Genomic DNA, 144,179 nt, shown 5'->3' on the forward strand with positions numbered 1-144,179 from the left:
TGCCTTGAGTAGGAAATCAAGTCATGGTGTGAATGCGTTACTAGTTGCTAGCGAGCTGTGTAAGGACGTGCAGCGATTGAATCTAGAAATAGTGAGTGGAGAATGCCTTGAGGGTATGATGAGTGCCTTAACCATCCAGTCGTCGATATTTGAGGAAATCAGGGAGAATCAGGCTGGTGATGTTAAGTTAGAGCGGATCAAGGAAAAGATTTCGCAAGGAAAAGAGATTGATTTTAAGATCCATGAGGATGGAAGTTTGAGGTATAAAGGACGATGGTGCGTACCTCAAAAGTGTGGTGAACTAAAGGAGAAGTTGATGAGAGAAGGTCACAATACGCCATATTCTGTTCACCCGGGAGGTGACAAGCTGTATAAGGATCTGAAGAAGGTCTATTGGTGGCCAAGGATGAAAGTCGAAGTGGCTGAATTCGTGGCAAGGTTCTTGACTTGTCAGAAAGTTAAGATTGAGCATAGGAGACCTCAGGGAAAGGTCCAACCATTAGAGATTCCGAGTTGGAAGTGGGATTGTATCTCAATGGACTTTGTCACTTGTTTACCCAAGTCGAAAAGTGGAAATGACACCATTTGGGTAGTGGTGGATAGGTTGACTAAGTCGGCAGTGTTCATACCAATGAAAGAAACCTGGAAAATGGAACAACTTGCCAAAGCTTACATCAAACATGTAGTGAGATTACATGGAGTTCCTAAGGATATCGTATCAGATAGAGATTCTAGGTTCCTTTCGAATTTCTAGAAGAGTGTGCAGAAGAACTTTGGTACCACATTGAAAATGAGTAAAGCGTTTCACCCAGCCACAGATGGACAAACCGAAAGAACTATTCAAACCTTAGAGGATATGCTAAGAGCTTGTGTGATTGATTTTCAAGGTGGATGGGAAGATAGCCTAGATCTAATTGAATTCTCATACAACAATAGCTATCATGCCAGTATTGAAATGGCACCATTCGAAGCCTTGTATGGACGAAAATGCAGAAGTCCACTATGTTGGAGTGACATTAGTGAAACCGTTGTATTAGGTCCCCAATTGATAGAGGACACTATGAATCAGGTTAGGACTATTCAATCCAAAATCCAAGCCGCGCAAGATCGCCAAAAGAGCTACTCAGATTTAAAGCGTAGGGATGAAGAGTTCCAAATAGGTGACAAAGTGTTGCTTAAGGTTTCACCAATGAAAGGTGTGATGAGATTTGGGAAGAAAGGAAAACTTAGCCCAAAGTATATAGGCCCATATGAGATCCTAGAACGGATAGGGAAGGTAGCATATAGATTAGCCTTGCCCATGGACTTGCAAGAGTGCATAATGTGTTTCATGTATCTCAATTGAGAAAGTATGTCCCGGATAAGTCTCATGTACTTCAACCGGAGACCATAGAGTTAGACCAAAGTTTGACACTTGAGGAAAGACCTGTCAAAATCCTCGATAGCAAAGTGCGTAGTACACGAACTAAGGATGTTAAGATCGTTAAAGTGTTGTGGTCTAACCAAGAGTCTGGGGACGCTACCTGGGAAGCGGAGGAGGAAATGAGAAAGAAATATCCCGAGCTTTTTCCCGAGGTTAGTTGAGTTACGGGGCCGTAACTCGTTTTCTTTAAGGGGGGTAGAGTGCAGTAGAATTTCACGCTTTTTACCTTATTTACCCAATTTATCCTTTAAGATATGCTTGAATCGTTGTTTCCAGTGAAGTTTCACTATTTATTGTCATGTTGAATTACTTAAAGAGTACAGCAACTAAAACTTTTTGCAAAGAAAACACACTAAAGTCTCAAAATAGTCTCAAGTCTAGTTTTAAAGTTGTGATTTCTGTACCCAAGTTTCGGGATGAAACTTCTTTTAAGGATGGTAGACTGTAATACCTCGTATTTTTCTATAATTATAAATATATTTTATTATATTTATACAGCATTTAGTCGTATTTATAAAGTATTTTTATAAATTAATTTCATTCAATGAGAATTAAATGCTTTTTATTTTTAATTAATTTAAATATTAATTATTACGAAAACCGAATTTATTAAATAGATTCAACGAATTTATTTAATTGGAAATTGTTGGGTCGTATTTCAAAAACGAATTTAATTTAATTAAAGCCCAGTTGATTTTCCATGATCAAACGCAACAAAGCTTGCAAGGAGTTTAATGAATTGAGCCCGGAAATAAGCCCAACTCAAACTACCATAACCTAGCCAACATGGGAGAGAAAAACTATAAATAGACCCTCTCATTAAACCCTCACAAAATTTTCGGCACTCTCTCTCTCTCTTCTTTTTCTCTCTCGTTGCGGCACCCTCTCCTCTCCTCTCGTCCGACCCCTTTGCTTGCAGCCCAAGGCACTCGTGCCCAGCCCCATGCGCGCAAGCCTTGCTGCCTCTCTCTCCTTGCCTTGTCCCGCAGTGCAGCGCCCTCGCTGCTGTAGTGTGTCGCGTGTGCCTCGTCCCTCCTCCGCAGCCTCGCAGTGCAAAGCCTCGTGCTCGTTGCTGCTCGTGTGTCGAGTGCCCCGCGCCAGCGCCCTCTCCTCTCTCGCCCTTGTTGCGCGCTGCCGCATTGCTTGCGTGCTGCGGTGCGTGCTATTGTGTTGTTGCTCGACGCCCCTACACACACAACACGTCAATTGTTGTGTGTGTGTGTGTGTTGTTCATTGGTGATAATCAATTGTATACTTTTTAAACTTTAATTTCAGTTTTTAAATTGTTTTAATTATTATGATTAGTTTAAATATTTGGGTTGTTTAAATTAATTAAAACGGTTATGAACACCGTATTGGGTTAGTATTGTGTTTTAATTAAAGAGATTGGTTTTGATGATTGAATTTATAATTTTTAGATTTTAATAAGTTTATAAAGTGTTGATTTTTGAAGTCAAAACATGTTTTTGGAATAAAATATTGTTAGGGTTTTGGTTTTAAATTAATTAAGCAATTGATTCCCATAATTTAATGACAATTTTCAGATTTTCAGATTTAATCATCAATTTTTAGATTTAAATTATGGGAATCAACATAAATTTTCAGATTGTTCATAAGCTTTAAAAAGTTGTTTTTTAAGGGTTTTAAAGCTAAAAAGTCAATGTTTTTATGCTAGGACTTGAGTTGACTATTTGAGACTATTAAATTAACGATTAACAATTGATTTCTAATTAAACTAAGAGTTTTAGAATCTTAAATAGTTGCTGGAAATTTAGTAAACATGGATAATAATTTAGTTCTCTTATTTTGTTTATAGGAGTTGATTTCTAGTGAGTCGTGATTCGCACAGTGGCCTCCGTACTTAGGTATTCCAGGTACGTACAAGACTAGGGTGACCACCCATCCCTTGAGGACTTTGTGAAGTGTATTGAATGCGAATCTTGTGAACTTATATGTTATTATGAATTCATGTTTGATGATTGGGAATGAATATGTTATTATGAATTCATGTTTATTGTTGAGAACGAGCATGTTATTATTATTGAATCTATGTGAACGAGCATGTTATGAATTGAATTATGCTTTCTAGATTCTATTGAACTATCATGTTATGGAATTTTATAATCGTTGAATTATGTCAAGCATGTTGTTCAAGTTGGTTTGCATGTATGAATATTGCGCATGCAAGTTGTTATTATTATTATGCTATAGTACAGGATGTCTAGCATAATTATTGAGCCAGTGAGCAATATATATTCTACCAAAGGGGTAGATTATGTTAGAAAGTCTATGTGAATTGTATTAAGGACAATTCGTGCTAAGGGCACACCCCGCTTGTTAATAGGCAATGTCGGGTTATCTCAAACAGTGTTTTTGAGAAGGAACAATGGGAGTAATTTCACTTGAGTCTATGTTTGATCACAAGTCCTAAAGGATTAAAATGAAGTGTCATTGTTGAATTATGTGTTGGTGTAATTGTTGAATTATTTGTGAGTTATGTCTTTGGGTTGAGTCTTGAAAATAATGAAGAGTCATTGTTGAATTGTTTAATTGTTCAATTGTTTGTATGTTGTGTCTTGTTTAGAGTCTTGAGTCGCCTTGAACATAATATATTAATTAACGTAAAGTGTAACTCAAAGAGCTTCAAAACTCTTGGAACGTATATACCTTGAGTATGAACAATGGGGGGAGTCTTGCCGGAAAACTTGTACTCCTAGAATGATACAAGACGTTGTTTCATTCTTCTTTTATGCCGTTGTGCATTGGAATTCCTGTCGGTATGGCCCGACTGTCGGTAGTAGCCCGACTTATTTTGGTGTATGGTTGGCTCCCATCACCCTTTCTTTCCTTTTGAGAATACTTTACTTTACCCGTTCGAAGCTACTTTTTATTAAACTGTGAGTCAAGAGTCGTGTCAAGTGTCGAGTATTGTCTCCATGTTTATTTGTTTATTATATGGCTTTTGCATGTGGATTGTTTAATTTGTCGAATGAAGCATGTTAGGATAGGATGTTATTCTAGCTTGTTTGTACTCAGCTTTTGCTGACTTCGTGCTTCATGTCTTCTGGTCATGGCCTTTGCCTTAATGACCCTATGATGATCCATCAATTGCATTTGCGTTGTAGGGGAGTAGACTTTTAATAAAGCAGGTTTGTAGAGATAACTTGCGGGAGAAGTTATCATGGGATTCGAGTTGAGAGTTTTATTCTTCCGTAATTTTATAAACTCTATTTTATTTAAAGTCATGACTACTATTTTCAGTTAATGGATTTCAAATGGTTTAATACTTTGGATTTGGGCCTCGATGGTTCCAACTTGTTTCAATGACCATTAACTATTTATTTAATGTGTTTTGAAAGTTAGTTAATTTCGCTACGTAATTCTGGTAAATAGCCTTAGCCGTTATCACGGTGGCGGTAATATCTTGGTAATTCCTGTGTTTTAAGTTGGAAAATGTTTTATAAAAAGCAAGGAATTATTAGGGTGTTACATTATTAGTGTAAATTTACTTATTATTAGGATTCAGTAGTGATGAAAGATTTTATTAATACCAACAAAACAAAGTTTTATCGATTAGTGAGCACTTGTGTACTTCGTTATACCAATCCTAACATTTATAAAGGCACCAACTTCACTTACTATTCCTATAACAGTGAACTCTCAATTTTACCCCCATTTCCTTTATGTTCTTTTTTGTCTTTTCCTTATCTAAAGTGTAGTCTGTTTTTTACCCCTGATGTTTTTTTCTTCTCCTCACCCTTTGATTCAATCATTCAGTTTTCCTGATCATCAATCATCTCTTCGCTCTCCCCCTCACTCCTCCTTACCCCCTACATTCAACCCTGACTTTCTGTTTTAACGTAATTCGCCTCCTCTACTCCATCGTCGAATTAATGTCTTCGGCGACAGGTCTCTCTCTAACTCTTCTCTCTCTTACTCTGTTGAATTAGGGTTCCTCCAGATTGTATTAATTGTGGATGAATTGGTTAAAATATGCATAAAGTTTAAGCGGAAGAAAATGAGACTGATTTGGCATGCTTAGGATTTGTTTTTGAGTTGAATTGGATTTATTTCGTGTTTAATTTTGTTTTTTGTTTAGGATTTATTTTGCGTTTACTTTTCTTGTTTATATAGCGATTGTCTTCACCTCTCTTCCTCCATCTTTCATTTATGTTTTTCAAGACTATATCTCTGGATCAAAGCCATTATACAAGGTACTTTTCTTGCTCTTTAAGTTGTGAGATTAGAATTACAGTTTTGTTTTACGGGTTTCTTCGTTCTTGTGTTGTTTGTTTAATTTATTTGGGGGTGCAGGAGCCAAAAAAGGCTAAAGTTTTGGTGTCCAAAATTGGGAATGATGATGATGATTTTGCGCTGTTGAATGGTTGAGGATGAGGACTATTTGGTTATTGATAGCAAAAGTGGTCAGGTATATGAACTTTATGTTCTTTACCCTTTCTGTTGGTTGAATTTTTGTTTCCGTGTTAGATTATATAATTAGAGATAGTATTACGGGATAATTTGAGTACATTTTTATGATTATACAAAGACTAAGTAAAGATAAGTATGAGTAAGCTATAGAACCTACGAAGTAGGAAGTGCATGGACTAGGTTGTTACAACATCCTCATTATCATATACTTCGTACATATATTTTGTAGTTTGTATTTGAATTGAATCTCATGCGCAATGCTTGGTTGATGCTGTTGGTAATCGCATAGAATCAAGCCCTCTTTTTCTGCATCATATGCTTCATACATATATGATTACCAACATAATCAAGCTCCTTTTTTTCTTTCCCTTTTCCTATTTTTTGCCATATTTTTTCGTTGGTTTTGTGTTAGCTATGGAAGAGTGCTGGTTCTTGTTAAGTACATTTTCATTTTTCTTTTGGATTGTATGGGGCTTCTTGCAGTGGCGGAGCCACGGTGCCCTCAGTGGGGTCCTTGACCCCACTTGAATTTTTTTTTTTTATAGTTAAAATTTCAATTTTTTTTAAAAAAATAAATAATTTTAGTGAAAGTTTCATCAATTTTTAAATAGTGACCCCACTATCTCAAATTTCTGGATCCGCTACTGGCTTCTTGGTACTTGTGTGTCACTAATAAAGTGAGATATTGTTATATTATATTTCTGTTGATGATTCGTCTTGATGTGACAATATCTATTCTTGTTGAGTTCATTGTGAATTTATGGTATTAGTTAAAATTATTAGAAGCAATAGGTCTAGAGTTGGTCACTTATTGAGGGTTAACAATAGGTCTTTTGATTCTCCATGTGTGTGTAAGTGTAACGCGCTTCAATCGAAATAACTTGGGATGAAATTGTGCCAAACAGGTCAAGTTTGAGTTGGTTAATTAATCTAAATATCCGACCTGAAAATCGAGTCTGATAATTGCAGGGGATACTCTATAAGTGCAGTAGTGTGAGAGGTTGACCAGTAAGGAAACATGTATAGAGGTGCTTAGAGGAACCTTCAATGCTGATTGTCACATACGAGGGTGAGCATACTAGAAATGAGTGCCCTAACAAAGAGTGAGTTTTGTTTGGGAATGGAGGGAGTTTATAGCAGGGCAGTTTGTGGCTTCAAGTTAATCTCCATAAGTACCCATTTCACAACTGTCTATCATATATATATGATGTAGCTTCCCCAGTCGAAATAGGACATTATTTGATGTTGAATACAAAATCTCTCAAAGAATGTGATAGTTCACCTAAAAATAATTGCTATGTTTGACTTTTAGTTTTAGTATTTCTATAAGGTGGTCATTTGTGAAGGTACTTATTTTTGATCAGTTTAGAAAGGTTATTATCACATTATGATCTTCTTGCTCAGATCAATATTCGACAAATTTATGACAAATAAAGTGAGTTTGACCATATTCAACAAAGCCTTTCTGGTGTGATTGGTGACAATGACGATCTCCTACGACGATTCATGTTAGCCGACCCCAAAACATTTTGGGACTAAGGATTTGTTGTTCTTGTTGTAAAGTGAGTTTTACCATCAAAACTAAACGCGGTTTCTTATTTCAAGGCATAGGAAGCATTTGATCTTTTAAATTTGGAGTAATGGTATATCCTTAATCATAAGGAAACATACTAAAAAAAATAAGAAATTGGATTATGTTAGTAGGTTTTTAAGCTAACATGCACAATCTGTTTGTCGAGTTTCTTAAGAAAGTAAGAATATTACAGAATATTTCTACGTCAATTGTTATGCTTGCCTTGATCTGTAACAGTAACATCTGTTTTTATCTTCAGCTCCAGGCTCAGGAGTTATATTCTTGTTGACTAACAGGAATAGGAAATAATGTCTATAAGTATTCACAATTCCTTCTCTTATTTATGCCCTATTTTTCAATCGGTGTTGTTGATTAACCAGGTTACTTTCATGAATTTGAGAAGGCTCACAAGATGGACCCAACATCATGCGGGCAAGTGTTAGTTAGTTCAACACGTATCTATTGCATAGACTTGAATGAAGGAAATAGTGCCCTTGGTCCAAGTATGCATATAATATTAAGTCTAATAAATGCGGTTCAGTATTAATTAACAAGTTAATAATTCAGTGAGATCAAGTGAGCTGAATGCCTGACTAGAGGCCGCTTCAGTTCAAGTGGAATTAATTATATTAATCCACAGCTTACTCTTGACTGAACCCGTAGGGTCACACAAATAGTACGTAAACGGATCAAGTATTTAATGGCATTAAATACTCCATCTATGGATATTCGGAATCGACGGATCTTGGTTTCAGTGGGAGCTGAGATCGTCACAGGCAAGAAATGAATACTCCGGAAACGATGATATTGCCGGAAACGAAAATATGGATCGTATCGGAAATATAAATATTATCCAAGTCGTAGTACCGGAAAATATTATCGGAAATGGAAATATTGCCGGAATCGGAAATATTGCCGGAAACGGAAATATTGTCAGAATCGGAAATATTATCGGAATCGGAAAATAATTCCGGAAACGGAAATATTAAATATTTGTTCGAAACGGAAATTAATTCCGGAATCGGAAATATTAAATGTTGTTCGTATCGGAAATGAATTCCGGAATCGGGAATTTAATCGGAAGCGTATCGTACGAATTAGCATCGGACGAGGCCCGCTAGACGAAGGCCCAGCACGAAGCCAGGCCATCGCCCAGCGAGCCGCACGCAGCAACGCACGCCTCAACCAGGCCCAGCGCAAGGCCAGGCCCAGCCAAGGGCGCGCGCGCACGCAGCACCGCACATGGGCTGTGCGCTTGTCGTGGGCCGCAAGGCCTGCGCGGGTGCACGGCTTGTACGATGCGTGTGCGGGAAATCCTAATCCTATTAGGATTCGTGCGAAGATTAAAATCATAATCCTATTAGATTTGCTTTGTTATTTAGAGTCCTAATAAAGTTCTAATTAACAAATCCACATCCTAGTAGGATTACAATTCCTTTTCCATACCTCTATAAATAAGGGCCTAGGGTCATTATTTGTAAACACGATTCAAGTATTCAAAGTGATTTTTGAGAGCAAAAATTCAGTGATATATAATTGCCTACAATAGCCGAAAATTCTAAGTACCTTAAGGGCGATCCTAGTTGGTCAAGCTTAAGGCGGATCCAGACGTGCTATGGACTATCTACGGAGGGACGACATTTGGAGTCCTAAAGACTTGTTCTTGTTCGGTTCGGGCGCAGCTAGGGAAGACACGCAACAAAGTGTATGCATCTAAACTATGCTAAATGATTATGTGTAAATAATATGCTTTCCTGGCTTTATGGTTTTTCCGCATGATTTATGAATTGTCATATGTATCATAACCTAACAGTGGTATCACGAGCCTCTTATTATTTTCATAATCTAAATTGCATGAACATGGTTAAATATTACAAATTTGCAAGAATTAAAAGGGGTGATTAATTTTCGTAATTGTTAATTAATTGCAAATTGCGTTTATTTAATTATACGTACGCAGTTTTTCGGCAGTTTCTTCGTTACTCATCCAAATCGAGTGATTTTTGTGTCAATTCCGCATGTAAAAGGCATTCTAAAATTTTGACAAAAAATGTATTTTTCGGCCGAACCCAGAATTCTCAAATTCGAAGCCTAACTATGACTTTTCGGAGGTTTTAGTTTTTCGAATGCAAAATTTCGTAAATTTAAGATGTTAAATTAAATATTTGCGATTCTTGTTGATAAATCTTGAATTTTTGATTGACCTACTGTATATGTTTAACAAGTTTGAATGCCTAGCCTTGTTAATTATGCAATCTAATTTGTAATTATGATTAATTTGTTGAAAATTAGAATAATTTAGAATTAATTTGATTTTCATAATTAATTATAATTTAATTAGATACCTATGATTAAAAACCACCATAAAAATTGTAAATTTATGTTAAATTTTAAATTTTTATGACCTAGACTTGAATCCATGTTAATCGGAAATCAATTAAATAATAAATTTTCGATTTTTCGCCCTAAAATTATGAAATTAATATTATTTATTAATTTGTCATTAATTTTGAATATAAATTTTTAATTTTATGCGACTCGCTCATATAACTTGCACGCACAAAGCAATGGACGCTACGTGTTACCCTTAAGGGGTGTTGTATAGTGCGGGCATGCGACGACGAGCAAGGGAGCTCGTCGCCCATGCGGTACGAATGCAGCGAGCAAGGGCATGGTGCACGAGCACAAGGCAGCAGCCCTGTCTTGTGTCGTGGGCTGTGAGCCATGGGCGTGTGGGCAGGGGCGAGAGCAAGGCACGAGCAGTCGCGTGTGGGCAGCAAGCGTGCTGCGCCACAGCGCGCACTGCCTCGCGCAAGCATGCGGAGCCTCGCGCGCAGCGAGCGCAAGCTCGTGTGCCACGAGCGCTACGCACAGCGTCAATGGCTCGCTCGCAGCGAGCGCCAGCTCGCATACTGTTGCCTCGTGCGATGAGCGCAAGCTCGCGTGCGGGAAAGGCAGGCGCGCAGCGAGCGATGGCTCGCATGGATCGAGCGCTGGCGAGCGAGCGCAGCGAGCGATGGCTCGCGTGCATCGAGCGCTGGCGCGCGCAGCGAGCACCAGCTCGAGTGTTCGATTGATGCCTTGCGATGGTGAGCAGCAGCGATGCGACGCAGCGCATGGGCTGCGCGCACATGGCCAGCGATGGCTGTGTGCGTGTGGCCCTTGGGCGTGCGTTGCGTGGGATTGTTGCGTTGCGATTAGATCGTTTTGAAATTTTAATTTGAAATTTTCAGTTTACGTAATTTTAATTAATTTTAAAATTAATAATTTAAATTATTTTCTTGATTTTAATTTTGAATATTGTAATTATAATAAATTTTATTTATTCTAATTATTTTACTAAAATTAAAATCATGAATTAATTTAAATACGACTGAAATTAAATTAAACTTTTTGGATTCAATTATAAATTTATATGAGCTTTAAATTTTAATTAAATTTGTATGTTTCCGGTTAGACTAGAAATACATTTTTATGTTTAAAATTAGTAAAGCATATGAATTTATAGGTTTAAGTGGGAGCCCTTTTTAGTCATATACTCTTGATTAGGTCTACAAATCCTTAAGGTTAAAACAACTTGATTAGAATTAATAAGGACTGAATAATTGGTAGATTATTGGTGCCCTTGATTAATTGCTGCAAATGTTTATGTGATGCGTAATGTGTTTTACTAACCAGCTATGTGGGCCATTCATGATAATGAATGGGTGAATGGTATATATTGTATATGTACTGTTTTGCAGGTTATGAAGTGACTAGTATGGCCCAAATAGGATAGAAAATATGGTCTGCGTACCATTAATTTGAATGTAATTGGTCTAAAGTACCAAAGTTGTTTTTCAATTCAAATATGGTCTGCGTACCATCAAATAGTTGTAATTAGTTTTAATTATAGCTTATCCTATTTGAAGAAAAATGGTGCCTCCCACGGAGATTTTCAAGACGGACTTTGAAGTTAAAGCTTCAAGATGAAGTCGGGCCATACTAGATCACATTTATCTTATGCATGTTTTAAGTTATTTATTGCTTTTAAATATGTCTTAAAATGCATGAGATCAAAGCTTGATTATGTTGCATGATTAAGGATTTTAGTTCACTTAAAATCTAACCAACATAGTAAGAGCCTTAAGTTCCAAACTTAAAAATTGAGTTAAAAGGTGTCATGCCAAAATATACACTTGCTTGGATATCCTTTACATCAATCTAGTAATAGTTTTCGCTCAGCGAGGTGTTACTTATTGGTCCTAAAGGGGCAAGGTACATAAATAATTGTGAGTACATGTTAGTTTTGGTGAAACTCAACGATATAAGTAAGGAGTCCTTTTATGTCGTGGCAAAATCGATAGGTTTACCTAATAAGTTCTTAGACGTACCTATCAACCAAGAATAGTTTCTAGACTATTAGCAAAAGGCTTTTGCTTACCTAAGATGTTTTAGGACTAAGTCGACAAACTGTGCTTAGTTCTTCAATGATTTTAATTTAGGATCTTGGAATCATTTTATTCACACCTGCCGGAACACATAACTTGAATAAAATGCTTAATGAACATTGAATTATGCATGTATGCTAGAATTTAAGTTTATTAAGAGAAACTGTGAATGGTTATTTATTTGTTTATTCTTTTCAATTGTAGTTTTAAATATGGCAAACAACAATTCATTCAACATTCGATCAATTCTCGAAAAGGAGAAGTTGAGCGGGAAAAACTTCCTTGACTGGCAAAGGAACTTGCAAATAGTTCTTATGCAGGAAGAAAAGGAGTATGTCCTAGAAGAGGCGATGCCCGAAGCCGCAGGCGACGGGGTCACTCAGGCAGCCCTCAATCGTTGGATTGATGCCAACAAGGATGTGAAATGTCTAATGCTCGCCACCATGAGTGCAGATCTGCAGAAAACGTTCATCAACTCAGATGCTTTCACAATCATCAGTGAGTTGAAGAACATGTTCCAAGATCTGGCTCGAGTCGAAAGATTCGAGACTCATAGGCAAATTCTTGAGACCAAGCTTAAGAAAGGCGAGCCCGTAAGTCCACATGTTCTCAAAATGATTGGACTCATTGAGAATATGAGTCGGCTGGATCAGCAATTTTCTCAGGAAATGGCTATAGACACCATCCTCCATTCTCTTCATAGCAGGTATGATCAGTTCAAACTGAACTACAGTATGAATAGTCTGGAAAAAACGCTCACTGAGCTTCACGGTATGCTGAAGACCGCTGAAAAGACGCTCAAAAGTGATAAGCAGGATGTGCTTATGGTGCGTGGGGGCAAGTTCAAGAAATCTGGAAAGAAGAGGAATGCTAAGAAAGGTGGCAACAAGGCCAGCCCAACTAAGCAAACTGGCGCCAAATCTGTAAAGAGGAAGGTCAATCAACCCACTTCTGAATCCGAATGCTTCTACTGCAAAAAGAAGGGGCATTGGAAGAGAGATTGCTTGAAGCTAAAGGAAGATCAGAAGAACGGAACAGTCGTTCCATCTTCAGGTATTTTCGTTATAGACTGTATACTTGCTAATTCAACTTCTTGGGTATTAGATACAGGTTGTGGCTCACACTTATGTTCCAATCCACAAGGACTAAGAAGAAGTAGAAAGTTAAGCAAGGGTGAAGTCGACCTACGAGTGGGAAATGGAGCACGGATTGCTGCATTAGCTGTAGGAACTTATTATTTGTCGTTGCCCTCCGGGCTAGTTTTGGAACTGGAAGAGTGTTTCAATGTTCCAAGTCTTACTAAAAACATCATTTCAGTTTCTTGCTTAGATGCTAAGGGATTTTCCTTTTTAATAAAAGACAATAGTTGTTCGTTTTATTTTAAAGAGATGTTTTATGGATCTGCTAGATTAGTCAATGGACTTTATTTATTAGATCACGACAAACAAGTATATAACATAAATACCAAAAAGGCCAAAAAGGATGATTCAGATCTCACCTATCTATGGCATTGTCGATTAGGCCATATAAACTTGAAACGCTTAGAAAGACTTCAAAAGGAAGGAATTCTAGAACGATTTGACTTAGAGGATTATGGTAAATGCGAATCATGTTTACTTGGCAAAATGACAAAGCAACCTTTCTCTAAAGTTGGAGAAAGAGCAAATGAACTATTGGGTTTAATCCATACAGATGTATGTGGACCAATGAGTACAAATGCTAGAGGTGGTTTCAGCTACTTTATCACTTTCACTGATGACTTCAGTAGATATGGTTATGTCTACCTAATGAAGCATAAGTCTGAATCCTTTGACAAATTCAAGGAATTTCAGAGTGAAGTAGAGAATCAATTAGGCAAGAAGATTAAGGCACTGCGGTCTGACAGAGGCGGTGAATATCTGAGCTATGAATTTGATGACCATCTGAAAGAATGTGGAATTCTATCAGAATTGACTCCTCCTGGAACACCACAATGGAACGGTGTGTCGGAACGGAGGAACAGGACCTTGCTAGACATGGCCAGGTTAATGATGGGTCAGGCCAAACTTCCATTAGAATTTTGGGGACATGCACTAAATAATGATGCACTCACTATAAATAGAGCTCCGTCTAAAGCTGTCGAAAAGACTCCATATGAATTATGGTTCGGAAAGCCTCCAAATGTGTCTTTTTTTTAAGATTTGGGGATGTGAAGTATACGTCAAACGATTAATTTCAGACAAACTTCATCCAAAATCTGACAAATGTATCCTTGTGGGCTATCCAAAGGAAACAAAGGGGTATTACTTCTACAATACATCTGAGAACAAGGTGTTTGTTGCTCGAGATGGTGTCTTTTTGGAGAAAGATCACATTTCCAAAATGACAAGTGGGAGAAAAGTAGACCTCGAAGAAATTCGAGTCGAACAACAAACTCTAGAGAATGCTCAAGATGACATTCAGGATGAAACTCAGAGATCTTTAGAAGAATCTGGTGAGAATCATGGTCAATCTAGAAATGTTACCCCGCGTAGATCGCAAAGATATAGATCTCAACCGGAAAGGTACTTAGGTATTTTGACGAACGAGAGCTATGACGTTCTATTACTTGAAAGTGATGAACCTGTGACTTACAAACAAGCTATGACGAGCCCTAGCTCCAAGCAATGACAAGAAGCCATGCAATCTGAATTAGACTCCATGTCTGAAAACCAAGTATGGGATTTGGTCGATTTGCCAGATGGCTACCAAGCCATTGGAAGCAAATGGGTTTTCAAACTGCAAAAGGACAAGGATGGGAAACTTGAAGTTTTCAAAGCTAGATTGGTTGCAAAAGGTTACAGGCAAGTCCACGGTTTGGATTACGATGAAACCTTTTCACCAGTTGCAATGCTAAAGTCTATTCGGATAATGTTAGCAATCGCTGCATATTACGATTACGAAATATGGCAGATGGATGTCAAAACTGCTTTCTTAAACGGCGTTTTAACAGAAACTGTGTTTATGACACAGCCTGAAGGTTTTGAGGATCCAAAGAATGCTAAAAAGGTATGCAAGCTAAAGAAGTCAATCTACGGATTGAAGCAGGCATCCAGGAGCTGGAATATACGTTTTGATGAAGCAGTCAGTGACTTTGGTTTCATCAAGAACGCAGACGAATCTTGTGTATACAAGTAGGTCAGTGGGAGCAAAATTGCTTTCCTAGTATTATATGTCGACGACATATTACTTATCGGAAATGACATTCCTATGTTGAACTCTGTCAAGATTTGGCTTGGGAAATGTTTTTCGATGAAAGATCTAGGAGAAGCACAATACATATTGGGCATCAAGATTTACAGAGATAGATCTAAAAAGATGATTGGACTTAGTCAAAGCACTTATATCAATAAGGTGCTTGATAGGTTCAAGATGGAAGACTCCAAGCGAGGCTACCTACCTATGTCTCATGGAATAACTCTAAGCAAGACTCAGTGCCCAAAAACACTTGATGAGCGTAGACGAATGAATGGGATTCCATATGCATCATTGATTGGTTCAATAATGTATGCTATGATATGTACACGCCCGGATGTTGCGTACGCACTCAGTGCTACGAGCAGATACCAGTCAGACCCAGGAGAGGCGCATTGGACTGCTGCCAAGAATATTCTGAAGTACCTGAAAAGGCACAAAGATGACTTCCTGGTCTATGGTGGAGATGATGAATTAGTTGTTAAAGGCTATACGGACGCAAGTTTCCAAACCGACAAAGATGATTTCAGATCACAGTCTTGGTTTGTCTTCTGCCTCAACGGAGGTGCAGTAAGCTGGAAAAGTGCTAAGCAAAGCACCATTGCGGATTCTACAACTGAAGCGGAGTACATTGCTGCACATGAAGCAGCAAAGGAAGCTATATGGCTAAGGAAGTTCATAGGTGAACTTGGTGTAGTCCCCTCCATTAAAGGACCAATAGCCCTGTATTGTGATAATAACGGAGCTATTGCACAGGCAAAGGAGTCTAGACATCACCAGAGAGTCAAGCATGTACTTCGTAGATTTCACCTTCTACGAGAGTTCGTTGAAAGAAAAGAAGTCGAGGTAAACAAGATTGGAACTGATGACAACATATCAGATCCATTGACTAAACCTCTGCCGCAGGCGAAGCACAACTCGCACACTGCAGCTATGGGAATCAAGCATATTGGAGAATGGCTTTGATATCCCTGTTTAATATTTTAAAGTTTTAGAGTTTAAATCTTTGTAAAACATTATTGGTTAATCATTCACAATAAATGAAGAGAATTCATTTTTCCATTTAATTTGTGGTTTATTAAATGATGAGTCCCTTCAATTTGGCGATATATTCAAGATAGACTGTCAGGACCAGTCCTGTGACTAAGAAATGTCTATCAAGTGAACTTGAATGTCAAAGGTTGAAAATGGTCCCTAGTCGGAGTTTTCTATAAAATTGGACGCATAGAAAACATTAGACGATTAGAATGCAAGATGACTAGTAGTTCTGTTTCTTGAACTATGTGGACATGGCAATGTCATAATCATTTGCATAGATACTTACTTTGGGAAGACTAGTATCGGACAAGACCTATGAAACTTTACTGTAAGAGATGAAAATCTGTCATAAGTAAATTTCATTAAAATTATTAGACACTAAATCCTCAATACCTGAGTGATTTGAGATTACTTGTTTGAGAACTGGTTGCTTTGACGTTGACCAACCGTCGCACCGTAAAAGGAGGCTATAAAGGCAACGCTCAGGTAATCACCTATCAAACGAAGTCTAATCTCAAGATCGCAAGATTGGGATTGTCCTCCCATAAATCGGGATGAGATGCTTAAAAGTTGTACAAGGCCACTCGGAGAGCTAGAAACTGTGAAATGCATGGCCGTGCTCGGATGAATCATAGGCTATGATTATCTGTTTATTTGATCAGTTGAACTCTGAAACCGAGAAACACCTCTGGACATAATAAGGATGACAACTCTTACCTTATGTTTAAGAGCAAGCATCGAGCGACAAAGGAATTAGGAAATGCACACTTGTCCCTAAGGACAAGTGGGAGACTGAAGGAAATAGTGCCCTTGGTCCAAGTATGCATATAATATTAAGTCTAATAAATGCGGTTCAGTATTAATTAACAAGTTAATAATTCAGTGAGATCAAGTGAGCTGAATGCCTGACTAGAGGCCGCTTCAGTTCAAGTGGAATTAATTATATTAATCCACAACTTACTCTTGACTGAACCCGTAGGGTCACACAAATAGTACGTAAACGGATCAAGTATTTAATGGCATTAAATACTCCATCTATGGATATTCGGAATCGACGGATCTTGGTTTCAGTGGGAGCTGAGATCGTCACAGGCAAGAAATGAATACTCCGGAAACGATGATATTGCCGGAAACGGAAATATGGATCGTATCGGAAATATAAATATTATCCAAGTCGTAGATGTTGCCGGAAACGGAAACATGGTACGTATCGGAAAATATTATCGGAAATGGAAATATTGCCGGAATCGGAAATATTGCCGGAAACGGAAATATTGTCAGAATCGGAAATATTATCGGAATCGGAAAATAATTCCGGAAACGGAAATATTAAATATTTGTTCGAAACGGAAATTAATTTCGGAATCGGAAATATTAAATGTTGTTCGTATCGGAAATGAATTCCGGAATCGGGAATTTAATCGGAAGCGTATCGTACGAATTAGCATCGGACGAGGCCCGCTAGACGAAGGCCCAGCACGAAGCCAGGTCATCGCCTAGCGAGCCGCACGCAGCAACTCACGCCTCGACCAGGCCCAGCGCAAGGCCAGGCCCAGCCAAGGGCGCGCGCGCACGCAGCACCGCACATGGGCTGTGCGCTTGTCGTGGGCCGCAAGGCCTGCGCGGGTGCACGGCTTGTACGATGCGTGTGCGGGAAATCCTAATCCTATTAGGATTCGTGCGAAGATTAAAATCATAATCCTATTAGATTTGCTTTGTTATTTAGAGTCCTAATAAAGTTCTAATTAACAAATCCACATCCTAGTAGGATTACAATTCCTTTTCCATACCTCTATAAATAAGGGCCTAGGGTCATTATTTGTAAACACGATTCAAGTATTCAAAGTGATTTTTGAGAGCAAAAATTCAGTGATATATAATTGCCTACAATAGCCGAAAATTCTAAGTACCTTAAGGGCGATCCTAGTTGGTCAAGCTTAAGGCGGATCCGGACGTGCTATGGACTATATACGGAGGGACGACATTTGGAGTCCTAAAGACTTGTTCTTGTTTGGTTCGGGCGCAGCTAGGGAAGACACACAACAAAGTGTATGCATCTAAACTATGCTAAATGATTATGTGTAAATAATATGCTTTCCTGGCTTTATGGTTTTTCCGCATGATTTATGAATTGTCATATGTATCATAACCTAACATTGAAAAGGTGGGATCCTCCCCTTTCCTGTTCTCTGTCTGACCAATTATTTACTTTTTTTATACCATTATCCTGTGTTCATTATTTAATGCAAAGAATTGCCATAATATTTGGTTTGGTAGTTCATGTTACTTTCGTGTATTTTTAATGGGAATGAAGAAAGTTGAATCCATAGTATTCTCTCTTCTAGGTCTTGCCAGGTATCCCACACATGCGGTCTTTGTATTTTTTTCGACCCTATTTATGGTTGCATTTTGTTGATTGAAGAAAATGTCCTCTATCTTGGCCTAATTGTTAATTTTATTTTATCTGTACAGGTCATCTCATTCTTTGTCTCGTATACAATAGAATTTATGTAATCGTCTGTTGGGTTAAGGGAGGAGGTAAGGACTTAAATTGTTCCATTTTAAGAATCAATGGTCTTATGGTATGTTGCTTCATTCAGAAATTTGATGAAGTTTTATATTCCAAGTCTGGTGCATAGAGTTATGTATGTCAATTTTTCTCACTTAATGTGTGCAAACAATTGCATCTTGGATGTCAGGTCTGGTGCAGACAACTATTCATGTCAAATAAAGTTTTAAAAGGGTGAATCTCACGTCAGCAGACATGAGAGTATCAAATTCCGGTCAACTAAAACTGACGCAAACACCTGAAGGTTGCGATAGACCACCTATGATGTTGGGTTTGCTGATTCAAGATCACCCAGAGCTGACGACAGACTATGTCGAAGCCCACACATGCCCTCATGATCACAACAAAAAACCACCCGAAGTTGATGGCAGAGAACTCAAAATTGACGGCAAACTAGACGGAGCTAATTGGTAGACCACCTGAAATTGATGCCAGACCCAAAAGTTCATATTGAAAGGAAGGCCTAAAGAGCCCGATACATGATAAAGGTAATATATTGCATGTTTGAAACCATGATAAATCATTTTCGAAAATCATAAATGCAACAAACTCAGTGAATGCTTGGAACAAAATATGTCGTTTATGATTTTGAGTTGACAATTTAGAAAAAAGTAAATGCAGTATCAGTATCATAAATGCAGCAAACTCGGTGAATGTTAATGACATATAGAACAAAGTATTCTTTATTGTTGGTGTTGTTTGAATAATTTGTGTCAATAGAAATGCAGTATGTGGAGTAACGTGGATGTAACAATGTCTTGTGTTACTTCCTAAAGCCAAGTACGTAGGCTATAGAGTCCCAAATAGAAAAAGATAATCAAAAGATCTCCTTCGGCTCTAAACAACTACTTACCTAATTGGGAGCTTTTCGGTCTTCTTTATCGTCTATGACTCCCTCGATAGCTGTTGTACTAGGATTCGTTGAGCTGAAGACGTCCCTTGATTGATGGTTGCTTGTTTGTTGCAGGTAAAGTTTATAATTTGGTCAATCATCCATCTGAAGCGAAAGAAGTTACTGTCTTTCTATCTTCTCTCCATCTGGCCGAAAGTTGGCATGTCTGAAATCATAATTTTGAGACTCTCTTGTTGATGTTTTGGACAAAAGGGAACAAGAAACAACACCTCTAAAAGATCAGTTCGTTTATAATATAGAATTGCATAAAGAAAGGATCAGTTGCATATGAGCTAATTTCGTGTTTTGGATAGAAATTTTGTTGCAAATCATATTTAATACACTGATCATTGGAAAAAAATATATAGAAAATAATTTTAGCTTATCAACGATGTTATTCTTAAACACACGTCAGTCGGGAAAAAGGAGCCACACGAATACACGATATCTTTTTTCTGCCTAATTTGCATTTGTGTTCCTATCAGCTAGGAAGACTTCACGGCATGTTTTGCTGGTTCATTTTCCAAATCAAAAAGAACCAAGGCTTAGAAAAATATACATAGCAAGGGTCAATTTGTTCCATGGCTTCATTGACAAATACTTCAAGGAGTCAGAGAACTCCAAATTCACAAAGTGCGTAGGAGCTGGTCTATGCTGGTCTGTTGTTGTAACACCCTAATAATTCCTTGCTTTTATAAAACCATTTTCCAACATTAAAATAAAGGAATTACTAAAGTATTACCGCCACCGTGATAACGGTTAAGGCTATTACCAGAATTACGCATCGGAATTAATGTCAACTAACTTTTAAAAACGTAACTAATAAAATATCGAGGCCTCCTACAATTCGGAACCATGACGGCCCAAAAACCAAAGTATAAAAAGTTCAACAATTTCAAACATAATTAAAGTAAAATTAAATAGTTCAAAATACGAAAGCATGCAACTCTCTCGATCATCCCAAGCCACATGATTTCGATCTACCAACCTGCTATATTATTCTACTCTCCATCAATGCAAGTGCAATGATAGATCATCATAGGGTCAATAAAGCAAAGGCCATGACCAAAAACACAAAGCACGTAGTCAGCGAAAGCTGAGTACTTACAAGAATAGAGTGAAACAAAACTATAAACATGCATCACTCTCTAAGTACTAATCATCACGCAAAAGCCATTTAATAATTAACAAACAAATCATGAATACAAGACTCGACTCTTGACTCACAGTTTAATTAGAATAAGCTTCGAACGGGCCAAAAGAAATATTCCATAAAGGAAAGGTGATGGGAGCCAACCATACACCAAAAAATAATTAATAAAATTGGGCCATACAGAGTGTCGGGCCATACCGACGGAATTCCTGCGCAAAATATGAATGAAACAACGTCTTGTATCATTAGTAGGAGATCAAGCTTTCCGGCAAGTCTCCCCCCATTGTTCATACTCAAGGTATACGTTCCAAGAGTTTTGAAGCTTGTTCTGGTTGCACTTTACGTTTATTAATATTTTATTAAAGGCGAACTCAAGACTCAACAACATACACACATACAATTAATAAACAACAACCAAAACAATCTTATTTTAATGCTTTAGGACTTGTGATCAACAAAGCAAGACACTTGTGAAATTACTACCATGTTCCTCCTCACCAAAGTGAGATTCAACATCATGCCCATTAACATGAGGGTTGTGCCCTTGCACGACAATTCCTAATTCATTTCATATAATATTCCCAACTGAACCCTACATATGTGGTGGCTTACGTGAGCTAACCCTTCACATGTGGTAAAATAAATAGTACTACGAAGTACGAATAATTGGCTCAAAAGTATGCTAGACATCCCGTACAATAGCATAACAAATAAATAATCCATCCCTTGCATGTGAAACAAACCATACATGCATAAATATTGAACAACATGATTGACAATGAAATCCATACTCATAATAATCTCAACATGCTTGTTCAACAATTAACCCAATAAATCCAACATCATAAATCACATGATCGTTCACCAAAAATAAACATGCTTCCACATAATATAATTCACATCAACAACAGTCATGTAATTCTCTTGACAAATGGTGTGGTCGCCCTAGACTTGTACGTACCTTGAATACCTAAGCGTAGGAGCCACTTTGCAATAACGAGAACTCACTTAGAAATCACCTCCTATCACCAAAATAATGAAACTTAAATTATTTCCATGTTCATTAAATTTCCAGCAACTTTATAAAATCTAAAACCTCATTTAAACTTTAGAATTCAATCTTTTTTCAATAATATAATCGTCTCAATTTGCAAAACCAATCCCTAGTACGAAAACATACTTTTTCCGCCTTTAAAATCAATAAAAATCAACACTTTAAGCCTTTATTCAAATCTGAAAATATAATTGATTATCATAATTAAAATCATCACCTAATTATGCTAATCAATTGACTCATTAGGTCTAGGTTAAAACCCTAACGATAAAATCCCAATAAAACCAATTTATCATCATAAAAATCAATCCTTTATTAAATAAACGAATCTGAAAATTCATACTTTAATAATTAAAACAAGCCTAATGAATCACAACACGTAAATCCTCAAAGCACGGTGTTCACAACCGATTCCCAGTATTTTAATCATTCAAAACAATAATAATATTATAATTTAAAATGCGGAATTTAAATAGAATAGGTAAGGAAGAAGAGAATTAATGTGATTGGGCGAAAAGAGTGAACAAGAACGAACAAAACACGAACACACACACACAACGCACAACTCGTGTGCGTGTGTGCGCAGCGACGAAGGGGGACGCAGCAGCGGGGCAACGCGCCTGGGCTGGGCGCTGCGTGCGAGCGAGAGGCGAGAGGGGAAGACCAGAGGAAGGGGTGTGGGTGTGCGAGGGACAGCAGCACACCACACGGCACACAACACTCGACGCAGCAGGGGAAACAAGGGGGGGACGAGGGCTGTGCCGTGCGAGAGGCACGAGCAGCAGCGAGCAATAGGGGACGACGAGGACGAGGGGACAGCGAGCACGAGCACTCGTGCTGTGCGGGCCGGCCTAGAGGAAGAGGGGCAAGAGGAGTGAGGTGCAAGCAAGCAAAAAGAGGGTTTATGAAATTAAGGGATTCATTTAATGATGGGGAGTCCTATTTATAGGCTCCCTATTTTCAATGGGCTAGGCTTAGGAAATTATAATTGGGCTTAGGAAATTAAATGATTGGGCTAGCTTAGGACTTGAATTAAATTTTTTTGATTGGACTCGTTTAATAAAACGAATTGGACTTTTCATTTAAAACCCGAACCTTTTAAAATTACTTGCGACCCAATAAATTTTCCGACTCGAAAATTAAATTCGTTTTGTAATTAATTAAAATAATAAATATTCTAATTAATTAAAATACATTTAAATACTATTTAAATGCGAAATAAATTCCAAAAATCTAAAAATGCTTTATAAATATAATAAAATATATTTATAAATATTATAAAAATACGAGGTATTACAGTTGTTACTACCAGTAAAGAGAAGCTCTCGATCGGAGGGAACTGATGTATCAAAACAATCAAAATGAATCAATGGTGAGTCATATGAGTAATATGACCTACTCAATCAATCTGCTCAATACTCGGGGTGAGGTTGAAGTGATGTCATTCATATGACCTATTCTGGCTCGATTACCTTCGCGCCGAAAGAAATCAAAGAAGACAAATTGTCAAGATTGATATTGTTTGTAATTAGTTGAAGAATGTATGACCATGCATTTTGCATAACGAGATTTTAAGATTTTAATCGAAAATCTTTAATTGTGTTCCCACAAGGATGTGTTCATTATATATTTTAGAGAATACTTTTCAGAAATCGAGACAATATTTTGGCTTGTGATTAAGTTTGAACTTCATTTTGACATGATTTTAGCATTTTTTGCCGTTGCATTAACCACCTAATTTTGCATCCGCTTTTTACATAGCATTTTTACGGAATAGATTTTTATATCTTGGGATGGTCCAACAACTAGTAACATACAAATATATACTAAGAACCTAATAAATTGCAAACAGTAAGAGAGTAGTTTGTTAGCGTCCGAAATGAACCTACCCCGTTATGGTTTGATAGTTCCTCCACGAGCATGCTGCAGCCTGCATGCATGGTGAATTTGTGATGGAGCAGCACTAAAAATTAAAATGACATAACTAATTAATAACGGGTCAAATACTACTTAATTTTAGAAATTATTATTCTCCCTCATTCTCTCTTTCCTTTGATCATCCAACCAATACTTCCCTGAAACTGCTTTCTCTCTCCTCAATTCTAATCGACACCATTTTACCTGTTTTCTTGCCGGATTTGATCGGCATTCTGGTGCGAATTTGTAACCTTTTGTTGAATTTTTTTTTTAATTATGTGTACGAATTGACGATTTAATTTGATTATTTTTACCCTAACGTGATTTCTATTTAGTGAATCAATGATAATGTTTCTGATTGTCGTTGTTTTTCGCAGGAAGAATGGTGAAAATTAATTGTAATTAAGGTGTCATTGTGTGACTATCTACATACGAAATTGAGACGAAATGGGGACTACTCCAAAACAGGCAAGAATGAGATTTTTATGTGTTATATCCTGCATTTGAACATTTCGGTTTAGCTCATTTTGGACTGTTACTAATTTGTTTCATTGATTTGTTGACGAAATGGGGACACTCCAAAACAGGCAAGAATGGGATATTTATGAGTTATATCCTGCATTTGAACATTTAGGTTTAGCTCATTTTGGACTGTTATTGATTTGTTTGTGAATATAATATTTCGGTTATTTAATGGCTTATCGTCTTATTTTGGCCTGTGATTGAAAAAATAAGTGCACGCGAACTAGCTTAGTTGGTAACGATTGGGGGTGGTACACGATAGTTGTGTTCAAATCCTGGCTTTTTTTTATAGCAGGCTTTGTAAGATGTTGATAGTAGCTAGTGTGTTCAATTGGGGTGCTCATATTTGTCCAGCTCTGAAGTTTAATAATTTATTCAGAAATCAGACATTGCCTGATTTATGGAATGGTTAGGAATGAGAGACACATTCAATTAAATAGTGGGGACTAAGTTTTTTCTCACTAGTGAGAAACAAGTTTATTTTTCCCTTCAATCAGACTTCAAAGTATTTTTCATGTTTCAGTGGTGATTGTTGGCGGTTTAGGTACTAACCCAGACCAGAATGTGAGTGTGTGAAGAATAATTAGTATGTATTGTACTTTGTTTCATAAAAAAAAAGTTCTATAACAATCACCTGTTGGATAATCTTTTTTACTGTGCAGGCTGTAAGTATTCATTATGTGGTGGGATCTCTTGTTTGGGTGGAGGATCAAGAGGAAGCTTGGCTAGATGGAGAAGTAGTGGAAGTGAATGGAGAAGAACTAACTGTAAATTGTACAACGGGGAACATTGTGAGTTTCTTTATCTCTGATTGAATATTTGTATTACTTGTACCATGCTCTTTGTCATTTAGTAATGGACCAAGTTTTGAGAAACGACATGTTGAAAGGAATAAATGACATTATACAATATTATGTGAAGATTGTAAGATTTATTTACCATCTTGGGCAATGTAAGTGAGGACAACCGTACCGTGGTTCTAAAGCTCATTGGTGCAACGTTTGATCCGAAAAATTGCAAGAGCAAAACCTACAAGGGAATGAAGTGGTGATTACTTTTTCATTAGCTTGTCCTAATCTCCTAGTCGTGACCATCAAACTATCTGAATTCTTCTCTGGTCCTAGCATTGGTGCAGGCTCAAATTTGATGCTACTAATCTAAAATGCAATTGTGTTTGTCTACAAGTTAATTTATACTTTAAACTAGTCAGCTATAATTCTCAGGTGCAATAGTAGAAGACGGACTTAATCCAGCTGGTTACGAGTTATGGGTTTATTGTTTCTAAGTAAATTAAACAAGTTTTGGGAAGCATATTGATAGTAGATCTTCAGGTTACAGTGTCTCTTTGACGGTTTGACTTTCCAGCTTTTGGCATTCATGGTTGAAGTTGGGCATTGACAAACGTGAAACTCCAAATGTTGTAATAGATAAAGAATAAAGGAAGTTATATTCTAGATTTCTAGTTTCTCTTCTATATCTTAGTCATCAGATCTTAATCTTTTTAAGAACATGTTGGTCATTGTCTCCATTAAATAGGATGATTAACCGCAAATCAACTAAATGTTTAATGAAAAATACTTTTGGCTTCACATTATTTCGATCAGTAGTATTCTTCATAATCATTTGATATTTATGCTTGGAAAATTCTGTTGTACTTTGACCTCAATTTGGGTTATTTTGTACTTTTTTGTGCGAAGTTTTAACTTATAAGATTCAATTCTGCGAAAACATTCACCATTGCATTGGACCTTGCTAATTTGTTCATGGCCATTGCCAGGAGAAAAGGACTTAGTGTGGATTCCATAATGTACTCTTGCATTCTAATCATAATGGAAATTTTTCTAATAATCTTGAAAGTGCTTGTACATAATCAATAAATTTAGGCGATACCAAGTACATCTCTTGGTACCCTGTCATAAGATTTCTTGATATTGGTTAAATTATGTTCAAATTCTTTATCACTGAACGATATTTCGACATAAGTATTCCTGTAAGGTGAATGGCTTATAAATGCTTCTGTTGTCCTCAAACTATCACCCGATTTTGCTTAATTAACCAATTTGATGTGGGCCTAGCATATAGGGAAGGGGATTTATTCTTGAAAAAAGGCCTAAAACATACGGTTATATGGTATAAAGTCCCTAAAAAAAACTATTCAAAGGCTTTTGTACAGTAAAAGGCAGCCATTGTGCTGAGTCTTCTGTTACGAATAAAGACCCGTGCTCGATCACAGGACATTCCCCCGCATGGCATGTTGCCACTTATGTAACATGTAATTGATAATGTTTTCTGATTTCTTAACTTTGGTGGACCCTTTTATTCTCATATTTTCTAGCATTATGCCATTATTGATTTTTTTTCTTTTAAAAAACTATAGGTTGTTGCTAATGGATCCAGGGTTCATCCAAAGGATCCCGAAGCACCTCCTTCTGGCGTAGATGATATGACCAAGCTTGCCTATCTACACGAGCCAGGGGTTCTTGATAATCTGAAATGTCGTTATGATTTAAATGAAATTTATGTAAGTGATGAACAGCTTCCCTTCTCTCTGTTTGCGGCTTGCACATGTGCATGGTTGTGTTTTTAAAATTCGAATTTTGGACTCTTACACATGTGCAGTCATACTGATGCATTTATTATATCTTTGTATGCCTGTCATAATTGTGCATGTATTTACTAGTACTTTTCACTTAATTTTGTTATACTAGTTTTTGAATTTGTGCATTCAGCTATCAGGGATTAAGTATGTTCTCTGAATTACTCTGTGTATTTTGATCTTCATATCTGTTTTCAGAGTATTCGGAATTTTTTTGGAATTTTCTAGTGGTGCTGCATTCCCTATTTTTCTATGTGATTATATCTCATTATTTTATAATGAATCAAGGATATTAAAGTTTAGTATTCGACTTCCCTACAATAAATTTGATACTACTGAATTTCTTTCTAGACATACACAGGAAATATATTGATCGCTGTGAACCCTTTCCAAAGGTTACCTCACTTGTATGACAGTGGTATGAAGAAGAAGTACAGAGGGGCAGCTTTAGGCGAACTAAGCCCGCATCCATTTGCAATTGCAGATTCTGCATACAGGTAATATTGGCTTTCTGTGGTCATTTTTGAAGCTGCTATTCTCATGTGGACTTTGTTGTTGATTATAAATTTCATGACAGATTGATGTTACAGGAAGGAATAAGTCAGTCAATTTTGGTTAGTGGGGAGAGTGGAGCAGGAAAAACAGAAAGCACTAAAAGTCTTATGCAATTTCTAGCATTTATGGGAGGAAGAGCTAATGCTGAGGGACGTACTGTGGAGCAGCAAGTACTAGAGGTGTGAACAGTTTAATGAAGTCTTTTTTTTTTCCCCTACATATTATGTAATTTTTTTGTACAAGTACTTGGATAAATATTGTTTCCGTCTGGGAAGGTATTGAACCTAAAAATTGTCTTGGCAAAGTGCTTTCTTGACAATATATGTTGCATTTGGTTAGAAAGAAATTGGTGTCCTTGCTTTCAATTGAGGCAGCCTTTAAAATTTTGTATTTATCTAGGTCACCTGTGGTTGTTTTAGCTGTACTGGCCGGTCAAACAGTCACTAAGATTCAAAGAACTAGGCCACTAGGATGTTGTGGTTCAAGAACAGTGCAAGGATTATTAAGCCAAGTATGTAGATTAGCATTGATATGGGATAGCTAGTTTCTTATTGTTTCCTGAATGCTAAAGAGCGTTAGAGTCTTAAGTTGATAACTCCAAATAATCTTACTTAATACTGACCAGCATTATGTTTTGATTTTGTTCATCTGGGTAGGGAATTAGGTACAATTAGTCCTCCTATACCAAAATGTTAGATAATTTTCCAATAGCCCTTTTAATTTAATTTTAATAAAAAAAGAAAGTATTATTGGTGCTAGTGTATGTAATATGGTTTTTCTTATTATTGCTCATCACCGTCTTCTGAATTGTGCAGTCCAACCCAGTTCTGGAAGCGTTTGGTAATGCTAAGACTGTTAGAAATAACAACTCAAGGTAATAACTCTTACTTCATAAGAATAAGCGTTCATTTACTTTTGAAATTTGGTCTCCAATCATTCTCATCAGATTGAGTCTTTAAATTATGTATAACATGGCAGTCGATTTGGCAAATTTGTCGAGATACAATTTGATCAAAGAGGGAGGATTTCAGGAGCTGCTATCAGAACTTATCTACTAGAAAGATCTCGTGTTTGTCAGGTGTCTGATCCTGAAAGAAACTATCACTGCTTCTACATGCTGTGCGCTGCTCCGAAAGAGGTATTTAATTAGTGTGAACATACTTTTACCTAATGTGATGATGTTCATGTAGTATGTGGTTAGCTCTACTGAAGAATTCCATTATACTTGGTCACTTGAACCTCTTAAGAAGTAAATTATTGCTGGTTTAGATAAGAGAAATGGAATATAGTGCTGATGTGTGGTACAAGAGAGAAGGTAACTGCTAAAAGGCTTGTAGAATTGTAGACTTTACAGAAGAAGGATTGACCATTGAATTTAATCTTGTAAGTTCCACAAAGTATGCATCAATGCCTTTCTTTGCAACAGGTGACCCTCACAAAATCTGAAAAAAGCATATTGACTTAATTCACAGAACTGCCCCTAAACGTTTCTTATTCTCGAAGTAAAATCTTCCTCAGGTTGTGTTTGGGAATGTATGTTTGATTTCAATTCCTAGATTTCGAATGAGGATTTTTAAATACAGATATTGAATTCCAAATCATTTATTTGGAAAACATAAAATTCTAAATCCATAATTTCAAATCCACCACATTGTTTGGAAGGACATTGGAATTTCGATTCCACACTTTACCGTTTTCAACAATATATTTGTATTTCTCCAAGGCCAAATTAGCTACAATAATTAATTGGCTGCAAAATGAAGAAAAAAACCACCTTGATACCAAAATAACTGTACAAAATTGGAGTATTCAGATTTAGTATTAGATAAAAGTAGCTCATCTTTACTTTTTGAAAGAACTATAGCAGTAGAAGAATCTCAATCTAAAAATAGTTGTAACGGACGAAATTCCAAATCGGTGACGAAGAGTTGATGAATGACGGAATTCTTTATCATCATTTGGCTGCGAATCGGTTGCAGAAAACAAGCTCTGAGGCTACGACAAACAGGAAGCAAATTCCGATGATAAATCATCACTTTACCTAATTTGGCGACGCCAATTTACCTTATGTCGTCATCTTATGAGCTCCTCATAGCTAACATTACCATCAATATCAACAGACTTCGAGCAATCTTTAACAGAGCAGCGGTCAACGAGTCGACTCAGGACGAGGTCTAACTCATCGGCAAAATCAAGCCATTCTCGTCCTAGTCATACATCTAGAAAGCATCTTTAAGCTCTGTTGACCCTGACTCGTCACCTTCAACGAGGTTGATGAAGCCATCCCAAGGTTTCATTAATGGCATTTGGAGTGTTAGGGGAGCAGAGGAGAGAGAAAGGGGGGGGGGGGAGAGGAGAGAGATAATCAGTCTTCTTTGGATTTCAAATGACATCAATTAATAATTGATTTCAAATTCTAAATGTTAGACTCGTTTTTCATTGGGATGGATTTGGGCCAAATCCAAATCCTTTTAGTTCCCAAACAAGGTATTTGTGCCAATTCCATCATTTCAAATGAAATGACAATTCCCAAGCACACCATTAAGGATTTTATCCATATGTTGTTGAAGCAAATATATTAGTTAGATCCTTCCTTCTTCACTGTTTCCTATTTCATAAATTTAGGGAATATTTACTGTAATCTTATCCATGACAGTTTTAATTGCAAGAATACTTTTTGATGTTGGGACCTTTGAGCCTTGCGATCTATAGAAATGCAAATATCCTTTTTTTTTACCAACTTGGTTACCCAACCATAAAAGTCCTTTATCATCATTATCATTACCCCATTGCCTCAAAGAGGCTGCCGCAAGAAGCGGGTTTAGAGGGAGGTCCGGTGTACGCAACTTACCCCTGCAATTGCATAGAGGTTGTTTCCAATTGACCCAAAAGCGACAACGGGACGACAACGGGAAGACCATCTTGTACTTCATGGAAAGGAAACAAAGAGGTTTTAAGAGCCATTTTGATTTAGTCCATTACATCCCACATCCAAAAGAACAAATGAATCTTTGGCTCCATCGGAAATGGACATCATAAAAGTCCTTTATAGATCAGACTTTTTCCACGTCACTAGTTTCTTCCATATTAGTTGTCTTATAGATTGTTAATCAAGGTCTTTCTGGTCACAACGGTATAGTCTGTTTTGAAAACCCATAATCTCTCTGTTCTTGGGATGGATAGATTTGAATTTTATATCTAATTGTCGGCAATATGATTGAAAAAGTATATATTACCACCACTGTCTTTTATTTATGATTGGAAAAAGTCTTTCTAATACACGTTACATACTTGCATTCAGTATTGATTCTTTCTTTCAAACTCTGTTAATCCATAGAAAAAAATAATATCTGTTCATTCATGCTTACTTAGGATGTTGAGAGGTTCAAGTTGGACAGTCCAAGAAATTTCCATTATCTCAATCAATCAAACTGCTACAAGGTTGATGTAATAGACGATGCCGAAGAGTACTTAACCACTAGAAGAGCCATGGATGTTGTTGGCATTGGCTCTCACGAGCAGGTAGTATGAACATAGGAGTGGAACATTGTCTGAGATTCTTCGTCTTATCATTCTGTTTGTAATTGCTGGATAAGTTTACATGTTCATCTTTTTATCTAAATAGGATTTGTTAAACTTCATTTGGTTTTTTAGGATGCGATATTCAAAGTTGTGGCTGCAATTCTCCATCTAGGTAACGTTGAATTTGCAAAAGGGAGTGATTCAGATTCCTCTAAACCCAAAGATGAAAAATCTAGGTTTCATCTGAAAATAGCCGCTGAGCTTTTCATGTGAGCAGCATCATGCAGTTGTGGATATTTATTTTATATGTGCGTTTTAGATGTTGCTCACGTGCGTGTAATTTGTGTGTTTAGGTGCGATATGAAGGCCCTTGAGGATTCCCTTTGCAAACGAGTGATTGTCACTCGCGGTGAGTCGATTACTAAGAATTTGGATCCAGATGCTGCTACTGTTAGTAGAGATGCCTTGGCCAAAATTGTTTACTCTAGGTTATTTGATTGGTATGTTCCTGAATATTCCAACTTGAGGTAAAAAGATTTTACCGTTAAGCTAGTTGACAGGAACTAGTGTGACTAAGGTTTCTTCTCATTTCTTTAGGCTCGTGAACACGATAAATAGTTCGATCGGACAGGATCCTGATTCAAAAGTTCTGATTGGGGTTTTGGACATTTACGGTTTCGAGACATTCAAGACCAACAGGTGCTTAACCGGTACGCACTTTTGTTGTTGATGATTAAAACATTTTACCTTATACAACTGATAGATAGTGATTTGATGCATTAGAAACTATATGATTGACAAAGTTGTGCATGTCAACACATAGGTAGGAGGCATAGAAAATTGTTTATTTGTTGAATGGTTGGCCAATTGAATCTCTTGGTTTCCAGTAGCAGACTTTGGCAACTGATAATTGGTCTGGTCATGCCAAACATAGCGTCATAGCATATCATTACTTTTATTAAGCTAAGATGGTCTCATGGTTTTGCATTTATATTCTTATTTTGTTGTTTGTCTAAATTTAAAGAAAAATGTGATTTCTCTCCTTTTTCAAGATAGTACACTACTCATTTGCGAGGTTCAATTCATTCTTTGCAGCTTTGAGCAGTTCTGTATTAATTTAACAAATGAGAAGCTACAGCAACATTTTAATCAGGTTCATATGTTATGGACTTAAGAAGCTTAAACGATACCTCTGCTTTCTTATTTATATTATTTGTTTATACAATTTTTTTTTCTGGCAGCATGTTTTTAAGATGGAGCAAGAAGAATACACTAGAGAAGAAATTGATTGGAGCTACATTGAGTTTGTCGACAACCAGGATGTTCTAGATCTTATTGAGAAGGTTGGTATGCTATGTTGTTGTCCTGTTTTGACGACTTTCAAAAAGCTAATGTAATGATGTTTCATAGTGAGAACTGGGAAGCTTAGGGCTAATCTTATTTCGGTACAATCTACTTGTTTGGTCTAGTTTTGGTCTAAACTCAATTTTTTTTTTCCTGGTATAATCTACCTGTTTCTTTCACCATTTTCTCGTTTCTTCGATCTCTTGATGCCTAGGGACAGATGTTACAACCCCAGGAAATTTATCTGAGGTCTTGGATATTACTCATTGTACTTAACTGCAGGAGTATCTTATAAAGAGTTTGCGTTCGTGTAAGGAAAGTTTATGTATGTCTGTGTGTGTATGCGCAAGTGGTGTGTATGTGTGTGGCCTGTGTGCTTTTGTGTGTCTCTTTGACGTGTGTTTTCTGCTATTTAGCTAACTTAGAAGTGTATGTGTTCTGTATTCTTCTTTCCTTTTGTTTTGCTGGCTGCCGGTATTGAAAAGTATTTCCACAATTTGCTCAAACTTGAATTTGTTTCATAATAATTTATAAATGAAAATCATTTTAAATAACTTGACACTAGCCAAGCCTTCTTTTATACTTCATGTTCCAAACCTCCATGTCCAGAACTTCAGATGACGCGATACTCATGCCACTGGTTCCGTATCCATGCATCGGTTACATAAACACTCTTATTTTATATGATTTGGTGTTCCTAATTGTTGAAACAGAAGACAATATTCTACTTGAACTCATTTTATGAGTTGTGAATCAGATGTTTCCCATTTTTTTTGTGTAAGAGAAAAATTGGAAGGGAAATGATTATTTTGTTAAATAAATAAGAGTTTTCGTTATTTTTTAAAAACTAACGGTTTTCTTTAACATTTAAGAAAAATTAAGGTAACGAAAACCCTATTTCAATACTATAGGGCATAGGGTCATTTTGTAAAATTAGTTCTCTTTTTTTTGGCTCATTAAATAGGAACAGCCACAACATAGGCTTGGCATTTAAAATTTCTCCTAAAATTTCACCAGTGAATTTGTTTTTGACTTCCTGCATCTATCTTTTTTTCTTTTTCTGTGGCCATTATATTTCATTTCAATCCCATCCCCCTTCTTGCTGAGGAAACAGAAATGTTGTCTGTGCAGCTTTCCTGACTTTAAACACGTGTATTGTTTCAGAAACCTGGTGGCATCATTGCTCTTCTGGACGAAGCCTGGTAAGTATTGGAGTTATTAAGTTTCTGAATGACACTGTGTATCCCAGTTTCCAGATTTTTATTATTTCAACCCCCATCTCCTCTTCAAATAGCAAAAAAAGAAAAAAAGATACATATAGATCATAGCGTGACAATGTTTGTGAAATTTGTTTTTCTCTTAGTATGTTTCCTAGATCAACACATGAGACATTTGCTGAAAAGCTTTACCAGACATTCAACAATCATAAACGATTCAGCAAACCAAAGCTGTCACGAACTGATTTCATCATTTCTCATTATGCCGGTGAGGTAGGTCATTTTAAATGATGCTACAGTAAAAAAAAGATGGTAGGATTTCTTGTTGAAGAAAAAAAGTATAATAGAGATATTAATCTATAAACTTATGCTACAGGTGACATACCAAACCGAGTTTTTCTTGGATAAGAACAAAGATTATGTTGTTCCAGAGCATCAAGAACTTCTAAGTGCTTCAAAGTGTGCCTTTGTGGCAAGCTTGTTTCCACCTTTCCCTGAGGAGTCTACTAAATCATCAAAATTTTCTTCTATAGCTACGAGTTTTAAGGTCTGTCTAAACTTCTTCATCTCTCTCTCTCTTATCCTGTCCTGTGAGTGGGGGTGAGTTTCCCCCTTTTCTTATTTGTGCTTCCTTCTTCATGTTTGAGGCTCCATCTTGATTTTTCCTCCTTTTGTTTATCCAGCACCAGTTGCAATCATTGCTAGAGACACTAAGTGCAACAGAGCCACATTATATTCGTTGCGTAAAGCCTAATAATCTTCTTAAGCCAGCAATATTTGAAAACAGTAATGTTCTGCATCAGCTTCGTTGTGGGGTAAAATTTTCTGTTCATAGTTCTGTTTGGTGTTATGCTGAATGTCTGATGAACCTATGCATGTTGGATGGTCAACACTCTTTAATTCTGCTTATCTCCTTCAGGGAGTCATGGAGGCTATAAGGATTAGCTGCGCAGGATTCCCCACAAGAAAGCCATTTCATGAATTTATAAATCGTTGTCGTATCCTTGCTCCGGAGGTTTCAAATGGAAGGTAATACACTTAAGTTATAGAATTGTACAGCTCTTTGTTATATTCCTTTATCTTTTGTCTTTACATTAATTATTGCTTGCGTTGTTTTCTCATCCTTTACTCCTGTTTCACATGTTTTGACCTTTTCTCTTTATGATTTGCTTTACAGTTACGATGAAGTCACTGCATGCAGAAAGATTTTAGAGAAAGTGCAACTTCACGGTTATCAGGTCTTTCTGTTTTATGCTCATGAAGCAATTTTTTATCAACTTCTTATCATTGTTCTGTTGTACCCATTTGAATTTTGCAAATATAGCCTATTAATATGCTATTTTAATTATCTTGATGAATTATAAACATATTTGTTGAACATTCCAGTATATGTTGTCTTACATGCCTAATTTTGGTGTCTTTTGTAGCATATTGTGTATCATCCACTTATCTTATGAAATACCAAAACAACAACAATGTCAGAGCCTTTATCCTAAAAGGATGTGGTCAGCTACATGAACCAAGATGCCATTTCCATGAGTCATTCACTTGAATCTTTGTCCAATACCATATAGTCCTGTACACCTAATTTTTCATGTCTTTTTCATCCTTTACATCCTACTCATCTTTGGTTGACCACGACCTTTTTGGTAATAGTTCCATTCTTCGTGCTCTCTGGAAACACTGGAATTTGTTCTCCCTCTACTACTCAACCTTGCTGTGAATTCCTCATTGCAGATTTGTGTATGAGTCCAATATGGTAGTTAGTTGCAGAAGACTTAGTGAGTCTCAATCCAGGATATAGTGAGGCCAATCAAGTATGACGGAGATTTGTGGCTATGGGCTGGTGCGACACGTGATAGGCTTCTATTATGTCAATCTAAAAATGTAAACCGAAGTTGGAATGACAGCAAGAGGGCCACATTCGAGAACTCTTGTGGGATTTATGAGCATGTTGCAAGGCTTAAGAGTATTCCACAAGAAACCGGTTTCTTTGTTTGTTAGTTTCCTATAAACATTAGGATAATGAACTAGGCTTTATTATTTCCTTTGATATTAAGAAAATAATGTTAGGATATAGTTAGAAAACATTGTTTTATTAACAATTTTAGTTTCCTGGTCTATGTAATATTCATGATCTAGGTTGAGTCTGAAATGTTGTTTACTTGGAAAGGGATAGGATTACCACCTCTATATAAATAGGGCTTGTGGGTTGATCATTTACACACCAGTGAGAGAGTCTAAAATATTATGAACACAATCAGGAAACTATAAGTGGCCCAGGTCTTGTGAGCAGGGGTTGAAATGACGGTGGTGTGAATCTTTGCAACTTTGTAAGGATTCTATGGACTAAAGAAGTAGGAGAACGGATCTGAGACAAGGGAAATATAGGATACGAACTTAGGAAGAGCGCATGCGGTCCTAAGATAGATGTTTTTCGTGAGAGAATCTGATGTAATTCTAATGGTTGTAGATTGATTTAGAAATATTATGGACTTTGTGGTTTCCCCCTACTTTGTTAAGTGAGGTGTGTTCCATGTATATAATGTTATGATGTTGTTATTTCGTAATTCACACTATATGTTGTTGATTTCCAGATCCCGAATTCCTTTCTGCTTCTCCTAACATGTATTACAGCCCATCTATTAACATTGCATCTCCGTCACATTCATTTTACGAACATGATTTTTTTTGATGCCCACTATTCCTGCATTTATAGCAGGCCACTTGCTGAAAAGTTTCCCTATTACACTTTTCCTTCTCCTTTAGCTGCCTTCAGTAATGTCTTAGTCAATATCTCCATTCTTCTGGATGATAGACTCCAAACACTTAACACTCACTGATAGGTCATTCAGTCGCATAAAGTTAAACAATATTTGGATTGGGTTTCTCCTTGGTACCGAATTCGAGTCCACATTCTCTTTTACTTCAATATTGCATTAATCTTAAGGTTCCAACTCTTGTCTCAGTAGCTCCACATTATCTTCTATTTAAGCTACATTTTTATATGTCCATGGTGTATGCATGTAAATTTCAACAGCTTTCACTTACCTGAGGAAGTTCTACTTTATGGCAGATTGGTAAAAGTAAAGTGTTTCTCAGAGCAGGCCAGATGGCTGAAATAGATGCACGCAGGAATGAGGTTTTAGGGAAATCTGCTACTATAATTCAGAAGCAAATTCGGACCTACTTCTTCCGCAGATGGTTTAAACAGATGCGGCTGTCTGCTATACAGATTCAAACTCTGTGCAGAGGTACTGCTATATCTGCTTAGGACCTCTAACCAAGAAAATTTTCAACTTTCATCTCTGTAATATGTGAATAAAGAAGTACATTAGCCAATCTACATAAAAAGAGCAAGGCCACTTAGCTAGGCAGATGGATGAGAAGTAAAAGTTTTTTTTCCCTTCTAAATCTCATTATCTTGGTAGATAAGTAACATTGATTCTGTGATCTTCGTGAAGTAGCAGGTAATAATATGTTATTGTATTGTTCGGAGTAGTCTATAAAAATACTGACAAAAAGTAAGACGAACAAAAAACAATGGCATTTAAAAAAGTTCAAAAATAAGTAACACCCCACACTTGATATCTTTGACGGGGCTTGATACCTTAATGACACTTTGAAGCTAAGTTAGCTGTTAAATTTTAACACTTTTTGCTTTGTACTCCTTATTATAGCTTATTGATATATTTATTTTCGTGTAAAAATAAAATAAAATAATAAGAGATCCTTAATAACATAGATGCTATAGAGCTAAGGAGATTATACTTTATTTCACTTATATATGCAGGCTTTTAAAAGGATCATTGCCCATTCCTTGTAGCTAAGATTTTATTTAGTAGAATATAGACCATCCTATTTCTAACAAAAACACTTTGTTGTGGACAATATCTATGTATGAATGACTGTTGCTAGAAGAGCTGACTTACTCTTGTGAGGACCTGCTAACACATCTGTGTACTTTCTATTAACTCAATCTTTTCACTGCAGGACAAATTGCTCGGTCTGTCTTTGATCACAAGAAGAGAGAGGCAGCATGTCTGAAAATCCAAAAGGAGTTGCGCAGGCATCTTGCCAGGAATTCTTACTTAGAGTTATGCTTTTCTGCTATGACAATAGAGAGAGGTATGCGCGGCATGGCTGCTCGCAAAGAGCTTCGTTTCCGAAGGCAGACAAAGGCTGCGATTGTAATTCAGGTAATATTTCTTTGTTTTTATTTAGAAGGTATAAACAGTTGAAGTTCTCTATTGAGCAAGAGCGCATATTCCGAGAGCCATCCAGATACTTACTGGCCGGAAGAGCCTTGTATTTTTGTTATGTGTATACAGTAATAGGGTAGGATCTTTCTTTTTTCATAAGAAAAATTAAATTAGTGATAGAAGAAGAAATTACAACTGTGAATTTGAATGCAAGAACATCCCTTAAATCTCTATGTACAATTGTGCATCTGTAAATGAAAACACCATCAGCATGTGTCGAATCGAAGTTCAATACACATCTCTCTCATACATAGAGTAATTTGTGGACACCCATTTGCTGATGTCTCTTTTTCTTGCCACAAACTTTTGTCCCTTGTTTCTCGTAAAGGTTTTTTTTATGAAGTATTCACATACTCCTACTAGAATGAAGAATAGTCATTATGAAAGGAGAAAAGTTGTCGACATGGGTATTCAGAAATCGATCTTCTTCAAATAAAACAGCATGAGATGATGTGTATGAAGACTCTATACTCTCCCTAAACACCATACAATTTCCTAGGGAAGACAAGACATTTTCATGAATAAGAATTAGTTTGGATTTTATTTTCAGGAATGGATTAAATGTTGTATTATTTGGTTTTGAAAGTGGGCCATGTAATGGATCGTCCTTCTTTATTGTTACTGACATTCTTATCTTTTATTTAATTCTATTTAATTCCATTAAATTCCCATAATTACTGTTGTTGATATTTGCCTTTTTGTAATATGTTCCATGCATACTCCAGAGTCATTGTAGAAGGTATAAAGCTCAACACCGTCACAGAAGGATGAGGAAAGCAGCTATTATAACACAATGTGCATGGCGAGCTAAAATAGCAAGGCGAGAACTACGCAAGCTTAAAATGGTGTGTAGTGAAAACTTTTTATGCTATTTTATTGACCTCTGTGAACCTTACACTAGAATTTACTTGCATAAGTATATCTATATACCCCTTTTGAATTTATTAAATGCTTTTCTTCTGGTTTGGTAACTTATTGAATACCTTAGTACTTGAGATGTAGATGAGTAATCTGGAACATGACGGACTTATTAATATTATACTACTGTATTTCTATTTTTTTTGTTGGGATTACTGACATAGGTAACTTCTTGATAGACTTGCATACACATTAAACGGCTCAACTTACCCATCCTAATAAATGCAATTCATCTTCACTATGGTCATCTATAAAAATCACTTTAGTCTCATACATATATATGTATGTATCTCCAGGAAGCAAAGGAGGCTGGCGCATTGAAGGAAGCTAAGAATAAATTAGAAAAGGAAGTTGAAGAACTAACTTCCCAACTGCAGCTGGAGAAATGCATGAGGGTAAGTATTATGGTTAATAAACAACTTCCACTAACAATGGTGTATCGTGATTTCTCCACAATGTTACAACGTTGATAGTTTAGATTACACATTCGAAAATAATAATTTTGTAATTATGCTTGACCAGGAAACTATTGATAGATTTTCATACATCATTTTTGTGTATTCTCTGCAGTATTGCATCCTTCACACTAAAAAATTATCTATTTTTGATTTTTTTTTCTTACTTTATCAATTTTGCAGTAATAACCGCTCTTACTATTTTGCCAGTGTCCAAAGAAATTTAATGACCTTTCCTAAAATAATAGTTAATCATGAACAAATTTCATTAATACTCTATATTTTCTTTTTTCAAGGTCTGATCAATTTGTTTTTCAGTTTTCAACTTATTTGAAAACTTATAACAAGAATATGGATACTGAAGTACTTTCCAGTTTTTTGCTGTTTTTTTTAAAAAAATAATTAGTTAAGTATGAACATTTCAAGTTCATTATACAACCCCACATCATATGACCTTTAAAATCTTAAAACTAAAATATGGAGTTAATAATCATACAGAATCTGTCTAGATAATGCACTGAATCAGTCGGAGAGTTGCATGACTGGGCTAAATTTACTTAACACTTTAGTTAATTTACACCTGCTGATTAACTTGTGCTTACTTGGACCGGGAGGATGGATTACTACATTTAGGCAGAACAAATTCTAGTAAGATCATACTGGCTATAGTTTTTTTTTTTCATTTGAAAATTTTGTTTTGAATTCAAAAGCTAATTTAGTAAAATCAGTATACTCAAGTTTAAGAAGGTTTATTTCACATTAGCTAGATTATTGTTAGATACCAAACAAGAATTAGTACAACAAAACATGCACTAAATTCCAAAGGAAGAGATCTACTGCCCTACCTGCTCGCCTATCCCCCAACGCCCTCACCTCCCTTTTTCTAGCACGACCAAACAAGATTTTATTGGATAAGAGACAAGAATCAGTACAACGAAGTTCGAAACCCAAAATAAACCCTCAAAATTCCAGTGTAAGTCTTTAAAACAAATTGTTACCATTTCCAGACCCTGTTGTCTACTGATTTAATAGTTGGGAATTTTAAATCACTGAATTGTTAGTAGAATCTCAAATATCTCACAAAAATTATCCATTTGTCTCTCAGCCATTGGATAATTGAAATCCTTATTACTAGCCAATTCTTACAATTTACAACTATTGTTCATGAGCATCTCTTGCCATTGAATTCCAAGCACCAACTTTTGAGAATAAAAGCATGGAAAATATATATGGATAAAAACCCTATCAATTTTCTGCATTGTTTAACTTCATTACATCAACTTTTCTGGTGACAAACTTAGTTTCTTGTGTAACCTTGAAGAGAAAGGGCATTTCTTCTCTTAACCTCGTAATTTGTTTTTTTAAAATAAAATCAATTAAACATGATTTGAACCTTTATGCATGTCCTATATTGTCGTGACCCCTTTTCTACACCCACCTCTTTTATATAAAACCATTTTGAAATCTCTATTTCTCCTCTTTAAAATTCTGTAATTTATTGAATACAATATCATTTCTATCAAAATTTTCAATGTGAAAGCAGCTTGGAAAGTGTTGTTCTCGGTTAATTTATAGTTATTATACTTCTTAGCACCATAGCTATTACTTTTTTTCTTACATCATGCAACATTTTACCATCAATTGCGTGGACTCTTACTGTGTGTTTGGATAGCAAGATAGAAGGGAAAGGAAAGGAAGGAGAGGAGGAAGTTCAGCTACATTTTCCCTCAAATCTCTCCAACTTCGAAAGGATGATGTTTATTAAAGAGGAAGGGAAAGCGGATCCCTCCCCTTCCTCTCCTGTACCTTTTATCCAAACAAGGGAGTTTGTTTCCCTCCCTTTTTCTCCATTTCCTCTTATCCAAACAATGTGTTAAGGAAGATGTTTCCATCTACATTGTCTGAAGCCTCTGATTTTGTCCATTCTCAACTCTTCTCAACAGCTGAGAGCCAAATATTCCCCTGGAAAAGAAAACTAGTTGATGACTTCTACTGGAAGAGAATGAACAACAGAAAGTAGTTTTGTTTATATATTCAAAATACGTCATCTTTATATTTGTACTAATACCCTGTGTTACGTTCAGTTCATTACCATTAGAATTATTGAGTCTCTTTCTCCTTGATTCTTGGTAATAATCGCCTTAATCAGTATGATTTTGTGGATTTTTAATCTGGTTGGGCTTAAATAAAGGGGATCATCTTACGGGGTTCAATGAGGTTTGAGGCTATGGAGGAGAGTGGGATTGGTAGTTGAAAGTTTTGTCCATAAAAACTTCTTTGGTGAGTAAATGGCTACAGAGGTTCCCTTTTGAACCTAAGTCCATTTAGCGCTGAGTTGCTACAATGATATGTCTTGTAGGGTCACCAATGAGGCGAGACTCTCAATAAACTACTAGGGTTCAGGCTTGGGCTCGGGCTCGGCTAAAGCTCGTTCATGTTCGTTTATTTAATAAATGAGTCGAGATTGAACGACTTTTGAAACTCTTTTAATAAACGAGCTTGAATATGACGTGTATGCTCGTTCATTTTAGTTCATGCACAACTCGTTATTTATGTTCATAGCTCGGCTATTTATATTCATGATCAAATTTACCATATACATATTTTTTTATCACAAATAAAAATCATATTTTCACTTTAACCTCCCAACAAAACAAGTCATAGAATTAAAAACAAATATTAAAAACAGAAATATAATTGCTAAAGTAGTGCACATCCCAAAGCATGTTTATAGAGAATTAAAATTTAATTGTAAAGGTGTCAAGTGTCAGATCTTCATATTGCATATCCTTTTTTATTTAAAAATCTTGATAGAACTAGAAAAGCATTCAATACTTTATACTCCTTATTCCAAAACTTGATACTCCATCCGTCCCAGTTTAATCGTCGTGAATTTTCACGGAGTTTTATGTGATAAGTTATTATAAGTTAATCTATTATAGTTTAATAGAAAAATAGGGAGATAGTGGAAATTTTTTTTAATTGAATGTGAAAGGATGTGAGGCTATAACATTTGGTAGTGGGAAGAAGAGAGGTAATAAAATATTGATGGGTTCATGACATAAAAGGAAATATGACAATTAAACTGGAACAAACAAAAAAGGAAATTGCGACAATTAAACTGGGACAGACAAAAAAGAAATTGCAACAATTAAATTGGGAAGGAGGGAGTGTTGGACAAGGAAAATTGAGGAGCCTAAGTGTAGAACTCTAAATTTTGTTTACCAAGCTCTAAGCCCGTTTAAGAAAAAAGCTCGTCTATGAACTCGGCTCGATTAATAAATGTGTCGTTCACGAATACTAAGTGTAGAACTCTAAATGAACCGAGCTTGAATAGAGTTTTGAGCTCGGTTAAAAGCTCGAGTTCATCTAAGTTAAATGAACATGAACATGAACATGATAGTACTCGGCTCGACTCATTTACACCCCTATGTTTGAACAAAGAACACTTGTATGAAGCATGTAAGAAAGCGTATTCAAAATCAAGATTAAGGTTAGATTTAGTTGTTAAATCATAACCATCCATCATAAGGCATTGTATTAAGGTTTGTTTATTTACAAGGAAAGAGAGGAAACTAAATATTTACCTTCTAACGTTTAATTATTATAGATTGCATATGAATCTATTCCCAAATATTTTCTAATTAAAAATAACGTTTAAACTAAATCATAATTATGAATCAACTCCCTTGAATATCTTTTTCCCCTCTTTGTAAAGGGGCGTTTACCAGTTATCGGTCTATTTCTCTTTCTTTTTCACTCATTATATTTCTCATTATTGTTTGTTATTTTATATAGGTTGATCTTGAAGAGTTGAAGAATCGAGAAAATGAAAAGCTACAACAGGCTTTGGAAGAGATGGAGAAGCAACTGGTAAAGAAGCTATAACGTTTAAACTAAATCATAATTATGAATCAACTCCCTTGAATATCTTTTTCCCCTCTTTGTAAAGGGGCGTTTACCAGTTATCGGTCTATTTCTCTTTCTTTTTCACTCATTATATTTCTCATTATTGTTTGTTATTTTATATAGGATGATCTTGAAGAGTTGAAGAATCGAGAAAATGAAAAGCTACAACAGGCTTTGGAAGAGATGGAGAAGCAATTTCAAGAAACTAAGACATTGTTGGAAAAGGAACGCGCGGAGGTTATAAAAATAACTGCTGAGCAAGTCCCCATTGTACAAGAAGTACCTGTTTTTGATGATGAGTTGATGAGAAAACTTACTATTGAAAATGAACAACTCAAGGTAATATATACTTCTTAATTTCTTTTCACGTTTTGACTTTTTACACTATTCTTCATCTACTTTGACTATCCCTTGGTACTTTTACAAAATTACAATCATGTGAGATCTTGTTAAATTCATCTCGTTTTACATTTCAAAATATCAACATTTTTACGAAGTAATTTTTACTTATTTGATTTGAAGATATTAATGATTTTAGCTTTGCATGGCAAACGTGTCAACTTAAAAAAATGGAAAATTAGGCCAAATACAACCTAATAAAGTTGTGTCTTTGCCAATTACAACCTAAAACTTTATACGTCACTTTAAATCACAACCCTGAATGATTTTCCGGAAAAAATCATCGGAATATGATATCATTAATATAATAATCCAAAAAAAAGGCCCAAAAAAGCTCTAAACAAAATTAAATAATTCCAAAAAAAACAAAAACAAATTAATCAGATTTTTTTTTTTTGAGAATATTATGTAATTGTGTTTTAATAAAATCAAGATATCATATTCCGATTGATTTCGCCGGAAAATAACCCGGGTGTTTTAATTTAAAGTGGAGATGGAAGTTTAAGGATGTAATTTACAAATTTGAAAGTTTGAGGTTGTAATTGGCAAACAACCAACATTATTGGGTTGTATTTGGAAAATTCCTAAAAAGAAAGGATGTATTGTTGCTTAGTCTGCTGTCCATGGAAGTATTACTGTTTTTCTCTCATTTCAATTTTGATGTTGCTTTCCAGGAATGTGTAAGTTCACTTGAACACAAAATTGATGAAACTGAGAAGAAATGCGAGGAAATGAGCAAGCTAAATCAAGTATCCGTTTCTAATAATGATCTGATAAATAAACTTGCAGCAGAAAACGAACAGCTCAAGGTAATATTTCTTGTTAGTCCATGCATGACCATCCATCATCCCCTGACACTACTTTTGTTTTGCACTTATTAAGTTGTTCTTTTGCTTTCTAGAGGATGGTGAGTTCATTGGAAACAAAGGTTGATGAAACGGAGAGTAAATATGCAGAAACAAGCAATCAAAGTGAAGATTTTATTTTTGATAATGAACTGATAAGTAGACTTACTGCGGAAAATAAATTGCTTGAGGTAAGATGTCTTTAGGTTGGGTAGCTAGATCTGTCATCATGTGGAACTATCATTTTTTTGGCACTGATTTCAATCTATCCTTTCTTACCAGGGAATGGTTAGCTCATTGGAACAGAAAATCGATGAAACTCAGAAGAAGTATGAGGAAAAAAGCAAGCTAAGTGAAGAGCTTGAGGTAAGATGTCTTTCTGTCGGTTTGCTTGTTAACTCATCATGCAGAACTATCATTTTTGCACTTAATTCAATATATCCCTTCCGTAACAGGGAATGGTTAGCTCATTGGAACAGAAAATTGACGAAACTCAGAAGAAATATGAGGAAACAAGCGAGCTAAGTGAAGAGCGATGGAAGCAATCACAAGAAGCAGAGTCTAAGATGATTGGACTTAAAATTGCAATGCGAAGGTGTTTGACAGCTCCTTATATCTGTGCTTAAGAATGTGTGTGTATATATATAGTAGCTAATAATTTAATAGGTGATGATTGTTATGGATCTTTAGTAGTCATGTGGAGTGTGGGCCCAAAAGACTCACACATCAAACTTAGACTCTCTGGTTGTTGAGGATAAGATAAGGGAGAACCAGTTACGCAGGTTTGAAGATGTGAGACGAACCAAAAAATGCAGCAGTAAGAAAAGTGGAGATTTGCAATTATGGGCAGCTTAGAAGAAGTCTAGGTAAGACAAAATGAGTAGGATGGAGGGAGTTAACCATAAAAAGAAAGTGGGTTTGCAAGAGCATATAGCACTAGATGGAACTACAGAACTGAATGGAAAAAGAGGATATTTGTGGATGCCCATTGGAGAGAATTCTTGGTTCAAACGCTAAGGCCTCTATCCTCATCTTTTTTGTATTAAGGATTTGGCATTGTGCTTGTTTGTTTCTTTGAAGGTTAAAAAATAAAGTTAACTGTTCTTATTTCCTTGATTCAGTTTGGTCTGAGTCATTGCGCCAATTAAATGTAACCAAGAGCTGGAAATCGCTCTTTCATCTGTGTTAATTAGTATGCATAACAGCACAAACAAACCTTATGTATTTGCTTATGATTTGAACCTTTCAGGCTGGAAGAGAAGATAGTTTTCATGGAAACTGAGCGCAAGAGTAAAATTTCAGATTATCCGGTATATATGCTTCGAACTATAGAGTAGTATGATCTTATACTTCCTTTTCCATGTCACTTATGCTCTCGTGATCTTTTCAGTCTTTCGGGAATGGTCACGTGAATGAGCCGAACAAGGCAAGGCAGTTAACCTAAGCATTTCTTTTATCCTATTATGTTTTTTTGTCTTATGAGTACGATGACCATGTGAAATATCTTCTTTTGACAGGACTTGCCGAGTGGAACACCAAAGAAAGTTTTTGGCACCGACTCTATGAGGAAATCACAGATGGAGAAACAACGTGTATGTAACTATTTTCATGACCCGAAAACAGCAAGCCTTGCTCTCTCTCATTTCACCACAAACTATCTGTTATACTTTTCTTTTGTGTTCGGGCTTGTGGTTCTACTAATTTTTTTTATTGTTTGTATGCAGGAGCTTGCAGATTCTCTTATTAAATGTGTGGCAGGAGATGCTGGTTTTAGTCAAGGGAAACCAGTTGCTGCAGTTACAATGTACAAGTGTCTGCTTCACTGGAAATCATTTGAAGCAGAAAGGACCAATGTTTTTGACCGGCTTACCGAGTTGATTAGTTCTGCATTCCAGGTAAATAATTAATGATGCATATATAACTGCGTTGGACAGTGCTCAAAGTGTATTTTTTGTTCTTTTCTTTGATATTCTGTTCATGTTTGAGGTTATTTAGATTATTGAAGAATTTTATTAGCACAAGTGTGAAAGGAAAAACAGAAGGCATTATTTGCTACCTTTTATATCCTAGTTATTCAAATAACTACCGTTTATGAAAAAAAGGCCCTTCATCCCAAATTACGCTCGAGTCTTTGACACTTATCATGGCACATAATTAGGAGATAAGTTGATTTTGGTTATCAGTAGTAATTGTATTATAAAGGTAGGCGTGATAGGAGTTAGTGAGGTATTTTCTATTAGATGACAGTATTGTGGACTTTAGTTACTTGTATTTAGTAGTGAGAAGAGACACGTATTAAAATATTAGTAGTCTCAGTCCCAAAAAGGAGTGTAAAGAATACATGAGACAAATGACAAAGGAAAGTAGAAAGAGTATTATGGAACGGAGGAAGTACCTTTTATACACTGATAGCTAATCATTAACGTAACGAATACCATCCAAACTTCCTTCTGTCTTGATCCACTTTTAAACTGCTATCTTATTACCCTCCAAAACTTACTTCCTCTCCCTTGAGTTCCTTTAAAATTATATATGTAGTTGTTCATTTCCTCAACATCTACAAAATTCGTCTGATACAGAACAAAAAGATCTAGGATATTCATACAAATCGTGTTTTGAACAATTAGGGTTTCACCCCAAATAATTCCAACCCCTTGAAAAGATGGGATTTGTGTTAAAAACAATTAGGTCCGTCAATTTTGGTTCAATTGAGAATGGTTCTTTCTCTTTCAATAAAGAACTGATTTTGCGTGGCATAACCGTTGTTGTTAGGCTAAGTTGTCTCCTATTAAAGGTAGTGAATAATTGGAGTGCTAAACTCCCAGAAAATTGATGAAGGAAGATGTCACCTTTACTTCCATAAATTTGGAAAATTTTCCATAGTAAATTAAAGCCTTACAATGCTGTTGCTGTGTTGTCGTGTTGCACATGTCTGTAAGGATATTCTAATTAACATTGAAGAACTTGGTTATGATATACTCTGATATTCAGTTCTATCTTTATATACCAATTGCACCAAATTAGCAAAATTTGTAATGTATCCTCGGTGACCTATTTCACCCTGGAGATTCGAATTTCGTATTGAACATTGCCATCAAAGTAACCTGATTCTGCCTAAAGTTACAACTCTATGTGTCTTCAAGATTAGGTGCAATAAAATGTAGGAACTTATGTTTTATTTATGGAAAATTCTCAATGGTAACCCTATACTATTGCACATTCTCAATGGTAGCTTGAAAAAATATTTATTATCATTGGTAGCCTTTTATTCTTAATTTTTTTACTTATTGATTCTTTTAGTTAAATCAGTTAAATAGTTGTTAACCATGGTTACTTTATAAAAATATGACAATGGAAATTTCCCCCAAAAATCATGCAAAAGCTTCAGATTAATCAAAGAATCATCAATCAGACAAAATTAATCAATGAATCATCAATCAAACCCAAAAAAGTAGGTCAAAATACAAAACGAGTAGGAACTATCCAATTAAAAGACCTAACTTAATCTTATAATAACAAAAATCCAATGAAGAACACGAATTAGATTTTAAAAAACAACGAAGAACACCAATTTCTATGCAGAATGACAAGTCCAATAAGTCGAAGAGAACAACTCCACGTTTGTTATCCTTATAACCGGTAGGCGGTAGCAGCTTCAGAAGTGTCGTATTGAAGAGGCTTTTCATGTCCTAAGACCAACAAAGCTTCAATCAATTTCTTTAACATTATTTACCCGAAATTTCAAATTTGGAGCTTCAATTGTCAAACTTGACCCCCAAAATCAGAAAGATGATGGGGAGACCTCATCTGACCAATAATAACAGCAAGGGTAACAAATTGGATTCTATTATTAGCATCTTAAAGGTTGTCGAGTTGCCGATAGCGACGCCATTGTCGGAATCGATCTATAGTGGAAGTAGCGCGAATTCTGAACGCCGCGATGAATGGCGGAAGTTGCAGGGGTAGGTGAGTTTAGTAGAATGAAAGTGGTGTACGAGAGAGAATAGTTTATTGGAGGGGGAGTGTAACATGAGGAGAGTGAACCAAGGTGTAGGAATTGGTAAAGAAACATCCATTAGTGTTCATCTTGAAGCAGAAATGTAGTAGTGTAGTACGGAGTACATCAGTGGCAACTCTCATAACAAGGCCACAATTGAACTGGATTAGAATTATATTTTGGATTTTGACTTTAGTTAAAGTTTGGGTTGGTAAGCTTAATTAAGGGTGTTTGCGTAATTCGAACTATCCTTTAGTTAATCATGGTTAAGTAAACTAAAAAATTAATATTAAAACCTTCATTAATGATATTTGTCGATAATAAAAAAAAATTGGGTTACCAAATTTTTTATTTTTTGGGTGCAAATGAATCACAAGGGAAATAATAAATTACAAATGTGGGAGGGGATTCAAACCTAAGACCTATCGTACACATGCCCTCGGTCTTAACCACTAGGCCAATACCTCATTGGCGGGGTTACCAATGATAATAAAATATTTTTTCATGCTACCATTGAGAAAGTGCATTGTATAGGGTTACCATAGGGAATTTCCCTTTATTTAGTTATTTGAGTCTTCATGTTTTATTATTAATATTCAGTTCTATGTGTTTAATTGAAGTAGTATTGAACTGTGTTCTGTTTTCCCAGAAACTTGACAAGCACTTCTTGTTAATTGGTGCAGAATTCAGATAACAATAGTGTTATGGCTTATTGGCTGTCAAACACATCCACCATGTTGTTCTTGCTGCAAAGAAGTTTCAAGACAAATAAAGATTGGAAACCCCCTCAGCCACCCACATTTTTCGGGAGGATGGCCCAAGTAACATTTACTTCACCATTTTTTTGGAATAGATTTAATATTCACGCCTATAAATTGTATTATGTCTTCCTATTATTTTAACTCTGTAACCTTTTTTTTCAATCCCTGATCATTAATTGAATTTCTCAATAATTTGTCAAACTTTCTAGGGATTTCGCTCTTCTCCTTCTTCAGCAGATCTTCAAATTGATGTAGTACGTCCTGTCGAAGCCAAGCAACCAGCTTTGCTTTTCAAGCAACAGCTTACAGCTTATGTTGAAATGATATTTGGGATAATTCGAGATAATTTCAAGGCAGAACTGTCATCTCTACTTTCTGCGTGTATTCAGGTTCATTGATCTTGGCTTTATTTCATATTCTTATCAACTTTTATGTGTGAAGTCTCTCGTGAGTGAAAAAGTGACTTCAATACTGTTCATTTCCATCCCATCATTTTTCTATCCCATCATTCTTATCCACCCCTCCTTAGTTTCTTCACTACCATAATACGTATGACAATGTAATCTTATCAGTCTTCTTATGAAAGTCCGTTAAACGGAAACTCGGCAAGCACTATCCTGATCGTGTCTGTGTTCATTTGAGTTTGGCAACTCACTCAGATAGACCATATTTGGCCATATGTTATGTGTGTGAGCATGGAATTAATAACTTCACTGGACTACTGGAGTTTGCTTTGAATTGTTTGCATTTTGAAGATCATCATTAACTTGTTATGCATCTTAATTATGACAATCCATTTCTCCCTTAACTCCATATTAACCTTTTCTATAAGGTTATGACAGCATTAATAATGACATGTTAGTTCATTGTCTTTCTTTTGAAATTGACTTCTGCAGTAATATTTCATTGGTTTTGTAAAATGACAAGTTTTATTGCTTGGGTATTCTAATGTGATAGATAATATGAAATAGATAGGTTGGTTAAGTTGACAGATAATTTGTAGTGGAGGGAATACTTGTAATTCATATTCTTGCTAATGTGTGTCTTAATAGAACTTTCACAAATGTTATGATATGTATTTGATAAATATGTTTGAACTTTTAACTAATTTGGTAATGTAGGGATAGAGAAATTAGTTTGTTGAATATGTATCGAGTAAAGGTATAATCACTTTATAAGCCGAATAGCACAAGCAAAGGGACATACCACATACCAAAGTAAAACGCAGGATAGTCATAGTGAGACTGGGGGGGTATAGTACCTTTCCCCAATATGTGTGTGTGTGTGTGTGTGTGTGTATGTGTATGTGTGTGTGTATTCGTGTGTTTTGTGGAATTAGAATAAACAAGTTATTCATTGTCAAATAAAATAATACATAAATAACCTTATTTTTAGAGTTCTTGTAAAATAAATAAATAAAAAATAAAAAACCTATGTTCATAGTTCTTGTTTAAAAAAAAACACCCTTATGTTTGTAGTTATCTTATTTATTAATCAAACAATACAGTGGAAAATCAGTTACTCTATGGAAAAAAAAGGATTAAAGCTTCAAGGAGTTTTTACTGGTGGTGTTGAGCAAGCTTGCTGGTTTGATTACAGCCCACGGTGTTCAATTTTCCTGTTTTACGTATAGTATACAACTCTTTGATTAGTATTCTTCTCTTTTTATTTTTACCTATGATGACACACAGGTTCCAAAGACAACAGAAATAGCTGAAGGCATTAATCGTTGGCAGGACATCATCGACTGTCTTAATTCATTTCTTAATATACTGAAGGAGAATCATGTATGTATGTTCACTACTTCATGGTTGCTTCTTGAGCTTTAGCAAGTCCTTCCTTCTCGCTCACAGATTACTTTTTTTGTGTCAGGTTCCTAAAGTATTTGTACAAAAGATTTTTATACAGATTTTTTCATACGTCAACATGCAACTTTTCAACAGGTAAGATTTTGTTTCCCTAACAGCTGGCCTAAATCACATCTCATGGTGATCTTGATCATTTTTGTCCTTGCATGCTAAGAAAATATGTTGCAAATATTTTAGGGCAGGGAACCTCCTTAGGGGTGGGTATCTGACTTTCAAGAGATTTAAGGCGCTTCTTGAACTCAGTGGAAAACGTGAAAATAAATATGTCCATTTTTTGGGAATTTGGAGCTTGTTACTAACCTAGACTTTTTTTCTCTCTAATTCAATAGTGTACTCCTGTGTCGAGAGTGTTGCACATTCAGCAATGGAGAATATGTGAAGGCTGGGTTGGACAAATTAGAAACATGGTGCGGGGAGGCTACAGAAGAGGTATCTGTAATGACTTCATCTTTCGCATCAGATGTATTTATTTATTTTTTTGTTGATATATGCTTTCGAAGACTGGTTTTTTTTTTTTTAGTGCTGGTGGCTGTAGCTTTGCTACTTCTTACTTTTAGCAAATTACAAAGAAAAGGACTTCACACAAAATTCATCAATGTCCTTGTACAAATTCATCATGTGTTAAATATTTCTAAAAATATGTATTTTCCAGCTGAGTTTCTTGAAACAGAATTATGCTTATTTCAGTATTCTATATTAAAAATACTTCGTATATTCTACTCTCGGAGTTTTGGTGTTAAAGCTTCTGAAAATGATAAATAGACGGTTACGTGATATAAAGCTTTGGAATGTTATGGTCTATGCTCTACTCATTTTCAAAATATATCTCCCAATTATATCATTTGCAAAGAAAACAACTTCTACCGCCTATTTCATTTTGTTGAAACAGTAAAATCTGGCTTAGACTTTGTCAATTGCAGTTTACAGGAGCATCATGGGATGAACTTACTCACACAAGGCAAGCTGTTGGTTTTCTGGTAAGTCTACCGTGCTGTTTTTTTACGCAGTTTTCCCTTGTCATTTCATTCTGAACTTGTGAATATCCTTTAATTGACAATATATTTTCATCACTCACGAGACCTAAACCACTTTCGTCCAGCACTTCCCTTTCAATGTTATGCTTAGCAAGATTTATCCTATTATGAAACGAGTTTGGACATACATTGCGAAAATCAATTGTTAAGCACTTATTCTGGAAAGGAATGTTTGCAAGACTTTCAGTCTTGTAAGTTGGAGGTTTCATCATGTCTAATCAGCAGAATTCTTAAATAAGATGTTGCATTAAGTGGACAATACCTTAATGCGAATGACTCATGCAACAAACATAGAATCTCCCAACTTTTTGCTGCCGTGGTATTAAAATCGTAATAAAATAAATCCCATGAGTTTCCAATAAATAGAATTAAATTTAATTTAATAATCTTCCCGGATAAGACTTTATCATAATATTATGTGTCTAAGTCCTTTTCCCTTCTTTTCCCTTCTTTTTTATTTTTTGCATCCTATCTGCCCTTGTTGAGCAAAACTCAACCTTGAGTCATACTGAGTAAAACCTTATGTGACACTCCTAAACTAGCTCATATTACACTGTTTACATCAGCTTTAGACTTCTCATTTTTTGTCAATTGCTGAATTTCTTGGCAGATTTGGATTCCATAATGAATGCAATTTTAGTTTGAACTTTATTATACATTCTATGCCCATTAAAAGGATTCTTCCTCAAAATTCAAGTTTTATTTATATTATAGCCTTGAGTTAGGTGTTACATTTACGGACCTCAGCTTTTGTTAAGTCACCGCTGAAGGGGATTTCTCTCAATAAGGCATCGTTAAAATTTATTTCAATATAATAGATTCTTCGTCAAAACTAAAGCTTTATTGATATTATAGCCATTAATTAGGTTTTATATTGACCTCAACTTCCATTTTGTATTACTAAAGTAAAGTGAGTGAGTTTCCAATAAGGTTGCATCACAATAAATTTCAATAGTGAGCATCCGTATTTTATGTGCATTTCTGATGGAGCCAAAGATTCATTTGTTCTTTCGTCTTTGGGATACACTGGACTAAAATCAAAACACTTCCTTTCGATGAAATAGATGGCCGTCCCGTTACATCGCTTATGGGTCCATTGGAAATAGCCTCTCTGTAGGGGTAAGGTTGCAACGCTCGACCCCTATTGAGGGATCCTCTTTGAAGGAAATGGTAGTGAATATCCATATTTTAGGGCATTTACCAAAAGGAATAGGATGGGCGTTATTTGTGTCTTACATTAGACTTTTACTACAAAACTTAAGGGGATAGGTAGAATTTGCCTGTACCCGCGAATCTGGTTTGCCCACCCAATCGGGTTCTCCAGTGACCCAATTCGCTGTGGTTCGCGAACCAAATCGTTGGTATTGTCATGCCGAATCTAAAACCCTAGTTTTAGCTATCGAAGGATAGGGAAGGCGAGAGAAGAAAAAATATGTTGGGGCTTTTATTTGGGAAGGAAATACATGTTATCTGAGTATGACTGTATGAGTATTAAAATAAAATCTGTAACAGTGTTTTCTTAAAAATCTGGAAAAAAAAAAAGAAAAAAAAGAAGTTTCAAACCCCTCTTGCGAACCTAAAACCAGCCAACGCGCGAATCGTGAACCCGAACTCGTACCCATACTGAAACGAACCCGAACTCGTACCTATACCGAATCGAACCACGAATCAGGTAACTTTTGGTAGAAGTGTAGGTATTTTGTATATTTTGTTTTTGGTTCTATGATATCTTTGGAAGGCCAGAGGGCTAGATAACCCACCTCTTTCAGTCAAGTTGTTTCTTATGAGAAGACCAATGTACTAGAGCTGCATGCAATTGTGACATACCATCGTGCAGCTGGAATTGTACCAGAGCTACTTCCCCGAAGTGCAATAACTAAGAACATGCAGCAAATAATTGTCCATCTTGTTAGAAAGAACTTGGAAAACAGTCTTCGTCTATCGTGCTCTAGGAATGTACAAAACTAAAGCTGTTCATATTACAATCTTCAAATCTTTTTACCTGTCAGTATTTTTTGTTGCAACGGATTTTCATTTTACGAGCTTCTATAAGGCCTATTAATATGTTGTCCTTTATTATTCATTTTGATAAGTATTGACATGTTATCCTATCAAGCTCTTCTTGTTAAATGAAGTATGTCATAGAGCATCTGTTTCTCATTGCATGGCCTCTCAAAATTTTCGTACGGTTGGTCTTGTTGCAATGTTATACAGCCCCATGTATGGTGATTTGGATGCTTAATATCAGATGCTTGTTGATTAAATCATTGAAGGGAGGTCTTGCAATTTTCAATGATGCAAGTAAATCAGTAATTAATGGCCTTCTGAATTTTTTATTTTTATGAATCAATAGGTAATAAATCAGAAGTGGAGGATCACCTTTGAAGACCTTACAAGTGATCTCTGCCCTGTAAGTTTCTTTTCTCTTCTCTGTAGGTGTGTTTCTTATGGAAATGGAAACCCCATGCCCATCATAATTTTAACTAATAAAACCCCCTTTATTCATCAAATATTTAAGATTCAGCAATTTTCCATGAAGGAATTGGTTTTAGTGGAATGCAAACTTATTTATGTGTCTCGGGTTTGCAATGGAACTGGAACTTAGTATTCAGCTCCCATAGAGTTGTGTAAATTTCAGTTTTTAACAGACAGTAAACACCTCTGACAACTTACTTCTGAAGTTCTGATTAGGTCGCGCAGAAAAGACATTTAAATTTGATTTGGGAATCCTTCGTCAATAGAATTTTGCCTCTATCCAATTATTTCAGTTATCATATAAAGAATCAAGTCTGACAAATGAAATCTACCACCTCTGGAGATTTCTCGTAAAGAGAAGATTTTCTATCAATACTCCAACTCTAAAGTTCATGAATGGCTTACAAGATTACAAACAATTAATATCAGACAAATGGATGAAATGAAGTTAATATGACCATAAACATTTTCTTTTCTTCATTTTCGCTTCTTTTTACTAAAAACTAATTATGGGGTATTATTTATTTTTTACGTCCTTTGACATGATTGAATATTTGATGATTATCTGGACCTGTATTCAAATTTTACTAACTATACTGTAATTTCAGCTATTGAGTATTAAGCAGCTTTATAAAATATGTACAACGTACTGGGATGACGATTATAACACTACTAGTGTTTCTCCAGATGTAAGTACATCAGATGTTACAACTACGATATTTTATTTTTGCTTGTGTCCCTTCACAAGTGTAAGACATGATTCCGTTGATATTTTACAGGTCATTTTAAGTATGAAGGCGTTGATGTCTGAAGAAAATGAGGGTGAAATGGACAGTGAAAAATCCAACAATACCTTGTCATTACATGATAATTCCAGGTACAAAGAAATAAAAACAGAATAAACAGAAATCCCTCTTCTTACTTGATTATAGCTGGTCCTACACTTGTAATAATAATATGTTATGTTTAATAACTGCAGCATACCCCTTCCCGTTGATGACATCTCTCCTTCACCAGAAGAGAGAGATTTTACCGGTGTAAAGTCACCACCTCAATTACTTGAGAATCCAGATTTTCAGTTTCTACAGGAATGAGTCTGAGATGACACGTATATAAACGGTTTCACCTGTTGAGCTCAAACTAACCCAGTGTATATTTGTCATTCATACTTAGAGGTTGGATCTCTTTTTTCCTCTTCTTAAATGTAGTAGTGCAATATCCATTGCCGCAGATGTAAATTATATTTCTATGAGCAAGTAGATTTAGGGTTTTCCTTGAGTTGTCGATTTTTTAATTCTTTGATAGGATTGTACGGGAGGAATTCAAGCTTGTGTTTAATCAATGTAAAATGGGAGAGAAGTGGTGAAGATCTTCCTCCCATTCTTTGGTTTGGTATACATAATACAGAGAGGGTATTCTTTTCATGCTTTGTATGTACTACTGTTGTATAACAAGGTGTACATCAAATGTTATGGATATCAATGCCAAATTTTCGTGCACTTTCCGGTTATGGATAACATATTGCTAAGAGCTGTTCTGAGTGAATGGAATTATACCTCGGTTTTAGTAGGCGTACCATACCCTACAATTCGGATCGAATTCAATAAGATTACAAAAATAAACCTTTTGAAAGTTGAAGTTAGATTAAATTTTTACATATCTGAAACAACTTACAAGTTTCACTCGAGTATCCTCTTCCACCATATTGATTCTTCTTGTCACAATATTGATTTTTTGCTTCCATGATCACCATGAACAACGAGAGAGGCCGACTACCCTTAAGTTTTTCATCAATTTGTATGTTATTTGTTTAGTAGGTTATGTAATGGTCTATAAAGATCTTAGTGTGTAAACTTTATTTATTTATGCAAATTAAGCTTATGTCAAAATAAAAAAAAAAATCACCAAGAACAAGTGCATGGACAAAAATATAGCACTGATTGTACGATATAAAAATAATAACGGGTATATACTTGTGGAAAAGTAGGGGTAAATTGAATGATGCATATATAAATCTATCCAAAAATCTGTGATGTAAAAGTAAATATTGCAAATGTAAAGAATAAAGGATAACACTCAAAACATAGCACGTAAAGAATAAAATGGAATGGGTAGAATTTAAATACTCTATAATGAAAAGGAAATTAACACCATTATTATTGAAATTCATTATCATACTTTCTAAAAGTAAATACGCCAGTCAAGAGTCTTATTTTAAAATAAAAAGATATTCTGTATTAAATAAACTATTTAGGCCCTATTTTTTGGACTTCTTTTTTTGACAATTAAAGATTTTATTACCAAAAGGAGAGAAAGTGTAGGCAACAACCCCTTACAAGCACAAAGCGACTAAGTCAACCAGACCTACAGATCGGGAGATCACAACTCAACTACATACTCATTTCTAACAAATAAGAACATAGCTTTTCAGACAGCCTACTTGCCACCCTAAACTGAATTTCTCTAAACAGTTTAGTAGGGGTTTTACAATGCTTATTATACACTTGATCATTTCTGTTTAACCACAGAGAATATACACTCTCAGCAAAGAACATTCTCAACAAGTTGTGCCTATTGCCTCCCCTTTTGCAACTTTTGAGCACCCACTTCAGTTCACCAGTGAAGACTACATGTCTCCTTGTAAACTGCAAAAGATTCAACACCTTCTGCCACACCTGAGATGATACCTGACAGACAAAGAACATTTGTTCAGCTGACTCGGCACCACTTTGACATATAGGACACATATTAGTAGTAACTATGCTCCACTGCAGCAACCTATCCAAGGTAGGAAGCCTTCTCCAGATAGCAATCCAGATAATACACAAGCTTTTAGGAGTAGCCTGATTGTTGCAAACTAGTCTTCTCCAGGGGACTTTGGGATGATCACCACTGAGCTTTTGGTACATCAGTTTGATAGAGAACACCCCATGTTTCATCACTGCAGACCAACCTCCTACTTGCTCAATCAGTTCCATACACTCTAAAATCTTTCTCAAAAACCAAGACATGGTGGCAGGATAATGCAAATCCACCAGAGATCTACCTTTCACATAGTAACTGTTTACCCACCTTACCCAAAGCTTGTCCTTCTTATGAGCAATAGCCCACAACAATTTGCAGATAGCAGCTTTGTTCCAAAGAACCATATCTTTTATGTTCCAACCCCCAGCTGACCTAGGTAGGCAAATGCTATTCCAAGAGACCAAAGCTTTCTTGGAAGCAGTAGTATCACCTTTCCAGAGAAAAAGCCTACAATAGCTTTGAATTCCCTTGATAGCTTTTTCTGGAATGACAAACATCTGGCACCAGAATGATTGAAGGCTTAACATGACAGTTCTCACCAACTGTAATTTGCCTGCATAAGAAAGATTCCTATTTGTCCAGCTCTTTTCTCTAGCAAGCACTCTATCAATCAAGGGCTTACACTGAATGTAAGACAATTTTTTTGTAGAGAGAGGAACTCCCAAGTACCTAAAGGGGAAATCACCAGCAGGCATATATTCAAATTAAGAAAAATCTCCTTCTGAATGTCCAGTGAGACACCACTGGTGTAAATGTTACTCTTATCTAGGTTAGCCTCCAACCAAGAAGCCTTTGAGAAGATGTAACACCCCGACAATTTTGTCGTTCCCCTCTGGGCTAGTTTTGGAACTGGAATAATGTTTCCATGTTCCAAGTCTTACTAAAAACATCATTTTTGTTTCTTGCTTAGATGCTAAGGGATTTTCCCTTTTAATAAAAGACAATAGTTGCTCGTTTTATTTAAGGAGATGTTTTATGGATCTGCTAGATTAGTCAATGTACTTTATTTACTAGATCACGACAAACAAGTTTATAACATAAATACCAAAAAGGCAAAAAATAATGATTCAGATCTCACCTATCTGTGGCATTGTCGATTAGGCCATTTTAACATGAAGCGCATAGAAAGACTTCAAAAGGAAGGAATTCTAGAACCATTTGACTTCGAGGATTATGGTAAGTGCGAATCATGCTTACTTGGCAAAATGACAAAGCAACCTTTCTCTAAAGTTGGAGAAAGAGCAACTGAACTATTGGGTTTAATCCATACAGATGTATGTGGACCAATGAGTACAAATGCTAGAGGTGGTTTCAGCTACTTTATCACTTTCACCGATGACTTCAGTAGATATGGTTATCTCTACCTAATGAAGCATAAGTCTGAATCCTTTGACAAATTCAAGGAATTTTAGAGTGAAGTAGAGAATCAGTTAGGCAAGAAGATTAAGGCACTGCGGTCTGATAGAGGCGGTGAATATCTGAGCTATGAATTTGACGACCATCTGAAAGAATGTGGAATTCAATCAGAATTGACTCCTCCCGGAACACCTCAATGGAACGGTGTGTCAGAACGGAGGAACAAAACCTTGCTAGACATGGTTAGATCAATGGGTCAGGCCGAACTTCCAATAGAATTTTGGGGACATGCACTAAACACAGCCGCACTCACACTAAATAGATCTCCTTCTAAAGCTGCCGAAAAGACTCCCTATGAGTTATGGTTGGGAAAGCCTCCAAATGTGTCTTTTCTTAAGATTTGGGGTTGTGAAGTATACGTCAAACGATTAATTTATGACAAACTTCAACCAAAATCTGACAAATGTATCCTTGTGGGCAATCCAAAGGAAACAAAGGGGTATTACTTCTACAATACATCTGAGAACAAGGTGTTTGTTGCTCGAGATGGTATCTTTTTGGAAAGAGATCACATTTTCAAAATGACAAGTGGGAGAAAAGTAGACCTCGAAGAAATTCGAGTCTAACAACAAATTCTAGAGAATGCTCAAGATGACATTCAGGTTCAACCTTAGAGATCTTTAGAAGTATCTGGTGAGAATGAAGAACCAACTAAAAATGTAACCCCGCGTAGATCGCAGAGGTATAGGTCTCAACCGGAAAGGTACTTAGGTATTTTGACGAACGAGAGCCATGAAGTTCTATTGCTAGAAAGCGATGAACCTGCGACTTACAAACAAGCTATGACGAGCCCTAGCTCCAAGCAATGGCAAGAAGCCATGCAATCTGAATTAGACTCCATGTCTGAAAACCAATTTTGGGATTTGGTCGATTTGCCAGATGGCTACCAAGCCATAGGAAGCAAATGGGTTTTCAAACTGAAAAAGGACAAGGATGGAAATCTAGAAGTTTTCAAAGCTAGATTGGTTGCAAAAGGTTACAGGCAAGTCCACGGTGTGGATTACGATGAAGCCTTTTCACCAGTTGCAATGCTAAAGTCTATTCGGATAATGTTAGCAATCGCTGCATATTACGATTACGAAATATGGCAGATGGATGTCAAAACCGCTTTCTTAAATGGCATTTTAACAGAAACTGTGTTTTTGACACAGCCTGAGGTTTTTGAGGATCCAAATAATGCTAAAAAGGTATGCAAGCTTAAGAAATCCATTTATGGATTGAAGCAAGCATCAAGGAGCTGGAATATACATTTTGATGAAGCAGTCAGTGACTTTGGCTTCGTCAAGAACGCAGACGAATCTTGTGTATACAAGAAGGTCAGTGGGAGAAAAATTGCTTTTCTAGTATTATATGTCGGCGACATATTACTTATCGGAAATGACATTCCTATGTTGAACTCTGTCAAGATTTGGCTTGGGAAATGTTTTTCGATGAAGGATCTAGGAGAAGCACAGTACATACTGGGCATCAAGATTTACAGAGATAGATCTAAAAAGATGATTAGACTTAGTCAAAGCACTTATATCAATAAGGTGCTTGAAAGGTTCAATATGGCAGACTGCAAGCGAGGCTACCTACCCATGTGTCATGGAATGACTCTAAGAAAGACTCAGTGCCCAAAAATACTGGATGAGCGTAGACGAATGAGTGGGATTCCATATGCATCATTGATTGGTTCAATAGTGTATGCTATGATATGTACACGCACGGATGTTGCGTACGCACTCAGTGCTACGAGCAGATACCAGTCAGACCCAGGAGAGGCACATTGGACTGCTGCCAAGAATATTCTGAAGTACCTGAAAAGGCACAAAGATGATTTCCTGGTCTATGGTGGAGATGATGAATTAATTGTTAAAGGCTATACGAACACAAGTTTCCAAACCGACAAGGATGATTTCAGATCACATTCTGGGTTTGTCTTCTGCCTCAACAGAGGTGCAGTAAGTTGGAAAAGTGCTAAACAGAGCACCATTGCGGATTCTACAACTGAAGCGGAGTACATTGCTGCACATGAAGCAGCAAAAGAAGTTATTTGGCTAAGGAATTTCATAGGAGAACTTGGTGTAGTCCCCTCCATTAAAGGACCAATAGCTCTATATTTTGACAATAACGGAGCTATTGCACAAGCAAAGGAGCCTAGACACCACTAGAGAGTCAAGCATTTACTTCGTAGATTTCACCTTCTACGAGAGTTCGTTGAAAGAAAAGAAGACAACATCTCAGATCCATTAACTAAACCTCTGCCGCAAGCGAAGCACAACTCGCATACTACAGCTATGGGAATCAAGCATGTTGGAGAATGGCTTTGATGTCCTTAATTAATGTTTTAAAGTTTTAGAGTTTAATACTTTGTAAAACATTTTGGTTAACCATTCATGTAAATGAATAGAAATTCATTTTCCATTTGATTTGTGGTTTATTAAATGATGAGTCCCTTCAATTTGACGATATATTCAAGATAGACTGTCAGGACCAGTCCTGTGACTAAGAAATGTCTATCAAGTGAACTTGAATATCAAAGGTTAAAAATGGTCCCTGGTCGGAAATTTTCTATGAAGGTGGACGCATAGAAAACGCTAGACGACTATAATGCAAGATGACTAGTAGTTCGATTTCTTGAACTATGTGGACATGGAAATGTCGCAATCATTTGTATATATACTTACTTTGAGAAGACTAGTATCGGACAGACCTATGAAACTTTACTGTAAGAGATGAAAATCTGTCATAAGTAAATTTCATTACATTATTAGACCCTAATCCTAAATACCTGAGTGATTCGAGATTACTTGTTTGAGAACTGGTTACTTTGACGTTGTCAACCGTCGCACCGTAAAAGGAGACCATAACGGCAACGCTCAGGTAATCACCTATCAAACGAAGTCTAACCACAAGATCACAAGATTGGGATTGTCCTCCCATAAATTGGGATGAGATGCTGAAAGTTGTACAAGGCCACTCGGAGAGCTAGAAACTGTAAAATGCATGGCCGTGCTCAGATGAATCATAGGCTATGATTATCTGTTTATTTGATAAGTTGAACTCTGAAACCAACCGAGAAATACCTCTGGATATAATAAAGATGACTACTCTTACCTTATGTTCATGAGAAAGCATATCAAGCGACAAAGGAATTAGGCAATGCACACTTGTCACTAAGGACAAGTGGGAGACTGAAGGAAATAATGCCCTTGGTCCAAGTATGCATTCAATGCTAAGTCTAATAAATGCGGTTCATTATTAATTAATTATGCAAGTTAATAATTCAGTGAGATCAAGTGAGCCGAATGCCTAGCTAGAGGCCGCTTCAGTTCGAGTGGATTTAATAATATTAATCCACAGCTTACTCTTGACTAGCCCGTAGGGTCACACAAATAGTACGTGAAGGGATCAAATATTTAAGTGAATTAAATACTCTAATTATGAATATTCGGAATCGAAGGATCTCGGTTCCAGTCGGAGCTGAAATCGTCAAAAGGCAAAATATGAATACTCCGGAAATGATGATATTGCCGGAAACGGAAATATGGATCATAACGGAAATACAAATATTATCCAAGTCGTAGATGTTGCCGGAAACGGAAACATGGTACGTATCGGAAAATATTATTGGGAATTGATATATTGCCGGAATCGGAAATATTGTCGGAATAGCAAATAAATTCCGAAATTGGAAATATTAAATATTTGTTCGAATCAGAAATAAATTCCGGAATCGGAAATATTAAATATTGTTCGAATCGGAAATGAATTTCGGAATCGGAAAACGAATCGGAAGCGCGACGTACGAAACGATCATCGGACGAGCTTGCTAGACGAAAGGCCCAGCACGAAGCCAGGCCCGCGCCTAGCGAAGCCCGCGCGCACAGCAAGCAGCGAGCTAGGCAGGCCCAGCCGCAAGCACGCAAGGCTTGGCCCAACAGCAGCGCCCAAAGATGGGCCTCGTGTTGCCAGCGCCTACCTTGTGCCGAGCTGCGCACAACGCCCATATGGGCTGCGTGTGTGTGTGTGTGTGTGCAATGCTACGTACGACTAAATCCTTGGTCGTTTAGGATTGCTCGATTTATCGTTTTCCTAATTCCACAAGAATTAAATGTTTTTGTGTTTGATTAAACATTAAATTCTAATGGATTAATTTAACTAGAATTCTGATAGAATTAGTTAATTGAATCCTAGTGGAAATCTAAGTCCAATATTTCCTCCCTATAAATAGGTGATTCATAATCACAATTTATACACCACAATCAATAAGTATTCATATAGTTAAGTCTAAGAACGGATTTAATAATTTGCCTAAAACTAATAACTAAGCTTTCGAATAAACATAATACCTTAGATAATATTCTAGTTAATTGAATCTAAGGCGGATCCGAACATGCTGTGGACTATCTACGGAGGGGCGACATTTGGAGTCCTAAACATGTTCTTGTTCGGTTCGGGAGCAGCTAGGGAAGGCACGCATCATATGTATGTATCCTAAATTATGCTAATTGACTATGTGGCTGACAGGCTAAAGTCGTATTACCTAATCAAAAATAACCTAAGGTCCACTAGCTAGGTAGCAAGGGAAGTCAGGATCGAATCCACAGGGAAACAGGCGTTCTTTCTACTATCAATTAATTAATCTAGACTATTGTGAACAAAGTTGGTTGATGGTTTGTATACTAAGACTACGAACGAATATTAAACAAGAATGAATCAATATATTAAGGAATCTAGGGTATAGGTTTGCCAACAAATAATAATCCAGGACATTGAACAATCACGATAATCAACAAAGTAATTAATTAGATTAGCATGCTCTCTCAAGTCGATACTAATCATAGACTTAGAATTAACGGGCTCCCGCTACGTATTAACTCTAATTCTACCTATTGACACAAGCCTAAACATCAAATTGCATCTCTCGAATCTTAATTTGATATTGCATAACTACCACAATTAAACCTGCGCAAATCTAATTGTATAGTGAAATAAACCAATCAATATGAATCAATTACAATGCCAACAATCATAATCATTCAATCATCCCTTCATATTATTCATGGATCCCCAACCCTAGAAATTAAACTACTCAAGCATGTTGACAATAAACAAAGCAATAATCATAATTGAAAGCATTATTAAAGCAAGACAATGAATTGAAATAAGAATTAATACCTATTTGAAGAACAAGGGAATTGAAAGCTTGAATTTTTATTTGAGAATTAAACTAAGTGTTTTTGCATAAACTAGAGAGAAAATTAGGCTAAGGAAATAATACTAAGCTTCAATACTAGAAAATAAAGTGTACTATAAAAACAATTAAGGCTTGCTTATATAGTTTGCCCAAAATAAAGCCCAAAAAACGGAAAGAAAACTCGCGCATAAGTGCTGGGGGTTGGCGCCGCCCGATCGGGCGTCGCTTCGCCCGATCGGGCGATCCACTCGATAGTCGGCCCGATCGGGCCAAAATCCGCCCGATCGGGCGGTTTGTGAACTCTCCATACAGCCTCCAGATTGACCGCCCGATCCGGATCGGGCGAGCTGCGCCCGATCGGGCGCGCGTTGATGCTTCCATATTGCTTATAATTCCGCCCGATGGTTGCATTTCGCCCACAGCTTCCAGGGCGATTTGCAATCTTCAATGTAGCTCGCCCATATCACCGAGTCTAACTCCCGGGGCTCAACCATAAGCATCCAAGGCTCCCGAAAGTCGACGATGGAGGTCCCGAACTTCTCGGACTCATATAGTGGCCTAGATCAACAATGAAACGGGTCTAAAACGACCAATTTCTCATAATCAAACCTGAAACTCAAGGCACACTCAATAACACACATTAGTACTAGAAACGGCTCCTAAGAGCACGTTTGACACATAAAAGTACTAAGGGACGGGGGTAAAAATACTATATAAAACATGCATATCAAACCTCCCCAAGCTAGATCCTTGCTTGTCCCTAAGCAAGGAAATCATCGATGAACACAAAACCAACTTCACCCCCGACATAACTCAAAATGAAAAACATAATTCGAGGCAAAATCCAACAAGCATGCATCAATGTTAACCAATCAAATTCATTCAACCGCCAATCCACCTCAACAATCGTCACACAAAGCGAACCACAAGTGTACAATGGAATTCAAGACTAGTGCTCACACACTCGTCACTCATTTATGTGGCGGATAAAAAATGTACCCGTTCGCTCCCCTCCCAACATATATGTGTACAATGCCCTCCCAAACTCACAACACTCGTGTGTCTAGAAAAACATGCACTCAACCTAGTAGTCGACTCGGAATATGTCATGTCATAACTTGCATTGATAAACAACTACTTTCACATTAATATGACTCTATGCACAAAGGTCGGAAGGTCTTCAAAGCTTGTAATGATAGGCTTAGGCAGGGGTGCGGTAAATTTGGGTAAAATGTGAGCTTAAAGCCTTGGCTTTGGGGAGCATAAATCCTAGCAAAACCATGATCAACCACAAATGATGACCACAACTCTCCCACTCAATACATGATGAAACAACAAACAAACCACACTATACTTTCTTGCCTTTCTTTCACAATTAAAATCAATCACTCATAAAGATAAGAAATTACAATACTTGAGTGAAACAATGCTTTGAATTTTCTTGAGAATAACGATTTTTCCTTCCTTTTTTTTTTCTTGCTCAATCTCATTTTTTTTTTTCTTTTGGAACCTTCACATAATTTTTTTTTTATTCTCCTCATCTCATTCATTTTTCATTTCATTTTTTTCAACAACAATCATGATAAGAAGAACTTCCCTTTTCAATACTCAATATGCTCAAAATGTACCACACTACAACTCCTTCACCTCACTACTATTAGCTCTCCCAAGCTAGGCTTGGGACTAGTAACCAATGGGGAATTTACGGGCTTGTAATGTGGTTAGTCACCGAATAAATGGCACAAGCACAACATGGGTAGAAAAAGAGGGAACAACCGTATCTAATTTCATCTGAAGGCTACCTAAATAGAAAAATGCCTTCGTCCTCCACAATGTGCATGTATATGAGTCATAAAACATTACTAATAGTTGCAAACCAATACTCAAAATCAATGGCACACCAGGAAGCTATCACACATCCTAACCAAGTCAACTAGTCAAGCACCAAGTCCACAAGTAGTTAGTCGGAGTTGACTCATGTTTAGGCATCAAAACAATCGAACATCAAATCATGGCTAACACATCTACATTGCCCATCATCAAATACCAAGAATCAAAATAATTTTCAATCAAAGGGGCACAGGGAAGCATGATTTTGCATTCATCGGAACGTATTTTTGTATTTTTTTTTTCAAAGCAATAAATTAATCTAGAAAGCATTAAACACACCAAAATAAAGAAATGCGAAAAGAAAAGAAAAACATACCTACAATGTACAAGTAATGTGAAACCCTCCCCAAACCAAATCAGACAATGTCCTCATTGGCTCAAGGGTATCGAACCAACTCGATCTCATCTCCATCATTGACGGCCATTGCCGCCATCATCATCATCATCACCATCATCTCGGCCACCATGCCCACTAGGACCCACTCCCCACCCTCCGTACTGGGTGGGTGTGAAGGTGCCCATAGAACCCGGAGCTCCATATCCCTCCGCGGGATAGGTATACCAGGTAGGGTGCTCGTAATCTGGGGCAATATAGCCCTGCCTGGCATACTGATCATAAAATGGGAACATGGTCCTCTGGTGATCAGCTGCGAACTCCCGGAACCCGAGCTCAAGTCTGCTCAACCTCTCATCAATGGACCCCTGCTCCTCATGTACTACCGGGCCACTCTGGGGCCTCCCCGTGTCTCGACGCCCCCTCCTGAAGTAGGTGCGAGGCTCTGGCTGGTACTGATGGGGCTCTGGCTGAGGGTCAGGCTGAGGCTGGGGGTCAGGCTGAGGCTCTTGCTCAAATCCAACAAATAGATAATGAGCCTGACCGGGTCTGAAACTAGTGCGGCCCTGAGGGTCAGGCAAGGTGAAAAGCTTGTTTCCCTCGAACATCCAGTACATGGCTCCCGGCCTAAATAACCCATGCTCCCCCTGTAGCCTACGGAGTCCAGCAAAATAAGCCAAATCAAGCAAGTTGCTACCCAGAACTGGAATCTGGTTAGCCTCAGTAAAGTTGGCCGTGGCCATGGCTATGTGGGTGATCAACCCACCAATAGTAATTTTGGTAGTATGTGTGGAAGTGGCTATGGAGTAAAATTGAGAGGCCATATGATGTGCAAGGTTCATTTTGTAGCTCTCATCTCCTTCTGAAACGTAGCCACCTAGGATTTCTAGCTCCGTACTCCTAATGTTCTGGGTCTCATCCCTACCAAAGATTGTAAATCCTAGGAACCTGTAAAAGACAATGGGTACCGGGTGTTGTATCTTGGAAGCATGTAAATGTTGCATACTCCCGGAATTATCATTGCCCGTAAGCTTTCCCCACATGGTGCAGTTGTTATGGGTGTCCTTAGGTTTCCTACTATATGTGGTAGACAATCCAAAAATCCTACCAAAATCAGATAAGCTCATGGTGTAGGTTCGGTTCATCACACGAAATTGAACCGATGACACGGTTCGATAACCATCCCTACGCACATTAAAACTACTCAAGAATTCTAGAGTCAACCGTCTAAATGTGAGACGGAGCATACTATACATGTTACTCATACCAACACCAACAAAAACACGTTTTACATCACGCTCAATTCCCATTTCATGCAAGGATTTTTGACATATAAAGCGAGTAGGGATTACCTCCCTCAATTTGAGGTGCATGAATTGTGCTCGTTGCTCCTCCGTAATAAAGATGACATCCGGAAAATCCGTGTCGGGCTCGAATTGCGGTGGTGGAGGTGGTGGTGTCGGTTCCCGAGCTCGGCTCGTGGAAGCCTCATGTTGATTTCTTGGTACCCTCGTGCATTTTCTTTGTGGTCTATTTGCCATTGATGAAAAATCTGAATTTTTGAGTTTTTGAGCTTTTTGGGTGAATTTGGGGATTTTGTGGGGATGAGAGAAAACTCAAATCGGTTAGGTGTAGGTTGTAGAGGATGATGAGAGGATGATTTTGATGAAAGAATTGTTGAATTTGGTGGAGATTTGAGGGAGATATGGTGGTTTGAAGTTTTCGGAAGTTGGGGTTTAATGGAGGAAGTGAGAGAAAGTTAGGTTGAAGATGAAGAGGAAGTGAAGAAAGAAAGGGTGGAATCGTGGTTTATTGCTGAAATCGCGTCGCCCGATCGGGCGGGGTGCGATCCTTTTCTTTTCATCCGTGCGCGCCCGATCGGGCGCACCTCGCCCGATACGGATCGGGCGATTTGCGAATGCTCATTTTCTTGACTTTTTCCTGCCCAGAATCATCCTTGACTTTTCCTCGAAAATTTCATCAACCGCCCGATCGGGCAAAATAATTTCGCCCGACTCGGGCGTTCCACTCGTCAGACCGCCCGATCGGGCAAAATAATTTCGCCCGATCGGGCATTCCACTCGCCAGACCGCCCGATCGGGCATGCTGCGCCCGATCGGGCGGAAATAAACTACAAGAAACTCATCCGTGCGCGCCCGATCGGGCGCACCTCGCCCGATACGGATCGGGCGGTTTGCAGCGTGCTTGGCCTTGTGCGTAATTTCACTTTCTCGAACTTGGAGCTTTAGGCCTGCACATTATTAAACACCCAAACAGCGTAATGCCCTCTTCTCGCCTCACTATGTAATCCCCCGTAATTTTATACATTTTATTTATATATTTTAACGTATATAAAATATATTTAAATAAGAATTTATGAATTTTAGAAATAAATAAATAATTAACGTATATTTATTTATTACATTTTTAATATTTTCAATGATTTACGAAATCAAAAATAATTTCAGAATTTTAAGTTGAAAAGAATTTTAATTACGAAAATCGATTGAATTTAGAAAACGATCCTATTCAGTTTTGGATTCGAATCATAAAAGCTAAATCATAATTCTAGTCCACTTGGGAAAACCCAAACAATAAAACCCAAAACTCAAACCCTCCCCTTACTCTAATTCACGTAAAACAAAAAACACCAAAACTTCCTTATTCTATTTCACGTGAACTCAAACCCTCAAAACTCTGCTTCCATTCACGTCGTGTCCTCACCGCTACCCAGCCACCGGACCATCACCGTCGCCGCCGATAAGCCGTGCTCCCCCTTCTCCTTCGTCCTTTCCTCCTCCTTCGTTCCTTGTTTTTTTATCTCTTGGATTTGTTCTCACGCCCCTTGTTCTCTGTTGTGTTCGAACCGGCAGCCACCGCGAGTCCCCGCCCCCTTTCCTCAGCCACCGTCGCTGCAACCTCGACCACCGCCACCTTGCACGGTAGTTTTCGTTCCTCCTCCCTTCTCTTTTCCGTTTTTTTCCTTCCTGATTGGTTTCTTACTCTCCTCCTACCGTGGCCCTTGTATTCGAACAGCCATTGCTTGCGCCAGCCACGCCTACTCACCACCGCAAGCCACCGCCTGCCGCTGTGGTCCGCCGGCCAATCCTTCTCTCTCCCTCCTGATTTGGTTGATTTTTCTTAAACCCTAAGCTAATTAAATGTTTTAATTATGTTGATTAATTCTAATTATGTTCTTGAATTAAATTTATAATCTTTATGGTTTGAATATGATTTTCAGATTTGGTGTTGATATTATAAACTAATTATTTTCAGTTTTGGTCGATTAAAATATAAGTTAGGGTTTAATCATGTTTTATTAATTCGAATTATGTTTTCTTGAATTAAAGTTATAGTTTTTATGATTTAAATTATATATTTCAGATTATACGAATTATATAATAAAGTTACTAATTTTCAGATTATATTATATTGGTTAAATTAGTGTCTTTAAGTAGTAAAGTGTGACTTTTGAGGTTTTAATGGCTTTAAATCATAATAGAACGATTATATATTATTAAAGCTATTATTTTTATGATTCTAAGAATGTTAATTATGTTTTGGAGTAGTTTGAAATTAGTTATATTGCTGAAAATTTAAAGTACGATGTTTGCAAAGAGTTTTCAACGAATTTCAATCACTAATTCAATAATTATGATGCTAGGAAATCAAAGGTTTAAGTTTTGATATTGGGGAATGTTCTAAATATGTTTAGGATGCATTTAGAATGCTTTGTTATGGTTGCCAATGATTAGGAATTGATTTGGGTACGTTTCTTGATTATTTTAGGCGGAGAATTCTTTGTGGGTGACTTTTGAATTCGTTAAAGTGGCCTATCAGTTTGTTTACACAAGGTACGTACATACCGTGTGCTTGGATGTGTGTTGTATTGAGAATATGATGAATATATTTATGAACTTGTTTATGTTGGAATTTCATGTTCAATGTCGTTGAATTAATGCGTTGAGCATAAAACTTTATTTATAAGAATTGAATCATGTTAGCATGGAATATTGATGCAAGCATGTTGGTTTTGTGGAACTTTATATTATTTAATATTGGTTTAGATCTTGAATCACTGGTTTAATTCAAAGATAAAAGAAGTTGTGTTTACTTGTTGAATATAATATTTATGTTTGATGAGTCATAACCAAGTATTAAAAGTTAAGTCATGTAAATTGAAAATGAGTAGCAATAGCTTTAGACCGTGCACGTCTAAAGTGACGGACAATCAGGAGTTGGGGTCATGGGTAGCCTATGGCTTTTTCTGGGGCCGGATTGATCACCGGTTCTATTTTATTTAAAAAGTCCCTCGATATCGCAGGTCATTGGGGTTTACGGAGTCGCGCCCGTACCTCGTCTTCCTTAGTGAAGAAGAAGAAGTTTCTAGTAGACAACTCAGTCCATTGACTATTTCAATTAAAATAATGTTAATGATACAAAGGTCTAGTTCAGTCAAATATAGTCTTCAAGTCAATATATCTTGATTATCCTTGCTTATGTTTTATTTAGTACCATGTTAGGATTGTTCGTTTAATAGAATCATGTTAGGATTATTATTGATTTAGTATGTAGTACTCAGCTTTGCTGATTACGTGCTTTTGCTTGTGCATGTTGATCATGGCTATGCCTTATTGATCCTGTGATGACCCAATCTTTGGTGAGCAGTCTCTAAGGATCAATAAGCATTGTCCATCTGCAGGTTTGAAGATGCTGCATCATTGGGATCGGGAATAGAGAGCTTGTATTTAGTTTTGATTTGCTAAGTTAACTTGGGTTTGTTAATTGGGACTTTAAACTTGTCGTACTATTTATATTTCGATTTTGGGATTAAACCTGTAATCGATTATTTATAAACCTAAAGTTCGTTTTATGTTTTCCGCCGCAAAATTCTGAATAAGCCGTTACGTTTTCACACGGGCGATAATGCCTTGATAATTCTCTACGTTTTATATTAAAATGTTGTTTTAGAAAAGAGAGAATTGTCGGGGTGTTACAAAGTGGTATCTAGAAGCTAAGGTTTTACTTTAATAAATTTTTAGGCGCCTAACTATCTAGTTATTTAAAATAAATTTCTTAAAAAATCGAGCTTCTACGTATTATAGTGTTCAAAAATTGGTACTTTTTTTTGGGGGGCCGATTTCCTTTTATCTTGTTTAAAAGTATACGATATTCCTTATTTACGTTCGAAATCAAATTATTTTTCAAAGTTAAAGTGATACTTTCGACATTTTATTTTTCTTATTATTTATTATTCAAACAAATAAATAAAAATAATATGAATACATTTTTTTTAAAAAGGAGTTCAAATTTTTTTTAGTTGTTTCAAAAGTTAGAATTCGTTAGTTAGGAAATATAAAATCTTTTTCGAATTATTAACTTTATTTTCGAATTCATTCGCTACGCATTTCCTTAATTCATTTTACTTTATTTATTTTATATTTTTATTTATGTTATTATTCTATGTTATAATTTTATTATATTTTCGTTCTTTTATTTCGTTATATAAATGATTCTAATGCTTTAGTTTATGAGAGATGGGTAGTATAAGAAGGGCATATAAGATAGAATTATATGTGCATTAGTAGCTAATCAATGATAAGAAATTGATTGTTATGTATGTGCATGTGCTAATTGTTTAAGTGTTACATTTACATGTGCATAAAGAATTGTTTGATTCCACATAACTTATTGATTATTGAACCTTGTTTATGTTTTGGCTGGAAAATCGTTAGTGAGACCTTGAATTGTTTATTTCAGGAATAAAATGTTTCTTTCCAAGTATACCAACATAGGATCCTTCGAGAAACTTGATATAGAAACCCCTGATATTTACGTGAAGAAAATTGTGTTTGGATGTGAATATTATGCTAAAGTTCAAGGGCAACCTATCTTAATGAGAAAGGATATCATAGCAGCCACTATCATTAATTGCTTACCTAACAAATTTCCATACCTAGAACTCAAGGAAAAGTTTAAAGACATGCATTCTGATAATGGAACTCCAAACTTGGCTAAGTATGGGACTTGGGATGGTAGATGGAAATATGATTCAGAAATTCTGACCACCATTATTGAAGCGGCAGAAAGTGGGTTTAGAGACGGTAAAATCGTAGGGAGTCATTTTGGGGATTCAGTTACAGAAGAACCTATTGGAATAAGTGTAAATAATGACCTAGAGGAAAATGATGTAGTTGTGGAGAATGAGAATGTAGGTGTTGAGGCAGAGAATCCTAACCCAGCGGCTCATGAGCCAACCATTGAGATCTCTAGTGATTCGGATGCAGAGCTCGAATGTGAACAGGAGATGGCAAGTGAGCCTAATCAAGATGAAGACATGGGAGAAGATGCAAACCCTGAGGAAGACCCCGATGAAGACCCTGAAGAAGAGTTCGATGATCTTGAGATCTAAATTTTACTCCACAAGTTTTAGGAGCAATGGATAGGCAAGAGGCCACAAATATTTTGAAGTCATAAATAGTTAATTAGCTCTTTTATGTTTTAAAGAATAAGTAGAAAAGCTACAACTGTTTAAGGTTTAAGTTTATTGAAGTTTGAAATATTCTTTATTATTTTCAAGGATGTAATAAACCTCTATGGAGTTAGCAATAAAAGTTAAAGTTTTCAAGGAATTGTTCTTTATTCTATTTTGAGGATTCCATAATACCCCAACCTCTAGGTAGTACGTCGTGGATTAATCTTCCTATTGGTTGCATACTCAGTGTGAATTGTGGATCAATTTAATTGCCACAAAAATATTAAATGATTTGAGTACATAAAGGAAGTAAGGGCCAATCTAGACCCTCATGACCAATATGATTCAAAATGTTATGCCTTATGTGCAGTGTGTAAATGTCTTTCATGAATTATTGAGGATAATTATTTTTCAATGATTATTGCATCTTGTAGACGATCGTTGCACCTTCGTAAACGATTGTCGTAAATGATGTGTATTAATGTGAACATTGTTGGTTGAGGCGATCTTTATGGTCAATTCAAGTATTAAATTGTATGGGATAACGTATAAGTGATGTTTCAAACCTAAAGTAGAATATACTAATTGCAGGTCGCGTTCTAGAATGACCAACAACAATGATCTAGCTGCTACGATTCGCCTCTTGGCGGAAAAGCTAACCCAGGAGAGAACTGAACGCCCTGATTCTGCAGGGGAAATGTTTGAAAGACTTTCTAAGGTTAAAGCCACCGTATTTCAAGGGGCAAGCAGATCCAACCTTCCTGGAAAACTGGATTAGGGAATTTGAGAAACTATTTGAGGCTGTGGGTTGCCCTTGGAATATGAGAGTAAGTCAAGCTGTCCTTTACCTGAAAGATGAGGCCGACCTTTGGTGGAAGGAAAATGGAACTAGACTAAGTGCTGCTGAGGGATTCAATTGGGATTCGTTTATTGTTGCCTTGAGGGGGAAATTTTATCCTCCTTTTATGAGAAAGCAGAAAGCGCAGGAGTTCATCAACCTTAGGATGGGGAATATGACTATTGCTGAATACTATAGCAAGTTTATAGCTTTATCTAGGTTTGCACCTGAAGTGGTAGCTACTGAGGAGCTAAAGGCTCAAAGGTTTGAGCAAGGGCTGACTGATGAAATTCAATTGGGATTAGGTGGAGAAACTTTTACATCCTTAGACATAGTGTATGGGAGAGCTGCTCATATTTATGGTCTGCAGTCTAGAAAGGACAAGAAAACTGTGGTAATTGGGGAAAAGAGAAAGGATTTTAATGCTGGGGGTAACCAAGAAAACTTTAAAAGGAATAGAAACGGAAATGGGAATGAAAATGGAAATTTCCAAGGAGGAAACAATCAGGGGCACCACAACAACTCGAACCCATCTGAGAGAGTGCATCATTAATTGCAAGATGTGCAGTAACAATCACCCTGGTATGAACTGCAAAGGAGAATTAGTGACCTGCAACTATTGTAAAAAAAGGGGACATAGGGAGTATGAGTGCTTCACTAAGCACAGAAAGGAACAAAATAGTAATGGAAGTGGAAACCAAGTGAGGTTTAACCAATCTGGAGGTCAAAATTCAAAGCCTGGAGGGGCACAAAGCAATCAAGAGAACTATAATAAGCCTGCAAATGATAACAACAACCCGAAAAAAACTCTAGGAAAGTTGTACATGATGAATCAGAATGAGGATGAACGATCTGCCGATATAGATTCTGGTACTTTTTCTATTAACTCCGCGCAAGTTAAGCATTATTTAATTCGTGGTGACTTGTTCTTTTGTTTCGTCATCTGTTGTGAAAAGTCTAAAGTTAGTAGTTTTAGTGAAATAGGAATTTTGGGGATAGAATTCGTTGAAAGAGAATTTTGGTTAGTTATTCCCTGAGGTGAGTTACGAGGGCGTAACTCGTTTTCTTTAAGGGGGTAGAATGCGATAGAAATTCGCGCTTTTTACCTATTTTTATGGTATTTTTATGCATTTTATGCTTATTTTTAGCAACTTATACATGTTGGTGCAAGTAAATAGATTCTCCGCATAAGGAAATGTGTTCGTGAGTATTACAAGTAACTCTTAGTTGGCAAAAGATTGCACAAGAGTGGCACAAAGTACTTCTCCAATAAGAATAAGTTGAAAAGTTTGGAAAGATATGTGAATTTTCATGTCAAGTTTCGGGACGAAACTTCTTTTAAGAGGGGTAGATTGTAATCCCCCGTAATTTTATACATTTTATTTATATATTTTAACGTATATTTAATATATTTAAATAAGAATTTATGAATTTTAGAAATAAATAAATAATTAACGTATATTTATTTATTACATTTTTAATATTTTCAGTGATTTACGAAATCAAAAATAATTTCAGAATTTTAAGTTGAAAAGAATTTTAATTACGAAAATCGATTGAATTTAGAAAACGATCCTATTCAGTTTTGGATTCGAATCATAAAAGCTAAATCATAATTCTAGCCCACTTGGGAAAGCCCAAACAATAAAACCCAAAACTCAAACCCTCCCCTTACTCTAATTCACGTAAAACAAAAAACACCAAAACTCCCTTATTCTATTTCACGTGAACTCAAACCCTCAAAACTCTGCTTCCATTCACGTCGTGTCCTCACCGCTGCCCAGCCACCGGACCATCACCGTCGCCGCCGATAAGCCGTGCTCCCCCTTCTCCTTCGTCCTTTCCTCCTCCTTCGTTCCTTGTTTTTTTATCTCTTGGATTTGTTCTCACGCCCCTTGTTCTCTGTTGTGTTCGAACCGGCAGCCACCGCGAGTCCCCGCCCCCTTTCCTCAGCCACAGTCGCTGCAACCTCGACCACCGCCACCTTGCACGGTAGTTTTCGTTCCTCCTCCCTTCTCTTTTCCGTTTTTTTTTCTTCCTGATTGGTTTCTTACTCTCCTCCTACCGTGGCCCTTGTATTCGAACAGCCATTGCTTGCGCCAGCCACGCCTACTCACCACCGCAAGCCACCGCCTGCCGCTGTGGTCCGCCGGCCAATCCTTCTCTCTCCCTCCTGATTTGGTTGATTTTTCTTAAACCCTAAGCTAATTAAATGTTTTAATAATGTTGATTAATTCTAATTATGTTCTTGAATTAAATTTATAATCTTTATGGTTCGAATATGATTTTCAGATTTGGTGTTGATATTATAAACTAATTATTTTCAGTTTTGGTCGATTAAAATATAAGTTAGGGTTTAATCATGTTTTATTAATTCGAATTATGTTTTCTTGAATTAAAGTTATAGTTTTTATGATTTAAATTATATATTTCAGATTATACGAATTATATAATAAAGTTACTAATTTTCAGATTATATTATATTGGTTAAATTAGTGCCTTTAAGTAGTAAAGTGTGACTTTTGAGGTTTTAATGGCTTTAAATCATAATAGAACGATTATATATTATTAAAGCTATTATTTTTATGATTCTAAGAATGTTAATTATGTTTTGGAGTAGTTTGAAATTAGTTATATTGCTGAAAATTTAAAGTACGATGTTTGCAAAGAGTTTTCAACGAATTTCAATCACTAATTCAATAATTATGATGCTAGGAAATCAAAGGTTTAAGTTTTGATATTGGGGAATGTTCTAAATATGTTTAGGATGCATTTAGAATGCTTTGTTATGGTTGCCAATGATTAGGAATTGATTTGGGTACGTTTCTTGATTATTTTAGGCAGAGAATTCTTTGTGGGTGACTTTTGAATTCGTTAAAGTGGCCTATCAGTTTGTTTACACAAGGTACGTACATACCGTGTGCTTGGATGTGTGTTGTATTGAGAATATGATGAATATATTTATGAACTTGTTTATGTTGGAATTTCATGTTCAATGTCGTTGAATTAATGCGTTGAGCATAGAACTTTATTTATAAGAATTGAATCATGTTAGCATGGAATATTGATGCAAGCATGTTGGTTTTGTGGAACTTTATATTATTTAATATTGGTTTAGATCTTTATTGATCGTTGTTCCTCTTTAGATTTTCACTACTTTATAAGGGCCGAGGACCTTGTTTGGTGGTTGAACCTTATACCTAATAAAGGTTTTTAAATATGGATAAAGGAAGGATTAAAATAGTTGGAATTGGCTCTTGGTTGAATGTTGTGATCACTGGTTTAATTCAAAGATAAAAGAAGTTGTGTTTACTTGTTGAATATAATATTTATGTTTGATGAGTCATAACCAAGTATTAAAAGTTAAGTCATGTAAATTGAAAATGAGTAGCAATAGCTTTAGACCGTGCACGTCTAAAGTGACGGACAATCAGGAGTTGGGGTCATGGGTAGCCTATGGCTTTTTCTGGGGCCGGATTGATCACCGGTTATATTTTTATTTAAAAAGTCCCTCGATATCGCAGGTCATTGGGGTTTACGGAGTCGCGCCCGTACCTCGTCTTCCTTAGTGAAGAAGAAGAAGTTTCTAGTAGACAACTCAGTCCATTGACTATTTCAATTAAAATAATGTTAATGATACAAAGGTCTAGTTCAGTCAAATATAGTCTTCAAGTCAATATATCTTGATTATCCTTGCTTATGTTTTATTTAGTACCATGTTAGGATTGTTCGTTTAATAGAATCATGTTAGGATTATTATTGATTTAGTATGTAGTACTCAGCTTTGCTGATTACGTGCTTTTGCTTGTGCATGTTGATCATGGCTATGCCTTATTGATCCTGTGATGACCCAATCTTTGGTGAGCAGTCTCTAAGGATCAATAAGCATTGTCCATCTGCAGGTTTGAAGATGCAGCATCATTGGGATCGGGAATAGAGAGCTTGTATTTAGTTTTGATTTGCTAAGTTAACTTGAGTTTGTTAATTGGGACTTTAAACTTGTCGTACTATTTATATTTCGATTTTGGGATTAAACCTGTAATCGATTATTTATAAACCTAAAGTTCGTTTTATGTTTTCCGCTGCAACATTCTGAATAAGCCGTTACGTTTTCACACGGGCGATAATGCCTTGATAATTCTCTACGTTTTATATTAAAATGTTGTTTTAGAAAAGAGAGAATTGTCGGGGTGTTACACACTAACACCAAAAACAATACTTAAACACACTTAGGTATGGGAAATACTAACTAAACACACAAAAATAGAATAAAAAAAAAAATCAAACTTATACTACTTAAAGCGATAAAATACGGGTTGCCTCCCGCAAACCGCTGGTTTATTTCTAGGTCCCGCTCGACCTTGTTACCTTGAATATGCAGTTTATGAGGCGGAGGGATTGAGGTGATGGACCTCAACCACTCCTACAGTAGCCCCATCATGGTACAACTTCAGACGTTGCCCGTTGACCTTGAATCGTTCACCATTCTCATTCTCTACTTCAACAGACCCAAACTTGCTTACCATAGTCACGGTGAACGGCCCAGACCACCTAGACTTAAGTTTTCCAGGAAATAACTTAAGCCTAGAGTTAAAAAGTAGAACCTTGTCGCCCACCGCGAACTCTCTATGCAAAATGTGATTGTCGTGCCACTTCTTGGTCTTTTCCTTGTAAATCCAGGCACTATCATAGGCTTGTAGTCGGAATTCATCGAGCTCACCCAATTGAAGTAGCCGCTTCTCACCGGCTAGCCTTGCATCCATGTTGAGCTGTTTGATTGCCCAATAAGCCTTGTACTCCATTTCTACTGGTAAGTGGCACGCCTTGCCATACACCAACCGATACGGGGAGGTACCAATAGGTGTCTTAAAGGCGGTTCTGTATGCCCATAGAGTATCATCTAGCTTATCGCTCCAATCCTTCCTAGACTTCGCCACCACTTTCTCAAGGATAGATTTGATCTCTCGGTTGGAGACCTCAACTTGACCACTCGTCTGAGGGTGGTAGGCTAGCCCAGTGCGGTGATAAACCCCATACTTGCGCAGGAGCGCATCCAGATGCCTCTCATGGAAGTGTGACCCTCCATCACTGATCAAAGCGCGCGGAACCCCAAATCTAGGAAAAATGATCTTCTTGAACAGGGAGATGACTGTCTTAGCATCGTTAGTAGGTGAGGCAACGGCTTCCACCCACTTTCACACATAATCTACAACGACAAGGATATACAAGTTACCCCTGGACGATGGGAATGGTCCCATGTAATCAATTACCCACACATCAAAAATCTCAACCTCAAGGATCCCGTTCTGTGGCATCTCATACCTCCTCGAAATAGTGCCGACCCTCTGGCACGCATCACAAGCCATGATAAAAGCATGTGCATCCTTGAACATAGTAAACCAGTAAAAACCACATTGTGACAACTTAGCGTTTGTTTTAGACGGTCCATGGTGACCACCATAAGGTGAAGAATGACACCTACTGATAACACCTTGAACTTCCCATTCTGGAATACAACGCTTGTACAACCCTTCAGCAGTCTCACGAAACAAATAAGGGTCGTCCCAAAAGTAAAACCGGACATCATGTAGGAATTTCTTCTTCTGTTGATATGAAAGATCGGCCGGAAGAATTCTCCCCACGATGTAGTTAGAAAAATCTGCGAACCATGGTGACTGACTGGCAAGTGCAAGTAGATGGTCATCCGAAAATGAATCATCAATTGGTGTAGATCCCTTACCATCGTCATACCTCAATCTAGACAAGTGATCGGCAACCACATTCTCAGCCCCTTTCTTGTCGCGGATCTCTAGATCCAACTCCTGTAGCAGTAGTATCCATCGAATAAGCCTAGGCTTGGCTTCCTTCTTAGAGAGCAGATACTTGAGGGCCGCATGGTCAGTATAGACTATCACATTGGATCCAATCAGATAGGTGCGGAATTTATCCAAGGCATAGACTACAGCTAGAAGCTCCTTCTCAGTAGTAGCATAATTAACTTGAGCTTCATCTAAGGTCTTACTTGCATAATAGATGGCATGTAAAACCTTCTCCTTTCTCTGACCCAGAACTGCCCCAACTGCATAATCACTTGCATCACACATTATCTCAAACGGAAGATCCCATTCGGGAGAACGAATGATGGGAGCCGAAATCAGTGCCTGTTTAATCCTGTCAAAGGCTTCAAGACAAGCATCAGTAAACACAAACGGGGCATCCTTGAGGAGGAGCTGGGTAAGTGGTTTAACAATTTTAGAAAAATCCTTGATAAAGCGGCGATAAAACCCCGCATGACCAAGAAAACTTCTAACACCCTTCACATTAACTGGAGGGGGTAATTGTTCAATCACTTGGACCTTAGCTCGATCCACCTGAATGCCCTTATCAGATATCAAATGTCCCAAAACCACCCCTTCACTAACCATGAAATGACACTTTTCCCAGTTCAAGACTAAATTGCACTCTTCACATCTTTTCAAAACTTTAGTCAGATTTAGCAAGCAAGAATCAAAAGAAGTACCATAGACGCTAAAATCATCCATAAACACTTCCATGATAGACTCAATAAAATCAGAAAAGATACTCATCATGCAACGTTGGAAAGTAGCAGGTGCATTACACAGACCAAAAAGCATCCTACGATATGCAAAGGTACCATAGGGACAGGTGAAGGTGGTCATTTCCTAGTCGTCTGGATGTATGGGAATTTGAAAGAAACCAGAATAACCATCCAGATAACAGAAAAACTTGTGACATGCTAGCCTTTCTAACATTTGATCAATGAAGGGAAGGGGAAAATGGTCCTTTTTAGTAGCAACATTAAGACGCCTATAATCAATGCACATGCGCCAACCTGTGACTACCCTAGTTGGTATCAACTCATTTTTTTCATTTCTCACCACAGTTGTCCCCCCTTTCTTAGGCACTACCTGAACGAGACTCACCCACTTAGAATCAGACACAGCATACACAATACCCGCATCAAGCAATTTCATAACTTCAGCTTTTACAACATCTTGCATGACAGGGTTCAAACGACGCTGGGGTTGGATGCATGGTTTATGATTTTCATCTAGATGTATCCTATGCATACAAAAGTCAGGGCTAATACCCTTTAAATCATCAATACTGTACCCAATGGCCTTTTTGTGCCTTTTCAACACAATAAGAAGTTGGGATAACTGGTCTGCATCAAGTGCAGTACTGACGATCACAGGGCAAAGTTGTTCATTATCTAAAAATGCATACTTAAGGTTAGCAGGAAGAGGCTTAAGTTCGGGTTTCTTTACCTCTTTAACAGAACAAACCGGCCGAACTAACCTCTTCAATTCGGTGCTCTCCGGCTCGGATTCTTCACCATTAAGAGCCAACTCCAGAGCATCCACTTCAGCACTCCAAGAACTGCTATCACCTGCAGAAGACTCACAACAAAGCACTGCCTCCAAAGGGTCTCTTTCGAGAACTTGGGAGACGTTATCACGAGTAATAAAGTCAACTACATCTATGCGATAGCATTGTTCCTCCTCTAGCATGGGACTTTTTAAGGCACTGTTTAGATTAAAAGTCACCTTATCATCCCCAACTGAGAATGTCAATTTCCCACTTTTAACATCAATTACCGCCCCCGCCGTGTGAAGGAAGGGTCTACCTAAGATTATGGGAATTTGAGAATCCTCCTGCATGTCTAATACTACAAAGTCTACAGGTATGTAGAATTTACCCACTCTAACAGGGACGTCCTCTAAAACACCTAAGGGGTATTTGACAGAACGGTCGGCCATTTGTAGAGTGATATTGGTAACCTTAAGCTCACCCATATTCAGTTTAGTACAGACAGACAAAGGCATGACAGACACACTAGCACCTAGATCACATAAAGATTTATCAATAAATACGGTGCCAATGTTACATGGGATGGAAAAACTCCCGGGATCCTTAAGTTTAGGTGGAGACTTGTTTTGCAAATAAGCACTACATTCCTCAGTAAAAGCTACAGTCTCTACCTCACAAAAAGCAAGTTTCCTGGTCAAAATATCTTTCATGAATTTAGCATAAGCAGGAACCTGTAAAATTAATTCAGTAAAAGGAACCGTTACCTGCAAAGTTTTGACCACTTCCAAGAATCTGCCAAACTGCTTGTCTAGCTTATTCTTGAGTTGTCGGTTTGGGAAGGGGAGTGCAATAGGTGGTACTTGAATATCCGCCCCCTTCTTAACCTCAGTTGTAGCCTCATTCTCATTGACTACCTTTTCAGCTTCCTTTTCACCCATAACTATCTTCGGGATTTCCTCACTGACCAGATCACTAGCAGACACCCCGGAATCAACCTCAACCGGCATAGAAGGACCATCATAATCCCTACCACTCCTCAATGTAATTGCATTAGTAGTCTCCCTATTTTCGGGCTGTGAAGGAAGTTGGCCTGGTGGCCTCCCTGCAATAGTAGTAGCCATCTGTGCCAACTGTGTATCAATGATCTTGTTATGAGCAGTAAGAGCATCGATTTTTGCATCCTTTTCACTTAGGGATTTTTGCATTTGTAGCATCATGTTTCTCATCTCTACTAGCATAGGGTCGGGCTGTGTGGCTTGAGGTTGTGGTTGTGGGGGTGATGTGTGTTGTCTAGAGAACCCAGGTGGCCCATTAGACTATTGGTTGTAGTTGTTTCGGGGTTGGTAAGATTGTTGGTGTGGGGGTTGATATGGTTGTGGTGGTGGATGTTGAACTTGGTGAGGGTTTTGGATATTGTTGCTCCTGTAGGAAAGCAGAGGGTTATTTTTGTAGCCCTCATTGTAAGAGTTGGAGAATGGGTTGTTTTGTTTGTAGGATTGAAATGCATTACATTGTTCAATAGAGCTCCTACATTCCTGTGCATAATGACCAGACATTCCACAACTTTCACAAATAGTAGCAGGTTGGGCACTCATAGCAGCTACACTAACAGGTTGGGCAGATTGAGCATTGGCCGCTTGCATATTATCAAACTTATAATGTAAAGCAGTCAATTGGGCAGTTAATTGTTCAATAGAATTTAAATCATGCTTACCACCCCTGTTAGATAGACCTCTAGGATTTCCATACTGGGCATTGTGAATGGCTATCTCCTCAATCACCTCCATAGCTCTAGGCACCTCAAGTTGCATGAACCTCCCACTGGCAGCTGAATCCAACAAACATCTAGACTCATTGCCCAGACCATTATAAAACTGCTGAATCAAGAACCAATCTTCCAAACCATGGTGCGGGCATTCTCTTTGCAAATCCTTGAATCTCTCCCAGACCTCGAACAAACTCTCATCCGCTTGTTGTGAGATACCTAATATCTGACCCCTCAGACGAGCCGTTTTCTCAGGTGGAAAATATTTAACATAAAAAGCAAGAGCCAAGGATTCCCAATTATTGATTTTCAAAGCCGCCCGATTCAACCCATTAATCCACAGTTTAGCTTTCCCACTCAAAGAGAACGGGAAAAGTATCTCCATAGTCTGCTCCGGAGTCAATCCCTTTTGCTTGATGGTGGAGCAATATTGGATAAAGGACTGAATGTGAAGATTCGGATCTTCACCTGGTTCCCCACCGTACTGGCATCTCGCGATCATGTTAATCAATGCAGGCTCAATCTTGAAGGTCTCAGCTGTAATAGAAGGCATGATCGCCTTTGGTAGCACGGACAGACTTGGCTTAGAATAGTCTGTAAGCCGTGGGGTAGGTGGCGGTATCAGATTTTCGTCACCCATCTCTATCTCTGAAACTGCATCTGTATCTGAAGGAAAAAGAACGCCAATATTATGATCAGAATCAGAGTAATTCCCACACTGTGCAATGAAAGTTCTTCGTCTACGAAAGGTTCTTTCGGGCTCAGGATCGAATGGAGTAAGATTACTAGTACCTACGGTCCTGGGCATAGACAAAGACTACAAAACAATGTGAGATCCGGTCTCAAGGAACGTGAGTTCCTTGAGTAGTAACAAACAATAATCTAGGGTAAGCAATCAACAACAGAAAATAAAACCGTTTCCCCGGCAACAGCGCCAAAATTTGACAGGCTAAAGTCGTATTACCTAATCAAAAATAACCTAAGGTCCACTAGCTAGGTAGCAAGGGAAGTCAGGATCGAATCCACAGGGAAACAGGCGTTCTTTCTACTATCAATTAATTAATCTAGACTATTGTGAACAAAGTTAGTTGATGGTTTGTATACTAAGACTACGAACGAATTGTAACACCCCGACAATTCCCTTTTTCTAAAATAACATTTTATAAATATAACTATAGAGAATTATCAAAGTATTATCGCCCGTGTAAAAACGTAACGGCTTATTCAGAATTTTGCAGCGGAAAACAGAAAACTAACTTTTAGGTTTATAAATAATCGATTACATAATAAGTCCAAAAACCAATTAACGGAAATAAGGAAATACGAATAGTACGACAATTTCAAATCCAAATTAACAAAGCAAATCTAACTACAAGCTCTCTAATCCCGATCCCAATGATGCATCATCTTCAAACCTGTAGATGGGCAACTCTTATTGATCCTTAGAGACTGCTCACCAAAGATGGGTCATCACAGGATCAATAAGGCATAGCCATGATCAACACACAAACAAACACGTAATCAGCAAAGCTGAGTACTACATACTAAAACAATAATAATCCTAACATGATACTATTAAACGAACAACCCTAACATGATACTAATGAACATAAATAAGGGCAGACAAGACATGATAATTTGACGACCACACTTAACTAGACTAGGCTAGACTAGACTGGTCTAGACTTTTATAACAATAATATTATTCTAATTGAAATAGGCAATGGACCGAGTTTTCTAGCTAGAGGCTTCACTAAGGAAGACGAGGTACGGGCGCGACTCCGTAACCTCAGTGACCTGCGATATCGAGGAACGTTTGAATAAAAGTAGGACACGATGATCAATCCGGTCCGAGATAAAGGCCATGGGCTACCACCATGAACCCCAACTCCTGTTTGTCCGTCACTTTAGACGTGCACAGTCTAAAGCTATTGCTACTCAGTTTCACTTTACATGATTTACAAATTGAAACCTTGTTATGACTCAACAATCATATAAGGCATACAATCCACATTTATTCACAACTGTTTTTACCTTGGAATTAAGTAAGTGATCACAAATGTATCAAACAAGACTCATTCCAATTAAATCCAACCTTTTCTTTAATACTGATCAACCCCTCTATATGGGTATAAGGTTTCAACTTACTAAACAAGGTCCACGGCCCTCATAAAGTAGTGAAAAACTAAAAGGGAACAATGAACAATCGATCTGAATCAATATATATAAAATAATCTAGTGTTCCCAATCAAAAATGTTTGCATCAATCATCTACTAACATGTTATAATCCTTGTAACGAAATACATATGTTCAACATGTTCATCAAACAATATTAAACATGAAATTCCGACATAATCAGGTTCATCAATAAATTTCAACTTGGTTTCAACAGATAACACACATTCCAAGCACACAGGTATGTACGTACCTTGTGTAAACAAACTGCAAGACCACTTTAATAATTCAAAAGTCGCCTACAGAGAATTCTCCGCCTAAAAACAACCAATAAGGATTCCCAATCAACTTCTAATCGTTCACAGCTATAATAACACATTCTAACTACATCCAAAACGTATTTAGAACTTTTCTCCAATAAAAAAACTTGAATATTTGATTTCCTAGCATAATAATTATTGAATCAATGATTGAAATTCTTTGAAATCTCTTCGCAAACATCATACTTTAAATTTTCAGCAATATGAAATTGTTTAAAGCTTTCCCAAAACCAAATTATCATGCTTAGAACATAAAAATAATAATTTTAATAATTCACAACCATTATATCATGATTTTAAAACTATTAAAACCTTAAAATTTCATGTTTTAATAATTAAAATCCTTATTTTAATTCAATTATATAAATATGAAAATTAATGATTTAATTTTGCCAAACATGAAATCTGGAATTCATAATTGGATAATAAAAACTAAACATTTAATTTAATAGAACATAAATTACATAATTAAAACATAATTTAAAACATTTAATTAACTTAGGGTTTAAGAAATTAACCAAATAAAGGTTTAAGGAGATGCTGGCCGGCGGCAAGGGAGGCACGGCAGCGAGCGGTGGTTCTGGTGGTTGATGCGACGTGGCTGGGCGTGCGGTGGCTGTGCGACAGCATGAAAGAAAATGAGGAGAAGAGCAAGAAATAACAACCAAGAAAGGAGGACGAAAAATAAAAAGGAGGGAGGAGAAGATTACCGGCGACGGAGGGGCGGCTGCGTGGCGGCGGCGACGAAGGGTGTTTGCTGTGCGAATCAGAAATGAAAGAGAAGAGCAAGAACGAATTTTGTGAGCAAGGGAAGCAAAACAACAAGAATCAATGGAAGAGAAAGAGAGGATGAAGGAGAAGGAAAACGAAAAAGAAGGAGAGCAAGGTTTACCGGCGGCGACTGGTTGTCCGGCAGCTGGGCAAGTCGGCAGCGAGGAGAGCAGGAGGAGGACGACAACGTGAGGGAGAAGGAGTTCTTGAGGGTTCTTGTTCCTTGTTACGTGAATAGTGAAGGGGGTTTGCTTGGGTTCTTTTTGTTTCACGTGTGAAATAGAAAAGAAGAGGGGGATTTGTTTTGGGATTATTGTTTGGGCTTTGCAAAATGGGCTAGAATTAGATTTTAGTTTTAGGATTCAAATCCAAAACCGAATAGGATCGTTTTCTTAATTCAATCAGTTTTCGTAATTCGATTTCTTTTCAACGTAAAATTCTAAAATTACTTTTGATTTCATAAATCGTTAAAAATATTAAAAATGTAATAAATAAATATACGTTAATTATATATTTATTTCTAAAATCCGTCAATTCTTATTTAAATATAATAATCTATACGTTAAAATATATAAATAATGTTTATAAATTTACGGGGGATTACACGAATATTAAACAAGAATGAATCAATATATTAAGGAATCTAGGGTATAGGCTTGCCAACAAATAATAATCCAGGACATTGAACAATCACGACAATCAAAAAAGTAATTAATTAGATTAGCATGCTCTCTCAAGTCGATACTAATCATAGACATAGAATTAACAGGCTCTCGCTACGTATTAACTCTAATTCTACCTATTGACACAAGCCTAAACATCAAATTGCATCTCTCGAATCTTAATTTGATATTGCATAACTACCACAATTAAACCTGCGCAAATCTAATTGTATAGTGAAATAAACCAATCAATAGGAATCAATTACAATGCCAACAATCATAATCATTCAATCATCCCTTCATATTATTCATGGATCCCCAACCCTAGAAATTAAACTACTCAAGCATGTTGACAATAAACAAAGCAATAATCATAATTGAAAGCATTATTAAAGCAAGACAATGAGTTGAAATAAGAATTAATACCTATTTGAAGAACAAGGGAATTGAAAGCTTGAATTTTTATTTGAGAATTAAACTAAGTGTTTTTGCATAAACTAGAGAGAAAATTAGGCTAAGGAAATAATACTAAGCTTCAATACTAGAAAATAAAGTGTACTCTAAAAACAATTAAGGCTTGCTTATATAGTTTGCCCAAAATAAAGCCCAAAAAACGGAAAGAAAACTCGCGCATAAGTGCTGGGGGTTGGCGTCGCCCGATCGGGCGTCGCTTCGCCCGATCGGGCGATCCACTCGATAGTCGGCCCGATCGGGCCAAAATCCGCCCAATCGGGCGGTTTGTGAATTCTCCATACAACCTCCAGATTGACCGCCCGATCCGGATCGGGCGAGCTGCGCCCGATCGGGCGCGCGTTGATGCTTCCATATTGCTTATAATTCCGCCCGATGGTTGCATTTCGCCCACAGCTTCCAGGGCGATTTGCAATCTTCAATGTAGCTCGCCCATATCACTGAGTCTAACTCCCGGGGCTCAACCATAAGCATCCAAGGCTCCCGAAAGTCGACGATGGAGGTCCCGAACTTCTCGGACTCATATAGTGGCCTAGATCAACAATGAAACGGGTCTAAAACGACCAATTTCTCATAATCAAACCTGAAACTCAAGGCACACTCAATAACACACATTAGTACTAGAAACGGCTCCTAAGAGCACGTTTGACACATAAAAGTACTAAGGGACGGGGGTAAAAATACTATATAAAACATGCATATCAGTGGAAAATTAATTTGGATTCCTGGCTTTATGGTTTTTCCTCATGAAATATATGTTTTATATTTGTCGTAACTTAACAGTTTGCATGTTTGTAGTGTTCGCAGTCTGTTGGGAACTTTGTGTTGGTGATTGTTGCTTTGGTGTAACCTTTATCTTTGGTAATATAATTCCCTATTATTTGCCAAAAAAAAAATCCAACAAGCATGCATCAATGTCAACCAACCAAGACCATTCGACTATAAATCTTCCTTAACAATTGTCACGCATTGAAAACCACAAGGGTACATGGAATTCAAGACTAGTGCTTACACACTATGCACTCATTTATGTGGCGGATAAAAGATGTACCCGTTTGCTCCCCTCCAAACAATTTATGTGAACAATGCCCTCCAAACTCACAACACTCGTGTGTTTAAAAGGACATGCACTTAACCTAATAGTCGACTCGGAATATGCCACGTCATAACTTGCATTGATAAGCAACTACTTTCACATTAACATGACTCTATGCACAAAGGTCGGAAGGTCTTCAAAGCTTGTAATGTTAGGCTTAGGTATGGGTGTGGTAAATTTGGGTAAAATGTGAGCTTAAAGCCTTGGCTTTAGGGAGCATAAATCCTAGCAAAACCCATGAACAATCACAAGTGATGACCACAACTCTCCCACTCAACACATGATGAAACAACAAATGAACTACACCATACTTTCTTGCCTTCTTTCACAATTATAAGCAATCACTCATAAAGATAAAAATTACAATACTTGAGTGAATTCATGCTTTGAAATTTTTTGAGCATGTCAAATTTTTCTTTTCTTTTCTTTCTCGCTCGAATTCTTTCTTTTTTGATTTTTTTTTTTTTTGGGGGGGGGGGGGGGCTTTCACATTTTACATCCTTCTCATCTCTTTCATTCTTAATTTTTTTTTTCTTTTCAAACAACACACAAGATAAGAAAAATTCCCTTATTTCTCTTTCAACACCCAATTTGTGCTCAAAATGTAGCACACTACAACTCCTCGCCTCACTTACTATTAGCTCCCCCAAGCTAAGCTTGGGACTAGTAACCAATGGGGCTTCAATGGGCTTGTAATATGGCTAGTCACCGAATAAAGAGGCATAAGAAACAACATGGGTAGCAAAAAGGGAACAAATGTATCTAATTTCATCTGAAGGCTACCTAAATAGAAAAAATGCCTTCGTCCTCCTCAATGTGCATGTATATAAGCCATGAAACATTACTAGCAGATGCTGATCAATACTCAAAATCAACGACATACCAGGTGTAACACCCTAATAATTCCTTGCTTTTATAAAATCATATTCCAAGTTAAAATAAAGGAATTACTAAAGCATTACCGCCACCGTGATAACGGTTAAGGCTATTACCAGAATTACGCAGCGGAAATTAATGTCAACTAACTTTTGAAAACGTAATAAATGAAATATCAAGGCCTCCTACAATTTGGAACCATGACGGCCCAAAAACCAGAGTATTAAAAGTTCAACGATTTCAAACATAATTAAAGTATAAATAAATAGTTCAAAATACGATAGCATGCAACTCTCTCGATCATCTCAAGCCACATGATTTTGATCTACCAACCTGCAATATTATTCTACTCCCCATCAATGCAAGTGCAAATGATAGATCATCATAGGGTCATTAAGGCAAAGGCCATGACCAGAAACACACAAAGCACGTAGTCAGCAAAAGCTGAGTACTTACAAAAATAGAGTGAAACAAAACTAAAACATGCATCATTCACTAAGTACTAATCATCATGCAAAATCCATTTAAGAATCAACAAACCAACCATGAAAACAAGACTCGACTCTTGACTCGACTCTTGACTCGACTCTTGACTCACAATTTAATTAGAATAAGCTTCGAACGGGCCAAAAGAATGTTCCATAAAGGAAAGGTGATGGGAGCCAACCATACACCAAAAAATAAATAATAAAATCGGGCCATACCGAGTGTCGGGCCATACCGACGGAATTCCTGCGCATAATATAAATGAAACAACGTCTTGTATCATTAGTAGGAGATCAAGCTTTCCGGCAAGTCTCCCCCCCATTGTTCATACTCAAGGTATATACATTCCAAGAGTTTTGAAGCTTGTTCTGGTTGCACTTTACGTTTATTAATATTTTATTAAAGGCGAACTCAAGACTCAACAACATACACACATACAATTAATAAACAACAACCAAAACATTCTTATTTTAGTGCTTTACGACTTGTGATCAACAAAGCAAAACACTTGTGAAATTACTACCATGTTCCTTCTCACCAAAGTGAGATTCCACATCATGCCCATTAACATGAGGGTTGTGCCCTTGCACGACAAATCCTAATTCATTCCATACAAAATATTCCCAACTGAACCCTACATGTGCGGTGGCTTACGTGAGCTAACCCTTCACATGTGGTAAAATAAATAGTACAACGAGGTACGAATAATTGGCTCAAAGTATGCTAGACATCCCGTACAATAGCATAATAATAAATAATCCATCCCTTGCATGTGAAACAAACCATACATGCATAAAGAACAACATGATTGACAATGAAATCCATACTCATAATAATCTCAACATGCTTGTTCAACAATTAATCCAATAAATCCAACATCATAAATCACATGATCGTTCACCAAAATAAACATGATTCCACATAATATAATTCACATCAACAACAATCATGTAATTCTCTTGACAATTGGTGTGGTCGCCCTACACTTGTACGTACCTGGAATACCTAAGTACGGGGACCACTGAGCGAATCACAACTTACTAGAAATCAACTCCTATAAACACAATGGAGAAACTTAATTATTATCCATGTTTACTAAATTTCCAGCAACTTTGTTTAGTTTTAAAACACTTGAATTAATTAGAACTTAATCGTTCATTAATAAAATAATCATCTCAATCAATCGTTTAAAACCCTAGCATGAAATTAATTTATTTTCATGCATAAAACCATTAAAAATCGACGTTTTAAGTCTTTATAATATTCTGAAAAATATAATTGATTATCATAATTAAATTCATCATCTAATTATGCTAATCAATCACCCATAAGGCTTAGATTAAAACTCCAATCATAGTTTGTAATTAAAACCATTAAAACTAATAAAAATTGAAGCTTTAATATATACTTCAAATCTGAAAATTATAATATTTCAATTCAAAACATCCTTCAATAATTCAAACATATAAATCCTCAAATTTCGGTGTTCATAACCGATCCCAGCATTTTAATTAAACAAAACCAATAATATTAATATAATTCAAAATACGGAATTTAAATAGAATAGGCAAGGAAGAAGAGAATTATACCAATCCGGCCTATAGCACGGAACAACCACGAATTTAAGTGATTGGGCGAAAAAGATTGAACAACGAACAAAAATAACACACACACACACACGTTCCGTGTGTGCGCGCGCGGGCAGGATCGAAGGCAGGCACAGCAGCAGCAGCTGGCGCGCGGGACAAGAGGGCGAGCAGGAGAGTGAAGCGAGGGGCGTGTGGCTGGGCGAGAGCAGCACACACAGCAACAACAATAGCACACAGCAGCAGCGCGCAAGGGGAAGGGCGAGCGCTGCGCGAGGGAGCAAGAGGGAGAAAAATTACTGGAGCAGGATTTTAGAACGCTCATAAGTTTTAATCTGCCACTCGGAATTGATCAATTCTTGGGGCAAAGTTCAAGAACTTTTCGAGATCTACAACTTTGAAGAAGAAACCTTTTTCTGAAAACGAACGAAAGTAGGAGAAAAACGGCCAAACATAAGTTCGACGAAAGAAAGAAGAATTTAGGGTTAGGGTTTTATTTTTAGATTTAATGAATAATAGGGAGCGATTTTGAGGGTGAGCACCTATATTTATAGACTTAGGAAACTCAAAGATGGGCTAGGCTTTAGGATTCCCTTTCGGGCTTCATTAAACATAGGATGGGCTTGTTTAATTTGTTTGGACTTGAACTTGGAATTGAATTGGGCTAGATTCATTTAAAATCGTTTTACTTTTGAAACCCAATTAAATTCCCAACATATATTAAATAATAAATTCGTTTAATATTCTAATAAAATAAAATACATTTAAATAACATTTAAATGCGTTTTAAATTCTAAAAATCATAAAAATACTTTATAAATATAATAAAATATATTTATAAAATACAGAAAAATACGAGGTATTACAGTCTACCCTCCTTAAAAGGAGTCTCGTCCCGAAACTTGGGCTCGGAAATCAAAACTTGAAATAAAAACTTGAGACTTTATGAGACTTTATTGCGTTTTCTTTGCAAAAAGTTTTAGTTGCTGTACTCTTTAAGTAATTCAACATGACAATATGAAGTGCAATATCCATAGAAGGCACTAAATTAAGCACAGAATGAGGGAAAATAAGGTAAAAGCGCGAAATTCTACCGCACTCTACCCCCCTTAACAGAAACGAGTTACGACCCCGTAACTCAACTACCCTTGGGAAATAGCTATGGATAATTCTTTCTCATATCGTCCTAAGCTTCCCGGGACCACAAAACTTCATTAGACCACAAAACTTTCACAATATTAACACCCTTAGTTCGTGTACTAGGACTTTGACTGGTCTTTCATTGAAAGATAAAATTTGGTCTAATTCTATTGGTTTCTGGTTGCAACACTTGCAACTTATCCGGAACATACTTTCTCAATTGAGATATATGAAACACATTATGCATTCTATGTAGGTCCATTGGTAAGGCTAGTCTATAAGCTACCTTTCCTATCCGTTCTAGGATTTCATATGGGCCTATATACTTTAGGCTAAATTTTTCTTTCTTGCCAACTCTTATCACATCTTTCATTGGTGAAACTTTGAGTAACAATTTTTCACCCACTAGAAACTTTTGTCAAGTATGCACAGCTCTTTTGGCAATCTTGCGCTGCTTGAATCTTTGATTGAATAGTTCTAATTTGGTTTATTGTGTCCTCTATCATTTGAGGTCCTAACAAAACTGTCTTACTGACGTCGCTCCAACATAGTGGATTTCTACATTTCCTTCCATCCAAGGCTCAAATGGTGTCATTCCTATACTGGCATGATAGCTATTGTTATAGGAAAATCAATCAAATCTAAACTATCTTCCCGACTTCCTTGGAAATCTATTTCACATGTACGAAGTATATCCTCAAGTGTCTAAGTTTGTCCATATGTGGATGGATAGAACGTTATACTCATTTTCAATGTCGTGCCAAAGTTCTTCTGTACACTTTCCCAGATTGAAAGAAACCTTGAATCCTTATCTGGCATGATATCCTTAGGAACTCCATGTAGTCTCACAACATACTTAATGCAAGCCTTAGCAAGTTGCTCCATATTTCTAGCTTCTTCACTGGTATAAACACTGCTGGCTTGGTCAGTCTATCTACCACAACCCAATTGGTGTCATTTCCTAGCTTTGACTTGGGCAAACAAGTGACAAAGTCCATTGAAATATAGTCTGGTTTCCAACTTGGGAATTCTAATGGTATAACCTTTCCTTGAGGTCTCCTACGTTCAATCTTATCCTTTTGACAAGTCAAGCATCTTGCAACAAATTCAGCTACTTCATTCCTCATTCTTTGCCACCAATAGACCTTTTTCAAATCCTTATACAACTTGTCACCACCCGGGTGCACAGAATATGGCGTATTGTGACCTTCTCCCATCAATTTCTCCTTCAATTCACCACATTTTTTAGGCACGCACCTCCTGCCTTTGTACCTCAAACTTCCATCATCATGGATCTTGAAATCTAATTCCCTTCCTTGCGAAATCTTTTCCTTGATTCGCTCCAACTTTACATCACCAGCCTGATTCTCCTTAATCTCACCCATGCAAACAATATGGCTGCTAGCTCTATGTCATGGGTAGGGTACTTAGGTTTATACGGTTTTAATTTCCTTGATGTATACACAATAACCTTCCCGTTCTGCATCAATACACACCCTAAACCATTCTTTGATGCATCACTATACACATTATAGGTATCATTTCCATCCGGTAGGGTTAACACTGACACGGTTGTCAAACACATCTTTATAGCTTGGAATGCTTCCTCACAATTCTCATTCCACTCAAACTTAGCTTCTTTCTTCATCAAGGTAGTCATTGGTTTGGGTATCCTAGACAAGTCTTGCACAAAGAGTCTATAATATCCAGTTAAACTAAGAAAACTTCAAATTTCAGTGACACTCTTTGGTGTAGGCCATTCACTAGCAACTTTAGACTTGGCATGATTCACTGCAACTTCTTCTTTAGACACTAGATACCCCAAAATGTGACATTCTGCATCCAGAATTCACACATAGATAGTTTGGTATAGAATTGGTTATCCCTAAGTCTACTTGACATAGACCCAAAATATTCAACATGTTCTTTATTGCTCTTCGAATACACCAAGATATCATCTATAAAAATACTAAAAGCTTATCCATAAATGCATGGAACACACGATTCTTCAAGTCCATGAATATTGTAGGTGCATTGGCCAACCCAAATGGCATAGCAGTGAACTCGAAATGACTATATCTTGTCCTAAATGCAGTCTTTGGTATACCGTTATCCGCAATTCTCAATTGATGACAACCTGATCACAATTCGATCTTCCAGAAATTTCCTACTTCCATAAATTGGTCAAAATAGGTCTTCTATCTTAGGTAATGGATATTTTTTCTTGATTGTGACCTTATTGAGCTCCCTGTAGTCTATACAGAGCCTCATACTTCCATCCTTTTTCTTCACAAACAACACTGGTGCTCCCCAAGGCGATGCACTTGGCCTAATATAACCTTTCTCCAATAGATCCTCTAGTTGGCTTTTTAACTTATTCATTTCTGCTGGAGCCATTCGATAAGGTGCTTTTGAAATAGGGGCGGTTCCAGGCACTAAATCTATGGTGAAGTCAATAGGTCGATTGGGAGGCATCCCCAAGATCTCTTCTGGAAATACATCAAGGAATTCGTTGACTACTGCAATATCCTCAGGCTGATCCTTGATCACATGCTCTAGGTTCCTCACATTACATATGTTATTCCAGTAGGAACACGCACAAGAGGGGGGGGGTGAATTGTAATTAGAACTTTGATAAAGTTTCTTGCGGAACTTAAGAAACAATCAAGAAACTGAGAATAGAGAAGACAATAACAACAATTGTGAAAACTTCTTGATACTAATCAAGAAGAGAATTCTTTTATTATGGTAATGCCTCGATTACAATAATCTCTCCAACACAAGTTCCTCTCAAACTCGTGTTCCTCACAGTAATCTACTTCGATTACAACTCCTTAACTTCTCTCTCTCAGACTTAAACTCTAAGTCTAAACAGGATAACTCTATCCTTACTAATACAAAATATAATTCGTGTTTGGATAACTCTAGATATTAATAATGCTTTTGTGAGTATATAAGAGACTTAGGAACTTTGAATTAACTAGGACACAAACTGTTTTAGAAAATCTTAGACAAAACGTTTTTAGGAAAGCAAAAACTCTCAGAATGTTTGTGTACTTTAAACCAAAAACGATTTCCCTTTTATAGTGTTTATCCTTAGGGTTAGTTCCCTTCAAAACTTCAACTGCTAACTGCCAGCACTTTGGTCTCCACGTCCCTTGACTTGAGGAACAAGGGGAAGACCACTTCCCACGTTCAGCCATGAAGCAGTTGGAGATTTGACTCAATCAAACCCTAAAACATTTCTTTAAAACAGATTTTATTTATCTACAAAAACTTAGGAGTATTTTTAGGAAAATAGGTTTTGTTTAAATAAAATAAAACGTAAATCTATTTTATATTAAATATGCAAAACTTGTTTTTATTTATGAAATGTTTTCCATAAAAATCGCTTCCAATAAAATAAATGGCCTAATTAAATCATAAGTTCCTTGAGTACTCTATATACCATTAGCATAATTAATATTTACATAAAATTCTAAGTACAGTGGACTACCTAGACTTCATGTCTTCCCTTTGTCTGGAACTTGCAACTCAGAAGCTTCAGACGTTCCAGCCAAGGAACATTGATGAGTTCCTCTCTAGCTAACACAGGAACTCTTGGCTATGAGTCTGTAATAGTTCTTGTGGATATCCGGAACTCTTGATATGTAACTGTGTTGCTCCTCTTGTGACTTCAAACTGGAACAGATACAACTTCCATCTCTGAAACTCCATTGACTGTTCCAAGTGTACCTCAGGAACTTCACCAGTTTATTCAAGTTCCTATCCTAATAGAAACTTGGGCATGTGCCTGTTCAAAGTCATTTAGCAACCATAATCGGGAAGTTTGCAATATGTGTGTGTCATCAACCAAAACATAGGAACAACAATATTCCCCCTTTTTGGTGATGACAACACTTGCAAACTTTTTACAAAGAGAGTAAGTACAAACAAACAAGAACTTATACAGACTATTGTGAAACAGAACATAAAAATTGAAAAACAGAAGAGAAAGATTAGAGAGAAGAAAGAGGAGCACCCTTGGCTTACAGAGAGATTCAGAGAGATTGATTCAGGAACTGGATTGAGTGTGCCTTGGAAGTTTGCACCCATGACTTCCCCCTGTTGACATCAACAAAAAGCATAGCACGAAATATAGCCATTCCAAACTCAGTGCCCCACGATCAACGTTTGGCAAGTTAAGCTAGCCTCAAAGTATTAAACTAACTCATACAATAAATTGAAAGCAAGCAGTAATGATCAAGACTAGAAAGCATAGATATGTGTAACCAAGCAAGTCAGAATAAGATGGAACAAATACCCAAGTTTAAAAATTATACAAACCGAAAGCAAAAAAAAAAAAAAAAAAATTGTTCCATGGCAAAAGATAAAAGAAACATGGGATAGGGTGATTTAGGCTTGGGATGGGGAACCAGAACCAGCAGTTTCTTCTATCACAGTCTCCTCAAAAGATTCCAGATTGTTGATCTTGGTGAGGATTGTGGCACGAGTTGCATTGGCTTGTTCTGAGTAGTGGTGAAGATCGTTTTGGAGAGTCTTGACACTTGAAACCAATGCACCTATGTGGGCCTGCATTGAGCTAATCCTGTGATCTGTTCCCTCCTGTAGTTCCACCAGACGAGCAACTGTTGCCTTTAGCTCCAATATCTGATCATCCTTTGTGTTCCAGGCACCCCCATGATCTTGAACATGTTCCTGTTCAGATGGAACACAACGAGCTTTGGACTTTTTGGAGGATCTGGGTGTCCTTTTTCTTGGCCTAACAGTTTCAGGCAGTTCCTCTTGATTCAGGGGAACAGCATCCTCCTCTATGGGCATCTCCTTGACATCTCCTTCCTCATTTATTTCCATGAAGACAGGCCCTCTTTTCTTGTTCTCCTTCATTGCTACCCTCATGCTCTTTCTTTTTCCTACACTCTTTCTGTTCCCTCGAGGTAAAGGGACCTCTATTTGTTCGAGTTCCTCCTCCTCCTCCACTTCTTCTTTAACTGCAATTCCTTCCTGATCTTCCTCATCTTGTTTCTCTTCCTTTCCAGCCCTAATGACTTTACCCTGAACCACTTTAAGATTTAACAGATGGAGCATTTCAAGTTGAAGGATTTGGGTGGATTTTAAGGGAATCACAAAGTATGGGCTAAGGTCAACTGAGAAGCTTTTGAAGATTTCTGTGAGAAGGGAGGAGTATGGAATTTTGAATTTGGGGATACAGGTGGATAAGTGTTTGATCATGATTGCAGGAAAGTTTATGGGAATTTTCCTTTCAAGACAATACATGAGACATGCATCAAACAGACTTGCTATGTTCCTTTTCTGAGTTCGAGGAACTACACCTCTCCACACAATATTAAACAGCAATTTTTGAAGAGGTGAAAAGCAGTTGTGTGAGGTGGAGGTGGATACTTTAGAATCTCCTCCAATGGAACCAACTATATCTTTCTCATCTACATTATCTATGGTCACTGTGATTTGACCTTTGAGCCACATATCAAAACCCCTATTGGGTGTACCAAACAGCTGTTCCAGATAAGAGGCATCAAATTCGATGCGAGTTCCATTCACTTTACTTGAGCATACATTATCAACACATGCAAAGTTCTTGCAAAATTCTTTCATAGCTTCAGGAATTAAGGGGGATTTGGCATAGGTACTCAACAGACTTACCCACTTTTGTTGTTCAAGGATTTCCATCAACTCTTTGAATTTCGTGGCTTCACACCATGTTGAGTTGATTGCGAACCCCTCGACCAGATTGTTTTCCTTTGCAGTGAGTTTCTTGGACCCTTTTACTTCCCCCTGAGTTTGAGCAATCTCCTCTGTTTCCTCGATGTTTTCACCAGAAGTTTCCACTCGTCGTTTTTTGGATTTTCTTGTGGAGGATCTAGGGTTTGAGATTTGGGATTTCATTTCGATGTCAGTGTTGGTTTGTTCCCCCTGAGTGATTGCGAGCATTGGGTTGTGGGATCGAAGAGGAATTGGCGATTGAATGGGTGAGGTATCCATGGGAACAGGTGATGAAGGGTTTCTCTTTCGTTTGAGGGATGTGAGATCAGTGTTGTTGCTTGTGAGAACCATGGTTGAGGTTTTTTATTTTATAGGTGGAAGGAGAGGTGATGTCAGTGGAGAAGGCGTGTGAGAGAGAGAAAGGGGGTTGCATGGATTGATTGTGGAAGGTGAAGAGTTTCTCCTATTTATTGCCAATGGAACCGTTCCAAACATTCTTTGAATATGGGTATTCGGTTTTTAATTAAAAAAAATAGATAAAAATAAAAGGAAAATAAAAAAAAAGAAAATTGTGTTTGACTTTGACTTGCTTAATTTCGTATCTCTGACTTAACTAGTTTGAAAGGAACTGCTTACCTTGCTCATTTGAAGTGTGAGTGAATTTGCCACGATGGTAAGCTTCAACTATGTTTGCACACAAGATTTTGTGTTTGTAATAGTCTATATGTACCATGATTTTTGCTTTTGCCTTAGAGGAACTCCAATTTGGCAATTACCTTAGCTTGATCATTCCGAGTTCCATTCTCATTTTCTCATGTTTCTCTCTGTTCAAAGGCTTAGTTAAAATATCAGCAATTTGGTGATCAGTTTGGCAAAAGTCCAATTTGATCAAACCTTTCTCAACATTATCTTTAAGGAAATGGTGTCTGATGTGGATGTGTTTGACTCGGGAATGATGAACCGGATCTTTTGAAATACAAATAGCACTAGTGTTATCACAATAGATAGGAACACAATCATAGATAATACCAAAATCTCTTAACTGTTGTTTTATCCATAGAATTTGTGAGCAACAAGCTGCAGCAGCTACATACTCAGCTTCAGCTGTGGATAGAGCAACAGTATTCTGTTTCTTGGAACCCCAAGAAACCATGCATGGACCTAGGAACTGTACCATACCTGATGTGCTTTTTCTATTCACTAAGTCACCTGCATAATCAGCATCTGCATATCCTCTTAGCTCGAAGGATCCACTTCTTGGATAGTAAAGGCATAGGTCATCAGTTCCTTTGAGATATCTTAGTATTCTTTTCACCGCAGTTAGATGGGACTCCTTTGGATTTGATTGAAATCTTGCACATAGTCCTACACTAAAAGAAATGTCAGGTCTACTGGCTGTTAAATATAATAGAGATCCAATCATACCTCTGTATTTTGTTTGATTCACACTTTTTCCATTTGGATCAGTGTCTAATCTGGTAGCAGTTCCCATGGGAGTGTGATTTACTTTGGCTGACTCTAGCTCATATTTCTTTAGGAGTTCCTTCACATACTTTTGTTGGTGTATCATGATTCCCTCCTCGGTTTGCTTGATTTGTAAACCAAGGAAGAAGTTGAGTTCCCCCATCATACTCATTTCAAATTCACTGCTCATCAAGCTTGCAAAATCCTTGCACAAATTTTCATTAGTTGCTCCAAATAATATATCATCAACATAAATTTGAACTACTAACAAGTCAGTTCCTCTAGATTTTAAGAATAAGGTTTTGTCTATTCTACCTCTTTTAAAATCATTTTGAAGGAGGAACTTTGATAATCTCTCGTACCAAGATCTAGGGGCTTGTTTTAGTCCATAGAGAGCCTTATCTAATTTGTAAATGTGATTTGGAAATTCGGGATTTTCAAATCCAGGGGGCTGTTCCACATAAACATCTTCCTCTAAGAAACCGTTTAAGAAAGCACATTTAACATCCATTTGATAAAGTTTAAAACCCATGAAAGCAGCAAAAGCAATTAAGATTCTAATGGCTTCTAATCTAGCAACAGGTGCAAATGTTTCTTCAAAGTCAATGCCTTCCTGTTGATTATAACCTTTGACCACTAACCTTGCTTTGTTCCTTATGATTGTTGCATGTTCATCTTTCTTGTTCCGGAACACCCATTTTAGCCCTATCACCTTCTGGTGCTTTGGTTTGGGTTCCAAGTGCCATACCTTGTTTCTTTTGAATTCATTTAATTCTTCTTGCATGGCAATGATCCAGTCAGCATCTTCCAGAGCCTCAGTGTGATTTCTTGGCTCAAATATGGAGAGGAACGCGTGGAATGCGCAAAAGTTCCTTAGTTGTGACCTTGTCTGAGTTCCTTTTCTGATGTCACTCACAATGAGTTCCATTGGGTGGGACTTTAGATGCTTCCAAGGTTTAGGTTGAAATTGAGCTACTGGTGTTGTGGCATTTTCGTCAGTTCCTTCTATGACCTGAGTTCCCTGTTGGGGTTCCTCTGGTGTTGTTTCTGGATCTTCTTGGTTTTCTGCTTGTTCCTCTAGTACGGGAACTTCTTGATTTTGTTGAGCAGTTCCTCTTGCTGTGTGTTTGCTTATTTGGAACTCCTCATCATTTTCTGCAGCACGAGATAAACCAATCTCGAAAAATTCTTGTTCCTGTACTATGTCAGTTTTGTTAGATTCATCAAATATTATATGTACACTTTCCTCAACACACATAGATCTTTTGTTATAAACTCTATAAGCCTTGCTATTTAAGGCATATCCTAGGAACACTGCCTCGTCGCTTCTTTCATCAAACTTCCCCAAGTTCCTTTTTCCATTGTTGTGGACAAAACATTTGCTCCCAAAGGCTCTAAAGTAAGAGATGTTGGGTTTTATACCTTTTAGTAGCTCATAGGGGGTTTTGTTTAGGATTGCTCGAATCATAACTCTATTTATAATGTAACAAGCAGTATTGACTGCTTCAGCCCAGAAGTTCCTAGGCAAGGAACTGGCTATTAGCATGGTTCTTGCCATGTCCTCTAGGGTTCTATTTTTCCTCTCAACAACTCCATTTTGTTGTGGAGTTCTGGGAGCTGAGAAATTGTGGTCCATACCTTGTTCCTTGCAGTATTCATCGAATTTGTAGTTTTCAAATTCTGTTCCATGATCTGATCTTATATGGATCAGTTGGTGACCTGTGGTTTTCTGGATTTTCTTTGAAAATGTAACAAACTCATCAAACGTTTCATCCTTGCTTGTTAGAAATATGACCCAAGTAAAGCGAGAGTAATCATCAACAATAACTAATACATATTTTTTCCCACTTCTGCTTTGAATTCTCATTGGTCCACATAAGTCCATATGGATGAGTTCCAATGGTTTTGTGGTGCTTACCAATTTCTTAGATTTAAAGGAACTTCGGACATGCTTGCCTTTTGCACATGCATCACACACTTTATCAGTTAGGAACTTGATTGAGGGGAGTCCTCGAACCAGTTCCTTTGATCTTAGTTTGTCAAGCAGCGAGAAACTAGCATGTCCAAACCTCCTGTGCCATAGTAGGGAATTTTCTTCAAAGGCACTGAGGCAGGTTAGATTGTTCCTGGGAACCGTATTGAGATCCACAGAATATGTGTTCCCTTTACGAGTTCCTTCCAAAATAACCTTCCCAGTGTTATTGTTTATGATTTGACAGTTTTCAGAAGTAAAACTTACAGAGTTTCCTTTGTCACAGAATTGAGAGATGCTTAGTAGACTGTGCATCAAACCCTCGACTAAAAATACATTTTCAATGGCGTAGGAACTTGACCTTCCAACTTTTCCAATTCCAATAATTTCTCCTTTCATGTTGTCTCCAAAGGTCACAGTTCCTCCATTGTAGGCTTCTAGTGAGAGGAATTTAGATTTGTCTCCTGTCATGTGTTTGGAACACCCGCTGTCGAGATACCACGAGCTGTTCCCCTTCACTAGAATCTGTAAAGAGATCAAAGGTTAGTTACAGGAACTCGGGTTTCCTCGAGTTCCTTTTCAACTATAACTTCAGACTTCTTAACCCATTTTTGTTTTACATAATTTATGTTTCTTTGATCCTGTTCCTTCATCTTGGAACACTCAGTACTTATGTGACTTCCACTTCCACATGAGAAGCATACTTTTACACTAGGAAGATCCACATACTTCTTCTTATGACTATTTTTATGGTTAAAGCCCAATCCTTCTGTTCTCTTAGATTGAGCATTCTCAATCCATTTGGGAGGAACTTTAGGTGGTTGTCTCTGTGCCCTGGCCATGGATAGTTCCCTTTCCAGTTTCTCTTTTTGTTCCTTGGTGGTGATCAGATCTTTGTTTAAATTTTCTAAGTCGATGTTAAAAATTCCCATGTTGATTTCCAAGGATTTTGTAGGATCTAAACTTAAATTAAACATCTTATATTGACTGAGTTGAACTTGTAGAAGGATGTTTTCATTTCTAATTTTTTCGAATGACTCATTAATAGAGGTATTTCTATCTAGTAATTCAAAGAACCTGCCTTGGACATCAGATCTAATATTGTTCAGATAATTTATGTGGTCTTTACTGAGTTCCAAGGCTCTATCACTTTGTGCTTTTAATATACTTAGCTTTTTGTAATCATCTAGAGTTTCTAGCAACAGTTCAATTAGTTTTGACTTTGAGAGACACTGAAGAGTGGAGGAACTTACTTCTTCTGATGGAACTTGATCAGTTCCTTCTGTTCTAGCCATAAGGCAGAGATTTGCAGTTTCTTCATTTGGTTGTTCCTCATCGTCTTCTGAGTCTGTTGCTTCGCCCCATGCAGCTATCATGGCCTTCTTGAAGTTTGGTCTGTTGAAGGTAGACTTGTTGAAGCGATCTTTGACCTGTTCCTTCCCTTTTCCTCTGGTCTTGTCGTTCTCCCACAGAGGGCATTCACGAATTTGGTGATCAGTTTCTCCACATTTGAAGCAACCTTGCTCAGTTTTGGAACTAGTGATTTTCTTGGCAAAGTTCCTTCCTTTCTGGTTTCCTGGTTTGAAGTTCCTATAGAGCTTTCTCATTCTTCTGACCAGCATGGCAGCCTCTTCTTCATCTGGTTCAGATTCATCGAGTTCCTCAGCCTTTAGAGCAAGTCCTCGATTTCTTGAGCTCTCGGGAACAGCAGCTCCAAGATGCAGTTCGTGTGTCATCAAGGAACCAGCAAGTTGTTCAATGTTGAACTTGGTGAAGTCCTTGGTCTCAAACAGTGCAGTGACCTTTGTTCTCCAGCGATCATCTTGTGGCATGCTTCTTAGTATTTTTCTTACCTGTTCATCTGTGGGAATGATTCTACCAAGAGAAACTAATTCATTGGTTATGTTAGTAAATCTAGTGAACATTTCTTGAATAGTTTCTTTTGGAAGCATCTCAAATCTTTCATATTTAGACATCAAAAGGTCAATTTTGGAACGCTTAACTTCATTAGTTCCTTCGTGGGTTACTTGAAGTAGTTCCCAAATCTGTTTTGCGTTCTTGCACCCCATGACTCTGTTGTGTTCATGAGGTCCAAGCCCGCAATGCAAGATTTTGACAGCCATGGCATTCATCTCATATTTATCAAAGTCTTCTTTAGAAAATTCAGACATTGGTTTAGGAACTACCTCGTTTTCAGCATTGGTCTTTGTTACCTCGAAGTCTCCAACTTCAATTACACGCCAAACTTGGTAATTTTCAGCTTTGATGAATATCTCCATTCTATTCTTCCAGTATGAGTAGAACTTGCCATTGAACATAGGTGGCCTTTGTGTCGAGTAACCTTCTTCCAGCTTCTCTTGTGAGTTCATACTTTCAGGAACTTGACTCAAACAGGGTTTCCTGTGTTTTGGTGAGTACTGGCTCTGATACCAACTGTTATTCCAGTAGGAACACGCACAAGAGGGGGGGGGGTGAATTGTAATTAGAACTTTGATAAAGTTTCTTGCGGAACTTAAGAAACAATCAAGAAACTGAGAATAGAGAAGACAATAACAACAATTGTGAAAACTTCTTGATACTAATCAAGAAGAGAATTCTTTTATTATGGTAATGCCTCGATTACAATAATCTCTCCAACACAAGTTCCTCTCAAACTCGTGTTCCTCACAGTAATCTACTTCGATTACAACTCCTTAACTTCTCTCTCTCAGACTTAAACTCTAAGTCTAAACAGGATAACTCTATCCTTACTAATACAAAATATAATTCGTGTTTGGATAACTCTAGATATTAATAATGCTTTTGTGAGTATATAAGAGACTTAGGAACTTTGAATTAACTAGGACACAAACTGTTTTAGAAAATCTTAGACAAAACGTTTTTAGGAAAGCAAAAACTCTCAGAATGTTTGTGTACTTTAAACCAAAAACGATTTCCCTTTTATAGTGTTTATCCTTAGGGTTAGTTCCCTTCAAAACTTCAACTGCTAACTGCCAGCACTTTGGTCTCCACGTCCCTTGACTTGAGGAACAAGGGGAAGACCACTTCCCACGTTCAGCCATGAAGCAGTTGGAGATTTGACTCAATCAAACCCTAAAACATTTCTTTAAAACAGATTTTATTTATCTACAAAAACTTAGGAGTATTTTTAGGAAAATAGGTTTTGTTTAAATAAAATAAAACGTAAATCTATTTTATATTAAATATGCAAAACTTGTTTTTATTTATGAAATGTTTTCCATAAAAATCGCTTCCAATAAAATAAATGGCCTAATTAAATCATAAGTTCCTTGAGTACTCTATATACCATTAGCATAATTAATATTTACATAAAATTCTAAGTACAGTGGACTACCTAGACTTCATGTCTTCCCTTTGTCTGGAACTTGCAACTCAGAAGCTTCAGACGTTCCAGCCAAGGAACATTGATGAGTTCCTCTCTAGCTAACACAGGAACTCTTGGCTATGAGTCTGTAATAGTTCTTGTGGATATCCGGAACTCTTGATATGTAACTGTGTTGCTCCTCTTGTGACTTCAAACTGGAACAGATACAACTTCCATCTCTGAAACTCCATTGACTGTTCCAAGTGTACCTCAGGAACTTCACCAGTTTATTCAAGTTCCTATCCTAATAGAAACTTGGGCATGTGCCTGTTCAAAGTCATTTAGCAACCATAATCGGGAAGTTTGCAATATGTGTGTGTCATCAACCAAAACATAGGAACAACAACATAAGAAGGCTAGGTTCCCTTTATTGACTAGCTTCACGAGTTCCATTGTCGTGATGATTCCTATGTTCTTAGGCTTACCAAAACGACGATATGACACTACTTTGCCTAGGCTAGACCTCAAGTGAACCTTCTGCTTCTCACAATCTATTTTGGCTTTGAACTTGGCCAACCAATCCATCCCTAGAATTACATCTAGCTGTCCTAACTCAAATTCGATTAGGTTAGACAAGAATAGGGTCTTGGCTATGGTCAAAGGCACATCTCTATGGATTTTGGTACACTTCACTATACTACCAGTAGGTATGACTATAGGCACTTCAATTGATTCAGGCTCTTTCAACCCTAGTTTCCCCAAAGTATCTACTGATATAAAAGAATAAGTCGCACCAGAATCAAATAGAACTTTAACTAAAACGGAATTAATAGAAAAAGTACTCGCTATGACGTCAGAGGAAGTTTCCGCTTCTTGCCTAGATATCACATTCAACTTTCCTTGGGAAACTCCTTTGTTATAGCCACCTCCATTGGTGTTCCCATTGTTGTTTCGGTTCCCATTCTGCTGTTGGTTCCCTCCAGGCTTTCCATAGTTCTGGTGATTGCCATTGCTATTGCCATTGTTACCACCTTAGTAGTTCCTTTGGTTTCCACCTCCATTTCCCCCATTCCGGTTCTGATTATTCCGGTTATTGCCTTGGTGATTACCTTGGTTAGGTTTCCCATTCTTAGAATAACATTCATACTCCCTATGGCCTAACTTCTGACAGAACCTACAAGTCACCAAGTTTCCATCACAATCCTTTCCAGGGTGATTCATGTTACAGCGCCTACATTCGTAGGTCCGTACTCTATTCCTTCCAGACTGACTTCCACCACTTTGGTTGTTGTGATTACCACCATTGTTAGCCCTAAATTGGAAATTCCCATTTCCTTTGTGCTTCTTAAAATTCCCCTGATTCTGATGGTTATTCCCTTGATTCGAGCTTCCACCATCCTTTCTCTTTTCAGCACTACCATTCTTCCTTTGCTGTAACCCATACAGGTGAGCAGCTTTTCCGTACAGGGTGTCTAACGAGGTAAAGGTCTCTCCAGACAACAACAGCTGTAAATCCATGGTTAAACCATTCTCAAATCTTTGAGCCCTGAGCTCTTCCGTTGCCACCACTTCAGGTGCAAACCTGGATAGCTCTATAAACTTAGAATAGTATTCTTTCACAGACAGACCTCCCATTTTGAGTTCAATGAACTCCTGCGCCTTTTTCTTCTTCAGGTAAGGTGGGTAAAACTTGTTCCTTAGTGCAGTTTTGAATGCTTCCCATCCAAAGTTAGGTGTGGCTCTAAGGGTATTTTCACATCGTTGCCACCATAAATCAGCTTCACCTCTCAGGTAGTACACAGCACTATTCACCCTAAGGTTTTCGGGGCAATTCACAGCTACAATGAGTTTATCAAACTCTCTCAACCAGTTCTCAAGCATACTGGATTCAATCTCTCCGCTATAGAGTGGAGGCTTGCTTTGAGCTATTTTCTTAAACATTTCCCCAGCCGGATCATGCATTGGGTTGGCCCTGGTTTGAGCTAGGTCACGAACTACCTCAGCTAGTTGTCTAACCACTTCAGAAATCTCTTGGCTAGCCATATCCCTTCTCCTGAATAAATAAAAAGGCTAACTTTAATATTGGTTGGACATGACATCACTAAGGGACTAGTTCGACAACGAACCTACTCAAAACAAGAACACATTTACGCGCAACCTAGGGGAAGAGTTGGCTCCATTCTTGGGCCTTCTCACCCCACTATTCGATGCAAGTAAATTTAGATGGTTGCTACTAAACCACCTTGCACATAAAATTTCATTGAAGAAATAACAAATAATCCCTTTGCGATACCCACAAGACTTAGAATTGAGAATTAAAGTTAAAGGATAACGAAAAGGAAGTTCTATTCTTTTATTAAAACTCCAACGAATAAGTCTTACATCCACTAATGCCATAGCATTTATTCTCCAACTATAAAAAAAACTAAACCCATAAATAGTAGCTTTGCCACTTTATTAATCAACGAAAAATAAAGCTAAGGATTACATTTCTCTAGAGACTAACGTCATCACGACGATCATTTCTTTCCTTGTATTGCTCTGGAGTAAAGTCTTGATCATTAGGATCATCCAAATCTTCTTCCGGATCCGAGTCTTCATCCATAGCCTCATCATTTTGTTATGGCTCACTATCAACCACATTATTCTCTTCAAACTCATCTTCAGATCCACTGGATATCTCAATAGTGGGTTCAGGAACTATAGGGTTAGGATTTTCAATCTCTACCACATCATCATCACTATCCTCCTCAACCTCACTAGTTGGCTCATCATGGATCATGCCATCCTCACCATCACTTTCTACTCCTCCATAGCCCATACCTAGACCCGCAGAATACTTCCCATCCTCATAGCTATTTTCTGCAACCTCTAAGATAGTAGCAAGAACCTCAGAGTCATACTTCCACCTACCATCACTAGTCCAATATTTGTACCAATTAGGGGTACCATCACCAAAATGCATGTCACTGAACTTGTTCTTGAGGTCTATGTAAGGGTTCTTATGGGGTAAACAATGTATAACCATACTAGCCATCATATCTTTGTGCCTAAGGTGGGGCATATTCTTGGTCGAAGCCAAATAGTCACAAGCAAACACGATCTTCTGAACATACGTGCGAGGAGTCTCATTATCCATCTTCTCTAAGTATCCTAGACTGGTGAACTTAGAAGGTAGCATCCCTAATTCCTGAAAATTCACAACTCAAAAGTCTTACTAACGCGTTTCCATAGAAATTCCAAACCCAAAGGATACAATAAATAGTTTGTGGAGCCATACAATTTCAATGCACAAATATATGCTCAACATGAAATATGATGCAATTAATCACATAAAGCAAGTTAAAACATGGTTAGAACATATACATGACACTTAATAAATCTCATTGACACATAATATGCATTCTTAGACTAATATGCCCTTCTTAGTCTACCCATTTCTCACTTGAAAATAATATTAATTTTCGAAATTAATTAAGAAATAACTCCTAACTTTGTTGAAATTATTTAAATTAAAATCGAAAATTAATAAGAATTATTGTTAAATTAAATAAATAAATTTCGGATGATTTAAAAAGAAATCCGAAAATTTTAAACGTAAATTCGAAATAATATTCGAATGAAAATAAATAAATAAGTAAATAATTAAAATAATTCGGATAATTAAATAAAATAATTTCCGAAATTAATAAAATAATTTTGAAATTAATTCGAAAAATTTCGGAAAAATAAAAAAATTCGAAAGGAATTTATTTTTTTTAGTTAATATTAAATAATAATCCAACTTTTCAACTCATTTCAAACGACCCAAAATAATTGGTATTTGACCTTTAAAATATTGAGTACTCAAAATAATACGTTTTGACTTTAGAAAAATGATATTTAAAAATCCTAAAGTTCCGCATTAGTCTCCGATTACCACTTTGTAGTATTGTTTACTACAAAGAAGGAATGAAACTAAGCTCTAGTATACCACTTTGTAACACCCTAATAATTCCTTGCTTTTATAAAATCATTTTCCAACTTAAAATAAAGGAATTACTAAAGCATTACCGCCACCGTGATAACGGTTAAGGCTATTACCAGAATTACGCAGCGGAAATTAATGTCAACTAACTTTTGAAAACGTAATAAATGAAATATCGAGGCCTCCTACAATTTGGAACCATGACGGCCCAAAAACCAGAGTATTAAAAGTTCAACGATTTCAAACATAATTAAAGTATAAATAAATAGTTCAAAATACGAAAGCATGCAACTCTCTTGATCATCCCAAGCCACATGATTTTGATCTACCAACCTGCTATATTATTCTACTCCCCATCAATGCAAGTGCAAATGATAGATCATCATAGGGTCATTAAGGCAAAGGCCATGACCAGAAACACACAAAGCACGTAGTCAGCAAAAGCCGAGTACTTACAAGAATAGAGTGAAACAAAACTAAAACATGCATCATTCACTAAGTACTAATCATCATGCAAAAGCCATTTAAGAATCAACAAACCAACCATGAATACAAGACTCGACTCTTGACTCGACTCTTGACTCGACTCTTGACTCACAATTTAATTAGAATAAGCTTCGAACGGGCCAAAAGAATGTTCCATAAAGGAAAGGTGATGGGAGCCAACCATACACCAAATAATAAATAATAAAATCGGGCCATACCGAGTGTCGGGCCATACCGACGGAATTCCTGCGCATAATATAAATGAAACAACGTCTTGTATCATTAGTAGGAGATCAAGCTTTCCGGCAAGTCTCCCCCCCATTGTTCATACTCAAGGTATATACGTTCCAAGAGTTTTGAAGCTTGTTCTGGTTGCACTTTACGTTTATTAATATTTTATTCAAGGCGAACTCAAGACTCAACAACAAACACACATACAATTAATAAACAACAACCAAAACAATCTTATTTTAGTGCTTTACGACTTGTGATCAACAAAGCAAAACACTTGTGAAATTACTACCATGTTCCTCCTCACCAAAGTGAGATTCCACATCATGCCCATTAACATGAGGGTTGTGCCCTTGCACGACAAATCCTAATTCATTCCATACAAAATATTCCCAACTGAACCCTACATGTGCGGTGGCTTACGTGAGCTAACCCTTCACATGTGGTAAAATAAATAGTACAACGAGGTACGAATAATTGGCTCAAACTATGCTAGACATCCCGTACAATAGCATAGTAATAAATAATCCATCCCTTGCATGTGAAACAAACCATACATGCATAAATATTGAACAACATGATTGACAATGAAATCCATACTCATAATAATCTCAACATGCTTGTTCAACAATTAATCCAATAAATCCAACATCATAATCACATGATCGTTCACCAAAATAAACATGATTCCACATAATACAATTCACATCAACAACAATCATGTAATTCTCTTGACAATTGGTGTGGTCGCCCTAGACTTGTACGTACCTGGAATACCTAAGTACGGGGACCACTGAGCGAATCACAACTTACTAGAAATCAACTCCTATAAACACAATGGAGAAACTTAATTATTATCCATGTTTACTAAATTTCCAGCAACTTTGTTTAGTTTTAAAACACTTGAATTAATTAGAACTTAATCGTTCATTAATAAAATAATCATCTCAATCAATCGTTTAAAACCCTAGCATGAAATTAATTTATTTTCATGCATAAAACCATTAAAAAGCGACGTTTTAAGTCTTTATAATATTCTGAAAAATATAATTGATTATCATAATTAAATTCATCATCTAATTATGCTAATCAATCACCCATAAGGCTTAGATTAAAACTCCAATCATAGTTTGTAATTAAAACCATTAAAACTAATAAAAATTGAAGCTTTAATATATACTTCAAATCTGAAAATTATAATATTTCAATTCAAAACATCCTTCAATAATTCAAACATACAAATCCTCAAAATTCGGTGTTCATAACCGATCCCAGCATTTTAATTAAACAAAACCAATAATATTAATATAATTTAAAATACGGAATTTAAATAGAATAGGCAAGGAAGAAGAGAATTATACCAATCCGGCCTATAGCACGGAACAACCACGAATTTAAATGATTGGGCAAAAAAGATTGAACAACGAACAAAAATAACACACACACACACGTTCCGTGTGTGCGCGCGCGGGCAGGATCGAAGGCAGGCACATCAGCAGCAGCTGGCGCGCGGGACAAGAGGGCGAGCAAGAGAGTGAGGCGAGGGGCGTGTGGCTGGGCGAGAGCAGCGCATACAGCAACAACAATAGCATTCAGCAGCAGCGCGCAAGGGGAAGGGCGAGCGCTGCGCGAGGGAGCCAGAGGGAGAAAAATTACTGGAGCAGGATTTTAGAACACTCATAAGTTTTAATCTACATCTCGGAATTGATCGATTCTTGAGGAAAGTTCAAGAACTTTTCGAGATCTACAACTTGAAGAAGAAACCTTTTTCTGAAAACAAACGAAAGTAGGAGAAAAACGGCCAAACATAAGTTCGACGAAACAAAGAAGAATTTAGGGTTAGGGTTTTATTTTTAGATTTAATGAATAATAGGGAGCGATTTTGAGGGTGAACACCTATATTTATAGACTTAGGAAACTCAAAGATGGGCTAGGCTTTAGGATTCCCTTTCGGGCTTCATTAAACATAGGATGGGCTTGTTTAATTTGTTTGGACTTGAACTTGGAATTGAATTGGGCTAGATTCATTTAACATCGTTTTACTTTTGAAACCTAATTAAATTCCCAACATTAAATAATAAATTCGTTTAATATTCTAATAAAATAAAATACATTTAAATAACATTTAAATGCGTTTTAAATTCTAAAAATCATAAAAAATACTATATAAATATAATAAAATATATTTATAAAATACAGAAAAATACGAGGTATTACACCAGGAAGCTATCACACATTCCTAACCAAATCAGCTAGCCAAGCACCAAGTCCACAAACTGTTGGTCAAAGTTAACTCATGTTAAGACATCAAAACAATCCAATATCAAATCATGGCCAACATATCAACATTGCTCGTCATCAAAAACAAAGAATCAAAACAATTTTCGAGTAAGGGGCACAGGGAAGCATGGTTTTTGTATTCATCAGAACGTAATAGTGTGCAGAAAGCAATAAAATTATCCTAGAAAGCAAATATACACATACACACACACACAAACGCAATAAATAGAGTATAGAAGGGAAGAAGAGAAAACATACCTAATATATACAAGGAAAAGAACACCCCCCCCCCCCCAAGCTAAATCAGACAATGTCCTCATTGGCTCAAAGGGGTATGTTATTTGGTCTGATTCTCCCATCGCCCAGCGGGCACAGGTTCGCCCGCCGGGCATACGGCTCGATTTCAAGTTGACGGGCATTCGGCTGCTCGGTGGGCGAAAACACGAAACAATTAACCCTTCAATACGCGCCCGGTCGGGCCCCCCTCGCCCAGTGCCCACCGGGCGGATGACTGTTTGCTCCGTTTCGCCTATTTTTCAACTTTTTTTGAACTAGGGGCCTCAAATATGCACACCATAAAACATGTAGACGGAGTAATTCCCTCTTCTCACCTCTCTAATACTATAGATTAAGCTAAAAAAACACACGAAAAGTACAAAAAATCAAAACTACACTAAAAAGCGGTAAATGGATAGCAAAGTACTCATCCCCAAGTTGGAGCGATGCAATGTCCCTATCACACAACCCAAGCCAGTAAGCACATATGATAGTAAGGGGAGGAGTATGATGATATCTCATCGAATGGCATGGGCGCACCAAAGATGGTGCCATCGATTATCGAACTAACAGCTGCAGATGAGTTATGCAAAGGAAGCCTAGGAGGGGGAACTTCGCGACCCCGATCATGAATTCGGTGCCCTCCATTGATAAACTTTATTGGTTTGTGACTTATGTGATCAGTAGACTTTTCCCTCCTTCGAGTCACCATCGAGGGGTTGATGCTATGGTCACCACCTCCTGCAAACATTTCGAAACATGTGCTCTCCCCGAAGAGTCGTTATAGGTAGTGTGAGTCAAATTATTATTAAAATAATCATTAGACACATCTATACTACAACATGACTCCTCTATCATGGGACCCTTAAAAATGTGGGTTAAGTTGAATGTAACCTTATCCTCGCCCACATTTAAAATCAGTTTCCCATTCTTAACATCTATGACCGCCCCTGCAGTATGCATGAAAGGTTTACCTAATATAATGGGAATCTGTCTGTCCTCTTCCATGTCTAATACAACAAAGTCCACGGGAATAAAAAATTTACCTACTCCAACAGACACATCTTCTAGAACACCTAGGGGGTATTTCACAGATCGGCCGGCCATTTGCAGAGTTATGTTGGTAACTTTCAAATCACCCATGTTCTATTTAGTGCAGACAGATAGGGGCATGATACTAACACTGGCACCTAAATCACATAAAGCCTTGTCATAAAAAGATTGTCAATGTTACATGGGATAGAGAAACTCCCAGGGTCTTTCAACTTTGGTGGGGACTTATTTTGTAGTAAGGCATTGCACTCTTCGATAAATGCAACATCTCCACCTCACTGAATGCTCTCTTCCTAGTCAAGATGTCTTCATGTATTTAGCATATGCAGGTACTTGAGTAATTAATTCAGTGAAAGGAATTGTTATCTGCAGATTCTTTACCACTTCTAAAATCATACCAAACTACTTGTCTAGTTTGTTCTTAAGCTGATGATGAGGGAAGGGAAGTTTGATAGGTGGGACTTGTATCTCAACTTTCTTCTCTACCTTTTTGCTAGCCTCCTTCTCCTTGACTACCTTCTCAGCTTCTTTTCCCAAGGCATCACTGGCAGACGCTCCAACATCTCCCTTAATAGACATAGGCAGCCCATCATACTCATATCCACTTCGCAAGGTGATAGCATTTGCAGTCTCTCTATTCTCTGGCTGCGAAGGAAGTTGTCCCTGGGGTCTCCTTGCAAGACTAGTAGCCATCTGTGCCAATTGAGTATCAATGATCCTTTTATGAGCGGCAAAAGCATCAATTTTAGCATCCTTTTCATTAAGAGACTTTTGCATCTACATCATCATGTTTCTCATCTCCACTAACATAGGATCAGACTGAGTAGCTTGAGGTTGTGGTTGTGAAGGTTGTGTCTGTTGTCTAGAGAACCCAGGTGGTCCACTAGATTGTTGATTGTAGTTGGGTCGTGGTTGGTATGGTTTTTGTGGTGGTGGGTGTTGAACCTGGTGTGGGTTCTCAATATTCATACTCTTGTAGGAAAGTAGGCCGTTATTTTTGTACCCCTCATTGTAGGAATTGGAGTATGGGTTATTCTGCTTGTAGGCCTGAAATGTGTTGCATTGCTCAATGGAGCTTCTACACTCCTGTGCATAATGACCTTGCATCCGACAACTATCACAAACATTCATAGATTGGCACTCATTGCAGCTACACTAGCAGGTTGGGCGGATTGAGATGATGTATCTTGCATATTATCTAGTTTATAATGTAGGGCAGTCAACTAAGCAGTAAGTTGTTCAATAGAATTCATCTCATGCTTACTACCCCTGTTAGCAAGGCCTCTAGGATTCCCATACTGGGCATTGTGGATGGTCATTTCCTCAATCACCTCCAAAGCTCTAGATACAGGAAGTTGCATAAACCTCCCATTAGCAGCAGAATCGAGAATAAGCCTAGAATTGTTACCCAGACCATTGTAAAAATGTTGGATCAAGAACCACGGTTGTAGACCATGGTGTGGGCATTCTCTCTGCAAATCTTTGAATCTTTCCCAAACTTCACCTGTTGTGTAATAGAAATGATCTGGCTTCTCAGACGGGTTGTCTTCGCAGGCGGAAAATATTTCACATAGAAAGAAAGAGCCAAAGATTCCCAGTAGTGATTTTCATAGCTGCTCGATTGAGCCTGTTAATCCATAACTTTGCTCTGGCGTTACATTCTTCTGCTTGATTGTAGAGCAATATTGAATGAAAGACTGAATATGAAGATTAGGGTCTTCACCCTTCTCCCCACCGAATTGGTGCCTCTCAATCATATTTATCAATGCAGGCTCAATTTTAAAACTCTCAGCTGCAATAGAAGGCATGATTGCCTTAGGTAGTACAGACATCTTTAAGCCTCGATTCTACTGCTTCGTCACCCATCTCTGAATCTTTATGAAATAGATCTCCAACAAGATGATCAGATTCAGAGTCAGAATAGTCTCCCAACTATTCGATGAATCTACGTCGTCCACGGAAGGTCTGTTCAGGTTCAGGATCAAATGTAGTAAGATCTCTAGTATCTACAGTCTTGGGCATAAACAAACAAAAATAACAAACAGTCGTGAGATCCGATCTCAAGGAACTTAAGTCCCTTGAGATATAACAATAATCTAGAACAAACAATTAATAACAGAAAATAAAACCGTTACCTCGGCAACGACGCCAAAATTTGACAGGCTTAAGTCGTATCACCTAATAAAAAATAAACGTAATTCCACTAACAAGGTAGCAAGGGAAGTCAGGATCGTATCCACGGGGAAACATGCGTTCTTTCTACTATTAAAACTAAGGTCCAGACTATTGGGAATAGGAAAAAGGGTTGATTGTTATAACTAACACTGCGACAATAATTTAATCGGAAATAACAATATTAAGGGAATTTAGGGCAACGGTTCACCATAAATGCAGACCAGGATTGGACAACGGAAAACAATAATAAAAAAATAACTATAACTAGGAAAACATGCATCTCTCGAATCTTATGAATTCCTTAGGAAATTATAACTAGCAGGCTCTCGCTATGTACTAGAAACATTTCCTATCTAATAGCCACAGACCAAAAACATAAGATTTATACCTCTCGGCGCATAATCTAAGGTTAATCAAACTCAATCAAAATAGTTCGGCCGAACAAAATTCAAGAACAATTATAAAAAGCTATAGAAATCACAGTCAATTAATCAATAATCAAGTCCAAATCCAATTCCAATCATGCATTCATGGATCCCCAGAACCCTAAAAAAATTACTACTCACACATGATTGAATTAAACGAAATAACAATAATTAATGGAAACGTGATTTAAAGAAATTGATAAAAACAAATAAAACAATTGGAAATAATATAGGGGAATACAGTTAAACATAATAACATGTGCGGAAACAATCCCCAAAGCCAGGAAACATGTATAAAGCACAGATTAAGCAAACTTACATTCGAAGCGTATTTTCCCTACTAATCTGTCAACGAACACGAACTTAGAATTCCACTTGTCGTTCCTCTACTTGGTTCACCGACACAATCACATCCGTCTTGATAACCGTAGCTTAGACAATCAATCAAGAGTTTTTAGCTTTTTGGGAAGAACAGTTTTCACAGTGAGAAAACTGAAGAACGTAATATTCAGAATTAGGTTTAGGGTTGGAAAACTGATGTGTACTGAGTTGTGTGTAAATACAATAACCTAATTGCATTAAATGATGTAACCGGCCAAGAACAAGAGGCCTTCACCGGCCACACCAAGCACACGGACACCCGCTTACAGCCCAATGTCCGGCCACGCGCTGCAGGCCGAAGCCCACAGCGCGCGCAACCGAGCACCTGGGCTATGGGCCTTGCTCGCTCGTCGCTGCTATGCTGCCGCTGCTATTGCGTGCTCGTGCCACATGCGGGCTGGCTTGCTCCCTTGATCGCGAGCTCGCTGGCTCGTTAGGCCTTGCACGCTTGCGTTCTTGGCTCGACGGGCCGACAACTCCGATGCCCTTCGTGTTCGCGACTAATATCTTACGACTATTATTTATCGTTTCGTATACGATGAATCACCGTCGTACGATATGATTTATTCATTTCGTCCAGTTTAAGAATATTCGCGATACGATATACGATTCTGATGCAAGGTCGTATCGTATAATACGTTTTCCAAAACTGATTCTCGAAAAGCTATTAAATGAATTTCCGATTCATTTAATCCGGTGATCTGTTACATGCCATTGGTGTGACCTTGTAGGTTCAGTCAAGAGTAAGCTGTGAGCTTAATATTCATTAGAACTCACTGATCGGAAGCATTGCTCCAGCTAGCTGTTCCGATCACTTGATCTCACTAAATTAATTATTCACAATTACTCTGAACCTTGGTATTAGACTAAACGCACCTTGGGTGAAGGACATATTTCCTTCAGTCTCCCACTTGTCATTCAGACAAGTGTGCATTCACATTCCTTTGTCACTTAGTGTTACTTACTGAACATAAGGTAAGATCCAAGCCATCCTTATTAGGTCCAAAAGTGTTTCTCGGATTGCAGAGCTCAACTGTTAAACTTTTACAAAAGGTTAAGCCTTAACCATTCTGAGCACGGCCATGCATCTTACAGTATCTAACTCTCCGAGAGGCCTTGTTACACAACAACACCATATCCTATCAAAGATAGGAGGACAACCATTCTTGCAATCTATGAACACTCACTTTGATTCATAGTACGCCCAATAACTGCTTTTATAGCCTCCTTTTACGGTGCGACGTTTAGCTAGCTAGCATCAAAGCGAACTAATTCTCAAACGAGCAGACATAATCGCTCATGTTCTGAGGAATGGTTCTAATCACCATTAATGAGAACTACTTATGACATGACTTTAATCTCTTAAAGTTTTCTCATGGTCAATCCGATACAAGATCCAATAAGTATCTATGCAAAAGATTCTGACATCCAGTCAATCTAGTTCAAGAAACAGAACCAAAAATCTCCTTGCAATCTAATCTTCATTAGTCATTGGTCGTCCACCTTTCAATGACCTGGATTAGGGATCCTTTGTGACTTCAATATTCAAGTTCAGTTATGGGTGTTTCTTTGTCTAAGAATCCATCTTGACATCCCATTTGAATGATTTGAATCACATGGACTTATCATTTAATACTAAACCAAAATTAAATAAATATGAAATAATAAATTTCATAAATATGAAATGGTTAAACCAATTGTTTTAAACATAGATCTAACAAATGTTCTAAAACAAAACTTAGAAAATCAAAGCCAGTCTCCAACATGCTTGATTCCCATGGTTGCTACATGTGCGTTGTGTCTCGCTTGTGGCAACGGTTTAGTTAATGGATCCGCGACGTTGTCGTCATTTCCAACCTTGTAAATCTCGATTTCTTTTCTTTCAACGATCTCTCGAAGTATATGAAATCGCCGCAGTACGTGCTTGGACTTCAGGTGGCTCCTAGGCTCCTTTGCCTGGGCAATGGCTCCGCTATTATCGCAATACAAAGCCACTGGTCCTTTAATGGAGGAGACAACCCCAAGTTCTCTGATGAACTTCCGAGTCCAAACAGCTTCCTTCGCTGCTTCTGAGGCAGCAATGTACTCGGCTTCAGTTGTAGAATCCGCAATAGTGCTTTGCTTAGCACTTTTCCAGCTTACTGCTCTGCCGTTGAGGCAGAACACAAACCCAGACTGTGATCTGAAATCATCTCTGTCGATTTGAAAGCTTGCGTCTGTATAGCCCTTAACAATCAACTCATTTGTACCACCATAAACCAGAAACTGATCCTTAGTCCTTTTTCAGGTACTTTAGGATGTTCTTGGCAGCAGTCCAATGTGCCTCACCTGGTTCTGACTGGTACCTGCTCGTTGCACTGAGTGCGAACGAAACATCCGGCCTTCTATAAATCATGGCATACATGATAGATCCAATAGCCGAAGCGTATGGAATTCCACTCATCTTTCTACGCTCATCAGATGTTCTGGGACACTGACTCTTGCTTAGATATGTGCCATGTGACATGGGTAGATGGCCTCTCTTGGCTTCCATCATATTGAACCTAGCTAGCACTTTGTCAATATAAGTGCTCTAGCTTAGTCCAATCATCCTCTTAGATCTGTCCCTATAGATCTTGATGCCCAATATGTACTATGCCTCTCCTAAGTCTTTCATTGAGAAACACTTTCCAAGCCAAGTCTTTACAGACTCCAACATAGGAATGTCGTTTCCAAAAAGTAGTATGTCATCAACATGCAAGACTAGGAATGCAATTTTACTCCCATTAACCTTCTTGTATACACAAGATTCGTCCTGATTCTTGATGAAGCCAAACTTATTGACTACTTCATCAAATCGTTTATTCCAACTCCTTGATGCCTGCTTTAGTCCGTAAATGGACTTCTTAAGCTTGCATACCTTTCCTTGATTCTTTTGATCGATAAAATCCTCCGGCTGCATCATAAACACAGTTTCTTCTAGAACACCATTCAAGAAGGCAGTTTTGACATCCATTTTCCATATATCATAGTCATGAAACGCGGCAATCGCAAGGATTATCCGAATAGACTTAAGCATCGCGACTAGAGAAAAGGTTTCATCGTAGTCAACGCCGTGAACTTGCCTGTAACCTTTTGCTACCAATCTAGCTTTGTATATGTATACAATTCCATCTTTGCCTTTCTTCAATTTGAAGACCCATTTGCATCCGATAGGTGTAAACCCATCCGGCAAATCTACCAAATCCCAGACTTGATTTTCAGACATGGAGTCTATTTCAGATTTCATGGCCTTTATGAAGGAAATATGTCCTTCACCCAAGGTGCATTAAGTCTAATACCAAGGTTCAGATTAATTGCGAACAATTAATTCAGTGAGATCAAGTGATCGGAACAGCTAGCTGGAGCAATGCTTCCGATCAGTGAGTTCTAATAGATATTGAACTCACAACTTACTCTTGACTGAACCTACAAGGTCACACCAATGACACGTAACAGATCACCGGATTAAATGAATCGGAAATTCATTTAATAGCTTTTCGGGAAATAGTTGGAAACGTATTATACTATACGACCTTCATCAGAATCGTATATCGTATCGCGAATATTCGTAAGCTGGGCGACACGAATAAATCGTATGGTACGACGGGGATTCGTCGAATACGAAACGATAAATAATATATCGGAAATATATTAAATCGCGAATACGAAGGGCATCGGAGTTGCCGGCCCGTCGAGCCAAGCACGTAAGCGTGCAAGGCCCAACGAGCCAGCAAGCTCGCGAGCAAAGGCGAGCAAGGCCAGCCCATTGGGCGCAAGCACGCAACAGCACGCACAGCAAGCAACGCAGCGCGAGCAAGCAAGGCCCACGGCCCAGCTGCTCGGCTCGCGCGCGCTGTGGGCTTCGGCCTAGGAGTGTGTGTCGCTGGGCGAGGCGTGCGGTCCGAGTGCTTGCGTGATGTGGCCGGTCAAGGCCTTTGGTTCTTGGTCGGTTACATCATTTAATACAATAGGCAAATTGTATTTTCCAACACACAATTCATATTACTCAAAACCCTAGAGACACAGAGAACCCTAATTCTCTCTGTGCCTCCAAAGTGAGTTCTTCCTAAAAGCAAAGTATCTTGATCGATTGTCTAAGCTACGATAATCAAGACGGATCTGAACGTGTCGGTGAACCAAGTAGAGGAACGACAAGTGGAGTTCTTTGTTCGTGTTCGTTGACATATTATTGTGGAAAACACGCTTCGAATGTAAGTTTGCTTAATCTGTGCTTTATACATGTTTCCTGGCTTTGGGGATTGTTCCGCACATGTAATTATGTTTAACTGTATTCCCCTACAGTGGTATCATGAGCCTTATGTATTCAAAGCATGAATTAGCATGATTATTATTGTTTTTGCATCTGTCGAAAAATTTGGAATTTTTGTTGATTTTTCGGAATTTTTACGAATTATTGGATGAATTGCGTAATAATCAGGTCCGAAATCAAAAATGTTCGTTTTTTCGAGTTTTAAAGCCCTAATTTGATTGAAACGATTTTCTAAGATCAAATCATGCGAACGGAATTGCAAAAACAGGCCTCGAAGTGTCGTTTTTTGGGCGTTTTTGTTAACTTTTCATTAAAAATTAAAAGTGTCGAACAGTATTTCAATTAAAAGGTCGACCTATACTACTCGGAATTGCGTGTAATTTTGACAAAATCTTTCTGGGTATATTCTTGATCTCTGGTAAAAATTTCAGATTTTTCCGATAAGTATAAACCCTAATTTTTCCTTTTCCCAATTCGTAAAATTTGAAACCCTAATTGAATTTTAATTAATTTTGGTTTGATAATTATGTTAATTGGGAAAGGGGATATAATTTCATGGGTCAGTGGCTAATTTTAAAAATTATTGGATTAAAATTTTGAATGGTTTCGTTAATTTTAATCGCACTTAAACCAAATTATTAAAAATCTGAAATTTAATTGTTTATGAAAGATTTAAAGCTTCGGATTTTGTTAATTAAAAGTTCAAACTTTAATGTTGATTCGTTCGTTCATAAAAGTTTGAATATTATTAGCCCTTGATTTAATAATTTTACGAAATTGGATTGTCGTTGGAATTTATTAAATCGTTAAAAATCGTTGTTTTTCGAAAATAAAAATCGTAACTTTTTGAAAAAAAAAATTAATGCAAGTTCGTGAAATTAAATTTAATTTTAATTAAGTTGGTCCGTATCACGAACCAAGCACGAACACAAGTATGGTGGACGTATGGCTCGTCGAGCCATACGGGCTGCTGTGCTTAGGCCGAGCCGCATGCGACACGGGCAGCAGCAGGTACGCTGCGTGCCTCGTGCGCGCTGGGCGAGGAAAGGGCAGGCGGTATGCTTGCGGGGCTGCGACGAAGCAAGGCGCGAGCCATGCGACGTCCAGCACACACGAAGGCACAACACGCAGCGCAGGGGCAGCGATGGCTGCGGGCACGCGCGCGCGCGAGGGCCTGGGGTGTGCGAGCCTTGCTCGTGCGCCTCTTGGGCCTCACACAAGGCATGGGGCTGGGCGCAAGCCTAGTCCGACTATGTAATCGGACTTTTTTCGTTGAAAATTGTTTATTTCGTTGGGCTTCGTATATTTGCATTAATTTGGGCTAACGGGATATTTAATTTAATATTTTATTTGCTTGGGTCGGGCCGCGAGTTTTATTTTAAAATTTCATAATTAATTATCCAGAATAATTATTGGTTAGAGTTGGAGCAACTAAATGAAATTAAAATGAAATAATTATTTTAATTATTTTCGTAGGTCGCATTATTTTAATTTAATTTAATTTTAATTAGAATAAAGTCTAAGGATTAATAATTTGGAAATTGATTAATCTTTTAGGACGTGTTTATGTGACCGTGAATTTTAATTAATTCACGTAAATACTTGCATATTAATATGGGCCATTCGTTTTAGCACACGAATGGGTGAATGCATAGAATATATATTTTATGTAATGTAGGTACTCCATGTGACTAGTATGGCCAATGTAGGATAGTTAAATACGGTCTGCGTACCGTTCTATCTTTGAATGTAAAGTTTTAAATATGGTCTGCGTACCATGGAAAATTTGATGTAATTTATTATTTTCAAGTATTTCTAAGTTTAGAACTTTAAGTTAGCATTTGAACGAAGATTCAAGACGATGCCAAGCTAACAAGGAGGTGATGAAGATTGGATGCTTCAAGACAAGATGTTTTGGGCCATACTAGATCACCATTTTATGTATTTTAATATATATATATATATATATATGTTATGCGTGAATGTATGAATGTATGTATGCTTAGCATGAACAGGTTGTTTCCTATGAATCGATTAGTTTTAAGTTCACTAAATAATCGAACCAACATAGAAACAACTAGGTCCAAGTAATATTGAGTTTAAAAATTTCCTTCCAAATCAACACTTACAAAAATCTAGGGATCTAAGATAGTAGGTTTACGCTAAAGCGAGGTTCTATTTTAGTTGACTTAGGTGGTAAGGCGTCCTAAAGGGCACGTTGATTGTGGTTTCAACTCAAACAACAATGGCATTATGTTGTGGCAATGGGATAAATTATGGCATTAATTTATTAACCAAGAGTAATTTGGAGATTACTAGCAATAGGTTTTGCTTACCTAAAATCTTAAACTACTTAAGACATGCTAAAGCTGCTTAAGGATTTAGGACTTTTGGGGTCTTGGAATCGTTTCATTCATTTTGGACCATGTTTTTCTTTTTTGCATGAATGAAATGTTTTAATAGGTTTAATGATTGCGTGAATGCTTTTATTTCAAGTTATTAAAGTATGATAAATGTTTTTCTTTGCTAGTTCATTTTGTAGAATCGTAAATCTTCAACCTTATTGCGTTCGGACAGTAGAACTGCGATATTTCCTCGATCGATTGGTAACTATTTTTGAGAGTGATTCTCAAAGAAAAGGAGAGTGAGAGCGTGTCTTGAATGCTATTTTCTTATAGTGATCTTCATGGTTGTTTTCAAACTAGAATTTGAATGGTAGACCAATTGGACCTCATATATTCAGAATACTGGGTAGTTTTAAAATAATGAAGTATTGAGTTAAAGACTCATGTATAACCAATGGTTAACAACCAATTTTCTTTTGATTCGATAATGAACTAGACTCATTGGATGCGGTCATTCAAAATGAATAAAAGAAAGGGACTTTGTACGCATAACAATGTATGAAGATCAAGCAAAGAGTAAAATCTTTAGGACTATGAGAAAACGTGCTAGAAAGGATAGGAAAGGGGAACAAAAGAAATGAATTCAATATTCAATTTCTACCTTGAAGTTTATGTTAAAGAGAAACGACTTAGCAAATAAACTCCTATGGTATTAGATTACCGCTTGAGGTTCTAACTCTTGTTAGGAACTCAAATTCCGGGAGCTAAGTCTGGTTATTGACCTACAAGTAGGAAATGAAGAAAAGTTGTGCTACATTAATTGTAGGGTCATCATGTTTGTTTTAAAGTCCTTCTAAAGGCTGGAACTTAATGGTATTATGTTCCATTAATCATCATAATCAATTTCTGTTTGGACAACGGAAAGACTCACATTCAAAGTAAACAAAACATTCGTTGAGTGTTTATTTGAATAAAATGGTCATTTAAGGGTTGAGTCGTATGATTGATTAATAAACAAACGAATCTCTTCACACTCAAACTTCAGAAGGTACAAATCAAACATTTTGATTTGTGTTCCACATATCTTTGGTCATGTCATACGACCATATCAACAAGTCAACATTCTAAGATTCCATGGCATGGATTTCTGAAAGTTGGTTAATTTAAGACACGTGGGTCTTGCTTGTTGAACATGACATAGAAATGGACTATTGTTAGAATTTTTTAGACAATGAAGTTCATGGGCCAAAGATGGATTTTATGACTTACCTATTCCACAAGAATTTGAGAAAATATGGCTATATTTACTCAAAGTGAAATATGTGAAATGCTTCAATGCGATTCACAAAAGAGTATAAAATCAACTTGGCAAGAATTTTGGAACATCTAGGCTGGGTCAAGGTGATGTTTGCATGAGCCAAGAAAGATTATCTAGATTGTTTATATGGCATTATAAAAATCGAAGCTCCATAAGAATATGGTATGTCCAAATGGAGAAATCGGAATCTATTTCGATTAACGATAATCACGACTATTTTCCTATTTAGTTTCTAATTACACTCTCAAGTGACTTTCACACTAAACAAAGTTGTCAAAGCTAAGGATAAGATGTCATAAGGATTGAACTTCGGTTCAGTACATCTTTTCATTACATATATATCTAGGGTTGTCGAACCCAATGGGAGTTAGTGTTTACATCAAACAAACTCAAGGATAGATATATGTTTCTTTATGAGCGACTCATAGAAACAAAAGGTATTGATTCTACCACAAATCTGAGAACATATGGTTGTTGCTTAAGATAATGTCTTTTAGGAAACCATCATATTTCCAAAAAGGCAAGTGGGAGAAAAATGACCTCGAATGGACTTCGAGTCAAGCAACAAACAAATGTAGGATACTTAGGAGTCTTTGGAAAAGCTCCGTACTTAGAAGCCTTTGGAAGAGCTTTATGAAGACTTTAGAAGTGCTTCAAGAGAATCCTAATACTCAAAGGACTTGAGTAATGTCTTTATAGACACTAACGTTTGATGTTCAATACCTAGGTAAATCGTATAAGGAATAGAATTCAACAAAGATAGATACATAGATATCTTGAGGAATGAAAACTATGAAGACTTTGGAAAGTGCTTCAAAAACATACGACTTACAGGTTAGCTACGACGAATTAAAATTCCCAAGTATGGTTTGAGGCCATCAAAAAATATATGTATGGTTCGAGGCCATACAAAATGGTTTGAGGCCATTTTATCCGAAATATCTTCATCTTAAAGAATCAAATCTATGATTTGGTTGATTTACATAAAGGGTTCACTCCCATTAGTTGAAAACATGTTTTCTAAACATAGAATGTTGATTTGAATAAAGGGTTCACTCCCATTGGTTGCAAACATGTTTTCTAAACATACAACGTTGATTTGCATAAGGGGTTTACTCCCATTGGTTGCAAACATGTTTTCAAAACATACAGAGATGATATTGTATACACATAAAAAAAGAGAAGCTAGATTGGTGGTTAAAGATTGTAAACAACTTCACGGCGTTGATAATGTTGAAATATTTTTCACCAAGTCGGAATGCTTGAACTATTTTGGATAAATCTAGCAATCATTGCATATGGCAATATGGCAATTGGAAAACGAAACACCTTACTCAATTGGACTTGTAGAAAGGAATTGTGTACATCACACAATGTAAAAGTTTTGGATGCTAGATAAAGGAGCAAGCTTAAGAAATCTATTCGTAGATTAAAGCATGCAAGTGGGAATTGGACCATATTTGTCTAAAAGGCTATTGAGGAATCATAGCTTTATGAAAATATGGATCATCTTATAGATGAGGAGTTTAGTGGGAGCTAAGTCAAGTTTATTGGTTCTATATATATGAGATGCATATCCCTCTATTGAATATGATATTCAAATTCTAAATGGTTAGATTTGAAAGTATTTGTTAATATTAGAACCATGGCGAAACTTATAACATACTGGGTTAAAGATCTATTGGATAGGATCTAAAGCGTTGTTTGGATTCTGTAAAAGTAATTACTATATCAAACACAATGGAGACACTCAAAAGAGACTTTCAACCCATATGAGTAAGTATAAGTTATGAATTCTTTAACTAAGTATAAAGCTAGGCTGCTATCACTAAAGTTAAGCATGAGGGACCTTGAAGAGGTGCCTTCGCCTTATGTCACATGGCAATGCCAAGAATTTAGCAAGATTCAATATCTCTTGAAACAGAATAAAGCTAAAAGTCACATGGATGGATTTTAAAATGCGAATGGTTTTTGCATTGCAATCAATCATGTAAAATGTGATATATAGATCGCCAAGATAACTCGTGAACATTGGATCGTGACGAGTATATACCAATCTCTATTGATCTGGATCAAAGATCATTGGAACAGTATCAAGAACATCCAATACATTTGGATATGTAGGATGAGCACTTGATAAGAGGAAGTGAAGATAACTAAAGTTTTGATGCTACATGCATTTGCCTAAGAAAAAGTTGAATCTTGTTGTTAGGCAAACCACAAACATACACGGGCAATTAGGCGTCGTGATTAAAAGGTGGTAACATAGGTTCTAAACCATATGTGATGCATGGGAAACTGAAGCAATAATTAGTTTCCAAGTTCTCAGTTGAAAGATGTATCTCCCACATCTATGTGAACTGGTTGGAGTATTCCAAAAAGGAAGCATCATTTGAAATTCTACATAATTGAAATGAATTCATTATTGCCTAAGAAGCAATAAAAATGGAATTGTTTTTAGTGGGAGTTCTTCAATGAACTCAGGTTGATCACAAGTCTGCTACCTGGATGATTTTCTATTTTATATATGATTATCATTCTAAACAGCAACGAAAGACTAGATCATTCTAGAAACATATTCAAAGATCTTTTCATCTTACATCGAAAGGCTTTCGATAGAAAAGATGCCAAGGATAGCAAAGTATGATAAACTAAACCTCTGCATTGAATTAGACACAACATTCATAAGCAGAAATAGAATCAAGTTTGAGTTCCATGAATGTTTTAAGTATTGGGTGAAAGGCCTATATCTGTAAAACATTAAATGCTTGATTTTGGGTTTGAGGCCCACAAATTGGTAAGCATTTTGTTTAAACATTTACCATTTATGAAATTATATTTCATAGTTCATTTAATCTTGGTTTAGTATTAAATGATAAGTCCATGTGATTCAAATCATTCAAATGGGATGTCAAGTTGGATTCTTCGACAAAGAAATACCCATAAGTGAACTTGAATATTGAAGTCACAAAGGATCCCTAATCCAGGTCATTGAAAGGTGGACGACCAATGAATAAGGAAGATTAGATTGCAAGTTTATTTATAGTTCTGTTTCTTGAACTAGATGGAATGGATGTCAGAAATCATTTGCATAGATACTTATTGGATCTTGTATCGGATTGACCATGAGAACACTTTAAGAGATTAAAGTCATGTCATAAGTAGTTCTCATTAATGGTGATTAGAAACCGTTCTTCAGAACATGAGCGATTATGTCTGCTGGTTTGAGAATTAGTTCCCTTTGACTAGCTAAACGTCGCACCGTAAAAGGAGGCTATAAAAGCAGCTATTGGGCGTACTATGAATCAAAGTGAGTGATCATAGATTGCAAGAATGGATTGTCCTCCTATCTTTGATAGGATATGGTGTTGTTGTGTAACAAGGCCTCTCGGAGAGTTAGATACTGTAAAATGCATGGTCGTGCTCAGAATGGTTAGGCTTAACCTTCTGCAAAAGTTTGATAGTTGAACTCTGTAATTCGAGAAACACTTCTGGACCTAATAAGGATGGCTTGGATCTTACCTTATGTTCAGTAAGTAACACTAAGTGACAAAGGAATGTGGATGCACACTTTTCTGAATGACAAGTGGGAGATTGAAGGAAATATGTCCTTCACCCAAGGTGCATTAAGTCTAATACCAAGGTTCAGATTAATTGCGAACAATTAATTCAGTGAGATCAAGTGATCGGAACAGCTAGCTGGAGCAATGCTTCCGATCAGTGAGTTCTAATGGATATTGAACTCACATCTTACTCTTGACTTAACTTATAAGGCCACACCAATGACATGTAACAGATCACCGGATTAAATGAATCGGAAATTCATTTAATAGCTTTTCGGGAATTAGTTGGAAACGTATTATACGATACGACCTTCATCGGAATCGTATATCGTATCACGAAAATTCGTAAGCTGGGCGACACGAATAAATCGTATCCTACGACGGTGATTCGTCGAATACGAAATGATAAATAATATATCGGAAATATATTAAATCGCGAATACGAAGGGCATCGGAGTTGCCGGCCCGTCGAGCCAAGCACGTAAGCGTGCAAGGCCCAACGAGCCAGCAAGCTCGCGAGCAAAGGCGAGCAAGGCCAGCCCATTGGGCGCGATCACGCAACAGCACGCACAGCAAGCAACGCAGCGCGAGCGAGCAAGGCCCACGACCCAGCTGCTCGGCGCGCGCGCGCTGTGGGCTTCGGCCTGCAGTGTGTGTCGCTGGGCGGGGCGTGCGGTCCGAGTGATTGCGTGATGTGGCCGGTCAAGGCCTTTGGTTCTTGGCCGGTTACATCATTTAATACAATAGGCAAATTGTATTTTCCAACACACAATTCATATTACTCAAAACCCTAGAGACATAGAGAACCCTAATTCTCTCTGTGCCTCCAAAGTGAGTTCTTCCCAAAAGCAAAGTATCTTGATTGATTGTCTAAGCTACGATAATCAAGACGGATCTGAACGTGTCGGTGAACCAAGTAGAGGAACGACAAGTGGAGTTCTTTATTCGTGTTCGTTGATATATTATTGTGGAAAACACGCTTCGAATGTAAGTTTGCTTAATCTGTGCTTTATACATGTTTCCTGGCTTTGGGGATTGTTCCGCACATCTTATTATGTTTAACTGTATTTCCCTACACTTTAACCATTTAGTGGAGCTTGGGCTCGTCATAGCATGCTTGTAAGTCATAGGTTCATCACTATCTAATATGAGAACGTCTAAGTTTTCAGTCAAGAGGACGCCTGGCCATCTGTTCGGCTAAACCTTAGTTCTATTTGACTTACGAGGGGCAACAACGTTTTGAGGAACTACTCCCACTGGCTCTTCTAAAGAACTTGGAGGTTCTTCATCCTGAACTGCTTCTAAAGAGTTCTTGGTTCGTTGTTCGTCTCGAATCTCTTCGAGGTCTATTATTCTCCCACTTGTCAATTTGGAAATATGATTTCTTTCCAAAAAGACACCGTCACGAGCAACGAATACCTTGTTGTCTGACTTGTTGTAGAAGTAATACCCCTTTGTTTCTTTTGGATACCCAACGAAGAAACATTTGTCAGATTTTGGTTCGAGCTTTTCCGCAATTAATCGCTTGACATATGCTTCGCAACCCCAAATCTTTAGAAAAGACAACTTTGGAAGTTTCCCAATCCATAATTCGTATGGAGTCTTTTCAACAGCTTTTGACGGAGCACGATTCAGTGTGAGTGCTGCAGTCTGCAACGCATGTCCCCAAAATTTTAAAGGAAGTTCGGCTTTACCCATTATTGACCTGACCATATCGAGTAAGGTCCGGTTTCTCCATTCCGACACTCAATTCCATTGAGGTGTCCCTGGAGCAGTCAATTCAGAAAGAATACCGCATTCTTTTAGATGGTCATCAAACTCGTGGCTAAGATATTCACCTCCTCGATCCGATCTTAGAGCTTTGATTTTCTTGCCATGTTGATTCTCTACTTCATTTTGACATTCTCGGAATTTCTCAAACGATTCAGACTTGTGTTTGACAGGCTAAAGTCGTATTACCTAATCAAAAATAACCTAAGGTCCACTAGCTAGGTAGCAAGGGAATTCAGGATCGAATCCACAGGGAAACAGTGTTCTTTCTACTATTAAGCAACTAAACTAGACTATTGGGTAACAAGAATTGGTTGGTTTATATGCTAAGACTACGAACGATAATTAAACGAGTATGAATCAATATATTAAGGAATCTAGGGCATAGGTTCACCAACAAATAACAATCTAGGACAATGAACAATTACGATAATCAACAAAGTAATCAATTAGACTAGCATGCTCTCTCGAATCGATACTAATCATAGACTTAGAATTAACGGGCTCTCGCTACGTATTAACTTTAATTCTACCTATTGACACAAGCCTAAACATCAAATTGCATCTCTCGAATCTTAAATTGATATTGCATAACTACCACAATTAAACCTGCGCAAATCTAATTGTATAGTGGAATAAACCAATCAATAGGAATCAATTGTAATACCAACAATCATGATTATTCAATGTCCCTTCATATCATTCATGGATCCCCAAACCCTAGAAATTAGACTACTCAAGAATATTAACAATAAGCAAAGCAATTGGCATGATTCAAAACATAATTAAAGCTTAAACAAAGAATTGAAATAAGGAATAATACCTAATTGAAGAACAATGGCAGATGAAAGCTTCAATTTTTGATTGAAAATAAACTAAGTGTTTAGAACAAATTAGAGAGAAAAATTAAGCTTAGAGAAATAAAACTAAGTGTTAATACTAGGATATGAGATAATGAAAAGTGTCCCACTAAATTAACAAAGGCTATATTTATAGTTTAGCCCAAAAAGCATTAAGAAAAACCGGAAAAACTAAGTAAACCGCGCGCAAAAACGCTTCCCAGGTTGTCGTCGCCCGGTCGGGCGGCCTTCCGCCCGTCGGGCGACCAGCTCGTAACCCGCCCGTCGGGCGCAGGTCTGCCAGTCGGGCGGAGGGAGACTTCCGGAAATGCTCAGCGCGCGCCCGGTCGGGCGGCTTTAGCCTGTCGGGCGGAGAGCGATTTCTGCTGCTGCTGCTTCTGATGGGCGCCCGGTGGGCACCGGGCGAAACTCCGCCCGTCGGGCGCCTTTGACGAACTGTTCTTCTGCTTGCTCACCCGATGGGCGAGGGGCAATCCACCGGGCGGAGGGCTAAGTGATCCGCCCTTCGTCCACAACACCGAGTCTAACTTCCAGGGCTCGATCATGAACATCTAGGGCTCCCGTAAGTCGACAAAAGTCGTCCCGAACTCCCTCGGGATCCTGTAGTGGCCTAAATCATCACGAAACGGGCCTAAAAAGGCAAATTTCTCACTAAGTATTCCTGAAACTCAAGGCACACTAAAATACACAGATTTGTACTAAAATGGCTCCTAGGAGCTCTTTTGACGCATAAAAGTACTAAGGGACGGGGGTGAAAACAATATATAAAACGCACATATCAAACTCCCCCAAGCTAGATCTTTGCTTGTCCCTAAGCAAAGAAATCATCGATGAACACAAAACCAACTTCACCCCCAACATATTTCAAAATGAACACATAATCCAAGGTAAAATCTAACAAGTATGCATCGATTCCAACCAATCAAGTCCATTCAATTGCTAATCCTCCTTAACAATCGTCACGCAAAGCGAACCACCAATGCACAATGGAATTCAAGACTAGTGCTCACACACTCGTCACTCATTTATGTGGCGGATAAAAGATGTACCCGTTCGCTCTCCTCCCAACATGTAAGTGAACAATGCCCTCCCAAACTTACACACTCGCGTGTCTAGAAAAACATACACTCAACCTAGTAGTCGACTCGGAATGCGTCATGTCATAACTTGCATTGATAAACAACTACTTTCACATTAATACAACTCTATGCACAAAGGTCGGAAGGTCTTTCAAGCTTGTAATGATAGGCTTAGGTAAGGGTGCGGTAAGTTTGGGTAAAATGTGAGCTTAAAGCCTTGGCTTTGGGGAGCATAAATCCTAAAAACAACCGCGATCAATCAACACAATGACCATAATCTCCCACTCAACACATGAATAAAAACAACAAACAACCACACTATAATTTCTTGCCTTGATTTCATAATTGTAACCAATCACTCATGAAGATAAGAAATTGTAATACCGGAGTGACAAAAGCTTGATTCAACTTGAGAATAACGATTTTTTTCTTTCCCTTTTTTTTTTCTTGCTCAATCTCTTTTTTTTTTTTTTTTTCTTTTGGGACCTTCCTAATTTTTTTTTATTCTCCTCATCTCATTCATTTTTCATTTCATTTTTTTCAACAACAATCATGATAAGAATAACTTCCCTTTTCAATACTCAATATGTTCAAAATGTATCACACTACAACTCCCCCACCTCACTACTATTAGCTCCCCCAAGCTAGGCTTGGGACTAGTAACCAATGGGGAATTTACGGGCTTGTAATGTGGTTAGTCACCGAATAAATGGCACAAGCACAACATGGGTAGAAAAAGAGGAAACAAATGTATCTAATTTCATCTGAAGGCTACCTAAATAGAAAAATGCCTTCGTCCTTCACAATGTGCATGTATATGAGTCATAAAACATTACTAATAGTTGCAAACCAATACTCAAAATCGACGATACACCAGGAAGCTAACACACATCCTAACCAAGTCAACTAGTCAAGCACCAAGTCCACAGGCAGTTAGTCGGAGTTGACTCATGTTTAGGCATCAAAGCAATCGAATATCAAATCATGGCTAACACATCTACATTGCCCATCATCAAATACCAAGAATCAAAACAATTTCCGCTCAAGGGGCACAGGGAAGCATGATATTGTATTCATCGGAACGTATTTTTGTATTTTTTTTTTCAAAGCAATAAACTAATCTAGAAAGCATTAAACACACCAAAGAAACACACCAAAAAAATAAAGAAATACGAAAAGAAAAGAAAAACATACCTAATATATACAGGTAATGTGAACCCCCCCAAACCAAATCAGACAATGTCCTCATTGGCTCAAGGGTACCGAACCATCATCATCAACAGCATCACTGATGACCTTGGCCATCATCACCATCACCACCTTGGCCACCTTGGCCACCATAGCCGCTGCTGCCCGCTCCAAACCCCCCGTAGTGGGTGAGAGTGAAGGTGCCCATGGAACCGGGGGCACCGTACCCCTCTGTGGGGTAAGTAAACCAGGAGGGGTGCTGATGATCTGGGGCAATGTAGCCCTGCCTGGCGTACTGATCATAGAAAGGGAACATAGTCCTCTGGTGGTCCGCGGTAAACTCGTGGAAACCGAGCTCAAGTCTGCCCAGCCTCTCATGAATGGCCTCTAACTCCTCTGCAGACCCATGCTCCTCCTGTGGAGCCGGACTACCTCTCTGTCCCGACCCCCTCTCTCTACGCCCTCCCCTCCGGTGGTGGGTGCGAGGCGCGGCCTCGGGCTGTGGCTGGGGCTGGGCTAAGGGTGCTGCTTGCTCACCTACGTATATGTAATGGGGCTGACCCCGAGTAAAACTGGTGAGCCCGGTGGTGTCCGGGAGAGTAAAGAGAGCGTTCCTTTGGAACATCCATGACATCTGACCGGGGAGAAGTCCCCCGTACTCAGAGTGCACCCGGTAAAGGCTCCCAAAATACTCAATATCCAACAGATTGTTTCCCCGGACCGCAGCATGGTCCCTCTCAACAAAGTTTGCCACCGCTACGGCAATGTGGGTGATCAGACCACCCAAAGCAATATCGGTCGAGTAGCGGTGGGTGGCGGTAGTAAGCAGCTGTATGGCCAAGTGATGGGCCAAATTCATCCTATAACTGTCATCACCATCCAACAAATACCCTCCGAGCACCTCCAACTCCGTGCTCCTCACGTTCTCCTTTTGCTCCATCCCAAAGATTGTAAAATCCATAAATCTAAACCAAACAAAGGGGACGGGGTGTTGCACGCTAGAGGCGTGCAAATGTTGCATGCTACCGGGATTAAAATCCCCAGTCAATTTCCCCCATACCTCACTATTGTTATGCCCCTCCTCGGGAAACCTGTTATACTCCACATTCAAACCAAAAATGGCACCAAAATCCTTGATAGGCATATCATAATCAATATTCAACAATCTAAAAGAAACTCTAGTGACATCTTTGTAACCATTCTTTCTGACATTAAACGAGCTAAGGAATTCAAGAGTAATATCCCTAAATGTCAACCTAGTCATGGAAAACATATGTTTCATACCCACCCCATGAAATAATCTCCTAACATCCCTCTCAATACCCATATCATTCAAAGTTTTCTGACAAATAAATCGAGTAGGGACTACCTTCCGTAGCTTGAGGTGTGCAATGCGGGTTTGTTGCTCCTCACTAGTGAGAACCATGTTCGCGAAAGCCGAATATGGTGCAAATTGAGGTGGTGGTGGTGGACGGCTTGTGGAAGCCTCATCTTGTCTCCTTGTTGCTCCCGTGAAAGTTCTTTTTGGCCTTGAACCCATTGTTGAAGATGATTTTGAGTTTTCAATTTTTTTTTGGTGAAATTGGGTTTTTTGTGGAGAGTGAGGAAAAGTGAAAATTGTTTGGTGGAGGTTGAAGAGGATGTGATGAGGATGATTTTGGTGTGTAGCTTGATGAATTTGAATGAGAGATGAGGGAGATATGGAGAGTTGAAGTTCTTAGGGTTTGGGGTTTAATGGAGTATGTGAGAGAATGAAGAAGATGATTGAGAGGTGAAGTGAAGAAGAATAGAGGAGCCCGTGCTCTTTAATCTGATTTTTCTCTTTTCGCCCGCCGGGCCAACGCCCGCCCGACGGGCCAGCAGCTCGTAAGCCGCCCGACGGGCACAGGTCCGCCCGTCGGGCGAAGGGCGACTCTTGAGAATTCTTCCGCGCGCGCCCGGTCGGGCGGTCCTCGCCCGTCGGGCATATGGCGACACTTCCAAAACTTTGCGCACGCGCCCGGTCGGGCGCTCCTCGCCCGTCGGGCGAATGGCGACACTTCCAGCAGCTCCGTAGTGAGCCGCCCGTCGGGCGCTTGGCTGCCCGTCGGGCGAACAGAGACTTTCTGATTCTTTCTCCGCGCGCCAGGTCGGGCGGCTATCGCCCGTCGGGCGGTTTGCTATTTTTGCTCCTACGGATTTTTTCTATCTTTTCGTGCTTAGAAGCTGAACCTGTACATCATTAAACACCCAAGGACCGTAAAATGCTCTCTCCTCACCACTCATGAACAAAGAAACTAGACTACAAAACACACAAAACAAAACTAAACTATCGAAAGCAATGAAATACGGGTTGCCTCCCGCAAAGCGCTGGTTTATTCATAGGTCCCGCTCGACCTTGTTACCTTGAATATGCCGTCTATGAGGCGGAGGGGTTGAGGTGATGGACCTCAACCACTCCTACAGTAGCCCCATCATGGTACAACTTCAGACGTTGCCCGTTGACCTTGAATCGTTCACCATTCTCATTCTCTACTTCAATAGACCCAAATTTGCTTACCATAGTCACGGTGAACGGCCCAGACCACCTAGACTTAAGTTTTCCAGGAAATAACTTAAGCCTAGAGTTAAAAAGTAAAACCTTGTCGCCCACCGCGAACTCTCTATGCAAAATGTGATTGTCGTGCCACTTCTTGGTCTTTTCCTTGTAAATCCGGGCACTATCATAGGCTTGTAGTCGGAATTCATCGAGCTCACGCAATTGAAGTAACCGCTTCTCACCGGCTAGCTTTCATCCATGTTGAGCTGTTTGATTGCCCAATAAGCCTTGTACTCCATTTCTACTGGTAAGTGACACGCCTTGCCGTACACCAACCGATACGGGGAGGTACCAATAGGTGTCTTAAAGGCGGTTCTGTATGCCCATAGAGTATCATCTAGCTTATCGCTCCAATCTTTCCTAGACTTCGCCACCACTTTCTCAAGGATAGATTTGATCTCTCGGTTGGAGACCTCAACTTGACCACTCGTCTGAGGGTGGTAGGTTAGCCCAGTGCGGTGATAAACCCCGTACTTGCGCAGGAGCTCATCCAGATGCCTCTCATTGAAGTGTGACCCTCCATCACTAATCAAAGCGCGCGGAACCCCAAATCTAGGAAAAATGATCTTCTTGAACAGGGAGATGACTGTCTTAGCATCGTTAGTAGGTGAGGCAACGACTTCCACCCACTTTGACACATAATCTACAGCAACAAGGATATATAAGTTACCCTTGGACGATGGGAATGGTCCCATGTAATCAATTCCCCACACATCAAAAATCTCAACCTCAAGGATCCCGTTATGTGGCATCTCATACCTCCTCGAAATAGTGCCGGCCCTCTGGCACGCATCACAAGGCATAATAAAAGCCTGTGCATCCTTGAACATAGTAGGCCAGTAAAAACCACATTGCGACAACTTCGCGTTTGTTTTAGACGGTCCATGGTGACCACCATAAGGTGAAGAATGACACCTACTGATAACACCTTGAACTTCCCATTCTAGAATACAACGCTTGTACAACCCTTCAGCAGTCTCACGAAACAAATAAGGGTCGTCCCAAAAGTAAAACCGGACATCATGTAGGAATTTCTTCTTCTGTTGATATGAAAGATGGGCCGGAAGAATTCTCCCTACAATGTAGTTAGCAAAATCTGCGAACCACGGTGACTGACTGGCAAGTGCAAGTAAATGATCATCTGGAAATGAATCATCAATCGGTGTAGATCCCTTACCATCGTCATACCTCAATCTAGACAAGTGATCTGCAACCACATTCTCAGCCCCTTTCTTGTCGCGGATCTCTAGATCGAACTCCTGTAACAGTAGTATCCATCGAATAAGCCTAGGCTTGGCTTCCTTCTTAGAGAGCAGATACTTAAGGGCCGCATGTTCAGTATAGACTATCACCTTGGATCCAATCAGATAGGTGCGGAATTTATCCAAGGCATAGACTATAGCTAGAAGCTCCTTCTCAGTAGTAGCATAATTAACTTGAGCTTCATCTAAGGTCTTACTTGCATAATAGATGGCATGTAAAACCTTCTCCTTTCTCTGACCCAGAACTGCCCCAACTGCATAATCACTTGCATCACACATTATCTCGAACGGAAGATCCCATTCGGGAGAATGAATGATGGGAGCCGAAATCAGTGCCTGTTTAATCCTGTCAATGGCTTCAAAACAAGCATCAGTAAACACAAACGGGGCATCCTTGAGGAGGAGCTGGGTAAGTGGTTTAACAATTTTAGAAAAATCCTTGATAAAGCGGCGATAAAACCCCGCATGACCAAGAAAAATTCTAACGCCCTTCACATTAAGTGGAGGGGGTAATTGTTCAATCACTTGGACCTTAGCTCGATCCACCTGAATGCCCTTATCAGATATCAAATGTCCCAAAACCACCCCTTCAGTAACAATGAAATGACACTTTTCCCAGTTCAAGACTAAATTGCACTCTTCATATCTTTTCAAAACTTTAGTCAAATTTAGCAAGCAAGAATAAAAAGAAGTACCATAGACGCTAAAATCATCCATAAACACTTCCATGATGGACTCAATAAAATCAGAAAAGATACTCATCATGCAACGTTGGAAAGTAGCAGGTGCATTACACAGACTAAAAGGCATCCTACGATATGCAAAGGTACCATATGGACAGGTGAAGGTGGTCTTTTCCTGGTCGTCTGGATGTATGGGATTTTGAAAGAAACCAGAATAACCATCCAGATAACAGAAAAACTTGTGACAGGCTAGCCTTTCTAACATTTGATCAATGAAGGGAAGGGGAAAATGGTCCTTTTTAGTAGCAACATTAAGACGCCTATAATCAATGCACATGCGCCAACCTGTGACTAACCTAGTTGGTATCAACTCATTTTTTTCATTCCTCACCACAGTTGTCCCCCCTTTGTTAGGCACTACCTGAACGGGACTCACCCACTTAGAATCAGACACAGTATACACTATACCCGCATCAAGCAATTTCATAACTTTAGCTTTTACAACATCTTGCATGACAGGGTTCAAACGACGCTGGGGTTGGATGCATGGTTTATGATTCTCATCTAGATGTATCCTATGCATACAAAAGTCAGGGCTAATACCCTTTAAATCATCAATACTGTACCCAATGGCCTTTTTGTGCCTTTTCAACACAATAAGAAGTTGGGATAACTGGTCTGCATCAAGTGCAGTACTGACGATCACAGGGCAAAGTTGTTCATTATCTAAAAACGCATACTTAAGGTTAGCAGAAAGAGTCTTAAGTTTGGGTTTCTTTACCTCTTTAACAGAACAAACCGGCCGAACTAACCACTTCAATTTGGTGCTCTCCGGCTCGGATTCTCCACCATTAAGAGCCAACTCCAGAGCATCCACTTCAGCACTCCAAGAACCGCTATCACCTGCAGAAGACTCACAACAAAGCACTGCCTCCAAAGGGTCTCTTTCGAGAACTTGGGAGACGTTATCACGAGTAATAAGGTCAACTACATCTATGCGATAGAATTGTTCCTCCTCTAGCATGGGACTTTTTAAGGCACTGTTTAGATTAAAAGTCACCTTATCATCCCCAACAGACAATGTCAATTTCTTACTTTTAACATCAATTACCGCCCCCGCCGTGTGAAGGAAGGGTCTACCTAAGATTATGGGAATTTGAGAATCCTCCTGCATGTCTAATACTACAAAGTCTACAGGTATATAGAATTTACCTACTCTAACAGGGACGTCCTCTAAAACACCTAAGGGGTATTTGACAGAACGGTCGGCCATTTGCAGAGTGATATTGGTAACCTTAAGCTCACCCATATTCAGTTTAGTACAGACAGACAAAGACATGACAGACACACTAGCACCTAGATCACATAAAGCTTTATCAATAAATACGGTGCCAATGTTACATGGGATGGAAAAACTCCCGGGGTCCTTAAGTTTAGGTGGAGACTGTTTTGCAAATAAGCACTACATTCCTCAGTAAAAGCTACAGTCTCTACCTCACAAAAAGCACGTTTCCTGGTCAAAATATCTTTCATGAATTTAGCATAAGAAGGAACCTGTAAAATAAGAAGGAACCGTTACCTGCAAATTTTTGACCACTTCCAAGAATCTGCCAAACTGCTTGTCTAGCTTATTCTTGAGTTGTCGGTTTGGGAAGAGGAGTGCAATAGGTGGTACTTGAATATCCGCCCCCTTCTTAGCCTCAGTTGTAGCCTCATTCTCATTGACTACCTTTTCAGATTCCTTTTCACCCATAACTACCTTCGGGATTTCCTCACTGACCAGATCACTAGCAGACACCCCGGAATTAACCTCAACCAGCATAGAAGGACCATCATAATCCCTACCACTCCTCAATGTAATTGCATTGGCAGTCTCCCTATTTTCGGGCTGTGAAGGAAGTTGGCCTGGTGGCCTCCCTGCAATAGTAGTAGCCATCTGTGCCAACTGTGTATCAATGATCTTGTTATGAGCAGTAAGAGCATCGATTTTTGCATCCTTTTCACTTAGAGATTTTTGCATTTGTAGCATCATGTTTCTCATCTCTACTAGCATAGGGTCAGGCTGTGTGGTTTGAGGTTGTGGTTGTGGGGGTGATGTGTGTTGTCTAGAGAACCCAGGTGGCCCACTAGACTGCTGGTTGTAGTTGTTTCGGGGTTGGTAAGATTGTTGGTGTGGGGGTTGATATGGTTGTGGTGGTGGATGTTGAACTTGGTGAGGGTTTTGGATATTGTTGCTCCTGTAGGAAAGTAGAGGGTTATTTTTGTAGCCCTCATTGTAAGAGTTGGAGAATGGGTTGTTTTGTTTGTAGGATTGAAATGCATTACATTGTTCAATAGAGCTCCTACATTCCTGTGCATAATGACCAGGAATTCCACAACTTTCACAAATAGTAGCAGGTTGGGCACTCATAGCAGCTACACTAACAGGATGGGCAGATTGAGCATTGGCCGCTTGCATATTATCAAACTTATAATGTAAAGCAGTCAATTAGGCAGTTAATTGTTCAATAGAATTTAAATCATGCTTACCACCCCTGTTAGATAGACCTCTAGGATTTCCATACTGGGCATTGTGAATGGCTATCTCCTCAATCACCTCCATAGCTCTAGGCACCTCAAGTTGCATAAACCTCCCACTGGCAGCTGAATCCAACAAACATCTAGACTCATTGCCTAGACCATTATAAAACTGCTGAATCAAGAACCAATCTTCCAAACCATGGTGCGGGCATTCTCTTTGCAAATCCTTGAATCTCTCCCAGACCTCGAACAAACTCTCATCCGCTTGTTGTGAGATACCTAATATCTGACCCCTCAGACGAGCCGTTTTCTCAGGTGGAAAATATTTAACATAAAAAGCAAGAGCCAAGGATTCCCAATTATTGATTTTCAAAGCCGCCCGATTCAACCCATTAATCCACAGTTTAGCTTTCCCACTCAAAGAGAACGAGAAAAGTATCTCCATAGTCTGCTCCGGAGTCAATCCCTTTTGCTTGATGGTGGAACAATATTGGATAAAGGACTGAATGTGAAGATTCGGATCTTCACCTGGTTCCCCACCGTACTGGCGTCTCTCGATCATGTTAATCAATGCAGGCTCAATCTTGAAGGTCTCAGCTGCAATAGAAGGCATGATCGCCTTTGGTAGCACAGACAGACTTGGCTTAGAATAGTCTGTAAGCCGTGGGGTAGGTGGCGGTATCATATTTTCGTCACCCATCTCTATCTCTGAAACTGAATCTATATCTGAAGGAAAAAGATCGCCAATATTATGATCAGAATCAGAGTAATTCCCACACTGTGCAATGAAAGTTCTTCGTCTACGAAAGGTTCTTTCGGGCTCATGATCGAATGGAGTAAGATTACTAGTACCTACGGTCCTGGGCATAGACAAAGACTAACAAAACAATGTGAGATCCAGTCTCAAGGAACGTGAGTTCCTTGAGTAGTAACAAACAATAATCTAGGATAAGCAATCAAAAACAGAAAATAGAACCGTTTCCCCGGCAACGGCGCCAAAATTTGACAGGCTAAAGTCGTATTACCTAATCAAAAATAACCTAAGGTCCACTATCTAGGTAGCAAGGGAAGTCAGGATCGAATCCACAGGGAAACAGTGTTCTTTCTACTATTAATCAACTAAACTAGACTATTGGGAAACAAGAATTGGTTGGTTTATATGCTAAGACTACGAACGATAATTAAACGAGTATGAATCAATATATTAAGGAATCTAGGGCATAGGTTCACCAACAAATAACAATCCAGGACAATGAATAATTACGATAATCAACAAAGTAATCAATTAGACTAGCATGCTCTCTCGAATCGATACTAATCATAGACTTAGAATTAACGGGCTCTCGCTACGTATTAACTCTAATTCTACCTATTGACACAAGCCTAAACATCAAATTGCATCTCTCGAATCTTAAATTGATATTGCATAACTACCACAATTAAACCTGCGCAAATCTAATTGTATAGTGGAATAAACCAATCAATATGAATCAATTGTAATACCAACAATCATGATTATTCAATGTCCCTTCATATCATTCATGAATCCCCAAACCCTAGAAATTAGACTACTCAAGCATATTAACAATAAGCAAAGCAATTGGCATGATTGAAAACATAATTAAAGCTTAAACAAAGAATTGAAATAAGGAATAATACCTAATTGAAGAACAATGGCAAATGAAAGCTTCAATTTTTGATTGAAAATAAACTAAGTGTTTAGAACAAATTAGAGAGAAAAATTAAGCTTAGAGAAATAAAACTAAGTGTTAATACTAGGATATGAGATAATGAAAAGTGTCCCACTAAATTAACAAAGGCTATATTTATAGTTTAGCCCAAAAAGCATTAAGAAAAACCGGAAAAACTAAGTAAACCGCGCGCAAAAACGCTTCCCAGGTTGTCGTCGCCCGTTCGGGCGGCCTTCCGCCCGTCGGGCGACCAGCTCGTAACCCGCCCGTCGGGCGCAGGTCTGCCCGTCTGGCGGAGACTTCTGGAAATCCTCAGCGCGCGCCCGGTCGGGCGGCTCTCTCCCGTCGAGCAGAGAGCGATTACTGCTGCTGCTGCTTCTGATGAGCGCCCGGTGGGCACCGGGCGAAACTCCGCCCGTCGGTCGCCCTCTGACGAACTGTTCTTCTGCTTGCTCGCCCGATGGGCGAGGGGCAATCCACCGGGCGGAGGGCTAAGTGATCCGCCCTTCGTCCACAACACCGAGTCTAACTTCCGGGGCTCGATCATGAACATCTAGGGCTCCCGTAAGTCGACAAAAGTCGTCCCGAACTCCCTCGGTATCCTGTAGTGGCCTAAATCATCAAGAAACGGGCCTAAAAAGACCAATTTCTCACTAAGTATTCCTGAAACTCAAGGCACACTAAAATACACAGATTAGTACTAAAATGGCTCCTAGGAGCTCTTTTGACGCATAAAAGTACTAAGGGACGGGGGTGAAAACAATATATAAAACGCACATATCAGTGTTTCATTAAGTAAATATAGCCATATCTACTGAAATTGTCCGTAAACGTTATGAAATAGCTGAACTCACCTCTAGCTTTCGTACTCATAGGCCCACATACGTCTGTATGTATTAGCCCTAGTAGTTATTCGCTTGCTCTTTCTCCCACCTTTGAGAAAGGTTGCTTTGTCATTTTGCCAAGTAAACAAGATTCACATTGATCAATCTTCTCTAAGTCGAATGATTCTAGAATTCCCTTTTGTTGAAGTAATTCCATGCTTTGTGTTTATATGGCCTAATCGACAATGCCACATAAATGTGAGATCTGAATCACCAGTTTTAGCCTTTTTAGTATTTACGTTATAAATGTCTTTGCTCGTATCTAGCACATATAGACCGTTTTCTTGTTGTGCTGAACCATAAAACATTCCATTCAAAGAAAAAGAACAAATATTGTCTTTAAATTGAAAACTAAAACCTTTAGAATCCAAACTTGAAACGAAAATGATGTTTCTGGTGATACTAGGAACATAGTAACAGTTTTCTAGTTCCAAAACAAAACCAGTACGCAAAGAAATAAAATAAGATCCTACGGCTAATGCAGCAATCCGTGCTCCATTTCCCACGCGTAGATCCATCTCGCCTTTATCAAGCTTTCTACTTCTCCTTATTCCCTGCGAATTGGAACATAAGTGTGAGCCACAACCAGTATCTAATACCCAAGAAGTAGAATTAGCAAGATTACAATGTATAACATAAATACCTGAAGTAGAAGCAACGTTTCCGTTCTTCTCATCTTCCTTCTCTTCAAGCAATCCCTCTTCCAATGCCCCTTCTTCTTGCTGTAGAAGCATTCAGAGTCGGCAGGAGTACGAGTCACCCTCTTCTGTTTACTAGAACTGGTGCCGTTGGACTTAGGTGAGGGCGTAGCCTTGCTCTTACCCTTCTTGCCCTTATTCTTGCATGATTTCTTGAAGTTCTTGCCCTTACGCACCATAAGCACATCGTGCTTATTCTCTTGCTTGAGCGTCTTTTCAGCGGTTTTCAGCATACCGTGAAGCTCAGTAAGAGTTTTCTCCATGCTGTTCATGTTGTAATTCAACTTGAATTTATCATATCCACTATGAAGCGAATGGAGAATGATGTCAATAGCCATTTCATTTAAGACGTCAGAATCTAGAGCTCTCATATTCTCAAAGAGTCCAATCATTTTGAGAGCATGCGGGCTCACTGGTTCTCCTTTCTTGAGCTTAGTCTCAAGGATCAACCTTTGAGTCTCGAATCTTTCGATTATGGCTTGGTCCTGAAACATGTTCTTCAACCCTGAGATGATTTGGTAAGCATCCGAGTTAATGAACGTTTTCTGAAGTTCAGGATTCATGGATGCAAGCATCACACATTTGACATCCCTGTTGGCCTGGATCCAACGATTAAGGGCAGCTTGAGTCACCTCTGAAGGAAATAATTCCCTTGGTCCAAGTATGCATTCAATGCTAAGTCTAATAAATGCGGTTCAGTATTTGTAACACCCCGACAATTCCCTTTTTCTAAAATAACCTTTTATAAATATAACTATAGAGAATTATCAAAGTATTATCGCCCGTGTAAAAACGTATTGGCTTATTCAGAATTTTGCAGTGGAAAACAGAAACTAACTTTTAGGTTTATAAATAATCGATTACATATTAAGTCCCAAAACCAATTAACGGAAATAAGGAAATACGAATAGTACGACAATTTCAAATCCAAATTAACAAACCAAATCACTTAACAAAACAAATCTAACTACAAGCTCTCTAATCCCGATCCCAATGATGCATCATCTTCAAACTTGTAGATGGGCAACGCTTATTGATCCTTAGAGACTGCTCACCAAAGATGGGTCATCACAGGATCAATAAGGCATAGCCATGATCAACACACACAAACAAAGCACGTAATCAGCAAAGCTGAGTACTACATACTAAAACAATAATAATCCTAACATGATACTATTAAACGAAAAACCCTAACATGATACTAATGAACATAAATAAGGGCAGACAAAACATGATAATTTGACGACCATACTTGACTAGACTAGGTAATATTATTTTGGTTGAAATAGACAATGGACCGAGTTGTCCATCCAGAAGTCTTCACTAAGGAAGACGAGGTACGGGCGCGACTCCGTAACCTCAGTGACCTGCGATATCGAGGAACATTCGAATAAAAATAGAACACGGTGATCAATCCGGTCCCAGAAAAGGCCATGGGCTACCACCATGAACTCCAACTCCTGTTTGTCCGTCACTTTAGACGTGCACAGTCTAAAGCTATTGCTACTCAGTTTCACTTTACATGATTTACAAATTGAGACTCTATTATGACTCAACAATCACATAAGACATACAATCCACATTTGTTCACAACTGCTTTTATCTTGGAATTAAGTAAGTGATCATAAACGCATCAATCAAGACTCATTCCAATTAATCCAGCCTTTCCTTTAAACATGATCAACCCCTGTATATGG

At 37.9% G+C, this 144,179-nt stretch overlaps 1 protein-coding gene and 2 non-coding genes across 6 annotated transcripts; all 3 read left to right on the forward strand.

Annotated features, from left to right (window-relative positions):
* The first annotated feature begins 23,674 nt into the window (after positions 1-23,674).
* Positions 23,675-55,871, forward strand: LOC110789931 (myosin-6). Of its 4 annotated transcripts, XM_056836848.1 has the most exons (44): positions 23,680-23,929; positions 24,071-24,161; positions 24,878-25,006; positions 26,593-26,736; positions 27,163-27,308; positions 27,389-27,545; positions 28,182-28,240; positions 28,345-28,504; positions 30,739-30,888; positions 31,021-31,157; positions 31,242-31,388; positions 31,486-31,587; positions 31,984-32,041; positions 32,130-32,231; positions 33,397-33,434; positions 33,596-33,722; positions 33,826-33,996; positions 34,133-34,264; positions 34,369-34,478; positions 34,627-34,687; positions 36,526-36,703; positions 37,443-37,648; positions 38,437-38,556; positions 38,926-39,024; positions 42,883-42,957; positions 43,117-43,332; positions 44,067-44,201; positions 44,294-44,428; positions 44,520-44,603; positions 44,693-44,832; positions 45,487-45,547; positions 45,628-45,663; positions 45,755-45,829; positions 45,962-46,132; positions 48,918-49,055; positions 49,205-49,384; positions 50,687-50,782; positions 50,868-50,938; positions 51,193-51,292; positions 51,784-51,840; positions 54,251-54,307; positions 54,981-55,061; positions 55,152-55,249; positions 55,352-55,871. In XM_056836848.1, exons 2-44 carry the CDS (start codon positions 24,141-24,143, stop codon positions 55,464-55,466), a joined length of 4,875 nt encoding a protein of 1,624 aa, XP_056692826.1. In that variant the 5' UTR covers positions 23,680-23,929; positions 24,071-24,140; the 3' UTR covers positions 55,467-55,871. The 4 variants fall into 4 exon arrangements, 3 of the variants coding, with proteins under 3 accessions (XP_056692826.1, XP_056692827.1, XP_056692830.1); XM_056836849.1 differs by lacking the exons at positions 23,680-23,929; positions 24,071-24,161; positions 24,878-25,006 and having other exon boundaries at positions 26,598-26,736; positions 27,173-27,308; XR_008927849.1 differs by lacking the exons at positions 51,784-51,840; positions 54,251-54,307; positions 54,981-55,061; positions 55,152-55,249; positions 55,352-55,871 and having other exon boundaries at positions 23,675-23,929; positions 50,687-50,786; positions 51,193-51,268.
* A 26,672-nt stretch (positions 55,872-82,543) lies between these two features.
* Positions 82,544-82,650, forward strand: LOC130468222 (small nucleolar RNA R71). The gene has a single exon (XR_008928641.1). It is a non-coding gene; the product is annotated as a small nucleolar RNA R71 (small nucleolar RNA).
* A 56,753-nt stretch (positions 82,651-139,403) lies between these two features.
* On the forward strand, positions 139,404-139,510 carry LOC130468223 (small nucleolar RNA R71). The gene has a single exon (XR_008928642.1). It is a non-coding gene; the product is annotated as a small nucleolar RNA R71 (small nucleolar RNA).
* The last annotated feature ends 4,669 nt before the right edge of the window (positions 139,511-144,179 follow it).

This window comes from Spinacia oleracea, chromosome 2 (genome assembly GCF_020520425.1).
Source record: "Spinacia oleracea cultivar Varoflay chromosome 2, BTI_SOV_V1, whole genome shotgun sequence".
NCBI lineage: Eukaryota > Viridiplantae > Streptophyta > Magnoliopsida > Caryophyllales > Amaranthaceae > Spinacia > Spinacia oleracea.

Bases quoted from the DNA above. Each gene is read 5' to 3' on its own strand.
- LOC110789931 (XM_056836848.1), top strand. From the start codon at position 24,141: ATGGGGACTACTCCAAAACAG. The intron at 31,158-31,241 runs GTGAGCAGCATC...TTGTGTGTTTAG, and splicing joins ATAGCCGCTGAGCTTTTCAT to GTGCGATATGAAGGCCCTTG. The intron at 32,042-32,129 runs GTTCATATGTTA...TTTTTCTGGCAG, and splicing joins TACAGCAACATTTTAATCAG to CATGTTTTTAAGATGGAGCA.